The 121,896-nt window shown below is 42.3% G+C and overlaps 20 protein-coding genes and 1 pseudogene across 24 annotated transcripts; 12 read left to right on the forward strand and 9 right to left on the reverse strand.

The window, feature by feature from the left end:
* Window positions 1-449: 449 nt before the first annotated feature.
* LOC102718959 (protein RRP6-like 2) lies at window positions 450-8,033 on the reverse strand. Its single transcript, XM_040528271.1, has 14 exons — window positions 7,269-8,033; window positions 6,646-6,801; window positions 5,612-5,770; window positions 5,439-5,522; window positions 5,234-5,313; window positions 5,077-5,127; window positions 4,846-4,945; window positions 4,429-4,511; window positions 4,304-4,349; window positions 2,613-2,700; window positions 2,357-2,526; window positions 1,974-2,243; window positions 1,784-1,897; window positions 450-1,335 (listed from the first exon to the last, which is right to left on the reverse strand). The coding sequence occupies exons 1-14, from the start codon at window positions 7,947-7,949 to the stop codon at window positions 730-732; spliced, it is 2,688 nt and encodes an 895-aa protein (XP_040384205.1). The 5' UTR covers window positions 7,950-8,033; the 3' UTR covers window positions 450-729.
* A 2,724-nt stretch (window positions 8,034-10,757) lies between these two features.
* LOC102719239 (universal stress protein YxiE-like) lies at window positions 10,758-11,899 on the forward strand. The gene is made up of 3 exons (XM_040528440.1): window positions 10,758-11,108; window positions 11,219-11,447; window positions 11,544-11,899. The coding sequence occupies exons 1-3, from the start codon at window positions 10,892-10,894 to the stop codon at window positions 11,656-11,658; spliced, it is 561 nt and encodes a 186-aa protein (XP_040384374.1). The 5' UTR covers window positions 10,758-10,891; the 3' UTR covers window positions 11,659-11,899.
* Window positions 11,900-15,471: 3,572 nt separating this feature from the next.
* On the forward strand, window positions 15,472-23,704 carry LOC102719522 (soluble starch synthase 2-1, chloroplastic/amyloplastic). 2 transcript variants are annotated; one of them, XM_006662315.3, is made up of 10 exons: window positions 15,472-15,833; window positions 16,152-16,259; window positions 16,408-16,632; window positions 17,468-17,807; window positions 19,744-19,808; window positions 20,645-20,722; window positions 20,799-20,909; window positions 21,079-21,123; window positions 21,552-21,725; window positions 22,284-23,704. In XM_006662315.3, the coding sequence occupies exons 1-10, from the start codon at window positions 15,708-15,710 to the stop codon at window positions 23,238-23,240; spliced, it is 2,229 nt and encodes a 742-aa protein (XP_006662378.2). In that variant the 5' UTR covers window positions 15,472-15,707; the 3' UTR covers window positions 23,241-23,704. The 2 variants fall into 2 exon arrangements, with proteins under 2 accessions (XP_006662378.2, XP_015697437.1); XM_015841951.2 differs by lacking the exon at window positions 15,472-15,833 and having other exon boundaries at window positions 16,233-16,315.
* Window positions 23,705-24,248: 544 nt separating this feature from the next.
* LOC102719803 (inactive protein RESTRICTED TEV MOVEMENT 2-like) lies at window positions 24,249-26,243 on the forward strand. The gene is made up of 3 exons (XM_006662316.3): window positions 24,249-24,300; window positions 24,469-24,697; window positions 25,761-26,243. Exons 2-3 carry the CDS (start codon window positions 24,586-24,588, stop codon window positions 26,096-26,098), a joined length of 450 nt encoding a protein of 149 aa, XP_006662379.1. The 5' UTR covers window positions 24,249-24,300; window positions 24,469-24,585; the 3' UTR covers window positions 26,099-26,243.
* Window positions 26,244-30,029: 3,786 nt separating this feature from the next.
* Window positions 30,030-33,137, forward strand: LOC102720082 (FH protein interacting protein FIP2-like). 2 transcript variants are annotated; one of them, XM_040527948.1, is made up of 11 exons: window positions 30,030-30,220; window positions 30,360-30,472; window positions 30,591-30,728; window positions 30,813-30,968; window positions 31,083-31,166; window positions 31,404-31,450; window positions 31,557-31,630; window positions 31,766-31,824; window positions 32,247-32,306; window positions 32,490-32,570; window positions 32,812-33,137. In XM_040527948.1, the coding sequence occupies exons 1-11, from the start codon at window positions 30,193-30,195 to the stop codon at window positions 32,863-32,865; spliced, it is 894 nt and encodes a 297-aa protein (XP_040383882.1). In that variant the 5' UTR covers window positions 30,030-30,192; the 3' UTR covers window positions 32,866-33,137. The 2 variants fall into 2 exon arrangements, with proteins under 2 accessions (XP_040383882.1, XP_040383883.1); XM_040527949.1 differs by lacking the exon at window positions 30,591-30,728 and having other exon boundaries at window positions 30,033-30,220.
* A 66-nt stretch (window positions 33,138-33,203) lies between these two features.
* Window positions 33,204-34,020, reverse strand: LOC102720364 (22.0 kDa class IV heat shock protein-like). Its single transcript, XM_040527950.1, has 2 exons — window positions 33,867-34,020; window positions 33,204-33,724 (listed from the first exon to the last, which is right to left on the reverse strand). The coding sequence occupies exons 1-2, from the start codon at window positions 33,976-33,978 to the stop codon at window positions 33,222-33,224; spliced, it is 615 nt and encodes a 204-aa protein (XP_040383884.1). The 5' UTR covers window positions 33,979-34,020; the 3' UTR covers window positions 33,204-33,221.
* Window positions 34,021-37,316: 3,296 nt separating this feature from the next.
* Window positions 37,317-38,433, forward strand: LOC102723084 (SKP1-like protein 5). The gene is made up of 3 exons (XM_006661728.2): window positions 37,317-37,407; window positions 37,455-37,849; window positions 37,956-38,433. Exons 1-3 carry the CDS (start codon window positions 37,317-37,319, stop codon window positions 38,130-38,132), a joined length of 663 nt encoding a protein of 220 aa, XP_006661791.1. The 3' UTR covers window positions 38,133-38,433.
* A 1,350-nt stretch (window positions 38,434-39,783) lies between these two features.
* On the reverse strand, window positions 39,784-41,689 carry LOC102699535. Its single transcript, XM_040528483.1, has 3 exons — window positions 41,399-41,689; window positions 40,822-41,286; window positions 39,784-40,744 (listed from the first exon to the last, which is right to left on the reverse strand). Exons 1-3 carry the CDS (start codon window positions 41,672-41,674, stop codon window positions 39,893-39,895), a joined length of 1,593 nt encoding a protein of 530 aa, XP_040384417.1. The 5' UTR covers window positions 41,675-41,689; the 3' UTR covers window positions 39,784-39,892.
* A 2,706-nt stretch (window positions 41,690-44,395) lies between these two features.
* LOC102699812 (F-box protein At4g35930) lies at window positions 44,396-47,711 on the forward strand. 2 transcript variants are annotated; one of them, XM_006661729.2, is made up of 5 exons: window positions 44,396-44,650; window positions 46,107-46,541; window positions 46,623-46,697; window positions 46,948-47,057; window positions 47,156-47,711. In XM_006661729.2, exons 2-5 carry the CDS (start codon window positions 46,203-46,205, stop codon window positions 47,418-47,420), a joined length of 789 nt encoding a protein of 262 aa, XP_006661792.1. In that variant the 5' UTR covers window positions 44,396-44,650; window positions 46,107-46,202; the 3' UTR covers window positions 47,421-47,711. The 2 variants fall into 2 exon arrangements, with proteins under 2 accessions (XP_006661792.1, XP_015697243.1); XM_015841757.1 differs by having other exon boundaries at window positions 47,159-47,711.
* Window positions 47,712-48,599: 888 nt separating this feature from the next.
* LOC102700089 (GDSL esterase/lipase EXL3-like) lies at window positions 48,600-50,242 on the reverse strand. Its single transcript, XM_006661730.2, has 5 exons — window positions 49,933-50,242; window positions 49,683-49,813; window positions 49,371-49,601; window positions 49,000-49,267; window positions 48,600-48,903 (listed from the first exon to the last, which is right to left on the reverse strand). Exons 1-5 carry the CDS (start codon window positions 50,195-50,197, stop codon window positions 48,719-48,721), a joined length of 1,080 nt encoding a protein of 359 aa, XP_006661793.1. The 5' UTR covers window positions 50,198-50,242; the 3' UTR covers window positions 48,600-48,718.
* Window positions 50,243-53,915: 3,673 nt separating this feature from the next.
* On the forward strand, window positions 53,916-55,564 carry LOC102700371 (UPF0434 protein BRADO0313). Its single transcript, XM_015841618.1, has 3 exons — window positions 53,916-54,062; window positions 54,166-54,220; window positions 55,352-55,564. The coding sequence occupies exons 1-3, from the start codon at window positions 53,962-53,964 to the stop codon at window positions 55,457-55,459; spliced, it is 264 nt and encodes an 87-aa protein (XP_015697104.1). The 5' UTR covers window positions 53,916-53,961; the 3' UTR covers window positions 55,460-55,564.
* A 997-nt stretch (window positions 55,565-56,561) lies between these two features.
* Window positions 56,562-58,418, forward strand: LOC102700558 (probable E3 ubiquitin-protein ligase ATL44). The gene is made up of 3 exons (XM_006661731.3): window positions 56,562-56,736; window positions 57,103-57,170; window positions 57,593-58,418. Exons 1-3 carry the CDS (start codon window positions 56,676-56,678, stop codon window positions 58,055-58,057), a joined length of 594 nt encoding a protein of 197 aa, XP_006661794.3. The 5' UTR covers window positions 56,562-56,675; the 3' UTR covers window positions 58,058-58,418.
* A 7,525-nt stretch (window positions 58,419-65,943) lies between these two features.
* Window positions 65,944-66,714, forward strand: LOC121055563 (expansin-A31-like). The gene has a single exon (XM_040528326.1). It carries the CDS (start codon window positions 65,944-65,946, stop codon window positions 66,712-66,714), a length of 771 nt encoding a protein of 256 aa, XP_040384260.1.
* Window positions 66,715-68,857: 2,143 nt separating this feature from the next.
* On the reverse strand, window positions 68,858-69,980 carry LOC102720916 (expansin-A28-like). The gene is made up of 2 exons (XM_006662320.1): window positions 69,520-69,980; window positions 68,858-69,170 (listed from the first exon to the last, which is right to left on the reverse strand). Exons 1-2 carry the CDS (start codon window positions 69,978-69,980, stop codon window positions 68,858-68,860), a joined length of 774 nt encoding a protein of 257 aa, XP_006662383.1.
* Window positions 69,981-71,491: 1,511 nt separating this feature from the next.
* Window positions 71,492-79,690, forward strand: LOC102700832 (RNA-binding protein 39-like). The gene is made up of 13 exons (XM_006661733.3): window positions 71,492-72,110; window positions 72,850-72,922; window positions 73,220-73,276; window positions 73,619-73,674; window positions 74,884-75,097; window positions 75,896-75,982; window positions 76,064-76,138; window positions 76,213-76,296; window positions 77,306-77,370; window positions 78,237-78,435; window positions 78,542-78,630; window positions 79,150-79,264; window positions 79,348-79,690. Exons 1-13 carry the CDS (start codon window positions 71,593-71,595, stop codon window positions 79,381-79,383), a joined length of 1,668 nt encoding a protein of 555 aa, XP_006661796.3. The 5' UTR covers window positions 71,492-71,592; the 3' UTR covers window positions 79,384-79,690.
* A 1,792-nt stretch (window positions 79,691-81,482) lies between these two features.
* LOC102701299 (ent-cassadiene hydroxylase-like) lies at window positions 81,483-84,765 on the reverse strand. The gene is made up of 2 exons (XM_006661734.3): window positions 83,860-84,765; window positions 81,483-82,309 (listed from the first exon to the last, which is right to left on the reverse strand). Exons 1-2 carry the CDS (start codon window positions 84,763-84,765, stop codon window positions 81,683-81,685), a joined length of 1,533 nt encoding a protein of 510 aa, XP_006661797.2. The 3' UTR covers window positions 81,483-81,682.
* Window positions 84,766-88,127: 3,362 nt separating this feature from the next.
* LOC102721202 (ent-isokaurene C2/C3-hydroxylase-like) lies at window positions 88,128-91,517 on the reverse strand. Its single transcript, XM_040528419.1, has 2 exons — window positions 90,588-91,517; window positions 88,128-88,872 (listed from the first exon to the last, which is right to left on the reverse strand). Exons 1-2 carry the CDS (start codon window positions 91,515-91,517, stop codon window positions 88,246-88,248), a joined length of 1,557 nt encoding a protein of 518 aa, XP_040384353.1. The 3' UTR covers window positions 88,128-88,245.
* Window positions 91,518-94,736: 3,219 nt separating this feature from the next.
* Window positions 94,737-97,132, reverse strand: LOC102721486 (annotated as a pseudogene).
* A 3,106-nt stretch (window positions 97,133-100,238) lies between these two features.
* LOC102721774 (transcription factor-like protein DPB) lies at window positions 100,239-106,380 on the reverse strand. Of its 2 annotated transcripts, none has more exons than XM_015841698.2 (9): window positions 106,009-106,380; window positions 105,199-105,281; window positions 104,625-104,668; window positions 104,126-104,206; window positions 103,901-104,047; window positions 103,748-103,816; window positions 102,369-102,467; window positions 101,709-101,779; window positions 100,239-100,817 (listed from the first exon to the last, which is right to left on the reverse strand). In XM_015841698.2, exons 1-9 carry the CDS (start codon window positions 106,218-106,220, stop codon window positions 100,592-100,594), a joined length of 1,032 nt encoding a protein of 343 aa, XP_015697184.2. In that variant the 5' UTR covers window positions 106,221-106,380; the 3' UTR covers window positions 100,239-100,591. The 2 variants fall into 2 exon arrangements, with proteins under 2 accessions (XP_015697184.2, XP_040384215.1); XM_040528281.1 differs by having other exon boundaries at window positions 105,863-106,091.
* A 3,506-nt stretch (window positions 106,381-109,886) lies between these two features.
* Window positions 109,887-110,386, forward strand: LOC121055494 (heavy metal-associated isoprenylated plant protein 9-like). The gene is made up of 2 exons (XM_040527999.1): window positions 109,887-109,968; window positions 110,076-110,386. The coding sequence occupies exons 1-2, from the start codon at window positions 109,887-109,889 to the stop codon at window positions 110,384-110,386; spliced, it is 393 nt and encodes a 130-aa protein (XP_040383933.1).
* Window positions 110,387-116,299: 5,913 nt separating this feature from the next.
* Window positions 116,300-119,071, forward strand: LOC121055495 (heavy metal-associated isoprenylated plant protein 9-like). Its single transcript, XM_040528000.1, has 3 exons — window positions 116,300-116,381; window positions 116,464-116,625; window positions 118,644-119,071. Exons 1-3 carry the CDS (start codon window positions 116,300-116,302, stop codon window positions 119,069-119,071), a joined length of 672 nt encoding a protein of 223 aa, XP_040383934.1.
* The last annotated feature ends 2,825 nt before the right edge of the window (window positions 119,072-121,896 follow it).

Here is a 121,896-nt window from a genome sequence, read left to right on the forward strand (position 1 = left end):
CTTCTCGTCTTAATTTCACCTACACTTTCATATCCATTCATCCCATATTATTGAGGATAACGAAGTTTTATTTAACTTTACTCTCTTCAAAAAAAACTGAAATGCTTATATTTCAAAACAAGAGTACTTTTGAACACAAAACATCAATTTTAGGTCATAAAATTTGTATTTTTATAGTATCTTTTTTCAATCATATATTTTTATATAGAGGTGTATAGACGAGTGTATATTTTTTTAAAAAAATGCATTATCATAATATTGAACATTGATGAATTGCAAAACATACTCCTACAACGAGCGAAATTAGTGATTCAAGTTGTAATTTTAAAGATCATATAGATGTCTACAAGAATCGAAATGACATGTAGTTTGTGACCAGCGAGTACAAGCATAAATACGAGAGATTTATACCCACTACATTAAGAAAATCATCTTAAATTCCCACTTGCTAAACAAGCATATTTTATATGCCTGCTTTACTGAAATGATTCAAATATCTGGTACAAGTATCCTCGATGTTCTGAATCATGTTCAGTTAAAACCCAGCACCACCAGTCACAACTCACAAGGGACCTTCCTACTCTCAAGAAAGGGTACGAAGACAGCCGCCACATTGCCCCTAAAATATTGCCATGATCTACCAACGAACACCAGAGGCAATACTCATCTCCTCTATAATGAATATAATACTTCTTACAACACAATGCCTCTGGTTATACATCTTAACTACTAATGGTATGTAGCACTTCTGTTGCCAGAAGACGGGAATGCCTGTCGTCTTCGAGGATTCTGGCCACTCCCCTCGCTCTCTCCTGCCTCGAATTGGTTCGAGCTTTTTCCCTTATCTCCAGAATTCTTGTTTATTGCCCTGGCCACTGCATTGTCTCTGGTTCTCTCGGCTTTGTGCTCTCCAAATGAGATGTTCTTTCTGGCTTCGGCATAATCAAATGGCTTCAGCTGGTGGTTAAATTCTGGCTCTTGGTGTGGCTTGTGGTTCTGTTGAAAGTTTCTACTTTCATTCAGTGACTGGAAACGTTGCTCTTGCTCGATACCAGCGGAAGAATGCTCAGGAGGGGATCTAGACATATCCGTCTCATCAGGTTCACGGTGACCCTGTCCATCTCCATTGTGATTTTCTGGAAGTTGGGGATCCTCTGCTTCAGTGTCTAACTGGATAACATCTTCTGTCTGATAAGCTGGATCACTATGCTGGATGCTTTCTTGTTCAGGATGCACTGGTTCTTCCAATGGAATGCTAGTGGCTTGAGATTTTGCACTGCCGCAGAAGTTATGGAAAGGAAGCACCACAGAAGATTTTATCTTGTCCACCTTATTCTGTCATTTTAACAGAGCTTAGGTTACTAAAGATTTTTCAGAGAAAGCTAATGGGAATAACTGCGACCCTTTGTGGCAAAAGGTGGACAGAAACAAAGCAAGATATGCATTGATAAAGCTAAATATATGGCATGATGGCATCAGGTCCCATTGTGTGCTTATTGAAGGATTAAACGCATTAAGCATATCCAGCAACATTGCCCTGGCTAGTTTAATTGAATTTACAAGCAGAAAAATATCTATTGAACATTAGAACATATTTTATCACAGATTTCCAGATTTGCAGAGCGCTAACAAGGGTACACAACAAAGGAACTTCATGGTCACCACTCACAAAAGAAACTTGTAGATTAAGTCGCAGCAATGTGTGAAACATGGTTTCAATGTCTTACACTACTCAACTATACGACCCTGACACAAGCATAGGCAAATAGGCAACAAACTGTACCTGCTCACTTGAAAACCCTGAAAAAAGGTTTTGCTTTCTTCCAGAAGTTGGTTTTCCTAACAAAGCTCCAAAAGCTGTAGGTCTCTTTGAGACTTGGACTGTGGCTTTTGCTACCTGCAGGATACAATCTTTTAAATACAGAAAATACAGAGGTACACAGTTTTTGACAGGACGAGTTTCTTCTCCTTACTTGCTTCCTATCATCATTGGTTGATACCTCCATATCTTGTCCAGAAACACCTGAGAACATTCCTGAGCTCTTAGTTTCTGAGATGTTCTCTAGCTGAACACTAACTGAAGAAGCTCCGCTTGTAACATTCCCAGTACAGTGAGCAGTGCCAACATTTTCAACACTGGCAACAGAATCACTCAGGCCAACATTATCATCATCGTTAGTACCATCATCAGCAGGAACCATTTCAGTGTCTCTGTTATTGCTCTTCACATTTGCCGCCTCTAACTGCATCAAAATCATATGTCAATACAATAGGAAGTCCTGGAGCTTTCAGTAATTCTCAGACAAAAAGTTCCTGTTACATTCCCTAATAAATTCAACTGTGGTCAGCAAAGCACCTCTTCCAGCCGTCCCTTCTTTAACTGCTCAGCTATACTTTCAAAAGCATCACAATTTGCAATGGCGGTCCTGATGGTGGAAATGACATGGCCAAGATGGCGTTCAAGATACGAGTTTTTTGATTTCACTATCCATTTTAACCTCCCAGTGGTTGCAGGCATCTGCTTTGCTTTAGATCCAGTACACAAAGGAAATGGTTAGCCAAGTGAAGCCATTCATATAACTATATAAGCAATATATCAAAATTAGCAATACCTATCTCAAGCAGGGTCTTATTCGGCAGTATATATCCCGTGCTTTCATCCTCTCCACGAGCAACGGAATCTCTCCATTTATATAGACCCTGTGGAAAATCAATTAAATGTCGTGCAACAGAATCATTTCATTGCAGCTTCTGATCTACACATATGGCACTGTGCTAAGCAAACACATGAAACAAAATAGGGTACTGTCATTAAAATATAATCCCCCCCCCCCGATTAATATAAGGGATTTTCCACTAAACTTTCATCCAAAATATAAGGGATTTTTTGATCCCGATGCATTAATAAATTGGCCAATTCCCTGTATGCCCCTGTAATTTCCCCCAATCCCTTCTACGCCCCTAAGATTTGCTTGATCTCTTATATACCCCTGAGTTTTTACTTGGATCCCTTACATGCCCATTCTGTTAGTTGACCATTAGTTTGACCGTTAGTTCTCGTAGAAATGATTTTCATGTCCTCGATATATTGCTAAAGCTATAAATGTTTGATGTGTAAATAATCTGGGTTGTGAATAACAATAAGAGATAAATACTAAATATTTTTTAAAAATAAAACATAATTTCATTAGCAATTAAAAAATATTTATTGTAAACAAATCAAGCTCTGCATCAAATTTGAAAATTTCCTTTCAACGAATATGCAGTGAAAAAAGATTCGTTGTAAAAAAACAAAGGGGATGGAATTATTTCATCACAAACTAAAAAACATATTTAAAATTAATGTGTGGATTTGATCTATTTTTATTTTTTAAGTTTGGCATTAACTGATTATATCCCTTTTATTTTAGTATAAGTTAATTTTTTCACATGAAAATTTATCGAGTAGGTAGCACATATGTATAAGAGGGTTAATATAGTCATTTTAAAAATATGTAACGGTCAACTAATGGTCAACTAACAGAAATGGTATAGATCAAAATAAAAACTCAGGGGTATGCAAGGCATGAGGTAAAATTCAGGGATATAGAAGGGATTGAGCAAATTTTCAGGGGCATGTAAGGAATTTTTCCTTAATTTATTCCACATCTATTAACTTTTGTACTACTTTATTCTTCACCTATCGACTCTTTTACTACTTTATTCCCCACCAACCAACTTTTGTACTACTTTATTCTTCCAACTATCACTTTTTTTGCACGACTCATATTTTTTATATTTCCTCAAAAAAAATGGCATAATCCCTTATACTACGGGACATGGGGAGTATGCATGTGGATTTTCATTCCATTAGGAAATTCAGAGTTAAGACTTAAGAACACTAGAGGCAACTAAAACAAATGAAAAGTTAAATAAGATCATGAAGACCAAAATTTGGAGCTGCAAGCACTACATGTTGTCATAGGCTCCCCTCGTTTCGCAGTTGAAACTGCTTATAAGCCAAAATCCAAATTTTAAGACTTAATTTTCGATTTGATCGATTTGATTTTGTGGTTTTTTTCATCGTGTTCTATTTTACAATTTTTGCTTTTAAGTCGCTATGGACATGTATATAAAAGTTTTACCTGCAAATTATTTTTTGTTTGCAAGAATGTGGTTTCTCTTTTTCTTCCAAAAAGTGAAATGATGGGAGCCATATTCATTTTAATCATTTTTTGTTTTGTGTACTTTCAACTGCAGAAAATCCATCAATGCGAGAATGCCAGAATCATGCAAACATTTCAAACCTAAAAAGGGTGCTTACAGCAAGAACTGACAGCTGCCTTGCATCAAATTCATTTTCTTTCAACCTGAAATTAGATAAAATTGGCCTTAGGAAGCACGAGCATTTTTTATAACAAAAAAAAGTACCACAAGCAAAATACAAACCCATGTATGTAAAGATATGACGAATTTGTCAGCAGCTCTTTCTCATATAGTTGCAGACAAACGTCATTACTTCGTTTGTAAACCTGCAATTGAGAGACATCAGTTTACACGTTTCTATGCTATACACGGTTAAAAGTGTAACAAAAAGGTCTTTCTCCTGTGTATTTTTTTCCTTCTCCTTAATGAAATGAAACGCATACCTCTTGCGTTTTCAAAAAAAAAAAGTGTAAGAAAAGAAAGAACATGTGTGCTTCAGCTAGTCTATGTCATTTCAATAAAGATAGGACACATATAATCAAACAGCAAAAGGATGATAACGACTAAGGGCAATCTGGACTAATATAATGTTGTTGTGTCAAAGACAGGTTGATCATCAGACATGGGAACAAAGGAAAACAAAGGGAGCAACAACCTAACCTCTAAAAGAAGATCATTTTCACCAGAAGACTCTTTCACCAGTCTCAGTCTCATCGAATCGTATATATACAACAGATAATGTGTATCTTCTCTAGCATACCTAACAGAGAACGCATAATCAGATACATTTGATGGAAATGACCAACGAGAGCAGAGTCATCAGTGAAAAATGGAGATAATAAAACATGAAATAGAAGGAAATTCATGAGGGGATTCAAAAAGGTACTCTACTTGATCATTTCATCAGGAAGTGGTCTCAACCTCCAATCTGCACTCTGATATCTACAATGATATGTATGATTGTATGTCTTAGTCGTGTCTTGTGGAATATAACTCATGACATGATAGATAGGAGTGTTATGAAGGTAAAACAAAAATTTGCAAGTACTCTTTGTTTGCAGTCACTCCACAGAAATGATGCAAAAGATGCTCCAGGCTGTTGCGGTCCATCTGCAAGATTCTTGAAGCCTGTTTGTAAGGTCAAACTTTGGTTAACAGAATATCATATGATGATTTGCTCAAAGAATCAAGTAATGTAAAACAAAGCTGTAATGCAAGCATCATGCTGCTATCCAGCTTATGTTGCACTATACCTGGCCTGTGTCAAAAAGGTTGCATACATATATGCCAAAGTCCCGTTGAAGCCATATTACATCACGGTCTGCACCATGCATCACCTATGTGCCGTAAGAGCAATGAGAATCTACATATTTGGAGCATATAACAGCATGCACATGTATGAAAACAATGAAAGAATATGTTATACCTTTTTCTTTCTCGGGTCTTTAAAAATTTCTCGCAAGTAATCGCCAAGATATTTGCGAAGCTTAAGGGTATCCACTATAAAGTCTTCAGTTCTAGTTGAAATCTGCATCAAGCAGGTCAGCCCCTGAAAAGACCTATAATGATTGTGTTCCAAATCAACCTGAAAACAGTAGAACAAGAGAAACAATAATTTTGATTAATAAAGAGAGAACACAGACCCAAAAACAGTCTATGCTATACAACACTGGAATAGGGAGCATAAAAGGACTGTAAAGCACTGCCCTGCCAAAACTGTGAATCGTCTTGTAGAAATTGTAATACGTTAACAAAATGGGTAAATAAATGTTAGCGTGTATTTGACCAGTATGAGTGCATTTCATGAGCTTGGAGTGGACAAGGCAATAAAGACAATGATAAGTAATATAAAAGGTCTAAATCGCATTACACCTGAACTTCAATATTACTTAGAAACGTCATACGACTATCAAAACCATGCAAATCGTGTCCCAAGGATGGTTTTAAGGGTGGTTTTCAGTGAGATGGCATACTAATGGAACATGGCTGATGTGGCGTGAGTATTTATAGAAGTGGGACTTCTTTTTTTCCAAATAAGGTGGTAAGATGATGCCGCAGCCACATAAAAGACAAAACCACTCTGAATGCAAGTTATATTAGTTTTATCCATTTGAGTGATGAGAACTAAATGCCAATGAAGTTCAGGGTGTAAAATTGAAGCAATACCCCTATGTGCCCATACAGTGTTCAGCAGTATATTGACAGATGACAATTGAAACCATGGTCTTTACAATTCTAATCTCAGGTAATGAGAGGAGTAATAGAATTCTAAATATTTTTCAATAAACACGGCTAACATAAGCGTTACAACTATTACTTCAACCAACGCAAACTGCAGTATTGCATACTGAGTTGCCAGCCAGACAATCAATGGGTGTTGTGGTGTAAGCAATAACAGTATTCATTTGTATGAATAAAAATAAAATAATATTTTAGGTAAAAAGTGGCACTAAAACTTACAGCAAGCTCAGTTGCACTCTTCAACTTTGTCACTAGCACCTCCAAGGTTTTTAGATCTTCAACATATGTAAAAGGGGTATCGTCCAAACCAGGTGGTTTTATCGGCTCACTTTCAGGAACATTTCTGTCAACTAATTGCTCCATGGGGATCTTTTCCTGTAAATGAATGGTTTTGCACCTTCAATATTTCAAATATATGTGCAGAACAAGAAAACACCATTTCTTTCTAATATGTGCACTGCTAGATTTTAATTAATTCTAGTGTAGACAGCTGTTCTATTTCTCCTTAATGTGGCTTTATTTCCACTGATATTGCTATGCAGCCCATTAAGTCCCCACTAGCAGAGAGTATGATTCTTTCATATTCATGTGTCACCTTACCAACTTCTATTTGCATTGTACATTTTATTTTCACATGATCAGCTATTACATCATCATCAATGTTAAATAATTGCTGATCTACTAATCCAAATTTTCTCTACATGCTTCGCTCAATAAAAATCATTTATTTTACTTAATGAATCTTTTCATTGTGATCAAACTAATAAAATCATGGGTAGTAAGAGAACAGCTACTGTGACGTGAGGTTAGCACAAATGCAATGTATGTATCAGAGCACTAACCAATGGATGGACAACACGAGAACCATCATCGCTCTTCTCAAGCCAGGAATGCTCGAATGGCTTGCTCGAGTTGTCTACAAAAATGCGGTGCACGTCCTGTGGCCGCGGGATGGTGGGAATGTGGAATGGCACCTTCGCCTTTGTCCCCGACGCAGCCAACCTATCCTTGGTGGCCATCTTCACCGAGCCGGAACCCCCGAAGGCCTCACCTCTACCAACTCCTTCCTCGCCGCCGCCCATCTTCTTCTTCTTCTTGCCGTAAACAACCTGAAACCCGTCCTCCGACGGAACGGAGCTCCGGCCAGTCGCCTCCTCCTTCTCCCGCGCCGCCTTGAACTCGTCCATGGAGGCGCCGAACTGCTCGGACAGGTCGTCGATGACGCCGACGACCCATTCCTGGGCGTCCTCGAGATCGTCCCGCGGGAACGGCGGGTGCTGCTTCGGGTAGAAAGGGGCGGCGCCGAGGGCGCCGAGGGAGGCCTCCGCCCTGGCGGCGGCGGCGCCGACGGGGGACTTGAAAGAGGGGAAGTTGTTGTAGAAGTGGAAGTCGCGGGAGGAAGGGAGCGCGCGGGAGCGGCCGGAGAGGCGCGCCGCGGCGGCGGCGAGGGGCCCCGACGAGTCGTCGATTGCCGCCGCTGACTTGTTGCGCCTCCACGGCGGCGGGGCGTCGTCCGCCTCCATGGCGAGGAATTGGGTGGGGAAAGTGGTGTGGTTTAGGGTTTAGGGAACTGACGATGGAGGCAGACGAGGGCGGCTTGGACGGTGTGTCGGTGTGGGAACTGGGAAGCGAGTCTGGTGTGAACGAATGGAGCAAATAAAAACAAATTTTGCATTTTTTTTCCCGAATTGAGCGTTCGGCGCTGACGGCAAGAACAGGATTCTCCAATTTTTCCATACACACGTTTTTTAAACAGTTAAATATATGCTTTTTAAAAGTTCTATAAAAAATTATTTTAAAATATAATTTATGTCTTATAATAATTTTATTTTTCAATTTTTATGTACAATATTTAACTATTTATCTTATTTAAAAAATACGTGACCATTCGTCGTTTAATCATTCATCTCACGCAGCATGGTTCTAGACGGGGCCTTTGTGTGCCGGGCTATTTTTTAAACCAAAGCTCACATGCTCTCGACAAGACAAGCTCGTCTTTGCAAGGCTACAGTGGTGAGACGGTTTTTATGTGCAAATATAATTTTACCGTAAATATTATAGTTGTTATAGTTATTAGTTATTGAGATAGTTTTTGAAGACGATGGTGGACTCTCTGCTCTAATTTCTTCGTAGTTTTTAAAAAACATATGTCCCAAAAGAATTAACCACATACCAATACATAACTAAAATATTAAATTGTCATTCATTTTCTCGAACTCCAATAAACATGTCCTACACTTCCTTAAACTCTAATAAACTCATCCCTTACTTACCCGGACACTAATGCAATAATCACGCAAAAAAATTTTGTGAGAATAAATTGGTAGAGTTAAAACTATTCTGAAATGGATGGAGTGTTATAGAAACAATGTTCTTCAAAGGCTCTGCTAAGGTGTGTTTATTTATCAAAATTTTTTGGCAAAAACATCGCATCGAATGGTTGATCGGATGTCGAAAGGGATTTTCGGACACGAATGAAAAAACGAATTTCACAGCTACCCTAAAAACCACGAGACGAATCTTTTAAGCCTAATTAATCCGTCATTAGCACATGCTAGTTACTGTAGCACTTATGGATAATCATAGACTAATTAGGCTCAAAAGATTCATCTCAATATTTCTTTCATAACTGTGCAATTAGTTTTTTGGTTTATCTATGTTTAATGCTTTATTTAGGTGTCTAAAAATTCGATGTGATATTTTTTTAAAAAAATTAGAAACTAAACCAGGCCTAAAAATTACACGAAATACCTTGCCCCACATTGGTCAAATTGCACGAAATACCTTGCCCCACATTGGTCATGAGTGAGTAACAACCGACGGTTGTTGATCTTGCAGCACTGAAAACACCAGCATCAGGTGAGACTAGTTCCCGCGTCGTCTACTTTGTCTCGTGAAACTGTGATCGAGAAACAGTTCTAAAACCCTTGGGAGTATGGCATATAAATAGCTACCAAAATATCTAAAAAATAGATGAATAGATTAATATTAGATATATTAGTTCAAATATTAACAGAAATATCAAATATGTGTAAATATATGTATGTTATTTAGAGTTTAATGTATTATTTATGTTATAAATTACCTAAGTTATATTTGAGTTGGCGTGTTTGTAGAGTGGTGTATCTTATATTAACCTATTTTATTAATTTTAAAGGTTATTTTAATTGTTTAGATGGCATATGATAAAGACATGTAAAATTTTTAACGGTTTGCGCTCCCATCTTTTCACTTCTACTTATCCTTATAAACTTTTAAATTTCTAATATTAAATTTAAGTAGATTTTGTATTTTTTTAATTATATATAAATTTTTACTCATAATTTATTTTTTATTTACGAATATATATACCGCTTGGCCGAAGAAAAAAAATCAAACGATCATCCCATTAGGGGGTGTCTGGACAAGGGACTAATGTCTCATCGAATGTTTTGATATTTATTATAAATAGTAAACATAGACTATTAATAAAACTCATCCATAATCTTGGACTAATTCGCTAGACAAATTAATCCATGATTAGTCTATGTGATGCTACAGTAAACATGTTTTAATTATAGATTAATTAGGCTTAAAAAATTTGTCACGCAAATTAGCTCTCATTTTATAACTACTTTTATAATTAGTCTATGTTTAATATTTATAATAAATATCTAAACCTCCGATGTGACATGGAGAAAAAAAACACCTCTAGAATCCACGCCGGCGTGACAGTGTTAGGCAATGTTTAGTTCCCAAATTTTTTTCCCAAAAATATCACATCAAATCCTTAAACACCTAAATAAAGCATTAAATATACATGAACATTAAAATTTATTATACAGTTATAGAGGAAATCGTGAGATGTATCTTTTGAGCCTAATTATAACGTAATTAACCATAAATGCTACAGTAACCAACATGTGCTAATGACGGATTCATTAGACTCAAAAGATTCGTCTCTCGGTTTTCAGGCGGAATCTTAAATGTGTTTTGTAATTAGACTACGTTTAATATTTAAATGTGTGTCTGATACGACGTTTTTGCAAAAATTTTATACGAACTAAAAAGGCGTTACACTGCTACTAGTACCCGCCAATCTCCAGCTACCACCAAAAAGCGCTGTCACTGTGTGCCCTAGTGGCAGCAGTGAGAGACAGGCCCGCGACGTGGTCGAAACCGCGTGCCGAGCGCGCGGCGTGGCGGCTCGCCGCTGGCGAAACCAGGGCGGCGCGCCCGCCCGGTTTGCCACTTGCCGCCCCGATCTCCTGCTCGCACGAACGCCACCGGGGCCCCTCCGCGACGTTCTCATCCAAAGCGATCGCCTCCATCTCCATCACCACCGGCCGGCACGCATGCCAATTTCGGACTTTCGGTGAGCATAAATAGCCGGGCTTTGGAACTGATCCCGATCCACAGTCGCGCCCCCACTCCAATCACCTCGGCGAGATCACTCCAAGAAACCAAAGAATTCGCGGCTTGCTAGATGAAGGTGCTGGTGGCGGTGGACGACAGCCGGGGCAGCCACCGCGCGCTGGCCTGGGTGCTGGACCACCTCTTCTTCTTCCCCGCCGCCGGCGGCGACGGCCACGGTGAGGAGGGGCTGGAGCAGCAGGTGCCGCGGCCTGAACGCGAGGGGCCGGAGCTGGTGCTGGTCCACGCCATGGAGCCGCTCCACCACGTCATGTTCCCTGTCGGCCCAGGTCAGTCAGTTAGTCAGTCGTTGGTTGGGTGGGTCTCGCCGCCGCTGTGGCTAGCGCTAGCTCTGCTCTGGGTTCTTGAGGCTTACGTGCTCGACGGCGCGCGCGAGCAGGGTCGGCGGTGTACGGCGCGGCGTCGATGATGGAGGCGGTGCGGGCGGCGCAGGCGGAGAACGCGCGGAACCTGCTCGATAGGGCGAGGCTGATCTGCGAGCAGCGAGGGGTGGCCGCGGCGACGGCGGTGGTGGAAGGGGAGCCCCGGGAGGCGCTGTGCCGCGTCGCCGAGGACGCCGGCGCCGGGCTGCTCGTCGTCGGCAGCCGCGGCCTCGGCGCCATCCAGAGGTACACACACGAGACAAGACACATCGCATCTCGTCTCCTCCCTATATCCTGTTCGTTGTCAGTGATCGCTTTTGCGTTTCTTGGCGTCGTGCACAGGGCGTTCCTGGGCAGCGTGAGCGACTACTGCGCGCACCGGGCGAGCTGCCCGATCATGGTCGTCAAGCCGCCTCCCGACGACGAAGACGACGACGGCCCACGGACGAGCAGCTAGTAATGGGCCGCCATTACATCCGGCGGGTCAGGGTCAGCTTAGATGGGAGAGATGGCGGCGCGGCGGGTCTCAGCTGCGCTGTTCTTGCTGAAGCGGCGTGAATAATGAACTTTGCGATCTGTGTTTTGCTACACCGTTCATGCAACTATTTCTAAAACTCAATTATACTCCTGTAATGGTTGTGTTATATGGGTGTGCGTCTTTTTATAAATAATAAAATATTATCTGATTTTTATAGTTATTTTATAGTCAAATGATAAAATTAACTGATATAAAATTGAAAATCTACTTACACATGTGAGATGATAAGTATTGACAATAGTTACTGTTTATATGTTAATTTACTGACCATTTTTTTTTAAAAATATTGTGTATATATAAAATATATTATATTGATAATATATGACGTACAAATCTATAATAATATAACTTTTACTAATTATGAACAAAATAATTTAAATACTATTAATTGAAAAAGCTAAAATAGTAATGATCAACGATGACATGAATGAAGATGGAGAAAGTACTGATTAGCATGTTTGTTTACTTAGTTCAGAAAGTATATCTGCACAAGCTCGGAAATAATCCTTAGGTCGAAAGAAAACCTATACAGGCCCTGTTTGGTAGAGGTGAGAGGGTAGTACATGATTAATTAATTATTTAAAAATATAAAATAGATTAATATAATTTTTTAAAACAACTTTTTTATAGAAAATTTTTTACATTATTTAATAGTTCGGGAAGCATACATAAAAAGAACGAGAGTTATAAAATATCCAGTGGGGGCTGCCGAACACGACCGTAGTATAGTAGTAGATTTGAACATTATAGGGCCTATGGGGAATGTACATGAAACTCCGAAATTAATAGGTTACGAAGTTCTAGTCCCAACTGCAAGATACTCCCTGTACAAATTCATTCTCAACTTGGAAGAAGAAAATGCAGTGAGTGCGACCAAACCAAAAGCGAACTATCTAATCCCTTCAGGGATGTAATCTTGTTTATTCAAGAGCCATCTAAATAGTTAAAAGAAGTCTTACATAAATTGACAACACTTACGCATATCATTCCACGAAATCTTAAGTTTGAACTCAAACTTACTTGTCGAGAGATAAAAAAGGACAAGTCAAAATGAATGAACAGTACTGTGTATTTGGATTCCTTGAGTTGAATGAAACTTCCTATTCACACCTAAATTTCTCTCTTTTTTTCCTCAATGTGTAAATTGATTCTGAATCGTATTAAATTTTCTATAAATTTTATACGAGAAAAGATCCTCTTAGGAGATCAAAATCCATTTCCCAAACTAACGGTACTTTTTCCTTTTGGCAAAATATGAGTGCAACGGCTCTCCTTTTCACATTTATGCACAAACACAAATCATATTCATAAGCAACTTGACAAAATATCTCAAGCGTTTGAACTTTTGCCCTTCCAAATAATGGAAAGGAGCAAGTTGCCACGTTTCATCACCCACTTCTTGATCAGAGCAAAAAACACACCAAAACGAAAATACCCTGTCAAAAAGAAAAAAAAAACAACAACAACAGGAGCCGTTGAGTTGTCGCCATTTATCAGCAATAGCGGCAGTCCGGGTTGTTCTTGCTGCAACCTACAAATTCCCTTGGCGATGGCATCAACTCCTTAATTTTCCAGCATGTGTTGTTGCCAAAGATAAGATCTTGGGCTTTTGGCATCTATCTATGAAGTTTATTTAACACGAAGCCTTTAAGCAACAAAAAAAAAAAGAGTAGAGTTGAACAAAAAAAAACACCCTGTCAAAGAGAAAAAACAACAACAGAACAAAATGTTCTCACCATTTTTCAGCATTAGCGGCACTCCGGGTGGTTCTCGCTGAAACCTACAAAATGATACCATCTATTATTTTTTTTATGATTTATCAAACAAAGCCGTTTTAAGAAAATAATGTGCATGTTAGTAAACATAAATAATGTTTTATCTAGTGTCCATAATATTTTAGTCACTCTTCTTCCAATTGATCGATTAAACCTTCATAGACACCTCTTAATTTTTACATACAAATGCTAGCATCAAACATGCAATCTATTTAGTTGATGAAATTGGATACCAATCAAATGCTATATTTGAGCATAAGTAAGAAAGAACCGGTCTCCAACTTAAGAGCAAGGTTAATAATATAGCCAATAAGATGACTATAGGACTTCTGATAGCTTTCTTTTAGCCCATCCATACAGTAGTTAACTCTTCATATTAATGCAAGACCCACATATCACTCTCACAGAGTTTCTTGGTTCTGGTACACGAGCTGACTACAAGCTTACAGCCCGCTTACACTCTCTCATCTCCTCTCTTCTCCACATAAGCATTTAGCCAGTTTATAGCCTGCTATTATACTTGCTCTTAGACCTCCACCATGCTGCATTGGAGGACACTGCTTAGCCCCTCTTTCTTATTGGGTCTTGATCTCGCTGTCGTTTTATAACCTAATAGATGATCACCCAACCTCATCGATGAGCTTTGGTTGTCAATATCAACCTTTTCGTTTTGGGACAATATCTCAATTCATAGTACCACCCAATCTACCATTGGTTCCCTCCGTCCTCGTCGTTCTACCCATTTGACATTTCAAACCACCCACTGAATTTTTTCTCTCTGACACGATTAATGTAGCTGCCAACTGACTATTACTCGTTGTTCATTTCTCGGTTGCAATTCACAGTGTCATTGTAGTTTGCACAAATAAGAAAAACCGAATTCAAGCGCATGCTCCATTTCCACTCTCCATTTCTCTGGCAATTGGATACAAGACTTTCAAACTGGAGAGTAAACTCTAAAACTTGTAACATGATTCTAAAGTATTGTGATCTTCTACAGGTAGTACTATTCACTGATATGTTTTTTTTAAGTGCAAATACTACCAGGTTTTACCTACTAGTTTAATTTTAATAGAATAGTAATAGTAATTACAGAGCAAGTTTACACCGACAAAAATTATAAAGTTTGTAACCAGGAAGCAACAAAATATTTGAGGAGATCTTTCATCCTGCAGAGATGCAGGTTTCTTGCTTGAAGCATATGAGCCAATTATCCACCAAAACTGGAGTGTTTCTAAAGATAAGAGCATTTCTCTGTTTCCAAATATTCCAGCACGCGGCCTCAAAAAAAAATATTCCACCACGCAATTGACACAATTTCCATAAAGCCTTTTCTACCAAAAGAAGCCCTCGTCCGATTGATCATTTGGTGCAGCTCAATGTTAGCTCTCCACTGAAAACCAATTCTGTTCCAAAACAAATCAACTTTTCAGTTTTTAGATATAATGTTTAACTCTTCGTCTTATTTAAAAAAATTTTACGATTAATAATTTTATTTTTATTAGATGATAAAACATAAATAGTACTTTATGTGTGACTAATTCTTTTAAAAATTTAAATATTTTTTAAATAAGACGGATAATTAAATGTTTGACACACCAATCAAAAAATTAATTTTTTATAGGACAAAGGAGTAGACCACGTTTCAGTGAACAGCAGATGATCTCATCTCAAACATGAACCGCAGCCCATCCAATCCAGCTCCACAGCAACCCAATCATCACAGAGAGGGCCAAAAAAGGAAAAGAAAGGGGGAAGGCAGGGGAAAACAGGACAAGGAAAGGTGCAAACCTGGCACCAGGTGCTCCCAGGTGCAACAGTGCAAGGCGAACACGCGCCACACGTTGCCGCTACACCTTCCACCTCAGCAAGCCCCCCTCGTGGCCACCAGCAACTTGGCTTTGCACCCCGCATCCCGAAAAGAAAAGGTAAAAAACAAAAAAGAAGAGAGAAGAGCAAATAGATAGAAAAAAAAGGAAAAAACCCACCCAAATCAAAACGTGTAAACTCAACGGGAGTCCTCCTCGCGAGGTCGAGTGGAGTCGACCACCTTCTTCTCCTCCACTCCCAGTCCCACCCTCGCCCACAAATTCGGATCGCCGCCGCCGCCGCCGCAGTGGGAGAGGAGAGGGAGAGGGTTGGCGTGTGCTACGGTGGTGGCCAGCGGAGGAGTGGAACCAGGAGTGAGCTCCAATGGCGGCGGCGGCCGCCTCCTCCCTCCTCGCCCCCGCGGGATCCTGCTACTCCCCCGGATGCCGCAGCTGCTCGGCTCCCGGAGGCGTCCCCCTCCGCCGGCCTATTACGGCCGCGCCTCGCCCTGTGAGCTCCATCCCCCCACCCCCACCCCGCCCCAAGCCTCCCTTGTCTCTCTCGTACCTTTCCACTCTCGCGCGCGCACTTCTCAGTGCTCACTGTATCACTCTCTTCCTCTCGAATCGAGTGGATGGTCGTTGATTTGGAGGTCCGTCAGCCTAGAATGAGAACCAGCACTTGCGAAATATCAAGCATAAGACGTTTATCTTAATTGTTGATCTAATTGCTTTGCATCCTCACTCTCTAATGCGCAGTTGAAATCATGCCCTAGGTCAGAATTTTAGAAAAAAAATTCTGAATATTGTACTCATGTTTGCTGCACAGGCTTGGCCAGTGCCGAGGCGAAGCAGGTTGGAGCGGGGGCGTGTGGAGGCCCAGTTGGCAGCCGCACGCACCAGCTGCCGAGCAGCACTGCAATGGCTGTCGTCCATGGTGAGCCATCAGGAGTATTATTTTGTTTACCTGTACAATCATCCTGGAAATCCTAGGTTTGCCACTTATTGCAACTCAGATCGAGTCACACCAGCGAGCATGTTGCAGATTTCTGTGGGCTTATACAACGTCTGTTTGATTCCTCTAGGCAAGCTCCCACGGGAGTGTTGGTTATGAGTCGCCGGTAGTGTTCCCAGGTTTGACCAAACCAAGGTCAGACAGGTGTTTATTCGCTGCTGTAATGGTCAGCAACACAGGGGATCAAGTTGGTGACGGCAACGATGATGAAATCAATGTTACCAACGAGAAGCTTCGTGCCGTCATCCGCAAGAGCAAAGAGGTGCTGGAGATCCACCGGAATCTACTCGAGAAGGTATCTGTTCTATAAGTTGTTGCTGGAACAAATGTGTCTCTCAATCTTAAAATAAACTGTCTATTTAAAGTAATGATTTAGCAGGTTGCCACAAATCCACATCTATTGATGGAACTAAATAGGTTGTATCGTTTGTTTGTGTGGTTTGTGACCTCCTTTCATATATGTACACAATTTTTGGGTGCAGGCACATAGAATAAAGCATTTGAAAAACATAAGATTACTTTGAACAATATTGGTATTGGATCACCTATAAGCTCTCTTGTACAGGAAAGTGATCGTGCTAGTCAGACTTTACCCACATACACGCTGTTAGGGCATTTCCTTCCACTGTTGAGCTGACAAACCTTTTAGTCTCCATTATCTAAAAAACATACCAGTGTTGGATTTTACAGTGTATATCAGCATGAGATGGGTTGCAAATCTGAGAACAAGGTTCATAATGGCGATGGAGGCTCTGTTAACACCAACAGTGAGGTGCTTTGCACCATGTTGCATTGAAGCAATTAGTTATGTATCCTGCTGAAGGGCCGATGTACGGAGTGTACCACACAATGTGTCCTTTCATATATTCTTTCTGAATATGAAATGTTACTGAATACAGAGTTGGTAATGTATTAAAGTTAATACATAAGGTGATGAAAAAGGCAACTTGTGAAAGACCTTGAACTGCAACTTTTTTCTTATGATAATTTTGCATTTACATTTATGCATGTTTCTGGCAGTTCACATTGAAACATTACTATTTACTATATGAAAGAGTTCTGCTCCTCCTCCTCTATTGTTTACTGAAATATGATCGCTTTGAATTATGATATGTGGCCAACTTATTCAGATATCAACATCGGAAAGGAAGAAGCTCACTTCAATTATAGAGGACAGTTCTATTTACAATGAGCAAGATCCATTCGGTCAAAGTGATAGGTATTTTTCTCATCTGGATGAAGTTCCAGGTGATGATGAGTTTGGCTATGGCGTACAGATGTACCTTGATAGGCATCCAGATCAATCTGAAGGTGCTTCAGCTCAGGATTATGTGGCACAACTAAATCAAATAAGTGATATGGGGCAGTCAGTCGCTGAGGGCACAAGTGCTGATCCATCTGCTTCATCTGTTGTAGACCTTTTAAATATCATATTGATAGCAGCGGAGTGTGCTCCTTGGTCGAAAACAGGTGAGTTCATAATAGCTGCATACCTTCTAAGTGTTTCAATTCCTTGAAAGGGCATCGCTTATTTAACCTAGTACCTGTAAGTTGGCGGACTGGAGGGTGTGTGGGCTAACATCCAAATACAATATTACATGGTTACATTTGCTGTGCCAGTTGATTTAATTTAAGGATATTGTTTGTGTTCCTATACAAAATGTTCTGGGTTGCTTACTGTAGGTTATTTGCGTTCTATTCTAATTTTCAGTTTTTTTCACACCTTGATGATTCCATAACATAAAAGTTATTGTTAGATAAAACTACATCTCCACACTGTCAGCACATTAAGTTTCTAGTGACAAATGTATGTAGTTTCTTTTTAATTTTTAGATAAAGGAAGTGGTGAATGTAGTTTCTATGTATTCATGCATTGATTTTGATCAGTCATGGACTCATGGTCTAATGCTCAGTAGGCCTTTTCATTTCTTGATAGCAGAAGGAAATATTTGTTCCATTCAGATAGGTCACAATTGACAACTTTGACCTATGACCTGAAGCTTCACACTTGAGTCACAGTCCGACGATTGAAAGATTGGGATTCTATGGGTTTTACTTGGGTGTTGGGGAGGACATAGATGTAGATAGAGTCATTTCTGCATGTTGTCGAAGAGCTTTCATGCTATGTCTTATATCATGAATTTTCATGCAATGTGTCAACTAGTCAATATCCCAAAAACTGATCTAATAAGTAAAAATGCATCGATGTCCATGAAAACTACTCCCTCCATGTTTTTTATATGACGCCGCTGACTTTTGGATCTACGTTTGACCGTTCGTCTTATTAAAAAAATTGTTCAAATATGCAAAATTATAAGTCATACTTAAAGTTTCTATAATAATAAATCAAATTATAACAAAATAATTAATAATTCTATAATTTTTTTGAATAAGACGAATGGTCAAACGTAACTATAAAAGCCAACGGTGCCATATAAAAAACATGGAGTATATAGGTCAAAGTAATATTTCTCTTGAATTGATTTTCCAAGACTTGAAGCATATGCACCGGCTATTTGCAAATATTACTGAGCATATTGCACCTGCTATTTGCTATTAGAACAATTCATGCAATAGTTGGCTATAGTTAGCCAAAGCACTCCATGAACTCCTTAGTAGGTCTTTGCCTATAGTTGGCTAGTCCTTGGTTTGCTTTTTGGGGTTATTTTGGATCCCTCTCTTTATAATTATTTCTCTTCCTCTTAATGAAATGAAGTGCACTTCTTCTGCCTTTTTTTTTAAAAAAAACAATTCATGCTATACATTACATAGTCACAGGCTAATCAATTGTTTTAACTAGATACACCCATAAACCCCCAGGAATATACTGCCTTGGCCTTGGAAAGCCATTCTAGAGCTCGATTTGACTGATAGTTCCATGCCTGAAGCCCCCAAAAGAACAGAAGTTCCGGTTTTATTTATGTTAGGAGTATCATTTTATTGATTATATTGATTTTAGTGGCCTTTTTTGCGCATGAGCTGGACCCACATGCCAACAATAGTCTTGAGTTCACCACAATGTTGGCCTAGGCAAGCATGAGCCTAACCAGGTCAGGTTGGTTTGCCATGAACAGCTCTAAATTTAACTCAATTACCCAAACTCGAGGTCCATCTACTAGCTTTCTAGTTGATAAAGGATGGTGAATGGAAAATTGTCGATATAAATTTAGGGACTGGGATAAGTGACCCAATTACTGTAGCTGATGAGAGGGTGACCTTTGTATGTGGGACGAAGGGAGGCAGTGGTGGAGGCATGTGCTTGTCCACCTTTTTTGGGGGCTGCAATGCAAATCTATTTTTATATAGTAGAACACTGCAGTGCATGGTCTCAAGTATAAATACATCGCTCACTTTCATTCGCCCCCACCCCTCCTCTGAGGCTCTGACATCTATCAATCTCCTGCAGGTGGACTTGGAGATGTTGCTGGAGCTTTGCCAAAGGCTTTGGCCAGGAGAGGTCACCGTGTCATGGTATTTTTCAAATAAGCCTTCTCGTATTAATGTTTTTGGATGGACTCAGTAAGCTACTCACATTTAATAAGTTCTACAAGTCAACTTGTGGTACAAGCAGCATCAGATGGCATTTGAATTTACAAAGAAGTTCAATAGCTACATAAAGTTGAACAGTTACTTAGTTTGACTTGATAGGAGTAACAAACCTCAGTAGGTAAGAAACTCGCAAGTAATCAGCTGTGGAAAAATTGTTGTACAACCTTGTCATATAGAATGGAGTCGCTACAGAAAGAGTGGATGCATTGGAAGAATTGGGATGTCAGCAGAACTCCCCATATTCCCCATTACATGAATTGGCGTGAAAATATACAGGCAAATTTCACGACACAACATGTTGGCGAACAGGCACATATACTAGAAATTAAAAGACCTAAATGCTGAGCGGTACACCTTTGTATTGGGGCTTTCTGTATAGTAATTGTAAATACAGAGTAGTTTCCTGGGCTTGAAATAACTCTGGTTCTACATCCATAGTTCTAACCTAAAACACTTTATTTTGGGAGAACATCTTGCGTAGATAAATAGTTGAAACTGAGTGATGCAATGCAAGTATTTACTTGTAGGAAGAGGAAATATTGTAGTTTTTTAAGTACTGTGATGCAAATTGGCACCTTTTCAGAGTCCTTAGGTTGATCTCTTGTATGTGTTGCTTCTGCACACAACAATAATTTCGCCTAATTGGCACTATAAACTAATATTTTGGTTGTTACATTTATTTTGGTGCTTGAATAGGAAAGATGGCATTGCTTTCTTTACTTGAGTAGTAACTTGCAATGGGTGTGCATATTTTATAGGTGGTAGTGCCAATGTATGAAAATTATGCAGAACCTCAACAGATAGGAGAGCCAAGGAGATACCAGGTCGCAGGGCAGGTATTTCTCTAGTCATGTCGTGACAACTTTTAATATATTCACTATATTCTCTTTTGAGGCTATTTACTTTGTGCAGGATATGGAGGTAAATTATTATCATGCATACATAGACGGTGTGGATTATGTTTTCATTGACAATCCTATCTTCCACCATGTCGAGAATGACATTTATGGTGGAGACCGAACAGTAAGTAATGGATTATTCTTGCAATTTACCAATTCATTGCATGTTTGGCAATAAGAAAAATTGAGATGAAAAATTTTGTTATGTAGTACCATGTAGTAGTCAGTGATCTATCTTTCTTGCCTTCTTAAGTTGTTTATGCTTAAAGCTAAGATTTTAATTTTCTCTGCAGGACATCTTAAAACGAATGGTTTTGTTGTGCAAAGCGGCTATAGAGGTAAATAATTGCTCATATGTCAAGTATAACATGTGCCACACCATGCAAAAACACTCCAATGTAAATCATCAGTTGCCACTATTTGGGAGTGGCGAATCCTCACGTCCCCATCTACATCACATGTCTGGTTTCACATTCAACGAGCTGTTGCAATAGAATTGAAGCCATGGCTGGGTCTTAGGGAGTTATAGGCTGAAAATCTTCTTTATTGTTTAGGCTCTATCTTTCATTATTCCCCAGGATGTAATCTGGTGCCTTGGCTTACATTTTTTATGCACAAAAGCAAGATGGGTTTGCCTTTGCTTATTGATCTGTTCGAGCAGCTTGATATTTTATTGAAGGGGATATTTTAAATTAAAGTACCACTAAAATGTTATGCTGTTCTATCTTCCTTATATGCTTTTGATACATATCGTTACCTTGCTTAGGTTCCATGGTATGTTCCTTGTGGTGGCTTCTGCTACGGAGATGGAAATCTTGTGTTCATTGCAAATGATTGGCATACTGCACTACTGCCTGTTTACTTGAAGGCGTACTATCGTGACAATGGTTTCATGATATATGCCCGTTCTGTTCTTGTGATACACAATATAGCACATCAGGTATTTGTTTTTCTTGTTGATCTTTAACTTTCATGTGTGATATGTGTTTGTGTTGCCCCATTGAATCACTTACTATTCTTGTAATTAATGAATTATTTCTGGCAGTTCATGGAAAGTTAAGCATCTATATAATGAATAGACCAATTTAAAGGATCATATAGTCCATTTTTAGTCCTTGGGGTCAGATACATGTCTCATGAACTTATATCTAGATTCATTTTTAGTGTTTAACTTATCCTTTCCACAAAAGTAAACCTTTTTAGTTGAGCATTGGAGATTTCAGATTCATCATAATTCATGCACCATAACGTTGGGTATCTGAAAAACTAAATAGATATATCATGCAAACAATGGACACAATACAACACTAAATAGATAGTTTTGTAGAAGTCTGGCATGTTTCAAACTTTCAATTTATAGATAGATTACAGCTTCTGTTTTGTTGTCTTCTGCTTTCTGTTGAGCAATCTAATGGTGCCTGTACTGAAACTATGTGCTTGTTTGCTTCAAGGTACCTGTTATTTTGTTGATATTAAGTTTATTAATTTCACTTTTCAGGGTCGTGGCCCATTGGACGACTTTAGTTATCTTGATTTGCCAGCTCATTACATGGATCATTTCAAACATTATGATCCATTTGGAGGTGATCATCTAAATATATTTGCGGCTGGTATTAAAGCTGCCGACCGTTTGCTTACTGTTAGCCATGGTTATTCATGGGAGCTCAAAACAGCTGAAGGTGGTTGGGGGCTTCATGGGATCATTAATGAAAGCGATTGGAAATTCCAGGGCATTGTAAATGGTATTGATACAACTGATTGGAATCCTAGGTATGATATCCACCTAAAATCTGATGGGTACACCAACTATTCTCTAGAAACAGTTCAAACAGGTAAACAACAATGCAAGGCAGCACTACAAAAGGAACTTGGTCTCCCCGTTCGTGGCGATGCTCCCGTCATTGCTTTCATTGGACGACTAGACCATCAAAAAGGTGTAGACCTTATAGCAGAAGCAATGCCATGGATTGCTGGCCAAGATGTACAATTAATAATGTTGGGTACTGGACGGCAAGACCTTGAAGATACACTGAGGAGGCTGGAGAGCCAACATTATGATAGAGTTAGGGGATGGGTTGGTTTTTCTGTCAGATTAGCTCATCGAATGACAGCAGGGGCTGATATATTATTGATGCCATCAAGGTTTGAGCCATGTGGATTGAATCAGCTCTATGCCATGATGTATGGGACTGTCCCTGTAGTCCATGCAGTCGGTGGTCTTCGGGACACCGTGGAGCACTATAATCCCTATGAGGAGTCCGGACTTGGTTGGACTTTTGAAAAGGCCGAAGCAAACAGAATGATTGATGCACTAGGGCACTGCTTGAACACATACAGGAACTACAAGTCTAGTTGGGAGGGACTCCAGAAGAGAGGGATGATGCAAGATCTAAGTTGGGACAATGCTGCTAAGCTCTATGAAGAAGTCCTCCTTGCTGCCAAGTATCAATGGTGATCAGTCCAAGAACCCGTCCATGATTGTTCAGTCATTCAGAATGATCGAAATGTTTTGTCGTGTCAGCTGCTCAGGTGCAGCCATTAGCTAGTTCATGCCTAGCTATTCATCTTGCCGTGATTTGGATCAGCAGAGTTCTCTTGTCAGATCTCACATCATTTTCAAGAATGAACGTCATGAATCTACTTCCGAGATGAATACAGCAGCGGCAGATGGATTTGTTGGAACAAAGCAAACGCATGGAAGATCCAGTCGTCTCCCAGCATTCACCCGGAGAGGCTACCAGCTTCATTGTTTGCTCTGTCCACTGGGTAGATCGTTGAGCTCGGTGAGATGCTTTAGTACAGCAGAATAGCAGATAGCAGGCAGATTAGTTCTCCTTCCCCCAAGCACTGAATGGTTCAGCTGTACTTCTTTTTAGGCTCTTGTTGTCCAGTTATTCAATTTTAGATGATTATCCCCCCCCCCCCCCCCCCCCCCCCCCCCCCGGCGCAAAGTTACCGTCAGTGTTTCCATTGGACTTGCTGAGGAGCCCATGGCGCCTTTCTCTTGTGCCACGAAGAGCCCACTTTTCTACATGTAGTTATCTAAATTCGTATAGAAAAATGAAGCCTTTTTTTTTTGGGGATGGAGGGAATGCTTGGGAGGTCCTGACTTGGGGTGGGGTCTTGGGCAGAGTTTACAATTTTGGAACGAAATTCCCGAAATTCTGGGCATTTCAGTTCTGTAGGTGCGATCCGGTAGCGGTATTTTTTTTAAAAAAAATCTCGAAATGATCATTTATTCCCTGGTACAAAAAGTATTTACCGAAACTGCAAACCCTGGTATTGGGTGAATGGGTGTTGACTGGTGAGGCAACTCTGTCCCTTGGTACATACGCAGATACGCTTCACGCAGACTCCTCGTCTGGGGATGTCCAGGGGCACATGAAAACGAGATTGCAAGTATGCAACGATCGTGTGCTGTGTGCATATATGCATACGCTTGCAAGCTCGCATGAGGTGGCTGCAGCAGCAAGCCTGCAACGCCGGATGCTTAACCCCGAGGAGATGGACGCAAGGTAAGGCATCTCCCTCTCCCATTTGCCTTGCCCACACAAGACACAACCTCTCCATTCCCCAGCCTGCAAAAATTCCTTCCCTACCAAATGGATTCTTCCATCTCAGACAGCCAGCCTCCGGTCCACGGCAACTCCCGTCATGTTACTTACATGTGTATATATGTGTAGCCTTCGACCTATGCATTGCAGATTCCTCAGGTATAGCCGACGCTACTGTTGCATAGCGAATTCCTCGATCGGTCTTGGAAGAGAGTGAGTCGAGCAGCAACAGCTCCGGCAGAAGACATGGACGCCGCCGCCGCCGCCGGCGGCCGCACGTACGAGGACTTCACGCCGCCGTACAGGATGGTCCGTGAGACACCGGCGCACACCCTCTCCGTCGATCTCTCCGGCAAAGGCAACGCCTTTCATTCCCCCGTCTCCAGTTTTTCATGAGTAGTCTTACCCGCTTGGGGTATTACATACATGTACTTTTGATTAGCTGTTCTTCGTCCTCCGTTATAGAATATAAGGGATTTATATTTTAGAACGGAGATAAGGAGTTGTGATAATTTTTTTTTTCAAAACATTCGTTATAGGGAAAGTCTTTCTTCTCCTTAGAGGAATTCAATTATTTTCTGCGTGTCAGCAAAATGGTTACAATTTTTTTGAAACGAACTATGATATATCATTCCATGACCGAACAGGTTTAAATTTGATTCTGACAAGTTGAAACCAAAGTAACAAATTTGTGTACTCCTACTTGTTTTTATCTCAGGATGTAGTAATTTTTTACTTCCTTTTGTGTGGATCAAATTTCAAATTGATTTTTGGCAGGATGATAGAGAACTAATAGTCCTATACCACTATTGTAATTTTTTTTAACAATTTGATTGGCATTTAAAACTTATAAACAAACAAACAAGGGGATATTACACCCTTCGAAGAAAAAAAAGTACCCTTTTATATATTAATAGATGATGCCGTTAACTTGAACATTCGTTTTATTTAGAAAAAAAGTACCCTTTTATATATTAATAGATGATCCCGTTAACTTGAACATTCGTTTTATTTAAAGCTTTTATACAAATATATGAAAATATAAGTAAATACAATCCTAACAAAAATAAATGTAAATGATAATTACTTAAGGTTTTCTTAACAAGCTAATAATAAAATGCACGTTAAAAGTCATGTCATCTATTAAAAAATAGCTTTTGCAAATTTATCATTCGTTTTTTTCTAAATTACAAGGATACCACTGAATTGACAATTACAGTGATATTTTTGTAATTTTCTAGTGGTAGTTTTGTAGCAAACTTGCAATTGTCCCATTAAAATACAAGGAAGCACGTTCTATACGCCACTTATGTTCTCGCAGGAAAAAAAATCTTTGTTGGTGGTAATTAAAGTATTAAACACGTCGTGCTTGACGGTGAATTAAGGAGCAAGCTTGTGACGCGTTGTTCCATTGTTTGCAGGGTACAAGAAGGAGCACATCAAGGTGCAGGTGGTCCACAGCCGCCGGAGGCTGGTGGTGAGCGGCGAGTGCCCCGCCGAGCGGTGGAGCCGCTTCCGGCTGGAGTTCCAGCTGCCCGACGGCTGCGACGACGTGAAGGGCATCCTCGCGAGGTTCGACAACGGCGTCGTCCGCGTCACCATGCCGCCGGCGAAGACGGCCGCCGGATCATCAGTGGAGCAGCGCCGCTGGTACCGGTCGCTCCTCCAGGAGCGGAGGAAGCTCGCGACCACCCTGTTCGGCGTGCTGCTCGCCCTGCTTAGCTTCGGCATCTACGTCAGGTACAGCGTCAAGCCATGAGCGGACACGGCGCAGGCACGCACGGCGCGCCGCCGGCGCGCGCCGTCGTCTTCGCTTGGCTTCTTCCCTGTGGTAGCGACGACGAAGACGAACTGGTGCTTCGTATGTTTCATCCATGTCGCATTGAATGAATGGAAGTGATGTCCCTCCCCTGGCAGCAGCTGAGCTGAGCTGCCTGCCCTGCTTTCTTTTCTAGTGTTCGCTTCCAATCAGTTTGGCCACGAGCTAGCTCCAGAGCACCAGCGCAGTAGCCGCGCCGCGCCGTGTGGCGTGGCGTGCACGAGCCGACGCGGCCACGTCGGCGCGCGGCCACAGGTCAGCGTGGACGCTTCCGGCGCGGCGCTTTCGCCCGGCGAGCCGATGCGGGCTCAGACGGCGCCGTCTATGACATATGGGCCCCGCAACCAATGTCGGTTGCGTGGCAGCTTATGATTGGGTACAATAACGGCTACGTCGTTTCAATTCTCGCATTCCCGCCGCCTCCCGGCCTCGCCGTCGTCGTCTTCCCTCGCCTCCTCCTCTCTCCCTCCCCGTCGTCCTCCTCCTCACCAACCTCCCCCCACCCCCCCCCCCCCTGTGCTGCGACGATATGCAGCCCATCACGCCGTCTGTATGGCCAGGCCGGGGCGTGGGCAGGGGCGGCGCCCGGCTCCCACCATCCACCATCCCGGCGGAGCCCGGTGGCGGAACGGAGGGGCGTGGAGGGCCCCTCGTTATCAACGTCAGCGGAGTTGCTACGCCCGTCCCCAAGCCCGTGAGTCCCCGAACGGACATGAGGCCGGTCGAGGACGAGCAGCACGAGGAGTTGGCGCCCCAGCTCGTCGGCGATGCCGTTGCGGTGAACGTGGAGCTCATCCTCTCCATTGCCGTGCCCCCACCGCCGCCACCGCCGCCCTTGGAGGCTCTCCGCGTCGAGGTCCCTCTCGAGGATGCTTGAGTACGTGCTGATGGGCGGCGCTGGCTTCTCCGACGACGACCGCCGCGGCCACCGCCTCCGCCCCAACCCTGAGATCAGAAAGAGCCACGACAAACACCAGCTTCTTGCAGGAAGACGGCCGCCGCCGCCGCCTCCCGACGTCCACGCCGACGAACAAGGCGGTCACTTGGGGGTTTTGTGCCATGTTTCTTTTCTTTCTTTAGGGATATATTCTTTCATTTGTTCCAGTTCTTGGTAGGAGTTCTTGGTATTAAACTGGAGATAGTTTTGAGATTCTTGAATTCGTCCCGATTCTGTGTAGCAAAATTGGGGAGAGAGATTTTCTGTGATTCTTGTAGTTATCTCAGTTCTTGTCTTTAGACTCGAAGAAAGAGAGAATTTTTGTTCGGCAATGGATTTGCATTCTCCCAACTTCTGTTAGTAAACTTAATTTTTGTTCTGAATTCGCCAACGCTAACGCGAGCGAAGAGGAACCGCGAACGCCAAGATCTTCCCGTTCCTCTGTTAGTTCCAGCCAGGTTCAATGTATCTAGGGTTTCGGAATAAGGCAGAGGGGGCAAGAGGTGGCCAGGGCGATGCAGCCATGCAGGGGGCCCGAGCCTCCCCCGGCGCCGCCGCCGGAGAGGAGGAGGTGGCCAACAGCCTGGCGGAGGAACAAGAGGCGGTCGGCGGCAGGCGCGCGCTGGAGGCCGGGATGGGCGTCGTCGTCGGCGGCGGCGGCGGAGAGGGGCCCACCGACGGTGAGGGATCAGGTCTAGTTTCTCTTTCCCCTTCGGCTTCGTTTTCTGGAAAATTTAACTATTTGGCACGGAGATAAACATTTCTAATATTTTACCACCATTCCATACGTGACATGCCAACTCAAGCTGTCAGCGTGGATGAGAGCGTGAAATGTCCGTTTTACCCTTTGGGGCCCACAAGACAGTGGCTCATATCTCTTTCTCACATGCGACGGGGCGGCCGGCTGGGGAGGGGTGGGCGCAGCCGGTGGCCTGGGCTGCGGCAAGGCCGGCAGCAGGCGCGCGCGCCGGGGGAAAGAGGTGTCGACATTGGGAGGCGAGGCCGGGCAAGGAGGTGATGTTGCTGTTATGTTGGTGTTGCACCGTCGAGCTAGGAGTACGCCGTCGTGTTCTTGTTGTCGTCTTAAGCCATGGCGTCCATGCTCTGCTGCTCCCCGGTGCAGCCGTTCGCGTCGCGGAGGAAGGTGCATGTGTGCCCGGCACCGCCAGCCGTAGTCGTCAGGGATGATCCCTCCTCGGCATCGGCGGCGTCGTCGTCGCCGGTGGGGTGATAGCGGTAGACGGTGCCGAGGCGTCGACGATGAGTTCCGCATCGACGAATAAGAAGAAGGCGGAAGCGACGAGGTGGAGGCCTCGTCGACCGACCTCACCTCGATGATGGAATCGTCCCTGTTGGTGTTGGCGGGGGCGCCGACACGAGAGGCCTTGCGGGCGGTGGTCTTGGACGGCGCGGCGGCTGCGGAGGCAGCCTCGGCATCGGCGAGACGGCGGTTCTCGGCCTTGCGGGTGGTGGCCTCGACGCGCTTCTTGGCGTCCTCCTCCCGACGGCGCGCTGCGCGTGACTTGGCTGCACGCCTCGGCTGCGCACGCTTGCCCGCTGCCCAGCTCGCCCCTGGCCGTCGCACCTCCGCCCGGTCCGGCCACCGTCCTCCCCAAGCCGCGCCCGCCGGCGCCACCTCCTTGCCCGGCCTCGCCTCCCAGGCCGCTGGCGGCGCCCACCCCTCTCTCCTCCCGAGAAATTGGACATTATGTCACTTCCAATTGCTGGTTTCTCCGAAATGCCACTCCCACTCCGTGGAATTGCATATTTAAAATGCCACTCGAAATCGTTACACACCATTTGTTTTGCCATTTTCTCCATTCCATTCACTTTCATTGGTTTTTCCTACTTGTACGGACGATAATGCCCCTGGTGATGAAGAGGCATCGGTTGCCGCTCTGTCATCTTCTTTCCTCCGATCTCAAGATTATTCTCCGTTTAGGGACATAGATGCCGTGGCTTGGCTCCGGCAACAGGATGCTGGGAGATCGACGGCACTCGCCCTAGTGTCCGCGGCATCCCCGGGCCACCGGTCCCACGCGACGGAGACGGAGACGGCGGCCCAGGAGATGATGAGCATGGAAGCCTAGACAGCCGGCGAGCGCCGGCAGGATGGGCCGGAGAAGTAGCACCAGACGAGGGTGCAGAGGTGGGTGAGGTTGACGACGGCGTCGAGGATGGTGCCCGTGAGGTTGGCATCTAGGAAGATGGAGAGGCCGATGACATGTCAGGTGGAGTCATCACAGTCGACATCGTACCAGTTGTCACCGGTCCCACGCGGCGGAGACGAGGAGCGGGCGGGAGAAGTCTAGGCAATGGACGCCGCCTCTTAGCGGCCATGCGAGCGTTAGAGGGAGCCCAGGAGATTGAGAGCGTGGCAGCGAGGAACTCGGGGAGGCCGAAGAGGAGGCATCCGATGGAGAAGGCCAGCGTGCAGAGGAAGATGCGACGGGAGGAGGTGGCCGACAGGAAGACCTCTCTTCATCAGCCAAGGGGCATTATTGTCCATCCGAGTGATAAAAACCACTAAAAATAGCTGAATTGGAGAAAATGGCGAAACAAATGTTGTGCAATAATTCAGAGTGACATTTTAAATGTACAATTCCACGGAGTGGCATTTTGGTGAAACCAACTATTGAGATTTGGGAGTGGCATAATGTCCAATTTTCTCTCCCTAGCCGCCCACCTCATCGCCCGTGAGAAAAAGATATGAGCCACCGCCTTGTGGGGCCCACAAAAGGTAAAACGAACATTTCACGCCCTCATCCACACTGGCAATGCGAGTTGGCATGCCACGAGTGCAATGTGACAAAATATTAGAAAAATTTATTTCTCCAATAACAAATATGTAAGTGCTATTATAAAGATATTTAGAGAGGTGCCATTCCTATCCGTGGCAAACAGTTAAATTCCCCGTAAATCCCCAAAGTTCCATAGGCAAGCGTGCGTGCGTGTGCTGTGCTGCTGTACTGTCGCGCTCCCTGGTCGCAGCTGCCTCCCTCGTCTCGGACGACGGCGCCGCCAACTGCCCGTCCGTCCGTTCCCCCTCCCCTCGCGGCCCGGCGAGGCGAGATCCGGATCGCGCCGCCACTCCGCCATGCAGCCGCCGATCCTCCTCAACATAGGTCCCGCCTCCCCCTCCCCCTCCCCCCTTCTCCCCATCTTCTCGTCTCTGTTCGATTCGCTCCAAAATGATTAGCTGGACGCCTCGCCGCACCGTCACGCGGCGGCGGCCGGGCGATTCCCTGTGTTGGAGGGGTGCAGGGGGTAGCATGTACGAGACGACGGCGGACACGCTCACGCAGCGGGAGCCCGGGTCGCTCCTCGCCTCCGTGGCCATGCACTCCGGCGGGGCGCACGGCCTCCCCACCACCACCGTACGTACCCGCCGCTTCGGCACTTTCCCTGCTGGGTTGAATTCGATTTCGCCGCGTGATTGAGCTGGTGTGCGTGCTTGTGTGTGTGTGTGCGCGCGCGCGGTCGCGTTCGTTGCAGGAGGGGGCCGTGTTCGTGGACCGCGACGGGGAGCTGTTCCGGCACGTGCTCAACTGGCTCAGGGACGGCGCCGTCCCCACGCTCGCTGACGCCGAGTACCGGCAGTTGCTGCGAGAGGCGGAATATTACCGGCTTCCTGTAAACGAGCAATGCATCGTGCTCTCTGCTTGGTGGTGGTTTTGACCCTAATTGATTTTGTTTTGGCCTGTTCTGATCTTCTAGGGATTGATCGATTGCATACACGAAAGAATTGAGGATGATAGGCTAGAAAGCTCTTCGGAGGCCGAGCTGACTCGCAAGGATGTGATCAAGTGTATCCAGGCTGATAAAGTACGGTTCAGAGGCGTGAATCTTTCTGGCCTTGACCTGTCCAAGCTTGTAAGCTCCTGGGAAGGTTCACTGAGTAGTTTGCCATATCTTGTTACTCAAATGCTTCTTGATAACCTGTGGTGAACTTGTTTGGATGTGCTTTGTTTTCCCTATTTTCTGCAGGACTTATCAGAAGTTGATTTCAGCTGCGGGTGTATTGAGGAGACAAAATTTTCATTTGCAAAACTTCACAAAGCTAAATTTGGGGTATGGAACGTGTACTGTGATTCTGGTATCAAACTAAGTAATATATTCTACAGTAGGCTAGATATCTGTTTAATGACCTTGTGATAATTCTTCATCTCCGAAGTTCTTATAATAGATGAATTACCTATTGTACATTTACTTCAACTGAGAAATGCTAATAATAAGTGAATTACTTTTATGTAAAGCTCTCGTGCGGAATGCTACTTAGGTAGTGAAACACCTATGTCTTCTGTGCAGGAGGTTCAGGCTTCTCGTTCTTCATTTCATAATGCTAATTTGCGTGAGTAAGAAGATTTGAAAGTCGCCTTTCCCCTGTTTTTCTTCTGCTTTAGGTAATTTTATTTTGGACCCTGGAGGTACTGTTAGCAATTACACAATATGAAATTGTAGGTGTGAGTTTGTAGGAGCAAATCTTCAAGGGTCTAATTTGGACAGAGCCAACCTTCAAAGTGCAAACCTACAAGGTACTTGACCTTTTTCTTTTCACATTTTACTTGATCACAGATTATTCTGTTTGTAATCTGCATGGTGGTATTCTTTTTCTCTATAATGTGTAAGCTAATCGGTAGTTGTGATATACTCTTGAACCTATTCTGCAGATGCATGCTTGATAAAGTGTAGCTTCATTGAAACGGATCTTCGTTCAGCACATCTGCAGGTTTGATAAAATACTCCATGATGTGCATGTACTCCGACGTGCTAACTGAAATTCTGTACTATTAACTACCATTTGCAAGCTTGCTGCGGCCAATTTCTGTACAATATAGGAGGCCTTTTTTTGGGTAATGATGAATTTGAAGGTCCCCCGGCCTCACCCCACCAAAAAAAAGAAGTTCTCTATTTACGATATCTAGTCTTTGTTTTGTTCTCTAGTTCTAATATTATATCATCTTGCATAATTGACCTATGGTGGTCATTTGTATAGCATCATATTGGTACTTTTTCCTGCTGTTCCACTTCACAATTTTTTTCCCGTGAACGTACTATTACTTACAATACATATATTATAGCAAGTTGAATGTTGTTCAGTTCCCATGGATCAACTTTAATACTACCTGTTCAATTTACATGGATTTTCAGAGTGCAGACCTTACAGGTGCCAATTTGACAGGAGCTAACCTTGAAGGAGCCAATCTGAAGGTGAATCATACTTTGAACATTTATGATACATTTGAGAAGATATCCTTATTGCTACTCATCTAGAATAGTTCTTTCAGTAAGATTTGACAATATCCAACTACCTTTGTATTGAGTCATTTGAAGTTATAATGCTTGAACAATCCCATTTAGATGGAGATAATTCTAAACAAGTATCCTTTTCAGGGAGCTAAATTGTCTGGTTCAAACTTGCAAGGTGCAAATCTTCAACGAGCCTACCTGCGGGAAGTTGATTTGCGTGAAACTGTATGTCCTACTTCCTATCACTCCACTTAATGGCAGCCAGTTCTCTATTTCTGTCTCATATATGAAAGAACTGGAAAGTCATCTATGGGATAAAAATGCACAACCTCCATAATTCTGTGCCTTCTTCTCCCTATTTTTAGACCATGCAACTATGCATTTACCTGATGTGGAATCATAGGTTTAATTGTTTCAGTAGTATAAGATTATTTTCTAAAATCTAATCCATGATTCCTTTGAACAGCAATTAACTGGTGCTAAGCTTGGTGGTGCAAATCTACTTGGAGCCATAAGATAGTACAACAGGGGAGGATCCATCTTTGTCGGCACTGTTTGCCAATGTTTGTCGGGGGGCAGTTAATTACAGTCGTCTTTGAATCTTGTACAATATTATCATTAGCCCACATCTCTAGTTCCTATGTACCACCAGTGATTTGCGACGTCACTCTGCCTAGTAGCAGTGGTCATGAAAGTTCAGCTTACGCATCGTCGACACAAATAATTCGATATTCGGAGCATCTGAAGCTCTCAATCCTGTTTATTTACAGCGATTTTATTCCATTGTATCCTCATCCACACACGAATGTACGTATATCTTGTTATTATGGAGCAGCGATGTAGTATTTGCGGTTGCACACAGGTGACGCGGTTGCATCACTTGTTCTTGGTCAGGCCACTGCTCGGCTTGATGCCGGAGAACGCGACGAGCCAGAGGAGGACGACGGCGATCACGACGTTGAGGACGGCCTGCCGGTGCTTGCTCAGCGCCCTGGCGAGCTGCCGCGCCGGGTGCCCGTCCCGCCTGGCCACGGCGCGGCCACCGGCGCTCCATCCAGCGGCGGCGGCGCCACCGCCGGTTTCTTCCTCCTGCAGCTCGTCCTCGTCCGGCTCAGCCATGCGCCGCCGCCGCCGCCGCTCGCCGGGACTACCGGTGGCGGCAGCGATGGTGTGAGGCACCTGGACGTAGAGGACGCCCTTGTCCAGCTGGACCTTGATCGCCGTCGCATCGCGCGCGGCGGCGCCGGGAGGGAGGTCGAACCGCTTGAGGAAACCGAGCCAATGCTGGCCGCCGGCGCCGCCATTGACGGCGCGCTCGCCGCTGATCCTGAGGCTCCCCGACGGCTCCACCTGGACCTTCAGATGGTCCTTGCTGAATCCTGCAACAACAATAGGCATATGCATATCTAACATCAGTTCTTAGCGGCAAAAATAGTTTGACCACCATACCTATTTTATCCCAAATGAACACAAAATACTACCATCTTCGTTCCAAAATACAGAAAATAGACGCATATATACCTGTAACGTCGAGGATGAGCGTGTCGAACTCATCCCCACGAATCCATTCGCTGTGTGGGTCGATTTCAGTGAGGATACGGGAGCGAGAGCGAGAAGCTGCTGCCTGATCCATTTCCTGTGCTGAATTTATGCTGTGCTAATTTGCTTGCCTGTGGTTCTTGGATGAGAGATGATGATCCGCCGTGCACAGCAAACCCGGTTATATAGGCGTTTTTTTTCCCGGGGGCAGTAAAAAATTAACTGGGACGTGAGATGGAAGACATGCCATGTCTGGTAATGGAGATGATCCTTCATGAAGGAAAGGAGAGGATACCTCACTTTGCCGACTAGCATGTATTGATTGGAGATCAATGGGGGCCCCAACTCCTCCTAGTAGCTATCTGTCTACTGGAGAGTTTTGCTTGCTTGTGGTGTGCAAGCCCCTTTTACACCTTTTTTCTTTTTATGGTATTTAGTATTATTGCAAATCTTTTCCTTGATCCTGAAGCTGAAGCTGATTCATGTCCTCCTTGTTAGGGCATCTAGAATGTTGGAAATTAAAAAAAAACTAAGATGGCTAATTAATGGGAATCCGCAGAGAGTACCCCTTTGAAATAAAAGATAATTTGGGGAGTTTCTGTAGCATTGGAATTCTACAGTTTTATTCCCCTAAAAGCCCTTTGAACAAAGTGCTCGACATCATTTGAATTTCTTTGGAATAGCTCAATGCAGGGAGATTTAATTTTTTTAACATTAAAATTTAAATTTTGGCATATATGTTGTTTGACTTTTTGTCTATAAAAGATCAAACATTCACCCCCCTCACCCTCAGGGATTTTTTTTCTTAAGTCTTTCTCTCGTCGGTCTATTCAAACTATCGAAAATGTTTTGGCGTGATTTTATTTCACCATTTCAATAGCTGTCAATAAACAATCAAGTATTTCTTTTTTACGTGATGAAACAACATCTGACTTTTTTTTTAAAAAAAAACGGACGTCTAATTTGTAGGGGATCCTTTACTATTCCCGAGTCGCCACTACAGTCTGGTTCGGCGGCTCATAGCATGGCCACAGGAGTGACATGAGGTTTTGTAGTATCGGTGAAGACGATCAGTCGCTGGATTAGGGCACCGGATTTAGCAATTTTGGAACTCGGTGAGTACTATATCACCATATTTATTTGAGTGGACGATATATAGAAATGTAATAATCTTTGTACATGCCGTGCTCTTCGTTTTTGGCATGTTCCATTAATCATTCAATCGGCTCTAGTTAAACATGGAAGCAGGCCAGCGGTCAAAAGGAGAAGGAAAATTTTACAAGGAAATCGTCGAGAGCGCTTTCCATTAATTCTCGCTGCAATCACGTACTTGAACAAGCCGCCTGCATATAAGACACGGCCACCCCATGCAAGGTTGCACACGCGCCGGTAGCGACAGCTGACAGATCACTCCGGCGGCGAGTCGACGACGACGACGCCGCCGCCGCCGCCCAGTCGGGTCTGCGTGCTGCCTGCGCTGCACGTACACGGGCGCGGCGCTATGCGGCTGTTCCATCTCTTCGCGGCGTGGCTGTTCCCCTGCGCGGTGTGCGCGACGGCGATGGCGCCGGAGAATGACGGCGCCGGCGACAGGGCGGCCGGGCCGTCGTCATCTCCGTCGGCGTCACCTTTGTCGTCGTCCTCCTCGATTGGAGACCGGCTCGAGTCCGGGATCACGTCGTCGTCTCCGGGGCAGCGGAGCCGCTCCGCCTCGCCGCCGTGCTTCGGTGCCGGCGCGCGCCGGCTGGAGGAGCGGCGGGCGGCGGCTGAGGCGAGGACCGCATCAAACGGCCAGACGGTAGCCACCACCGACGAGCCGAAGACGGAGCACGATCAGCGGAAGAGCCGATCGGCGGCGCCGGCCAGGCGCGCCACTGCGTCAGCCTCTTCCTCCCCCACGTCGTCCTCACCTCCCGCCTCGCTCCGCGACCGGCTCGGCCTCGCGGCGCCGTCTCCGCCGCGCAGCAGCTCGTCCTCACCCCCGTACCTCCGCGGCGCCCATGGCGGCGCCGGCGTGACGCACTCGCCGGAGGCGGACAGGAGCGGCGCGGTGGGAAGCTACCTTCGCAGGATCTCGAAGCGGCTGACGACCACGGCACGGAGCGGCGCCGCCGCAGACGACGAGGCGACGTCGTCGCCGGCCGCAGTGGTACCCAATTCCTTTCCCCTCGCTGGAGATGGGAGAAGAAAAGGCGGCGGGAGCGCCATCGCGACGGAAGAAGAAATCCGAGCTTTCGTCGTCGCGAATGGATCGCGCGCCTTTTCCTTGGTCTAACCTGACGGTGCTTGCGCCTCCATCGTTTTAGAATATGCGTAAACACCTTCTGATAATCGTAAAGCATTTCATAGCAGTGATTCAGTTTTGATAGAAGGAAGTAAACTAGTTTTACATAAAAGACAAGAGACTGGAGGTATCAAAAGGGAAGCAATAAAACTCTTTTGAACCATAATTTTACAACTCACCGAAGCGTAGAACAAAGCACGTTCGCAGGAGCGTAAGAGGATAATTTCTCGCTTTTTTATGTATATGTTTTCCAAACTAATCAATGACATTTTTTTTACTAAAAATGTTCTATAAGAATTGTTTCAAAGTTCAGATTAATCCTTTTTTAATTTTGCAATAACTAATACTTAATTAATTATGTGATAATGATTTTTTTGCGTGCATTATTAAGTCAATCACCTCAACGCGCCCAATATGGTTACATGTGGTGCAGTGTTTACATCCTGATCGTGGTACTCCTGTCTACTCTTCCCTAACACAGTCTCTAGCTAAATTTTTTATTATTTACATATTTTTAATAAATAATTTTATTACTAAATCTCAGAAAAAAAATATTTTCACCATATAAACTTTTTGGGCACGCCAATGTCAATGGCGTTAGCGTGGCAAGCAAGCCACACCAAAAACCCTGCGTGACAGTGTTGTTTTGCCATGCCAATGTTGTTGACGTGGCCAAAAGATTTATCCGGTGAAAATATTTTCTCCCGAGGTTTAGTAATAAAATTATTTATTTGAAAAGTTTTAAAAATAAAAAAATTTATTAACATTGGCGTGACAAAATAACGTTGTCATGTAAAGTTTTTGGTGTGACAGGCTTACCATGCTATTATCGTTCATTTCGTAGAAATATATTTTTACAAGATTTAGTAATAAAATTATTAAAAAGGTTTAAAAATTTAAAAAAAATCGTCTCTAGCGCCACCACCTCCTTCGCCTTCCCCATCACAGCCATCTCCTTGTACTATTTGCTCCACAGACCCAATAGCAATTTCCCTCGGCCTACTCCTGCTACGCCGGGGGCCTGGTCGGATATCGAGTACCTGGTTCAACCCCAGCCCGGTCGGTTCCGTTCCCCTTCCAAAAAAACGCGACGAAACCAAACCCCGCCCAAACCCACCACGAGGGAAGAAGAAGCTCCCATCAATCCCATGGCCTCCTTCGCAACCGCCGCCGAGGACCGCAAGGGCAAGCGCCCCATGGCGCCGGAGGAGGAGGAGGAGGAGGCGGCGGCGGCGTTCCGTGCCACGCCCCTCGCCACGCCTGGGAGGAAGGGAAGGAGAAGGGAGAGGCCGTGGAGGAGGAGGAGGTGCAGAAGCTGCTGCTGGTGTCGGACGACGGCGTGGAGTTCCGCGTCCCGGCGGCCTCGGCGCGGCTGTCGAAGATTCTCAGCGGCATGATCGAGGAAGGCTGCGCCGACGGCCGCATCCCCGTCTCGGGCGTCCACTCCGACGTGCTCGCGATGCTCGTCGAGTACTGCGACAAGCACGCGCCGCACTACGACCCCAACGCCTCCGCGCGCCACCGGTACCCCTTCCCTCCCTTCCCCGTCGACCTGTCCCCCTCCGCCTCCTCCATCAGCCCCGTCACCTTCATCAACCCCAACGCCGACCCCCACGGCCTCAACGCGTTCGACAAGAAGTTCCTCGACGTCGACAACTCCACCCTCTTCGAGATCATCATGGTAAGCCACCACCCAACCTAGTCTGCCCCGGTTGGATTGTTTGGTCTGTGAATCTTAACACCAATCGTACAATCTGGCAATGATTTGCCGTTTGCGTCGAGTGCAGGCTGCGGACTTCCTGGTTATCGAGGACCTGCTGGATGACGCATGCAACGCGGTGGCGGACAAGATGAGGAGGAAGACGGCGGAGGAGATCCGCGACGTCTTCGACATCGAGAACGACTACACCCCGGAGCAGGAGGCGGAGGTCAGGAGGGAGAACGCCTGGGCCTTCGAGGACTGAAGGGACAAGGCTTGGTTCTGATTAGAAGATATGCTGCCCTCGACAGATGAGTTCTGAAGACTGAAAAAACTTCCATAGTGATAATGCTAGTGTAAAATGAGGCATTGAGCGGTGAAAAATTTTGCTGTGAGTTGTGGTGGATGTTTTGTTTGAGGTGGTTGATATCAGCACAAAACCACAAACTGGTGTGCTGCATCACTGCACATTGTGTTCAGTTAGATAGAGTGATCAGTCTGCTTATTTCTTATCTTGCAAGTAAATCAGTCTGCTTATGTCTTAGCTTGTTTGTGCTTGGATGCTTCCCTAGCTGTCAGATGGTCCTTGATTTTCTATCTCTTGGGAATTGTGAATCTCTTACGCACAATTGCTTCACTAGGGATGATACACTGTATAAATGGGTTCGTTCCTGTTGCTGTTCTTGATGTGTTGAAATTGTTTCCTCCTTGATAGGCTGGAAATTGATGAAAGGTCAATACGGAGGATTATGGGAGAAATTAAGTAACCATCCTGAAGTTTTAGTGTGAAGATGAGTACATATGTATTTAGATTGATTCATATCATCATTTGGGTACTAAACATAATTGTTTGCGGATGGTACATTTGCGATCAAGTGTTTTTTGGCCCTTTAGTAGTTCATATCTGAGAAATTTTGGCGTCATAGTATCTTGCTATATCTGAGAAATTTTGGCTTCATAATATCTTGCTTAGTCTGACAATGTTTCTATCTGAATGCTCTATGCCTTCTGCATTCTGCTCTTTGCTGTGAATTGTGCATTTTGTGATGTTTAGTTTGTTTGATCAGTGTGTTTGGTGTCCTGGACACAGATTGATGATTAGGTGAATATGAGTATATGACCTGGTCAAAAATTGGTTGAAGATGAGTACATGCATTTAGATTTGGTTCACATCGGTACTAATTCACGTGAACTGCACATTTGTGATCAAGTTAGTTTCTGGCCTTTTAGCAGTTCATATCTGAGAAATTTTGGCTTCCTGGCATCTTGCTAAATCTTGACATTGCTGCTTCTGTTTGCATGCTTGATGCCTTGCTGCGAATTGTGAATTTTCTAATGTGTAGTTTCCTTGATCAGTGTGTTTGGTGGCCTGGATGCAATTGATGTTTGTTTAGTGGCCAATCTTACATCGCCCTGTCCTGCCATATCATCTTGTGGGCATGTGTACATGTTCTGCATATAAATTATGCAATATGAGCTATTGCAAACATGCAAATTGTTGTATACAGAGTTCCAGGTGGTTCATACCTTGAAATTGTGAGTACTACCTTGACAAGGGATAATTTTGAAAATATATTTTCATTGACCCATTTTGGCAGGCGTAACTTAGACGTTGATGAATGAATAATGATCAGTGAGAAACCTGAATTCAACCTGACTCGAGCACTCTGCACTACTCACCGACCCAAGATCGAGAGGCAATACTTGGACAGCAACTTTCTCCTCAGTCAATAACAAAATTCAGGATTATCAAGGAATTGCAACTTTAGTTCAAATTTCTGAGAGCTACAGATTACAAAAACTTGATACCTTTGGACCAAAAAGTCTCAAATTCGAGTTCACTTTTGCTATGTAAAGCAACCAAAGACAAGGATTTGATTGGTAGTAAATCCCTCAAAAAAAAAAACTCGCTCAGGTGAAAATTTTTGAAGGGTATTTGTCACGTAGAGTATGCTCATTATCTGTAACAGTATCAGAGCTGCCAAGAAGAACAGAACACGTTTGGTTGCAGCAGCAAGAAGCTGCTCACATGAGCCACGACGAGCGCAGCACGAGCGCCGGCGTCTTGTGGTTGTCGTCGTCGACGGCGATGATGAGGCCCGGCTGCAGCCTGCCGCCCCTGCCGAGGTCGAAGCTGAGGAACCCTTCGAAGTGCGGGCGGTGCTTGCCCTTCTCCGCCGTGCCGCCGAGCCGGAACCCCCACCCGAGCTCGCGCTCCGGGCAGTCGGACACGCAGGCGCCCCACCGCACCGGCCTGCTAGAGCCGCGCCGCCTCGTCGCCGGAGCCGCCGCTGTCTCCACCTCGACCCAGCCTTCTACTCTCAGGGCCTCGTACATGTCACAGTCAACCATGACGGCCACCGTGTGCGACGGCGCCGCCGCGGCGCCGGCGGCGGCAACAGAGCCCTGCACATCCACCGTCGTCTTTACCCCCGCCATGGGGGTGGGAGGAGGAGGAGGCGCCGGGCCCTGCACCATCATGCTCGAGCTCGGTGACCCCGGCGGCGGTGAGGAAGCAGGCGGCGTCGGCGTGGACGGGCGAGGAGGGATGGGTTTCCGCGTCTTCAGGCTGCCCAGCGGCACGGCGAGTGCGCCGAGGTCGCTGAACCGGGACGACGGCGGGCGGACCTGCCACAGCCCCGACAAGCTGAGCTTGACGTCGTCGGCCGTGTCGTAGCTCACCTTTCCAAACGTGGTCAGCCGGTTGGGTAACCCGTGATCGCCATTGCCGCCGCCTCCATGTTCGCCGGGAGAACCAAAGATCAGATGCGCTATGGAGGCCCTGAATCTTGATCTCTTTACGCTCAAGCCGGCGCCGCAGTCGTGACGCTCCGAAAACGACGGTGGCCCGCCGGACAAGGCCCTGCTTTGGATACTCTGCAGCGAACGGATTCATCAGGCAAAGATATCGCCACCACGACGGCGAAACCTCCGGTGAGCACGACGACAGTTACCTGGATCAGGCTCGAACCATGCAAGAAGTTGTTGCACTGGGCGCCGAAGGGGACGAGCGTCATCGACAGCAAGTCGCCGACGTGGGCGCAGTACTGCAGCCTGGTCAGCTCCAGGGGCCTCCCGCCGGCCGCCGCCGCCGCACCGAGCCCGGTGGCGAGCTCCGCGGCGACGGTGTCCTTGCCTCCACGGGTGCTCGACTCGAAGACGAACCTGGAGCTGAGCCCCGTCGTGCTCCTGGCCTTGGCGAGCCTGCCCCTCGCCTCCTCGAGCTCGTCGCCATCGACGAGGAGCAGCGCCCCGGCCGCGTCTAGCGCGACCTTCACCCGCACGGGGAGCTCCGGGAGGTGCAGCGCCTTGGCGCCGCTCGTGTACAGCGAGACGATGCGCTCGATCTGCTCGTGCCCGTCCATGAGCTTGATCATGTCGGACAGCTTTTCGCGCTGCAGCCGCTTCATGATTTCAGCCTGCAACGCACGCACGCACGCACGCGGCCGCCGCCGCCATCGCAAGGCGTGTCAGCGAAGGCCGGTGATCACCATGTTTGGTCAGCGACCGAGCTCATGAGGCGTAGCGTACCGGGCGGTTGTGGTGGTGGGGGTGCTGCTGCTGCAGCGGCCGAGGCGCGGACGGCGGCGGAGGCCGCCGAGCCGGGTGGCGGGAGTTGCCGCGGAACGCGAAGCGGATGAGCGCCTCGCCGGACCTGAGCAGGCTGCGGAAGTTGTCGGCGACGGTGGGGCTCGGCTTGGGCCTGGCCTCCGGCGGCGGCGGCAAAGACACGGGCTCTGGCGGCGCCGGCAGCAGCAGAGGCGCCGGCTCAGGCGCAGGGTTGGAGGAGGAGGAGGAGGCCGCCATGGCGAGAGGTGGGCCAGCTGACGCCGCTGCTCGGATTCGGAGACGACAAGTGGCGCGCGTCAGGTCAGGCGTGGGTTTCTTCAATACGAAGAGGATTTGAGACGAGCTTCGCTAGCCGATTCGATTCCCGCCTTTTTCTTTCCTTCACGGTCGCCTTATTCTTGTGTGCCTTTCCCTTTTGGGGGCTTTTGCTCTCTCTTTTTTTTCTTCTTTTTTTTTTTTTGCTTTAGTGCCTTTTTATTTTCGATGTTTCGATGCATTCTGCCTTGTCTAATGTCCATTTCTAGTCTCGACTTGCTGTTTACGCCATATATGTCTTGACTTTATTATTTTGTTGGGACAGAGGCGTAATGGCATATGGATTTCGATTGAATTTGTCCGATAATAACGAAGCAATTACTATGATTTATAGGTTCTATGGCAGAAGGCATGGGTGCATGATAGGGAGTTGTCTTGACTCTCGAGAAAGAAAACAATGGTTTCATTAGTCATAACAATGGGGTTATAAGTTGTACCATGGGAGCTATGAACATTGACAAACCTATCTTTTTACTTGTACATATTATTATAAGTTAAAATTTTAATTTTTAATTTAGAGTTGATTTTAAACAAACCTGAAATTATGAGATTGTAAAATAAACCAATCACCCAAGCTAGCCACATCAAGCTCAACAAGCTTGATATAATAAAGCCACCTTCATATGGTATATCCATATTCAGTCATATCAAGTTGAGGAAGAAGTGGGGGAAGCATCAAGAGGGGGTTGGGGAGGAGAGGGGAGGGGAGGGGACACCGTCCGGAAGGAATGATATACTTGGATCCAGCTAAGCTCCACTATCTTCCATTTGTGGCTTTGGCACCGGCTCCTCCCGTCGTCGCTGCACATGGTGGTAACACCAGGCTAGGCTGACCGAGGTGGGACTTGTGCAGGCGTGCCCACTGATGTTCTACACAAGCAACAAGGTGTTCCTCCTGCCGTTGCGCCACAAGGACAACATCCTCCCCATCTCCCCCATCTCTCTCTCTTCCATCCAACGTACTCCTGATGTGGGGGAGGAGGCAACACAACTGAGCTAAGATGGGGGCGAGGCCGCGACGCAACTGAGCTAAGGGGGCGATCGAGAGAGTACAAATCTAGCGAAGAGAAGAACATTCGAGAATAGTGAGTGTTGGTTGTGGCTGAGCTGAGTTCAAACAGAGAGAAGAACATTCAGATTAGTAAGTGCTGGCTATGACTGAGCTGAGTTCAGACTTTTGATAGTTGGTGAGAGAAGAATGGAGAGGGGCGGAGAGGATTGGTGCTTGAACATGTGATACAAATGATAATCATAATTTTAAGCATCTATTCAACTCTCTAGCATTAAACCATTAGGTTCTAAAGTAGGCTCATAAGTATATTGCTTAGCTTAATCCTGTTTTAAGTACCTCACTAAGCTCTAAGCGTTGGAGGTGTTGTGTGGTGCTTTCTGCGTAGGAATTAGAGGTGAGAAGCTTTACCCCATCTCAACCGCACACAACACAAAAATAGCAGACAGCTGTCCACCAGTCAAAATTTATTTATTTTTTAAATATTTTTAATAAATAATTTTATTACTAAACCTTCGGAAAAAATATTTTCACTATATAAACCTTTTGGCGCGAAACGGCTTGCCACACCATTGTCGGTGACGTGGCTACACTGTCTTGTCACGGCACTGACAATGGTGTGGCAAGACTGCTACGCTGTACCACAGGCTGTCTGACAACGTTATATTGTTACGCCACCAATACTAGCGTGGCTAAAATGTTCAGTTTTGAAAAAAAATTGCATGATAGTTGACTAATAAAATTACTTTAAAAAAAGTTTATTAAATAAAAAAATTTCCCGCCCGTCGCACACTCCACCCTCGTGAGTCCCCACGGCGCACGGGAGGGGGAGGAACGATTCTTCCATCCATCCACCCCAAAAACTCCGCACGCAGCCTGCAAAAAGATCGCAACCTCTCGCGCACCGACAAGATCGAAACGCGCACCGACGAAACGAAAAAAAAAAAGGAAAACGGGAAACCAACCGCGCACCGAGTCCGCCTCCGCGGTTCCCGCCTCGCCGCAACGCCCCCAACATCTCGCGCGCGGCGGCATACGAGAGAGTGTGCCCGATCGAGACCGTGACCACCAGTCCACCACTACGGCACCAACGCGATCACCAAACCCACCTGAAAAAGGCGGCCCGCACGGCGCGAGCGACCACGAGAAAAGCGGCCGGGGGTGGGGCCCAGCTGTCATCGAGATCCATCCAGCTTCCTAGGCCACCCCACCCGGCCACCCCGCCCGCCCGCCCGCGCCGTCGGGGCGCTTCCCTTCCTTCCTTCCCCGCACGTACGCCCGCAGGTGGGGCCCCACCCACGCGCTCCCCCGCCTCGGGAGCCGGGATCTCCAGTTCTCCACTTCCCTTCTCTTCGCCGTAGCTGCAGGATGCCACGTACGCCCTCTCGCTGAACGGTGGGCCCAGCAATGGACCCACCACCTCCTTTCTGTGGGGCCCACCACGCCCGCGCGCCGGAGTGCCCGAGGCAAGCGGGCGAGAAGGATTGCCGCCAAAACCCCGCCAAAATTTTTCGGTTTCCCTCCTATTTCCCCCCCGCTCTCTGTCTCTCTCCTCCCGGTACAAAACCATTTCCCCGATTCCCCCCCCCCCCCCCTCTCTCTCCTCTCCCACTATCTCCTCAACCAGCCGCAGCCAGCCATTCCATTCCATCTGCGCGAGAGAGGAGGGGAGGAGTTTGGTGGCGTCGTGGGTGTTCGGTTGCCGCGCCGCCGCGGCGTTGACGGGGGCGGTTGCCGCCCGGGAGGAGGTTGGCGGGCGGCTGCGTGCGCGCGTCTTCTTTTTTCGCAGCGAGGAGGAGCTGGGGGCGCTCTGGGGATTGGATCGAGTCGAGCAGAGCTGAGCATTAGGATGGGAGCTGCTGCCTCCCGAGCTGCGCCGCGCGTCTCCGGTAAGCTCCGCCTCAGCTTCAAAGAGATGCTTCTACTACACTTTTTTTTTTCATCGGTCGATTTCTCCTGCTCGCTATCGGTTGTTTGTTGGGTTGCTCTCCGCGGCTGGGAGAAGAGCTTGTTTTTGTTTTGGGGATGGATTGACCCGGTGACGTGCGATTTAGGAGCGTTCATCTGGAGTTCTTGGTAGTGCAGGCGATTTTCTCGATGCGCGGATGCATATGCGTGTTCTTCATAAATCTGTGGCGCTTACTGTAGAATGGGGATAGATTTACTGTTCTTACGGGCAAGCGGCAATTTTGCACAGTAGTTAGCAAATATTGTTGGACCATTCTTTGTTGCGTTACATTTCTGCAGATTGGGAGTAATGTTCTTCTTGTGTACAATTCCTACTCTGTAATAATCAATCCGTTAGAGCTGCTTTATATGCTGTTAATTACTTAATCTGTTATGTTTCTTCATGTCATAACTCAGTGGTTTATTGTTCAATAATAAATTGGAACCTTTCTAAGGATTATTTAGGGATCCGTGCATTTATGATGATTGTGATCTTGAGGATGCGCTTTGAATTGTTTCCCAATGGTGTTGATTAAATACAGCGTTCTATTACTACATCCCTGATCCTTAGTTCTATTGAATTGTTTGCTCCTAGAACTTGGTTTCCTTCAATGTTTATGTCCGTACTGTGCCATTTTCTTTTATTTCTCCTTAATCTACAAGATAAATTCCTCAAGCATGGCCAATTCAGAACAGCCAAATAAAATGTTCGATTTTCTTTCAAGATGTCCCAATAAGTCTGAACTCTGAAGTTTAAATGACATGCATGTACTGTTCAGAACCGAATTTGCTGCACTGATGTTTTGTGCTGGTTCATTTACGTACCGTGCATTTAACAATTCATTTAGGTACAGTCCATGCAAAACCTGATACCTTAAGCTACCCGCAAATGCGATCAGATGTCGTGCAATGTATATGAATATGAATCATCAGCATGAGTTTAGCTGTGCCTGCTAATTTTGGCAATTCTCTTCAAGATCTTCAAATGCAGCTTTTGTCTGGTGTGCCACCAATCACTATTTTAGAAACATTTGGAGTGCTTGCAATATGAAAAAGGGTTGCTTTTATCGTTAAAAATGATGGATATAATGGTGTCCTCAAGCATGAATATGAATCATCAGCATTTGTCTTCTGTTTTGGCGTTTTCCTGTTTAGCCAGTTCTCAGGTGATATTTCTCTGAAACTGACTGATTGTGTAAAAAAGCAAAGATCTTCCTTTTCCCTCTCTATTTAGCTAACAAAACTGTCCTAGGTCCTGAACAGATCTCGCTTCTGTGGTTACAATAGGTCATTTTTTCGCTATTCCTTTTTTCTTCCTCTTACAAAGAATGAATCTTGCTATATCATTTCTGAGACAAGTTATCCTTGTTAAGTGTTTTCTCTAACTGACTGATTCAGGTAGATGAAACTGGAAAAGAACCAAAGCTTCACAACATCTATTGTGCAATTCGATAAGTATCAAAGCTTGCTATTTTCTCGTGGATAGTGATCATCATGGGTACTGGATCAGTTACTGTGAAACAAAAGAAGCGAGTAAAGCATACCAAGAACAAGTACTTGAAACCTGGTGCCCTTGCCCAGATTCGTTATAGTAGGAGCACAAGCAGGGATATAGGAAAGAAAAGGATTCTGTTGAATGTTGACAAGGATGAGCTACCACAGGAGGAGGTTGCATTCGAAAACACTGAAACTATGATGTCACCTACAAGGCTCAATTTGGAGCCATTTAGTGGCACTAAGGGGCAGATAATGCCAATAACTCCAAAAACTCCTCAGTCAGATGAAGTATGTGATGGCCATTCAAGACTTGAATCACTTCCACTTGAATTGCTGGTATGGAAATGAAACTGACTTTTTTGAAACTTTATTGTGCATTATCTGTACTGTATCTGATGGCAATTGTTTATTATGTAGATCAAGATCATTTGTTGCTTGCACCATGATCAGCTGAATATTGTTTTCCACGTTTCAAAAAGGATTCGGAAGGCAGTAAGTATCATAATCTTTTGAAAATCCATCCCTTTTTGTCTAGCCAACATGGTCTCGCCGAACACCTCTAGGTTTTTATAATTAATTAGCGACATCACTTCTTTTTTCTGTATATTGGCGAAAGGATGCTTCATTTTGTATGCTCAGCATTTTACTTGTTGAGTTTGCTTTGCATTTATGTGCTTAGAAATCTTTTATTTCATATACTATTTTCCCCATCCCAAGCTCACTTTTCCAGGATGTCAACCAGGTTGAATTGGCAAGGCAGTACCATTTTAACTACACTACTCCAGACCGAAGCAGACAGGAACTGCTCCAGCACAGTACTCCTCTTCCAACAGAACATTGGCCTTTCATGAGGTTTAGTTTTAGCCACATCACATTTTTTTGCTGTCCTGATAACGCTGATTTGCATGTTTCAATCTAATCTGTTCTAAGTTCTAACACCTGCCTATCAGCAGGATAGATGGCAAGGATGTGAGGATTTCCACTCCAAGAACCCCAAGGGCTCCAAAACATGCTCCTCGGCTTGCACGCCTTGAACTGCTTGATTTCAAGCCAATCACAGCTGTTCTTTTCCCAGACACATTTTCTTCAAAACGTCTGCGCCGTTCAATGCCACCAGGATTGCCAAGGCCTGTGTCCAAAGCTGCATCCTCGACTAGAGTTTTACTGTATGAGGAGGAGCTTTGCGAAGCGGTGGCACAGAATAAGCTTCTTTGAAGCTGCAGTGACTGTTGGGCACAACCAGCAATATGTTATTGCTTCCATCTCATAATGTACATGATTATCTATGTCAATTCCCTAGGTATGAGTTTTGTTTGGTTAGGCAGTTTTAGGCTAGTCTTTTTTTGAAGAACGTTTTAGACTAGTCATTAGCATGTTACATACTCCTATGCTCAGAAGTCAGAAGCATCTAGTTTGGTTTATTCCCTGCTTTGTATATATTAAATGTACTGGTAACTATTTATAGCTAATAATTTTGTTAGAGAAATGCTGTTTCCCAATGTTCTATTTATCAGGAATTCAGGAGGACAAAGATGTTCTTTGGTATAGGTGATGTCTTAAGGAGCTTAATTTTGTTCTGTGAAAACAGATTGCGAAGTTATATGATGATGCTTGATAGGTTGAATGATAGTTCTTTACACGGAAGTGTTTTTCTTCACATGTTTGGCATGAAAATTCCTGTCAGTTTCGAAGTCTATGGTTCAGCATTACAGCAAGACACTTAGGCCCTGTTTATTTCTAAAAACTTTTTCTCAAACATCTGAATGAAGCATTAAATGTATATAAACATTAAAACTAATTACATAGTTATGAGAAAATCGTGACACAGAATATTTTAAGACTAATTACGATGTGATTAGTTATAAGTGATATAGTAACCAATATGTGCTAATGATGAATTAATTAAACTTAACAGATTCGTCTTGCGGTTTCCAAGTAGAATCTAAAATTTGTTTTGTAATTATAATACGTTTAATACTTTAAATGTGTGTCTAAATATTTGATGTAATATTTTTTTAAAAAAATTTGCAAACTAAACAAGGTAGTACATATTTCAGCACAAGCATTTGAAATGCTGTATCTGCTGCTGCTGCTGCTGCACTGATGAATGCTGATACAAAATCATGGCCTTGTTTAGTTTTTAAATTTTTTTTTCAAAAACATCACATTGAATCTTTGGACATCTAAATAAAGCATTAAACATATATAAACATTAAAACTAATTATACAGTTATGAGAAAAATCATGAGACAAATCTTTTGAGCTTAATTAGGATGTGATTAGCCATAAGTGCTACGGTAACCAACATGTGCTAATGACGGATTAATTAGACTCAAAAGATTCGTCTAGCGGTTTCCAGGCGGAATCTGAAATTTGTTTTATAATTAGACTATATTTAATACTTCAATGTGTTTAAAAACTTGATGTGATGTTTTTGCAAAAAAAAAATTGCAAACTAAACAACCCCGTTTCCTCTCTTGTTTGCTGAAAAATTCTGCCATATCACAAGTTGTTCAGAATCCGTATTTGTTTATGACCTGCGAGAGCAGGATGTTGTAGCCTCTCTCCGTGAGATGGTAGGTGTCCCAGAAGAGGAACTTGTCGACGTCCCTGCAGGCATGCGCCGTGTACCTGTTGCACGTCAGCGTCACCTCGAACACCCCCGTGCCGCAGCAACCCCTGTTCGTCACCTCGAATCCTAAAACCACCCAAACCAGAGTTTATTTGAACGAAATTTGGTCGTTTTTGAACAAAAAAATGAACTTTTTTGGGTTTGGAATTGGATCATGCGTACCGTAGGCGGCGGGGCGCTGGATCATGTCGAGCAGCGGCGTGTAGAGGTCGATGTACTTGAGCACGGTGCCCGGTGGCGGCGCCGCCGCCGTGCCGTTGAGCCGCTTGATCTCCTGCTCGAGGCGGGCGTTGTACACGACGGCGGCCTGGTTGTACAGCGAGACGCAGTCCCTGTCGAGCCCGCCGGCGTTGGTCCGCTGCGACGGCACGCACCCGATCGGCGGCGCGCCGGCGATGTGCACCCGCCGCGCTCCCATCCCTAGCAGCTTCTGCGCGGGGCACAACGCAACCCGGCCACCGGCGATGGCGACGACGGCGGCGATGGTAAGCGACGTGCTGGGCGATTGCTTTGGTCGGTTGATTTGGGGTTACCTGGATGAAGTCGGAGGCGCACTGAACGACGAAGTCGATGTAGGAGTCGAGGTCGTAGTCTCGCCGGAACGGCGTGGTGAAGTAGGTGTTGGCGAGGTCGTCGGTGCCGGTGACCACCAAGTACAGGCTCTCCGACACGATCTCGGCGGCGCGCCGCGCGCCGGCGATGCGCCGGAGCTTCTCCTTGTACTCCTTGAACAGGTCCAGCTGGTTGTCCATGGTGAGAACCGACTGAAACAAGAAAGCTCTCAGTGTTCAGAGAGTGGCCTCGTGTCGTGGTGGTTCTTGGCAATGTCGCCGGTGAGTGCTCACCACGAGCTCGGCGGTGAGGGGGTCGAAGCCGCAGCCGCCGGAGGCGAAGGTGACGCCTGTGAGGAGGTCGAAGTCGCTGAGCTCCGCGCCGAGGTACGCCGGCACGTACTGCTTGATGCCCATCTGCGTCGCTGAATGCACCAAACGACGTCAGGTTTGCATGTTCCTAGTGTTGCTCTGGTCGCTGGCCGACGCCATGGACGAGCAGGAGAAGAGCAAAGCAGCTGCCCCATGCCATGCCATGCCATACCGAGGATGTCGCCGGGGACCTTGCCGTTGCTGAACCGGCCGGTGGCGTTGTGGCCGGGGAAGTCCTCGCCGTACGGCGCGAAGTTGCACCGGACGAGCGTCGTGATGGCGTTGTTGTTGCCGGCGTCCACGATGGAGTCCCCGAACACGAACAGCGCCGGCGCCCGCGTCTGGTTCGCCGCCGTGGCCACCGGAGCAGCGGAGCAACACCGGTGCAGAATCGCCATCACCATTACGACCACCAAAGAACGTTTGCAGCTATCCATGTCGACCTTCTCTGCAATCCGCACAAAATTTCAGCAAACAGTGGTAGTTCGTCTGGCAGCTAGTGTTTGGGGTACAAATAATCGAGAAAAAAACAAGCAGATCGCATCAAGGTTGGAGAGAAACTTCGATCAAAATTGATCATGACTTGTGGATTTACCTCTCCTTTTCTTGCAAGACTGGTCTTGCAAGACTGAGAATTTTCTGAATAGTGGTTTCTTGCAAGGTGGATCAGTGGTAAAATTTCTTGGAAGAAATTCACAAGTTAGCTTAGAGACCACCATTTTGCTCTCGTATAAAACCAGAACCCCATAATTAAGAGTAATTAAAATTTTGGTACACGTCGGTACTTTCTCAAATACCGTAAAACTAGTATTATGGCCCGCGCAGACTGCGCGATTAACTTTGTTATGTAATTTTTTATATAATATCAAATATAGTTTCACATTATATTGTATATTAAAGTGATAATGTAGAACCTAATCAAATTTTTACATTTGATACTTCAAGCAAATTTAAACAGCGGCTCCTTTTATATTATCTTAATAACATAATAGATCTAAAAATAATAATATAATAAATCAAAATTGGACAAAACTTATGGCATAATATCTCTTCTTTCAGCGGTCTTCTTCAATCACATATCTTTTATATATATTACTTATTTGTGATTATACTTTCAAATAACATAGCGTTCACTTATAAAATAAATTAAATATTTTTAGATATGTAAGAAATTTTTTAGTTTAATCTTGCATGATATTCTCATAGGAATGGGACGCTAAACATGATTATTTTCCCTTTCCTCGTGTGATTCCAAAAGATATAGTTCTTTATCTTTTATTTTCCTTTGATCGCTCGATCAAAAAAATGATTTTCTTTGGACGACAGCAGCGCCGATAAAAAAAAAACTATTTTCTTCAATCCTTGTCCGATTAAAAAATATTATCTTATCTCTTTTATCTTTTTTTCATCGACTTTGATAAAAAAAACCTGATTTTTTTCTTTCCTTGTCCGATCTAAAAAATCATTATCTTTTCTTTTTTTATTCCAAAAAAAATCCAAAAATTCACTTTTTTTTATCTCCCAAACAACTATCTTTTTTTGGTATCTATTATTTTCTTTCGACGGCTCGATAAGAAAAACGTGATTTTTTTACTTTCCTGGCCCGATCCAAAAAATCATTATATTTTCTTTTCTCGATTCAAAAAATTCCTAAAAATCACGTTTTTTCTCCTAAAAAACTCGTTGTCCCATCTAGATTAAAAAAAAATCCAATTTGATCCAGATAAAAAAATCCATATTCTTTTTTATCCAAAAAATCCATGTTCTTTTTATCCAAAAAATCACGTTATTTTTTTATCCAAAAAATCACGTTGTCCGATGTAGGTTCAATCCAAAAAAAGCACGTTATTTTTTTCTCCTAAAAAACTCCTTTTTTTCACGTTGTTTTTTATCCAGAAAATCACGTTATTTTTTAATCCAAAAAATCACGTTGTCCGATCCAGATTCAATCCAAAAAATCATCTTCTTTTTTTTTCTAAAAAACTTTTTTTTTTCTTATTTTCTCTCGATTAATGTGGGAATTTATAGCCCGTGAGAGCGAACGTGGTGACTCTTTTCCTATTATTATATATATATAATAGATTACTCTTAAGAGTATCTTATATTCTTTTACCATCTGTACTATCTTCTGCTTTTTTTGACAGTTTGACCTGCATCAATAAAATCTTATTACGTGTTATCGAAGTCCAACAATTAGTCATTTGAAGATTTTCAAACCAAATATGTCCTATCATCAGGCTGCAAGGAACGCAGTAGGCCTATAACAGGGTGGATGTGCACGTGCTGCCCATCTTCTTACCAACCCAATCCCACTCCATGGTTCCTCCTGGTTTTGATGTATTTCCATAGCAACAATTTTAGGTTTCGCATTTTGTTTCAAACAGTTTAGATTTGACGACAACAGGTAGCACAATTGGGTAAGGTCCATTAAGTCACAACCTATATTATTAGACACGCCGTGTCGGGCTGACCTGGGCACAAAAATGGTTAAGCGGCCATCAAAAACTCCATCCCAAGAGAAAAAAAGGGAAATAAATAAACAATAGAGGAAAATATGAAAAAATCTAGAAAATGAAAGAAAATAGAAAAAATGCAGTGAGAATTGATAACAATGGAGGAAAGAATATAGGAAAATAAAGAAAAATATTGGCAAATATGAAAAAAATTATAAAATTATTAAAAAATACACCGAGCTCATGGACTGGGCCAAGCTAGGCCCACTACATAAATGAACTGCATTGTCCTGGCTCACCGTGCCAGGTGTCGACCCAAGCATGACGTGGCCAGGCAGGTTGTGTAAAGCTTTAGCCTTCTTTTGTTTTAATATTTGCCATAAAATTTTAGATAGAGTCTTAATGGGTCTCTTGTAGCTTTAACGGGGATAGCCCACCTCATGCTTGATCCGTCCTAGCAGTGCTTGTGCCATGAATAGTATATGCGTGCCCATGCTGGCCCAAGATAGCACAACCCATTTGGCTATCTATACAAAGCTGATTTATATAAGTTTTATGCTATTGTATTCTTTATCGTTGAATAACAAGACAATTTTGTGAGAATTATTTGAGAACATAAACAAATAAATTAACTATGGTGAAATTTTAAAAAGATTTTTTTGACAAAATCGTGTATAGTTTTTTTTTACAAAAATCATATCGTATAGGAATTTAAAAAACATACACATTAATCTACTGATCCATTCCTGATAAAAGAAGACACCCGTAGGTTTAGATGGACATTTTCTTGCAACATCTTCCTAAACTTGTACAAGTTATATGTGGTAAGACCTTCTAGCTCTAGTCAGATTTATATATACGCTAATAAATATAGATATATGTACATATATATTTATCTATAGATAAATTTAGGTAAAATTAGAAAGAATTATAATTTGGAAGAGTGGGAGATAGAACCGAGAGTTTTGTGTTATACTAATACTCTAAAACATGAAATTTATTAAAGAAAAGAAACAGTATATGAACCAGTGGATCGCCTCGCCTGATTTTTGTGCGGAGCTAAATAACTGTGTTAGATTTAATATACACCTATAAAAATTTATTTATATATACCACCCATCTGTAGAAGTATATTTTGAGTTCATATACAGCTCTTAATTATTATGTAAGGTTTGTATTTTATATGCAACTCTTATATTCTATTTTCTATATTTTAGGATCTCAATACTACCTTTTAAATTATATTCCATAGATATAATATTTTTATAAAACTATATCGATCAATATATACTGTTGCAATTCACTGATAGTTTCTAACCTACTACCTTCATCCCGAAATAAGATCATTTTTCAGTTTTTTGATACAATGTTTTGACTCTTCGTCTTATTTAAAATTTTTTGCGATTAATATTTTTATTCTTACGAGATGATAAAACATGAATAGTACTTTATGCGTGACTGAATTTTTTTAATTTTTTTTATAAATTTTTCAAATAAGATGAATAGTCAAATGTTGGACATGAAAAAAAAAATGAAAAATAGTGTTATTATGGGATAGAGGTAGCATAGAGCAAGCATGATTGCTGTGTTTGTTTTATTTTTTTCAAGAAAATATGGTACGGAATAGGGATGAGTCGAACGGATGATGATCTGGGCCTAAATGGCCTATGAAGCGGGCCGAGGTGGGCCGGCGTTTCGGCAACCTGCTATGCCAGCGAGTCACGACGCGCTTTGCAGAGCGAACGACGATGAGGCGGACGGCGGCGTTGCTGCTGCGCCACGGCGGCGGCGGCATCCCTCAGGCGCTCGCCGACGTGCTCGTCTGCCCGCTGTCCAAGAAGCCTCTCAGGTTGGCGACGCGAGACTAGTCCAGGATACGATGTGCCTCCTCTCCACCTCTCTCGCCGCCCGCTTGTCTTGCTTACAAGTGCGGTTCTACTTGCTACCTGCAGGTACTGCGAAGCCAGCGGGTCTCTGGTCAGCGACGCCGTCGGCGTGTCCTTCCCGGTGAGTCCCCGCTGCTTCTCCCTCCTCTACCTGCTACGCTAGGCTGAGATGTACTGCCGGCCACCTGTTTGTGGTATTGCCTGAGCGAAATAGATATCAAAGAGATGGGGAACAAAGCCCATTCCCTTTGGTAGCGTAACTCCCAGAGTTAACCGATTGAATTCAGGAGGTTCCTAATGACACACCGTGAAGGCTATTGTAATGGGATACCCTGAACAACCACAATGTTTAGTATTCAGGCTGAATTTATGTGGTGCTTAGTGCTTACTGATACGTGTGAAGGCTATTGTTATAGAATACCCCGTAGAACTGTGTTATCCAGGGTTCAGTCTGGGCATGCCTTGTAGTTAGTGAGGTTTGCTTGATCTGAAGTATAGTAATATAGACGCTGAGCCATGCAGGGTGCCGTAGTAATAACCATGTTCTGGATGCGGTGTGTGTCCTCTTAAAGTTGACTTTAGCAATGGGCAGGATCAGGGTTAGGTGTTTACATGAAAATGTTATGGAGAACTTAGCAGTTGTGTAACCATGTCTCAGTGCCAATGTTAGTGTTCATTTCTATTATGTGCCAATCAAGACATGCATGTGTTCTGGGTGATGAACTAGAAGAGTGTAGGCTTGTTTTAGGGAACCATTAGAGGGGCTCAGGCCCACCTGATTGTATTACTATCTCTAATTTTTTAGCAAAGAGATCAACCGTTGGTTACAGAAGAGAATAAGATTGATGGGCACAATAGGAAACGACATTGATAAGATGTTGCACTCGGTGGCTTTCATGCCAGCCGATAATTCTCTGGGAGGGGACTTGATATGTTGTGTGCATTTTGAGCTATGAATAAGTGAAAGGTGGTTCTTGGAGGAACAATTGAAAACGTGAATCAAGCCAAAAGAAAAAAGACAAAAACTTTAGCATGTGGAATCGTGAGATTTAAGTGTACCGCTTCTTCTAGCAGGAATTCATTGAATCGAGTGTCTGTTTAATGCACAGTTCCCCTGCACTCCAATTACCCACTGAAAATTATCTGCCTTTTAGCACCATTTTTTTTAGTTGCTAACTTGCTACTATAATGGTGATTTCATTCATCTTTGTTTCTTAACCTCGTTTTCTTTTTGTGCTCATGTCTACTCCAGGTAGTCAATGGAATTCCTTGTCTTGTCCCAAAAGATGGTAAGTTGCTGGACCACGACCAGGACAAATTAGAAGATTATGGTGCAAAGGATTCTTCCCCCAGCGAGTGAGAGGTGGTCCAAATATTTGCATTTCTGTTTTAGTAATAGGTGGTAAAAATAAAATTTTGAGATAAACCACAGCCTGCTTGCTCTTTCTAGTTCCTTGTTGCTTCAGTAAAATATTCCCCTGTTGATGGGCACTGACCATACTGTTCATCAGGAGAAAGAAACATCATCGCTGTTGAAAATGATTCAATCATGTTTTTATTATTTAGTTTGACGCTTATTTTAGAACCAAGTCTGTCTCTCTGTTTTATAATTATCTGCATCCTCTTCTAAACGACTGTCACTTATTATTTATTACCCCAGTACAATCCTGTGGTGAACTTAGTTTTTCTCGCTGGAGCAATCAATTGTTTTATTGTGCATGATACTCCAGAATAAATGATCCCAGGTTGCTCTGTTTCTAAGTTTTTACTACTCCACTTGTACTGATTTCCGGAGAGAACCAATCACTTGAGACCATATACATATGCTGTCTGTTCCCAAGCCAGCAGAAGATTAGGGTTAGCTCTAACTTGCATGGATATTAATATTCCAACAAGATAAAGAAAGTGACCTAAAATGATTAAGAAACAGACGAAACAGTAAAAGCTACCACTACATTATAAAGCAAAACAAAGGGCCAAAGTGAACAGGGAAAGCTGGAGCACCTGCCAATTATAGTTGGGCACCAGAAACAGAAAAGAAATCTAGCATCGGCCAGTCAGGGCAGTTCTTGCGGCAAGGAACACATCATGTACATGTATCTTCAGTTATGCAGTGCCCAACAACTATTGCATGATTAATGCTTTGCATATGCACTAAGCAATTGATTACTGAATAAAAATCATGCAATTTCAGTTATGCAGTGTCCAACAAGTACATGCATGCCTAATGCTTTCCATAACCATAAGCACTGAAATGAAAATCAGCTATATTCTATATGATTCCACAAAATTGTACAGCCTACATTCAAATCCAACGGATTGGTTATGGTGAGAATTTTAAGGAAAAAGGCTATATATCATATATGTAGGGAGATTTGACATGCCACGGGTAGAGCCGTAGAGCTATGACTAGTGAGTAGTGACATGTCACCTTCACCTCTGTTCTGCAGGGAAGATAGCTCCAGTCAGTGTACCTAACTAGTGATCACTGGCTTACTCACTTATTCCCTTGGTTCCTTGCAGGTTACTGAAGTTGCTTTTAAGCTATGGGAAAAAGGTCATAAGCTTTTGTACTGATGAAGCAACAGGCAGGCAGAATTGCTCAATTGGCACACCTGCTTGGCTGCAGCCGACAAGGTATGCAACAACAACATGCAACACCCCCAAGTTCTGTATTCCCGGTGGTTTTACACTTTGGCGCATTTTTTTTTGTTTTTTAGGCATTTTGGTATTGGCAGACTAATTTCTCTTAATCTACAGTGCAAATATGATAAGGTTACTGTCTTCTGAAAATATGGGACAGTTGAGATTTGAGAACGGTATCATAGTTGGATAAATATTTGGTCTATCCCTTGATTTAATCTGCAAAACAATCTATATCAATTATAAGTTTTTGTTTTGACATTCGGGATTACTTTTGAGTTCTACAATAGCTTCATTTTTCGAGAAAACTCGTCCTACATTGTTAATCCTCTTTGATTCGTTAGGAATGATTCACTGCAGCTATTATCCTATCAACAACGCTGGTGGTTGAGAGGACGGCTCGGATCAACCGCTACAGTAATGCACAGGTAAACTGGATTTTCAATCGGACGGCTGAGAAAGACCACTGCACCTCACGAACTAGCCGGTGGCTGCGACACTGTATCCGATCCGATCATCAGGTGAATCTTTTCTACCTGACGCCTCCTGTCAGGTTGGTCACGTCACTGAGTCACTGACGAGACGAGATCGTTCACGCTGTCGCTTGAGCTGATCATCTCAGGCTCAGCTAGGTGAGTGAGCTAGTAGTAGAAGCTTTGTATCTAAGGGAAGCCATGGAGTCATAGTGAGTGAGCGAGTGAGTGATAGCTCGATGGGCTCTTGGAGTTGGGTTTTTAGGTGTAACCTCTCCATCACACTTAATTATTCCAGTTTGATCCCACGCTCGCTCTCTTGCTCTCCTTATAAGGTAGCCATCGTCGTCGTCTTGATCCTTGCGGTTTAATTGCAGGTGCAAATCAATCTTGGCTGCTCTCCGGCGAGCGAGATGGTGGTGGTGGTGGTGAGCCACGTCATGGCGCTGCTGTCGTCGGCGCTGTCCGGCGGCGTGGCGGCGGGGAAGGGTGGCGGTGGAGGTGACGACGGAGGGGGAGGGGGAGGGCAGTGCCGGTGCTGGCGGGATGACGGCGGTGGCGGGCAGCAGTCGTCGTCGGCAGCGACGGCGGCGGGGTGCTGCGTGTGCATATCGAGGTTCATGGAAGGGGAGGAGGTGCGGAGGCTGCCGTGCGGGCACGCGTTCCACCGGGACTGCGTCGACCGGTGGCTGGCGCTGTACTGCCGGCGGAGGACGTGCCCGCTCTGCCGCCTGCACGTCGGCGGCGCCGTGGTGGCGGCCGCGGCCGCGGGGCTCGACGAGCTCCAGCTCGGCGACGACCTCGTCATCTGGTTCTCCTCCCTCTTCGTCGCCGGTTTTTAGTTGCAAATCCATTTTAATTTGTTTTTCCACCCTTTTTTCCCCTTACGAGAATGATTTTTTTTTGCTTTTCTTCGTTTTTTCTCCCTATTTCCGGCCTATGAGATAAAAATGTAGACTGCTTTTTTTAAATTATTTTTTACTTTGTTGTTTTCTCCTCTCTCTGCTGACGAGATAAAATGCCGACCTCTACCTGGCCTGGTTGTACAGCACAACGGCATTTTAGCTCCTTGCAAATTATTTCTGGCTATGTTAATTACATGTTCAGACAGAATGCAAGTAGTTTCGGAAATATGAACAAGCTTGTTGGTGTAGTAATTGCGCCTTGTGTCATTGCTCATCTAGCTACCTTAGGAGTCAATTAGAATATTCAGCTTTGCAGTGATCTGAATGAGTTCAGGACTTCCTGAAACAAAATTACTTAAAAAAGATTAATGTTTTAAAAAAGGACAGAGTAGGAATTGAATAATTGCCAATGCATCTCAGTTTGTTACGGTAGTAGCACATATTCCAAAATAGAGAAAAACTGGGGGGGGGGGGAACCAGCACCCTAACCACTCCTTTTTATTAATTCAGCTCATTAATCCAACATGCAACTGTACACCCAACTCATCAGAAAGCGATTTGTTTATCCAAAAAGGGTTATGGTTGACTCAAGTGTTTACCTCAAAGTTCACTTAAGGTAACTGTTTTTACACAGATAAAAAATATAAAATGTCTACAAGTGAAAAAGATTACTCAAGCACATAATCCAGTAAAACTACAAGAAGATCAATCAATGGTTTATACAGTGATTCCCTTGCTTCTGTTTTGCCTGCACTACCATATTTGACAGTTAGGTGATTACAGTGATCTAATCAACTCTCTGCACTTCACAGCATGTATCATTTAACTTCATCTCTAAGTCTCGAAGTAACTACTACTCACTGTTCATGTCAGATTGTCACTAGTCCATACTCCCTCCGTCTCAAAATAAATTAATCTTTTACTTTTTAGCTATAATGTTTAACGTTTCGTCTTATTAAAAAAATTACAATTAATATTTTTTGTTTTTATTAGATGATAAATCATAAATAATAATTTACGTGTGACTATTTTTTTTAATTTCTAAAAAAATTCAAATAAGACAAATAATTAGACGTTGGACACGTTTGTTTTATTTTAGAAAAAAGAGAGAGAGTGAGTAGACAATAGAAAGACGGCTCACCGAACACAGGCTGTCAGAATGTCATTACAAACACTGCTGGAGAGAATGAATTCGGACAGATAGCGCTCACTTAGCAGCCAGCAGCATACTCCTGCATGGGATTTCACACAGGCAACACTCAACTCAGGGGCACTCAGCGGCATACATGCAACACTATTTAGAATTCAGTGGGTCGTAATTCAGACAACAGAGACATCAGCCACTCAGGAGCACTATTCAGAATTCAGTCAGGTTACATGCCTAAATTCAGATTCTACTTCAAAACTGAAGTGAGAGCACGGCTATAGAGAATGTTCAGTTAACCATACATATATAAGACAACGAATATGGCATTTCACATATCATCGATTTTTCCAATCTAGTTTTTGTGAAAAATTGAAGTTGGATAACTACACTCACAATGTCTGTAAAACATGACGGCGATTGTCCTTATAGAACAACTGATGACAGGCTTAGCCATCATGATCATCGATCATGGAAGAAACTCTGAGGGAGGATGTATTTTTCCCATCCTGTTCTCCTCCTTATTCTGCCGTCCTGTACAAGTATAGGGCAGTATCTATCAGTAAGAAACTACGAGTCTACGTTAATTAGTAAGAAGAAGTATTGGATATACTACGCTGCAATATCTAAAATGTAGAGGAAGATATCTGCATTGTTCTGGCCAAGAAGGAAAATGTCATAAGAGTAGTGAAACTGTCTTATCTAATATTTAATTTTGCTATTGTAATTTAGGATAATATCAACTGAATCAACGTGGAATTGAATGCAGAAATTAAGTGATTACCATCACTTCCACTACAGTCGACGGCAACAAAGACGATTGTAGAATCTCCAGATCCGTGGTTAGTTCCTGGACCTGAAAACATAAAGCAAGATTTGTAGCTTACTTGGATAAAGATAAAGATTTCAGAAAACTGGAGAGGTATACTTGATAAGATTTTGTTGTCATTGTTAAAATAGAACTGCATTTGTATTTAATTAACCAGTAAATTAAATTAAAATAAAGTGAAATTATTCCCTAGAGAAGCACATGACATTTATTTTTGTTAAGTGTGCCAAAGATAGATAGTGTTGAAGCTAATTCATTTTCTTGAATCTTCTTGATAACTCATGAATGACAAGGAGATTAAATCATTTCTAAAAGGTTCTAGCTAACTTATGAATAACCAAGAAGCTAAATACATTTCTGAAGCCTCTAGATCACTTATGTATGGTTGAGAAGCTTGTTTATTTCTTGAAACTTCTAGCCAACTCATACATGGCTAAGCATGAAGCAAGGATCAAGTAAATAGCTAGAAAACTATAAAAATATCTAGAAAAATATAATATGTATATGTATGTTGTATGCAAAAAAGACAAGATATAGAACAATCTACTTACTTGTAGAATAATCTAACTTACCATGCAAGATGTTGGATGGTGGCCTATAAATAGCCACCCAAGGATGGGTGAAGATGGATGTTACGCATAAAAGTGAATGAGAGCTAGTTAATCACATACAACACTCAAGCCTACATAAAGCAAATCAACTCCTCTATTCATTTGCTCCTAACCATTTCTACAAAGTAATTAGTTCCAACAAATAGAACCAAAGGAATATATTCAGTATAGTGACATTTACAACAAATACTAAATCGAATAAAACTTAACTTAATTAAAATGTGAAAAGCAAACAAATCTTAAAAAATAAATATAAAAACATCCACAATATATTTTTAGAGGAAAATAAACTATAATTCAATTTGTTGTCTAAAACTAGAACTTACCCTAGGGAAACTCGCAACCAATGACAGCAAAAAACAACCATGCAGGTCCTTATGCCACCTTAAGTAGATGTCATTGCATAAATTATTCTCACTGAAAAAATAGAATGCATAGATTAAGAATCTAAACTAAAGAAACAATTATACTGTAAATTAAAAGTAAAACTCAATTTGATTGTGGATATGGGCAGACAACGGTGTTGGCATGAGTAGTGGTGGTAGTGAAAGGTAGCCATGACCAAATCCTGCATATAAAATAGAAAATAATCAGTATAATTTCAAAAAAATTTAACTAAAAAGGTGTAATAGACATACCATCAAAAAAATTTAACTAAAAAGGTGTAATAGACATACCAAACAGTAAAAATTCTAATTTAAGTTAAAGATTGATGACAGAAATGAAACAAACTTAAAACAATATCTATTTTTTTTGCTTATGTTTATGACTACAAAATAAAATTTGAATTTTTTTTATTTTGGGAGGTTTTTTCACACATAACTTGTTGTTATATAAGGTGCGGTGCATATCCGATCTCATGTATATGCCATGGTGGTGGCGCGAAAATTGGTGGTGATGGTGGCGTCAGAAGCTCTGGTAAAGGATGATATGGCGGTGGCGGCAGAAACTCCAATGAAGTATGATACTGTTGTGGTGGCAGAAACTCTGTCCAATACGGACACGCGGTCCAACGGATAAGATGTCTTCACATACGTGGGAGGTCTTTGATTCGATCCTGGCCAGCCCTGTCCGGGCTAGCCGGGATCCCTTTTCTATTAGACCAAAACACAATTTACTATTTTTTTCGGTAGTGAGAATTTGCTTTTTTGTGCTACCGACTTTTACTCGAACCGAAATGTCGGAAAAAAAACACTGCATGAACTGATTTGTATGTGATATTCTTTTCTCAAATTTATTTTTCTAAATTCATTTAAAATTTATCTAAAATTTGTATATGTATAAATTTTCTATTTAAAATAATAAATATTTATTGGACATGCTTGTAAAATTGTATATGTACAAAAGTTTTGAATAAGATAAACTGTCAAATATAAATTCAAAAATCAACATCAAATAAAAACGCGAGCAAATATTACTAAGATAATAAATATATGGTTTTGCTAGGGATCCATTGCACATGGAGATTCGTGTTGTTCCTCTGAATAAATTGCATGCTTGTCAATTTAGGGGATTAAGATTTTACAACGTTACTGTTCTTTTTATACGGTAACTGACATATACCCTACGGTCATAGGCGTATATATTAGGAAGTTACATGAGAGGAGTTCCTTCTATATTCAGGGCTGCGTTTGGCCCTTTATACTAACTCCATGTTCTCTCAATTTTCGTATGCACGCTTCACGAACTAATAAACAGTATATTTTTTTTAAAAAAAAATCTATAGAAAAGTTGTTTTATGAAATCATATTAATCTATTTTATATTTTTAATAATTAATAAATAATTAATCATGTACTAATCTATTATTGCTTTTTCCATACCAGATAACTAGCACCCATACTTCCCAAAACGAACACGGCCCAGGACATGCGCCTTGCATGCAACGTGCGCTGCTAGCTGAGCTAGACATGTTTTTTTATTTATTACCTTAGCTTGTATATAATTTATTATACTATATTTAAATTTGGAATTTTTGAATGAATTACAAATAGTCTCTAAATACATTCATTTTCTATTACACCATCATGTTTCAATCCTACATAAGTTTACCTATGAATCAATTAATATATCTTATGTATGTGTTCGGATTCAATATCTATTTCTCACCGGACCATATATTCCCCCACCCAAGGGATACGGGCGTACGTATATACGTACGCACATGGGGTTGTAAACTCCGGGGATTTTGACTCTACGCGCTCTGATGATTGATACCCCAGGATTAAAAATTAGTTAAGATATTCTTTGCTAAGTATTTTTTAGGCGTTCGTTGCACCCATGTTCTGTGCTGATTACCAGTTAGCTGGTCGTTACTTAAACTTTTTTTTCTGTTTCTCGAGTCTAAGTCGTTAGTTAGTTAGTTGGTTCGTTCGCTAGCTTAGCTTAGGGCCCGTGGATAACTCGCACATGGATTGTGTACAGTTAGCGATTTGGTTATAACGTTTACCAGGGGAATTAGGGCCATGATTATTGGCCCTCTACTCCTCTGTACTGCATATGCATGCATACTATACAAATACGTCACTAGATTAAATATTGCAATCTCTAGTTACTTCTGTACCGCAACATGGACCAGAATTTTGTTCAATAATATGGTTAGTGAATTTGTTTCACCCTCTCTTTCAGCAGCTATATATGCGGTCTTTATAGAGTTAACTTGTCGAGCGAGATACGTATATAAAATCACTTTTAACCTAGGATATAAGTTGATCGGGTTCTTGACCTATAAACAGATTCACATATCGACTCATTTACACCCCAGTCTAACCCGTAAAGACTACAATATTTATATATACTGGTGTAGTTGAGCCTAAGCGTCAATTTTCTTTGTCGTTATACTACATCTTTTACCTGAAATAAGTGAAAAAAATATAATGCCTCTTGTTTTTTTAAAAAGTGCAATTTGATTTTAGAAGGACACAGGTTGTACATAAGTCCAGCTAGCGAGCAAGTACTAGTTACATAATTAACTGGTAGAGATGAGTAATCTAGGATAAGTGTTGGAGTTTACAGAGGGGGTACTAGCGGTTGGCAAATCATTTTTGGATGGAAGAAATCAAGAACAATTTGAGATACACTGATAAACATCATAAATCACTGATAATTGCACGTACCTAATGCGTTAGTCAATATGCCGGGCTGTGCAATCATGTGCTTGCGATTCGACATGTAATCTCATTTCACACTAATCGCGTTATGTCATGCGTGAATACAGACTATCTAGAAGAAAAGGGAGAAAATATTAGTCTAAATAACCACCAGTTTACCTTTTTTTTTTAAGATATCGCCGCACATTGCCACATTATTTGAGAGCTATGTACTCTGTACTTATTTATGCACTCTCTGGATATTCAGTTCTAGAAAACAGATAATAATTGAAAGACACTGCTAAAAAGTTAGCTTTCAATTTTCAGGCCCGTCAGTAGCCAATGGGATGTGAAAGTAGCGGATTTTTATGGACGTTATGTGAAAGTTGATTTTCATAGGCGTCCTCTAAGATGACCATGTGTGATAACATTTTTTTGGAGAAAAAAATTGAAATATAAAAATCATCATATAAATATAAATACAAATACAAAAATACAGGCTCCCAAGACCCATCGACGCTTGATCCACGCTCCCAAGACCCGTTGGTGTCGGATCCGCCAATGCCCGAGTAGCCATCCACGTCGTTGTTTGAGCCGCCTCTCCCCTTCAATGCCGCCCAACCTCCTCTTTGCCACGTGTCGATGCAAACCCTACCACCACTCGATCCATTGCCTCATGCTTCTCTACATGATGTCGATGATTTGAGGTGAGGGTAGAGGGAGGAGAGGTATGGAAGGAGTATCTTATGAAAAGGAGCGTATACGCCGTAGGGTATAATGTGCCTAATTTTTTGCATTGGGTTCAAATAGCTTGCAGCTAAAATTTTTATAGATTCTTGAACTAATTTTTTTAAAAATTAAATAGGACCGTAGAAGAACTCAAGGGTCGTGGTCCATTAATATTCCTACATGCACGAGGGAGGAGAGGTAGAGGAGACATGAGTAAAGTTTACTTTTACATACATCTGGTAAGAGCAAGATCAATAGAAGAGCTAACTACTAGCTCTAAAATCTTTTCACATCATTAAGGGCTAATATAGAGTCATGTTGTACAATAGTAACACACAAACATATACTATATTATCAATATATGGTCCACATTTATATACACTCACTGTTTTGGAGATTGTGTTGTAGCTGACTATAAATTTGTAACATGTATTTATTCTCTCTTATTTTCTCTCTTCTTCATATAAGTATAAATATAACGTGACAATTTTTATAGCCTACTTACTTGTTATACTCTGCTCTAGAGAAGGCTGCCTAGGCCCTCTTAAAGAATCCAACTGTAAATTAAAGTCTATTTTCATATGGTATAGTTAAGATAAGGGAACAATCGGTGCATTTCTATAAGTGATTTTTTTAAAAAATCCACATGTGAAAATAAAAATGCATGTTGTAAAAAATTGGTTTATAAGTAATAAGAGAGAAAGCTCCACTGGTTAATTGGTCAGATCGATAATTCCTGAAAAGGAATTTGATAATTCATTGGTTAATTTACTGGTCTGGTCCTAGATAGCACGATGTGCTTCCGACCAAAGATTAATTTTATTTGAATTTAGCCAAAAAAAAGTTCAACTTCAGTGAAATATGTTCAAATTTCACAGTTTCCTTTGCATTCTGAAATTTTCAAACCCCTGGTTGTTAGCAGAGACGGCTGAGATCGCTAAGAATTGGGACAGCCTCACCAAAAACATACAAATTCTGCTCCCGAATTCGAAGTCCACAACCAACATGGCCTTACAACTGGCATGCGCGACAACGTTTCTCCACTCCCCAAAGTCAGAGGCCTCGGAGCTTTAGCTTAATTAATCACCCAATTAATTAATTAATTAACCAACCGATCTGCATGTGCTTTGATCGAACACACTGATTGCGTGCTCTGACACAGGACAAGACCATCATTCCCCTCTCGCTTATTTTCCACCAACCTAACGCTACATTGATCGTGATTAACCTAACTAGTAATTAGTTTAATTATTTAGTTAGTTAATTAATTAATTAATCGATCAATCAACTGCTCCTCCAGTTAGCGGCCACTCCCATGCTAGCTTCCTCTATAAATGGCACATTAATTACTTCGCCGTCAATACATCGTCGAGAGCGATTAGCTCGAACTTGTACGTAGCTGACGTACGGACGGACGTTGCCATGGGTATGGCTAAGACGATCCTGGCTGTGTGCACCGTCCTCGCGGCGCGCGTGGCGGTCGGCGCCGCCGGCGGTGGCGGCTGGACTCCGGCGACGGCGACGTTCTACGGCGGGGGCGACGGGGCCGGGACGATGGGCGGCGCGTGCGGGTACGGGAACCTGTACGTCCAGGGGTACGGCATCGACAACGCGGCGCTGAGCTCGGAGCTGTTCGCCGACGGCGCGGCGTGCGGGCAGTGCTACCTCATCATCTGCGACACCGGCAAGACGCCGGAGTGGTGCAAGGCCGGCCGCGCGGTCACCGTCACGGCCACCAACCTGTGCCCGCCCAACTGGGACCTGCCCAGCGACAACGGCGGCTGGTGCAACGCGCCCCGGCACCACTTCGACATGTCGCAGCCGTCGTGGGAGCAGATCGGCGTCTACCGCGCCGGCATCGTGCCGGTGCTCTACCAGCGCATCAAGTGCTGGCGCCGCGGCGGCGTCCGCTTCACCGTCAGCGGCTTCAACTACTTCGAGCTCGTGCTCATCACCAACGTCGCCGGCAGCGGCTCCGTCGCCGCCGTGTCCATCAAGGGCACCAAGACGGGCTGGCTCCGGATGTCGCGCAACTGGGGCGCCAATTGGCAGTCGCTCGCCGGCCTCGCCGGCCAGGCGCTCAGCTTCGCCGTCACCTCCTCCGGCGGGCAGTACCTGGAGTTCAACGGCATCACGCCGGACGGGTGGACGTTCGGCCAGACCTTCTCCACCTACAAGCAGTTCGACTACTGATCGATCGACGGCGATGACGCGTACCTTCGTCGCCGCCGGAATATGGCCGGCCGGCGAGTCCATGCGCTCGTGGTTTTGACGGAGCTGCATGCATGCACGCCCCGCCATTGGCATCCTTGGTGGCGTCATGCATCTACGTACGCGACGCCACCTATGTGATGCTCCGACTGACGGAGGTGCGCGAGACGATGCCTAGCTACGATTTCGACTCGTTGATCATCTCTATATATAAATTACTCTGTTTAGCGTCATGCTTAGCTTGCTCATTTTAGTATAAGCTTACCATTAATTTCATCGTCTATGCATGTAAAATTTGTATTACATGAGTTAATGAAATTTTATTAACGGGACATGTACCTTTAGTACTCTCCATAAGTAAGGGAAAAAGTGTGTAAGCTGAGCCTAGGGGACGAGTGTTTGTCTTTTTTACGGTATATTTGTAATCGAAAAATAATTTATAAATAAAAATTTTATATTATATTCTTAGTAATTTAAAAGCCAAGATATGAAAATAAACTTTGGTGAAAAACTTCAAAATCAATTTTAAATTTAAAGTTAAAAATTTAAATTTTGGTTTATAAATATGAAAAAAATGAAAAGACGTGCTAGGTTAGCTAATGCAGTATTAATATTTTTTGGAAAGTACAAGAGAGCGTAACTGTGCCTCGTGGAAACTCTGAATTAAACTATTTTGTTTTGTTTGTATGTGTTGTAGCATGATAACCGTGGACAATTAGCTCTGTTTTCCGAGGGCCAAAATCCATCTTAAAATTCACCTGGGGGATCTTCGGCATAGTAAATACTTCCTCCAATTTTTAATAAAGTATATCATTAACTTTTAATATAAGTTTAATTAGTTATCTTATTTGAAAATGCATAATTATTATTTATTTTGTTTTCACTTTGTTTATCACTAAATGTATTTTAAGCATGATTTAATTTTTTATATTTGCACCACTTTTCCAACAATATGAATTGTTAAGAATACATCCAGAAGTCAACATCATCGTCTATTAAAAACCGGAGGAGGTACTAGCTAGCTAACACTTCAACTTTAAACAACAAGATTTATCAACACTTCAACTCTAAACAACACGATTTTTATAATTTTGATATTATTTTTTCTATAAATAGTATGTGATACAAATTGGAAGTCTTATTAATTAACTTATATTTTTCAGACTGGCCCAAAAATCCAAAGTAAATGTTAGCTTTCCATCTATACAATGTGGTATTCTGTCTTTGAGATCTATATACTTTCCAATTTTATCCCTTGATTTTCATATATACACTACCAGTAATCATTTGTGGATATATTGAACCTACCTCATCCATTTAAATCCCAAATTGTTTCTTCAATAGATCGACAAATTCTAGTCCAATCTAGCTTAGCTGCCACCACCGGCTGGACAAATGATTGAATGACAAGCACAACGCCGACGCGAAACATGAACAAATTTGTATTTTTAGGAAGTACGAACAAACTTACAATTGACATTTTAGGTTAACTGAATTTAGGTTTTAGGTTATATTGAAAAAGTTTACTTTATGCAATCAGTAGATTTAAGTCACGTTGGTACTTGGCAACAAATTCAACGAGAGTAGTCGGTTGGCAAGTGTGGGTGAATGTTTGACATTCTGTGTATTTTAGCTTATAAAGCCAAACACATTTTTAGTTGGAGTTTACCTTTATATTTCCGAAAGAGGAGTAATAAGTACAGTTACAAAGTAGAGTATATAGTTCACGAAACTGTTGACCCAAAATGGTTAATTTTAAGAACATTCTTTGTTCAAAGAATCATATCTACTCAAATGCATGGCGAATCCGGGGAGATGAACTATTTTCATCATCTTAATAAAACCCAAATGGCGGAAATTCCACATGCATATATAAGCAAATCATAACTCGGTTGACAATTGATGTACACAAACCAGCAAAACAAATAGAGAGAGAGAAAAAAAAGAAAAAAAATCCCAATTACATACCAGAAGAATCCAGATCAGCCCACATTACACACACAACCATCAAGTTTAGCCGCAGGACTAATTTACCATAGCCAGGAGCATCATCAGGCACATGCATTAATTCCGTCACTAATAATCCTGAGGACTAATTAATCAAATCAGATGAGATTGTAATTAACTAGTAGTCGAACTGATGGTTGCTGGTGAAGGTCATGCCGAACCCCCACCACGCCGGCACGGCGCCCTCGATGTACAGCGTCTGGCCGCCGGTGGAGGTGACCTGGAAGGAGAGCGCCTGGCCGGCGAGCGCCGAGTTGCACTGCCAGTTGGCGCCCCAGTTCCTCGTCAGCGCGATCCACCCCGTGTTCGTCCCCTTGATCGACACCGACTTCACCGACCCGCTGCCACCGACGTTCGTGACCAGCACCAGCTCGAAGTAGTTGAACCCCGATATCGTGAACCTCACCCCTCCCTGCTTCCAGCACTTCACCCTAACATATAAAAGTTTGGATTTTTTTAAGGTACCCACGAGAATTATTATAAGCCGTTCGTTACTTTAGATCTACCCGTCAGTAGTGTAGTAAAAATTTTATAAGAATAAAATTAGAACTAAAATACAATAAAATTATGTGTCATATACCATTCTAAAATAGATAAATTGATAAAAATATCTTACCAAAGTTTGGAATAAAAATATTTAATATACTTATAAAATACATAGTTAGATATAAATTTTACTACACTAATATATCTATAAGTAAGTAAAAGGTACAGTAACATTGTCCAAAAGTTTAGGTTTATCGTATACTAACAGTAGAGATCACCGGGAATGGGACGTACTGTTGGTAGAGGATGGGGACGATGCCGGCGCGGTAGATGCCGATGGTCTCCCAGGCGGGCTGGGCCATGTCGAAGTGGGGGCGGGGAGGGTTGCACCAGCCGCCGTTGTCGTTGGGGAGGGCCCAGTTGGCAGGGCAGAGGTTGGTGGCGGTGATGGTCACGGCGGTGCCGGGCTTGCACCACTGGGGCGTCCGGGAGGCGTCGCACATGATGAGGTAGCACTGCCCGCACGACGCGCCGTCGTTGAACAGCGCCGAGCTCAGCGCCGCGTTGTACACGCCGTACCCCTGCGTGTACAGGTCCCCGTACCCGCACGCGCCGCCCATCGTGCCCGACGCGTCCTCCCCGCCGTAGAACGTCGCCGTCCCTCTCAGCCAGCCCCCGCCCCCCACCACCGCCGCCGCCGCCGACGACGACGTGACGCTGAGCGCCAGGACGACGGCGAGGAACCTCGTCGCCATTAATTGTCGCCGGTACGTACTCTCTAACCGTAGGAGATATCAGCACTGGTTAGTACTGTGTGTCAAAGAACTTGACCGGAACGTACAGAGACAAAAAAGGAATTGAGCGAGCTATATCTTTTGATCAACTTTGATCGACCGATTTGCAGATATTGTGGCGAAGAAATTAACATGGAAGCACAGGCTATATAACACGGGACAAGCTGCAGGGGAGGCAGAGGGAATGACGGTCGTTGGCTGGGAATGGGTTTTGTGTCGATGATTGCACGGCGGCATCCCAGTTGCTAGCTCAGCTCTCACATGCAAGCTGCCCTGCCTCCATGTCAAACTAACCCATGGAAAAAAAAAAAACTCATCAGCCAAAGATAATAAATTTTTGTGCACAATTCTATAACTCGTTTTGCAGTAGGATGGATTGTGCCACCACCGGCATGTGTTCTTCATCATTTCATTCGCTAGGTAGGTGTATTAGCTTTAAGAGATTAGAAGACCCTGCGAAGATAATTGCATGGGCAGATAGTAAATTAATGTGTTGCTGTGGAATGAGTGCTCCCAAATGGCATATTAAAGAAGTGAATCCGGGAGAATTTGTGTGGGAAAAAAAGAAAAGGGTCGAGAGGATGAGAGAGACACATGTGGCCACGAGAGAGCCAGCGACGTGGGCACATGGGGTCGCCGTGGGGGCCGGCCGTACATGCGTTTGCATGGCCATATCATTGGCAAGAATCACGTAGGTGGATTAAGGCTACAATCACGTAGCTGGATTAGGGGTCATGGCTAATGAACGCCGAACGAATAGCCCGGTTAATCTATGAAATGGATTCAAATCTCTTTGAGGGGATGTACTATCATTCTCTTATGTGATATGTAAATAGTTATAAAATCTCTTTGAGGGGGTGTACTATCATACCGTAGAAAGTGGCCGAGCCGGAGCTCCAGCCGGCGGCGGACGGCGCCGGCGCGGCGAGCATTAGCGCGAGGACGGCGAACGCGGCCAGAGATTTGGACATCTCCATTGTCACCGATACAACTAGTAGCTAAGCTAGCTAGCTAATTATCAGCTACCCACGTGTGACTGATATTTTTAAATTATTTTTTTGTGTGCAGCTGACATGCGGATCCAATGTTTTTCTGATATATAATTGCCACGTAAGCGTCATGTCAATACCACGTGGGACGAAGACCTAGTTAAACTAGTTATGTAAGCGCCAAGTTAGCCAAAACCACCGAGAGACTTCTTTTGCGCCGGTTATGATAGTTTAGTGACTGGTTATATCAGGTTTTGCGGTCAAAAGGACGAAAAAGAGACCGGACGATTGAGAGATCTCAAGTGAACATATTCCATGTTAGTGTAGATGGGCCAAATGCTTTCGTATAGCCATGAAGCCCATCTAAAAGAACATGAGGCCTAGTTTTGCTGGGCTCAAATCTGCAAGGTAGCGAGCCCGATCGGTTTCTAGGGTTTTGTCTTTCCCCCTTTCCAGGCTTCGCCATCCATCCGTTTCGATTCGCCGAGCGGCAGCTCCTTCTAGGGTTTCTGCTCCTTCTCCCCCACCCACCCACCTCAACCCCCCAATCCAGGCCGCGCGAGCAACGAGCGGCATCCACCGCCATGGAGTTCGACGAGTACGAGTACCTGGAGAAGACGGTCGAGCCCTCCGCGCCGTCGGCCAACGGCTCGGGCGAGAAGGACCGCGGCGGCTCCCGCCGGCGCTCCTCCGGCCGCGACGACGAGGAGCGCGGGTCGAAGCGCTCTCGCTCGGGGGAGGACCGGGACCGCGACCGCGACCGGGAGCGGCATCGCGGCGGCGGTCGGGAGCACCGGGACCGGGATGATGCGAAGGAGAAGGATAAGGAGAAGAAGGAGAAAGAGAAGGAGAAGGATAAGGAGAGGGAGAGGAGCAGCCGCGGCCGCGACAAGGATGGGGAGAAGGACAGGGGCAGGGAAAGGGAGGGCAGGGACAAGGACAGCGAGAGGGACAGGCGAAGGGAGAGAGATAGCGGGCGGGAGCGACGGAGCCGTAGCCGCTCCGAGCGCCGCCGCACAGAGGAGGAGGAGATGGTGAGGGAGCTCCAGAGGGAGCGAGAACGCAGCGACCGCAACCGTGACTACCGTGACCGCGACGTTCGGTGTGGATTTCTGAACTCCCTGACCTCTACTGCAACACCTATAATATGACAGAATCATCGATGCCATTTGCTTCAGCAGAAAACCCTTAGGTCATGGTGTAATTTAATATTTTTAAGTGAAATTCCTGTGATCTAAATTAGGGTTTTAGCCTCCGTTAAATATGGATTACCTTATCCGTCAATTAAAGATATTAAAGTTGCGTGGGATGGGTATAGAGCTATAGGTGCTACTTGTTGAATGCATGTAACATTCTCTTCAAAGCTTAGTAATTATGTGTTGAATCGTGTTCTGCTTGTTCTTGTAACCTTCCCTGGCATGTGCATGGAACATAGCGATGGTTATCTCTAGTAATCTGCATAGCTGCTAAATGCTTGTCATAGTTTAATGTTATTATATCATCTAGGTTTGTCAAATTTGAATATTGAACATTAATGTGGGACTCACAGAGAGAATATGCTATATCAGACTTCAGATGGTCTTGGCATTGGTCCTAACTAAGGATGTGGGTCATGAATCTTCAAATTTTCTTGTGATGCATTTATATGTTAGCAACTGGGCTTGGCTGCTAGCCTACTAGTAAGGTTGAGGGCTCTTACAGATAACTGATGTTTTTGTGATTATCAAGGGTTTCTGATTCGCACTGATTAAGCCATATGTAATTTTCTATTTTCTATTCATCATCATTTGATGTGTATATCATGCTGCTTTTTCTGTGCTCAAGTTTCTTTTTCTTGGCAGACGTCGGAAAGATGATGGTGCAGAACCAGAAGCTGATCCAGAAAGGGATCAGAGGACTGTATTTGCCTTCCAGGTTGGTTTTACAAGTAACTTTACTTATAACTCCCTTATCCAAAAATATAGCAACTTCTAGCATTCAAAATTTATCCAGCAAATTCTCCATCTACTCCCTCATCTCAACCAATCAAAACCATCGCCCATTTTACTTTTCCTCCTACTTCCTCATCTCAACCAATCACATCCATCCCCCATTTATTTTCACCTACTTTCTTAATAGCTGTGCCACCCTCCAGAAGTTCTTATTTTTTGGGACTGAGAGAGTTATTTTCCTGCTTATGCACTATGCTAATGTTCGTCAATGTTACTGTAGCTATCTTTGAAGGCAGATGAAAGAGATGTCTATGAATTCTTCTCAAGAGCAGGGAAGGTGAGAAATACACAATGTTTACATCACACTTCCCTTATTTGAAAATGTTTCCATGTATAGTATTCGTATCTTTGTGTCATAGCAGTGATCCACACAGACTTGGACAGCTTTTTTATTTATGTTGATGTTGCATTAAATATGAGGAATTGACACACATTGGGTTCTTCACTTGTTTATTGACTTCACTCATCACTTGTGCTAAAATTATGTGATTTGTGATTGTCAACTGTAGTGATAGAGTAACCTTTTGTAGCCATCTATTCCTTTCTCTGATTTTTAAGCTTTCTGGTCGTGGTATTAAATACCCAGGCATCTAATTATTGCTCTTACTCTTCTGTGAAGGTCCGTGATGTTCGCCTTATTATGGACAGAAACTCACGGCGCTCAAAAGGAGTCGGGTGAGTTGTTGTTTGCTTTTTGTTTGCGGTGATATACATTCTTTTCAATGGATAGTCTCTCTATAATGTTCATGTGTTCTTTAGCTTTAACAGTTTGAATTCCAGAGTACTGAGCCATCAATACGTGTGCCATGATTTTGACTCTTCCATAGGATTTTTGTTAGTCATGTATGGCTCCTTGCTTCCACTAACGGACTAACCACATACAACAAACTTTGAATGTGGGCACATGTAATCAGATCACCAATCCGTCGGTTGATAGAACCTTTTGGGAATATTGCGAGCTTTAATAAGCTAGAGACATGTCATACTTACGTAGTTATGTGTGCTACTTCGGAACAAGTGCACAAATGCAAACCAATCACATTACAGAAGCAACAGAAATCTTTCTAGGATCCTCTATGTAAACTAGAATTTGCCAAATCTATGCCATGTTCTTGACATGAGAACTATAGCTTGGTAAAAACCCAAATATATTTCAATTAAATCTACTTGTAGCCCGGGCATGTGCCAGTTCAACTTCCAAGTGGTATGCCTTGCTTGAGTATACATTGAGTTGCAATTTTAGGCATGCTTTGTTTAGGCTGGTTTAGCTTCTTGTTAATGATTTTGTGCTATAGCGAGGACAAATTTAGTTACTACGACCTAAATCTCTTCAGAAAGCTTTTTATAAACGATTTGTTTGTTCAAAATTTTCTTTGAAATTCTAGTTGACTGGCAACTTTTCTTGTGAATATTACCGACCAGGCCTCATACGTTTTGTTTTTGATCTTCTGGTCGCATGATTGCATAATCGTTTATATAGTTCATAATTGATTTTTTCATGGGGAACATTTTTCATCAGTTTGTGATACTCAACAGGATTGCACACTGAAATATTTATAGTTTGGTCTACCTGCTGGGATTGTCGACAGTTACAAGTAAGATGGAATATTAGATCATTCTGATGCTGTCAGCAATCTAGGACAGTTTGATTCCAGATATTTGACAAAACAGTTGGTGCAGGTTTCTAGGATATAACGAGGATGCCCAAGAACGAAATTTAAAAGCTTGCTGCACACAAATGTTTAATCCAAATTTCAAAGTTTCTGGGAGCTTATTTTGAAAAAAAAAACTAACATATAAAAGATTACCTATAAAATCTACTTCCTTACAGTTTTTTGGTTGGATACTCTGATATGAGTACTAAAGATCTCTCTAAATTGGCAGGTACATTGAGTTCTATGATGCTATGTCTGTTCCAATGGCAATAGCTCTAACTGGTCAGATGCTTCTTGGGCAACAAGTGATGGTTAAGCCCTCAGAGGCTGAAAAGAACCTAGTTCAGTCAAATGTGACCTCAGGTGGAGTAGCTTCAGGTGGAGCAAGAAAGTTGTATGTTGGCAATCTTCATGCCAACATCACTGAGGATCAACTGAGACAGGTGAAACACTGAATGTTTTGTTTTAGCACAAACTGTGATACACTTTTCTGCTTCTATCTTGTTCCGTACATTGTTTCCCCAGTGTGTCCATGAAAAAACATAGTAAATGTAATGAAATCTAATCATGCTCAGTTTTTGTGTCATTGCCATCTTTATTTAAGTGTAGGCGATTTCTTTGGTTCTTCATTTTTAATGTAGGCTGGTTGTAAATACTTATATTTAACTTCTTATAACACTAGTTTGACATAATATTGTTGAGCCACTGAAAAGTGGTCCTATAGGCACATTGTCATCCTCACACTGGTTGCTGTTTCTCAAATAAAATAACTTGTGATAAAGTAGTTCATGTCGAGAAACCAATCTTCTAGGATTTCTGTTCAATAGGAAGTTGCAGCTAGTAAAAGAAAATACATTATTTTCCGTTGAACCAAGTTATAAGCATTTTTTGTTTTTTTTTCCAAATGCATCTTTTTTACCTTGAATAAATCAATTCTCTAGCTAAAAACTAAAAACGTGGTATCATTATCAGCCTGTTATTACTTGAAGTGGGATTTAGTTGGTGTTTTTAGTGTAAAAACAATAGTTGAACATACTGAATATCATTCTATCTGAAGTTTAGCCACCATATACATATTTCAGGTAAGTGTGAAGATTTTTTCAATGGACTGTAGGGCTTCCTTCTTGGGAAAGTTTTAGTTAAAGATGCTGTTAGTTTTTTTTTCTGAAGTACCATACTTTATGCTTGTATATATTTTTAATGTGATTCTTCTTATGTGGTATAATGGGAATCCATTTCAGGTATTTGAACCATTTGGGCAAGTGGAGCTTGTCCAGCTGCCTGTAGATCCACTTACTGGACTATGCAAAGGTTTCGGTTTCATCCAGGCAAGTTTCCATATATTCCCTTGGAAGCTCTGAAGGTGTGGCCATGAATCGATCCTGTAATGCTTATTATTATTCTTGCAGTTTGCACGGCTTGAAGATGCAAAAGCTGCTCAGAGTTTAAATGGTCAGCTTGACATTGCTGGAAGAGTAATTAAGGTAGCATTTCTTAATATGTAAAGATTTGTAACAATACTAAGATTCCATTGACAACTCTTATTTGTTCAAATCAGGTCTCGGCTGTTACTGAGCAGGCTGGTATGCAAGTCGGGGGTGCAACTACTGGAGATTTAGATGATGATGAAGGTGGAGGTTTGGTGTGTTTTCAATCCCTTCCTTTCTTTTCTTGTACAACCTTTTACTGGGTATTGATATTTTTAGGAATGTTTTTTTCAATCTTGAGATTATGCCGAATATTTTGAATTACTTCCTCTGTTGCACAAAGACTTCATCATTGACCCCCCTTGTTTGTCCCACAAAGACTTCATTTTTTGAGCAATTATTGCATTAAAGTTTGGTAAAGTGCGGGACAAATACCTTGGGATTTGAATATGTAGTGAACAATTGCATTGATGTTTGAAAAAAATGAAGGGCATTTTAGTCTTTTAAGCTGTGTTGGTATGTGTGAGGTAGGCTAAAAATGAAGTCTCTGGGATGGAGGGAGTACAATTTTACGGCTGTGCTCACCCTTGCTAAAACTTTATTTAATACATATTTGTATGGAGGGGAGGGATAACTGTATGCAAGTTTCCATCATTTGCACCTTTTATTACACTTTGCACCAAATAATTCCTCTACAATAGGAATGAGGGGATTGTGAGAAAAACAGAGGTTAAACTATTGAGAAATTCTTTGTTAAAAGTATTTTTGTACAATAGATACTCATTTCAACAAAAAAAACTGTGCAATAAGTATAATTTTTAAATATGAGCATGATATCCCTTTGTGGTTCTCACCAGTCAATGTTTTTTTGGAACAATAATGTGCTAGTATTGGGATGGTTTAACTTCTAAGTCCTTTCAAACACTTCCTATGGTTCTTTCTTGACCATAGGAAGATTGGTTCTCAGTTGTTGGTCCCGATTTATATGCACAAAAGTCTTCTTTTCCTACATAATTAATCCATTTTCTTGTTTGCTACAAGTATAAGCATTAGGCATGAAGCAACTATTATTATTTTGAGGCTGCAGCAACATGTTTCCGGTTGCTGCTTGTTGTGTACCATTATGTTGCATGGGAAACAAGGGAAAATTCTGGGCTGTTAAATACACCACAGTTTTCTTATAGGTTTTGTGTATTCATGTTTTTTTTAACTAAATACATGTAGGCATTAAATGCAAGCTCTAGAGCTCTGTTGATGCGTAAACTGGACCGAAGTGGCACTGCAACCAGGTATCTGCATTTGTTATAAACAATTAAACATACACCATGCCCTTTTTCCTTTATTGCTCTGGTGTTATTGTTTTTGCATGTCGAGCTAAGGTTGTGTTTATTCATCTCTGATCGTGCACCTTTGTTCTCAAATAAATAATGGCTTAGAATGCTTCCAGTAAAACCTCAATTTCTGAAGTCATTAACATATGCAAAAAAAAAATGATTGAATATGTACAATGGTATTAGTAGATTTCTATATACTTTAAATGTCTCTAGTGGTGGTGGCAGTGAATCTGTCACCCCATTGTTTTCTGCAGTTCTTTTACAAATTAGTCCATAGTATTTCCTGATATTATGGAATATTCCATATTTGGTTCAAACAAGTGATATTAGTATAATTGAGAAAAAAATTACTAACATTTTGTAATATATTTCCATAGCAAAGCATGGGTATTTTTCTAGTATCATGAAAAATCCTTTCATGTGGCTGTATGTTTAATATTTTTTTTTTATAAATCTATTGTTAAAAGAAGGATGAAACATGTATAGAGACTGTCTTAACGTCCAAAGCATGAAGTAAAAAAGAGCAGAGAATACTCATCATACCCTGAAAAATAATAGTACGTTATATAATATACAAATGTTTGAAACTGTGTTTGAGGAATAGGTTCATCCCAGCTTATCTTATATTCTTATGTCAATTTTTGCCTAGATTGTTAAATCCTGCAAAATTGTTGAGTTAGATTAGGACAAAAACTGAGTCTTATTCCATTGATTAAGATGGATTGGATCAGGCCTAAGTTTCTCTGCTTGAGTCTTATTACATTCATAGGAAATTCCATTCACCGTTTGTCCTTTGATTGCTTCGTTGTGGTTATCTGCAGCTTAAATGGTGGTATTGGTGGTGTGAACACATCAGTTGAACTACCGGCTCCACTGGCAACCACTTCTCTCATACAACCTGCAATACCTGCTATTGGGACAGTTCCTGGGATGCATCTTCCTGCTACCACTCAATCTGCAGATATTGGTCCACCTACTGAATTTCTATTGCTGAAGAACATGTTTGACCCTGCTCTGGAGGTATTTTATATATTTATATTTTTGTTTCTGTATTATTCTCCATTTTAGATGTATGCCTTAAAGATTTATGCATCTGACCATCTAATTGAATATTCATTTTTCACAGACGGATCCTGATTTTGATTTAGATATTAAAGATGATGTTCAGGATGAATGTTCAAAATTTGGTGCAGTAAATCACATTTTTGTTGACAAGTAAGTAACTGGCTGACCTCTTTGGCAAATTATCTTAAGCTTGCTAGGATAAGCATACTTTAGTCATCAACCTAAAAACTTATAGCAACAGGCAAACTACTACCTCGTTTCAAGTTATAAGATGTTTTGGTTTTTCCTATATTTATATGGATATTAATGGATCTAAATATATTTATAGAAATATCCATTCGTTCATAGATAAATCTAGGAAAAGCCAAAACATCTTATTACAAATTGAGGTAATATATATTTGCCTCAGCTATATGCTCAGACTCAGTTACTTGCATTAGATACATGTATTCATGCCATCTACGGCTTCCTGTTAATCCTGCTAGATATTTCAATTTGCTACTAGCTTTCTTTAGGCACTGGGCTGTGAAGGTTCATTGTCAGCGCAAATATGCAATGCAATTTCAAGCCAATTTAACATGCCTACAGCTATAGAACGGTTAACATGGTGCTGTCTGGCTTTCAACTCTGAATCAGTTCACCTTGGTTACTGTCGCTATTTTGGAACAGAAATACTGCAGGCTTTGTGTACCTGCATTTCGATAGTGTAGCAGCGGCGACAAATGCTCAGCGTGCACTTCATGGTAGATGGTTTGCAGGAAAGATGATTACAGCGACCTTTATGGTAAGGATGCCATTATCTTGGAATTGTTTTTGTGTATAATGTGCTTGTTGCTTATTTGATTTGAAATCTCGTTTTTTCTTTAGACTGCTCAGCAGTACAAAATGAAGTTCCCAAACTAGCGGACTAATGTGGGCATCTGGCGAAGATTGACTTGGCAGACGAGGGGATGAGGTGAATCTGGAGCCGTTCGATCGAAGTTGTAGTGGAGCGACTATTATTCGTTTCCTGTAACATTGTGACATATTAGATGAATCTTTGAGTAAGTTTCATCATAGTGATGGTTGAATATGTGTGATTAACTACCCATCAGCTTTTTGAGTTATTGCCGGGTGACAATTCTTCTTACATGTTCTAACATTTGTCTACGAAGTAGAATTTGCATTAAATTGCGGGCCAATTCTTATGCATATCTTGGTATCTGAAAACAAAATTTCCTGATAGGCGGATATTTTTTTGGTAACTGATAGGCGGATATTTCAAAATCCCGGCCAGCCGAACTGGGCGTTATTCAGAAATTTATCCCATGAGGTCCTAAGCCGCGCTCCTTGCCAAAATTGAGCCTGTGACAAGAGCATCCTTAACACCCTATCTAAATTTGGTCATTTATATCTTTATTTGGATAATTATCTAAAACTGTTTTATCTTTTATATCTCTTTGTACTTAGTTTCATCCTTTATATCTTTCGTACTCCAGCAGAAGATTAACCATATATGACATCCTTCATATTTCTTTGGAAAATCTCTCTTCTAATATGGATGATATCTAAAAATAGATGCTGGAGCTTAACTTTACTCTTTATCATCTATGTTCTGCTGGGAATGGGAAGGGCTAGACGATGATGACAGGTGTACAGCGTGAAACCTTTTTAGGCTTTGTTTCTCTTTCTTTTTTGAGTAATTTTTCTTGTCCCCTAATGGCCTCTTGCTTTCTCGGCATATAGCCCATGTTTTTTTTTTTGGTTTCATGGGCTCGGTCCGTATGACAACTTTTGGTATGTTTTTTTTTGGTTAGAAAAAGGTTTTTGTTCGGTCTGTTCTCCGTCCTTGAGTTCCAAAAAAACTCTTTAAACCTCACAACCACAAATTTAGTATCGCTAACGTGACAATTTGACATGAGTATACTAGTCCTACCTAAGCGCTTAGGTAATAAAAATAAAAGTGGACCCATATATCACCTCACTCTCTCACCTCTTCCTCTCTCTCTCCCAGAGCTTCCGCGGCTAGGGCTTAGGAAGGGCCACTGTCAAAGAGGAATGATGGGTATGCCACACAAGCATCATGTAGAGATCATGCCAAATGAGATTATGAGGATAAAGTTAACAACATAGTTGTCGACCACCTGGAGCACCCATGCACCTTGCGCCTGGAAGCACGGGAACTGCCTGTAGTATGTCTTGCACCCAAACATCCCCTCCGACGCTGACGACATGTCCATTGCCGACGCCGTGCCACCGCCACCGTGGGCGCCGGAGAAGAGCATGAGGATGCACGTCATGTCGCTGCCATCGAACACCTCATCAACTTACCGTCACGACCTCTTTCCGTAAGCCATTGATCGATCGAGCAGAATAGCTACTGACGAATGCTGAACTGATGATAAATTGATCAACACAAGAATCAATAAACATGCGTCCAGCTTGATGCCAAAATCGGTCGACTTAATCGATCTTAGCGCGATATTTTAAAATAGACGAAGTATCTATAATTATATTTATATGTAAGGCATTTCTATACCTAATATTGCTATATAAAGTTTATATGTGCAAACTTTATATTATTAATGAATGTTCTAAATACATACATATATAAATGGGTTGTAGGTACTCTCTTCATATTTTTTTTTATATGACGCCGTTGACTTTTAGGTCCACGTTTGACCATTCGTTTTATTCAAAAAAATTATATAATTATTAATTATTTTGTTATAATATGATTTATTATTATAGGAACTTTAAGTATGTATTATAATTTTACATATTTGGTTATAAATTTTGAATAAAACGAACGGTCAAACATAATCCTAAAAGTTAACAGTGTCATACATAAAAAATAAAAATATAATATGAAGGGAGTATGTTGTTGGGCCAAAAATCTAAAGGGCAGCTAGCGTGTGGGCCGAAACAGCCAAAAGTAGACTACGTGAAAACTTTGCTAGTGATATATTGGGCAAACCGGATCATGTATTCATGTGTACAGTTAAAAATACAACGTTCTCTCTTTTCAGATAGGTGATCTGTACAACACAAACTTGTATGTGAAAATACTTTACCTGACTGGTCTTGTCAATGTGGAAACCATAATATATAAAACCACATTTTATAACACCTTATTTGATATGTATATGTAGCTCGAATAAGCCACATACATATTCATTTTGCCTGCTACCACAAAGGATACATGATCTATTTATGCAGTTACTTATGTGTCTCTAGGAGCAACACGTGTAACTGGGAACAAAGTTAAGCTAGTACGTCTATTTGCAAGTAGCCCAGGCACCTCCTGCATGTCAACGTCTTCGGGCAACATTCCATTGGGCAACTTCCAGTCAAAATGATATAGAATGCTAGCCAAGGGGAGCTCTACATTCGCCATGCCAAGATTTATGCCTGCACACATTCTACGGCCCGATCCAAATGGAAGAAATTCAAAATTGTTTCCCTTATAGTCTATATTATTATTCTCGAATCTCTCTGGCTTAAACTTATCAGTATCGTCCCAATATTTCGGATCCCTACATATCGCCCATGCATTGACAAATATGGTTGTGTCCTTTGGTATGTCATAGCCCATAATTTTGCATGTCTCACGACATTTACGAGTGCCTAAAAGGGGCACTGGGCAATGCATCCTCAACGATTCCTTAGTCACCATCTTAAGATAGGTTAGTCCACTGACACTATCATCCTCTGTTATATTGTTCTTTCCTTGAAACGTCTTACGTACCTCATCACACACTTTTGCCATTACTCTTGGTGTTTGAATGAGATCTGCCATGATCCAATTTAGTGTGATACTTGATGTCTCGCTACCTCCCGAAACTATATCCTGAAATAGTATTGTTACACAAACCATTATTTATCTTATATGTAGTTATATAAACTTGCATAATATATAGCTTAAAGTACACAACATACATATTTATGTTTGGCTAGATTAGAATAATTTTTTACTTTTCAGAATTTCAACAAAGAGACAGTTTGTTATTCAGAAATATAGGGCCCAATTAGAAGACAGTTTTTTCTTTAAAGATCTCCCAAACTAGCCGGGCATTTATCTGTCTGAAATTGTAAATTGCAGAAAATATAAAAAGAAAAGAGAAAAGAACCTCACTCAGCTTGTAAATAAGCATACCACTCCTGAATGAATTTATCTATATAGCATCATGATTAATTACTACAGCGGGTTTGATATTTTTGTCGCCTCATCCTTCATTCATTTGAACTTTCATATGGCTACTGTAAACTTACGTTACAAGTATAGCTTGTAATTTTCGAACGATTATATACAAAAAGGCACGCACGTTTCAACACAAAGACCATGAGACCATGAGAGGACACCCACTACATGTCTACATACACAAAACAGAGTAAGACCAGTGATACACCTCTGACATACTTACCGAAAACCTTTCGACCCTATTTCAAATCTCATTGAAAACACGACAACATGTGTGCAATTGTAAGAATCAAGTTTTGAGCTCTAGTGGGTAGAGCCAGGTCCATCTATTTGTCAAATGGTTGATTTTTTTATTACCTATCCAGCAGTTTTTTGGACCATTAGATCAACATCCAACAAACTCATAAGATTATTAATTCCTTTATTTTGAGATAACACCATGAATACTCTAACTTAAAATTTAAAAAACATATACTTTAGTGTCATACTTATCAAGGTAAAAGAAAAAAAATATATTTAATCTTGATTAGCATATGAACACATAAGAATGTTATTCCATAGGTATTTTAATAGATGACGTTATTGACTTTTTTTATTATATGTTTTACCATTCGTCTTATTAAAAAATATATTAATATGCAAAATAAACTATAATTAAAATATATTTAGGAATAAATCCAACCAAAATAAATAAATAATAATTACATTATTTCTTTTGATAATACGAATGGTCAAACACATGACAAAAAATGAACGGGATCATCTATTAAAATATATTAAATACAGAGGAGTGATTTAGAATATAAAAAAATATCAAATTTTCTATGTATCTACCTGACGATCACGGCTTTTGTATTATGCAAGTTTAGGCAACATGTTATGCAATTTTAGGTGACGGACGGTTAAACAACAAACAATCAGACGATTGACAAATACTGACTCCATTTTAAATAAATAACATCATGAAATTTTTGGCACATATTTAACCATTTATCTTATTTTAAAAACTTACGTAATTATTATTTATTTTATGGTGATGGTACTGATTACTTAATATAATTACCTATAACTTACATTTTCGCATGCATATTTGTATAAATGTTTTAAATAAAATAAATGATTAAATATATGACAAAATACAGAGTGAGCAGTAAAATTGTTTTTATTAGGTGTTGGAAGTTGTTGAGGCAATTGCTTACGAATAAGAGCACGACGATGATTTCGTTGGTAATTGGGATTGGCGTGTCGCCTTCCTTCTGAAGCCTCAGAAGGACGTCGACGAAGCACTCGCTCCCGGCCGCCGCCTCGCCGCCGTCGCCGCTGCTCCTGTCCATGATTTCCCTCCTTTCTTGAATGATCTGCTCCAAGATGTGCTCTATCTTCTTCCGGCAGGCGAGCGCCTTGCGCGGCGCGGCGCCGAGCATCCGCGCGAGCTTGCTCGACGGGAAGATGTCGGCGACGGTCAGCCATGTCGTCTGGTCCAGGGCGGTGCGGAGGGCGTCGAGGAACTCGTCGCGGTGCTTGCTCCGGCCGCCGACGCAGCACCTCACGATGATGTCGTTGACGAGCTTGGCCATCTTGTCGCTCAGGTTCACGGCCTCGCCGGCGGCGGCGGACGCGGCCAGGTCCCGCACGAGGCGCGCCACCTCCTCCTCGCGGATGCGCCGGAACGACCTCACCCGCGCGGCGGTCAGCAGCTCCAGCGTGCAGAGCTTGCGGAGCTGCCGCCACCGCTCGCCGTAGGGTGCCCAGGCGAGGTCGCTCCCGCCGAAGGTGATCGTCCCGACGGTGGTGCTGACGAACCGGTCGGCGAACACGACGTCGTGGGTCTTCATGATCTCCTGCGCCGCCTCCGGCGACGACACGACCACCGCGAAGACCTCGCCGAGCCATATCTTCATGAGGGGCCCGTGCTTCTCGGCGAGCCTCTGCATCGACCGCTGGATGCTGTGGCCCCCGACGAGGTGGTGGATGCTGCCGATCACCGGCAGCGTCCATGGCCCCGGCGGAAGGTTCAGCCTCGGCCTCGTGGCATACGATACCAGCTTGGAGACGACGACGACCACCACCAACACGGCCAGAGCCAGCACCAGTTTGTCCTCCATGGCACCGAGATGCATGACCTACCTGCAGTTTGGTCAATCAACATAAATAGGCACGCTACGCTGCCTGCCATGGCAGGTGGCAACTCGGCGCTGTTCATTTGGAGTGATCTTTTTGCTCCGGTGAACTGCGGACGACGCACGGAGCCGCCGTGGCGGTTAAATTTGTGGAAAATATGGCGGCGTGCGTGCTCTGAAAGCGATCCCATCCTGACGTTAATGGTGGCAATTTAGAGATTTGCTTTACTCCAGTAGCTTGATGAACCGCTATCTCACGGTACTAAATTGTTTCTGATATCCATCTTATCCAGTTAGATCTAATGATCATATCCTTTCTAGCTAGATCCGATGGTGAAAAACGATTTAATAGTGTAAAGTCCATTGCATCGAGATATTTTTATCGGACCGGAGCAAATCTCGGTAATTAATCAATACATATCAAGGACACATCAGTAGCAGTTTAGTCCAACCTATAGCAGTGGCATAGCTTGACTGCTGACCGGAATCGATGAGCCGCCACAAAATCCCTCCTGCTCTATTGGAAGAATCGAGACTAAAGACTACAAAAATACTACTAAAATGTTGGCAGAATTATTATTCACACATCTATATCTATACTAAATAAAAAGAAGAAGTTGTAGTTTCTCTATGGCCACTTCAAAAAATATACACAAGATTGTCTTCATCAATTGCCAACCGTAAGATATGTCTATCTATTTATACTAATATAAAAAGGAGGAGGTATAGTTTCTCTATGGCCACCTCAAAAAATATACACAAAATTGTCTTCATCAATTGTCAACCGTAAGATATGTCTATCCAATAGCCTAAAATACTCTGAAAAGTCCCTCGCTTGCAATCCTATGTAGGACACATCCCTAAACCACTCCACAGTAAACACAATCTATGCGGGAAAATTGCTCTCCACTGATAACGTCCACGCTGCTGCTCTTCCGTCCATACCACATCCAGCCGTTGTTGCCTCACTGCCAATCGTATCCATGCCGGTGCCCTCTGCCGGTCATCTTTCTTCCTCACCCCTAGCCTCATCTACGTCACAGCCTGTTGTTGCAGAACCAACACTGGTCTCATCCACGACCGCTCTCTGCCGATGGTCGCCTCTGTCACCCCGCCACTTCTTCTCCATAGTCAGCCACTTCCAACTTCCAAGTCGTAATCCATCGCTCCAGCACCAGTGCCGGCCGCATCTATGCCGTAGCCTATCGTCTGCTGCGGCCGCGTTGTCAGTCAACTCCAAGCCTCGGACGTCCGCTCCAAGGCGCTGCCCAACCATGCCAATCTGCTGCTGCTAGTGATCTTCCCCTGCTGATTCTGTCCCTTGGTGGATGCCCTTTGTTTCGTATCAGCTCAATTCAATAGAAAATACAGGATGCTATATACCTCAACTGTCTACAATTATACAATTACAGATTTACAGGTAAAAAAATATACACCAATTTTCTCCTATTTTGAGTTAACATCTACGGCTTCCAAATTAGCATAGATAACACATGATTCACTGTATGGGTTATAAAGCAGTCATTTAGAGCATGTATTATTTTTTGTGTTCTTCTTCTTGAAACTAAAGTGTGTCTGAGCTGTGAATTGTAAGTACTCGACAGATGGTTTATAATTGATTTATGGAATTAATTGGCAATCCTTTTCTGGTCGAATCTGTAACTTTGGTCAGTTATATGCATGTCTGAAACTCTGAATGCCGGTAAGTTTTTATTCAATCCTAAATTTGTTACTTTGGCATGCTGCATTTGTTCACTGTATGGGTTATGAATCAATTATTTAGAGCATGTATTCCCTTTTTTCCATTCAATTATTTAGAGCATGTATTTCCTTTTTTAAGCGTTTCCTTCTATTTTTATGGAGAAAACGTGTATTGCACATGCACAATTACTAGTATCCTTATAGAATAGAAGAAAACCAAAGACAAATTTACAACAACCGCATTAGTTTATTTCCTTTAACATAGCGATGGTCGAACATGTGATTAATGTTCAATATTTTGTGTACAGTGTATATAATTTAAATTGAGATGCCATCCCATACGTACGCATGTGTTGATATCACGGGTTGTGCAGACCCACTGCTTTGGCCCATCCACATGGATAAACCGGGATTTCGAAATCTTAGCCCATCAACATAAGATGGCTAAATTGGGCATAATCGGGAAGTTTATCCCGTGGGGACTGGCGATAGCAATGGGTCAGGTTTGGGACGGGTTTTGTAAAAAGCCACCCGTCACCAAAACCCGTGACTGTAACATAAACCCATACCCGTAAACCTTCATGGATGCAAAACTAAATCTGTACCCATACCCACCGGGTACCCGAAACCCAATGGGTACCCATGGGTGAAACCATGTCAAACAGAAAATATCTTAATCGAGACATCTCCATGAGTATATTAAGGTTTGTCAATATTTAAATACAGGGAATAAGCAAATAAACATAGTCGTTTGATTAATATAGCAACAAGAAAATAAAAAAGTTACAATAGTAAGCAAGTAAAACTAAGCTTGAAGAATGCTAACATTCAGTCATCCAATCATATCGACACAAACGACCAATCATGCATCAACAATGTTCTCATGCTTTCGACTTATAATACTAAACAATAGGCATGCTTCATGTCAAACATTTCAAAGTGTTGCTAGATTTTTGGGTCCAATGGGCATCCACATGTTGAATCTAAAACCCGTACCCAACTCATAGCTTCACAGATACCCATCCCCACGAACCCATGGGTTCAAATCTTCGCCCATACCCGTACCCATTGGGTACAAAACCTGTTGGGCCCCGGAACCATGGGTCCGATTGTCATCCCTAGGACTGGAGAGTTGGCTAGGGTGGGGGCCAAGCCATTGAAATGGTCAATAACCACTATTAAAAGCCCCCAAATGTCAAATGAGGCTGCTCTTATTTTACTTTTTCAAGATCCCCTATTCTCACCTCATCTTTTCGTTTTTTATGCTTATAAGTCAAAATTTAAATTTTTTATCTTAAATTTAAAGTTGATTTTGTGGTTTTTCACCAAAGTTTATTTTCAAACCTTGGCTTCTAGATCGCTAAGAATATGTATGTAAAAGTTTTATTCCTAGGCATTACATGTCTTTTTAAACAAGATCATGTACCACAACACAATTGTGTACAATAGTCCACATGAATAGCATTGCCTTCGTGGGGAAGCGAATTATCTAAACCCATCTTTCATGGTCTTGTTTAGGGGAGCTTTTGGTAGCGGTAGCTTTTCCCAAAATCTACACATCTCCCAAATAGTTCAAACTCTTACCCATATTATGAGAAATTGTATTTTTAGAATAAAGAAAATAAACTATAAGCCAGAAGTTGGATTCTCATTAGTTGTTTCTCAGAATTTTAAACTCTCCAAACAAACACAACATCTCATTCGATACATAACTTGATTATGAAACATGAAGTAGCAGTATTATGAGCGGTGTTATATTGTGACTCATGAGTCACTTGGAACAATATGTGTAACCGGGCATAGAATCAGGCTAGTGCGTCTACCTGCAAATAGTCCAGGTGCCTCCCGCATATCAATATTCTCAAGCAACATCCCATCAGGTAACTTCCAATCGAAATGATAGAGAAGACTAGCCAAGGGCAACTCTACGTCTGCCATGCCAAGATTCATGCCTGCACACATTCTACGACCGCTTCCAAATGGAAGGTATTCAAAGTTGCTTCCCTTATAGTCTATACTATTGTTTTCAAATCTCTCGGGCTTAAATTCCTCGGCATCGTCCCAGTATATCGGGTCTCTACATATTGCCCATACGTTTGTAAATATGGTTGTATCCTTCGGTATGTCATAGCCCATAATCTTGCATGTCTCACGACATCGACGAGGACCTAAAAGTGGCACGGGGCAATGCATCCTCAGTGACTCCTTAATCACCATCTTGAGATACTTTAACCCGCTAAGACTGTCATCCTCTGTGATCATGTTCTTTTCTTGAAAAGTTTGCCACACCTCAGCACACGCCTTTGCCATTACTCGTGGTGTACGGATGAGTTCTGCCATAGTCCAATTTAGTATGATAGTTGATGTCTCAGTGCCCCCTGAAACTATGTCCTGGAACAATATTCTCGCATAATGTTATTCATAGGTGATCAAAAATTATCTTCTTTCAGCTATATATAAATTTACACGATATAATGGTATTTACGTATCAGACCTAAACTTGAGTACTACAGACATTTCCACTTTAGTGGACCTCACCACGAAGTTTACTTTTTTATATATAAAAAGAATATGTAAGTATCTGCATTCGATCACCTTAATGCCCTTTGATGGTTTCCCATATTACTGGATTCGGTCAAAGGCACTTTTTTCAAAAGAAGAAAAACAATTAGGACCCAGTTAGAAGTGTTCCAGCTAGGTACCGGCCGGAAAGATCTGTCAAACTACTCACTGTAGGTCGATAATTGATAATCTATATGTTTTACATGATAATACGGTCTTCTAAATTAATCTTTGACTGCGATTTTCTATTAAAATATCAATAACAAATAAATATTTATTTTTATTAACATACTCTTTATTACTCATCCATATCTATGTTAGATATGTTGTAGTGTTTTCAAACTAAATATTTCAAAAATTATTAATAGTTAAAATTTTAAAAGTTTGACTACACACTTGTATAAAACCATAAGAATTATGCAACTAGATGGAGTAGCCGCTAGAACATCCTTTTTGTCTAAATGGTAATCCATACATAGCCAAAAGTTACTATTTCATCCGTTCCATGTTACTGTTATAAAACTTTTATACCTTATCTAGATTTATATATGTGCTAATAAATTTAGACACATATATATGAATATATGGATAAATATAGACAAATCTAGAAGGTTTTATATTATAGAACATAATGAATATATTTTAGGACCTGTGTAGTGAAAAATAGGGCCAAAAAGAACGTTGGCCCCACTTATAATAAAATCACCACTACTGAATGAATTTACCGATATATCATCGTGATATATTGATTATACTAGCGCAGTATTGACATTTCTGGGTTGCCTTATCCCTCGGTTATCTAAACTTGCATGGCTAAGCTTGCACTGCCAAGTATAACTGGTATTTTTCTTATGATTCTATAGACAACATAGATAGATAACACACCTATGTGAGTACACATCTTGACATCCACGAGTATGCCTTTCTTACCAATCAAACAGATGAAGACCGGTGGTACAATACCCAAGAGTGCACCCACTAAGCGCACACTTTAAAAGGGTGAGATCAACAGAAATATTGATTGCTAAACTCCTATTAAAAATTTTACTGTATGTGTACCATTGTAGGCATCACGATTTAAACTTACCAAGCAGAGCCTAGTCTGTTTATTTGTCAATTGACTAATTTTTTTCTTATCTATTTACACCATACTCTTTTGTCTCATAAAAATCAAATCTAAGAGGAGACATGATCTCTCCTAGGGGTTGTTTTTTAGCCCCTTGTCCCAAATATCCCTAGTTGTCTAGACTGATTGGACTAGGAGGTGTCGTATCTTTTTAGGTTTGGTTTCGGTGGGATAGATGGAGTAAAGTCCAGCCTTTTCCTCGATGAAATAAATACTCTTACTTAAAACTTTAAAAACCAAAAAAAAAGCCTAAAGTCTACTCCGGCAAAAGTCTACTCCGGCAAAGATTAAATAAAAAAACCAAAATCACTTAGGTCTTGTTCGGTTAATTTCTTGTAAGTAGATTACACACCATAGTGTGATGTGAATTAATCGAACAAGAAATAGAGTTGGTGGTACGGAGGAGGTAATTACTTACAAATAAAAGCACGACGATCAACTCGCTGGTTATTGGGATCGGTGTCTCTCCTTCCTTCTGAAACCTCAGCAGGACGTCGAGGAAGCACTCGCTTCTGGGCGGCGTCGCCTCGACGCCGTCGCCGCCGTTGTCCATCGTCTCCATCCGTTCTTGGATGATCTGCTCCAAGATGCGCTCCATCCTCTTCCGGCAGGCGAGCGCCTTGCGCGGCGCCGTGCCGAGCGTCTGCGCGAGCTTGCTCGACGGGAAGATGTCGGCGAAGGTGAGCCATGTCGTCTGGTCCAGGGCGGTGCGGAGGGCGTCGAGGAACTCGTCGCGGTACCTGGTCCGGCCGCCGACGCAGCACCGCACCATGATGTCGTTGACGAGCTTGGCTATCCTGTCGCCGAGGTCCACGGCCTCGCCGGCGGCGGCGGAGGCCGCCAGGTCACGCACGAGGCGCGCCGCCTCCTCCTCACGGATGCGCCGGAACGACCTCACCCGCGCGGCGGTCAGCAGCTCCTGCGTGCAGAGCTTCTTGAGCACGCGCCACCGCTCGCCGTAGCGGGCGAAGGCGAGGTCGTTGCCCCCGAAGGTGAGCATCTCGATGGTGGCGCTGACGAACCGGTCGGCGAACCTGATGTCCTGGTTCTTGAGGACCTCCTCCGCCGCCTCCGGCGACGACACGACCACGGCGGGCACCTCGCCGATCCAAACCTGCATGAGAGGGCCGTGCTTCTTGGCGAGTTCGCGCATCGCCCGGTGGATGCTGTGGCTCCCCACGAGGTGGTGGATGCTGCCGATCACCGGCAGCGTCCATGGCCCCGGCGGCAGGTTAAGCCTCGCCTTAGCAGCAGCACTACCAGATCCCAGCCTGGAGATGAGGATGATGAAGACGACGGACACGGCAAGAGCCAAAGCCAGCAGCAGCAGAAGCAGCTTGTCGTCCATGGCCGGCGTCTTACACATCAGCAGTTTTAAAGTTTGTAGAGCATCCTTGAGAATGAATGAATGCAACCATGACATACAGCGGCCATGCTCCCCCAGGCCTGGAGTGGTCCCGTCCCGTGCGAGTTAACACGCGCCATGGGCACAACTTCATATAGTCCCATATCCACGCATGGCATGTGCACTTCTGCCCCGTGCCCATTCGCCCATCTAAGGATAAATATGGATCGACTCGTGGATAGTTTAGGGTCAGCTCTAGTTTAATATAATAAATTTAATTTTATTAAACTTAGTTCATTTTATTGAAATAAAATCGATCCTAAAATACCCACGGATCAACCAATGACCATCCATACGCCCATCGCACCACACTATTGTCTTGGTCAAAGGGATAGGCTGGTTTCAATGCAAAATTTATCCCACACTTTCAGCTTCTTTGGTGATCTCTCTTAGTCTAGTTGCACTTTATGGGCTAGTCACAACATTAAATCTTTACTTGAGTTTGTGATCAAGTGTGTCATATAAATTATGTAGTCATTTGTATATAACATGATACTGGCGTATAAGAACATGACATACATTCGGTTTCTCTGCTCGGCATCACAAAAATCATGTTCAGATGAAGCAATTTTCTCTCAACATCGTTTCATTGGAGTTTCATCGGCTTGAAATCAATGCCCACCACTCTTCATCTCTATGAAACCCCGTAAAACCTGCTCTCTCTTATTAATTTCATCGCCACGTCATTTATTTTGCTGATTTGACACTATTAAGTATGGATGAAACTTCTACCGTGACTGTTCTTAGGATCATGATATTAATCATATGCATGTGGAAATAACGATTTTTTCCCATCAATTTTGTGTATGTGACTTAAGTAATTGTGATTTTTTTTAAAAAATTGATATTATTGATAATAAAACCATACAATCAGCTCGCTAGGGTCATAGTATGTATAATAGGCGATCCGTATCTCGATCCTACCTAAAAACTATGATTAGCTCGATGCGTTCCACGCCCGTTCATGTATAATGATGGATACATCTTCGTTCGTGACCCATGTGACACAGAAGTACTACAAGTTGTGAGCCCATAATACGGGCGGTGGAAATGGGCCAAGGCCCGTGGGTTCTTTCATAACCATATTTAATTTTTTTTAAAAAAATAGCTTAAAATTCTATACAATTTTATTTTCAATCTGTTTTGAACCCGATCCTTAAATTTTATAGGCAAAATAGTTAACCCATTACCACCCCTATGCAGGCCTTGTCGTCCTCATGTATTGATATATCATCTGTAATGTATATCTAGGAATATCTGTCCTAGAGAGTCTTCATACCAAATTTTGCCCATATCCATTTTAAAAAAATTAACCACATTTAATTAACATATGTATTACCCAATGGATATATTTAATCTTATAGACAAGAGTAGTGGCAGATGTCCACATCTATAAGTGACTCATGTGTTCTACAAAGTTGACTGTATATATAATAAAATCTTACCCGTAAATTTCAGTCACATTTGATAACTTTTCAAAATTTAAACACGAGTTTAAAGATCTTGGGTCCATAGTTTAACAGATATCAAATGGGCTAGAGGAAAATTAGTAAAACACGTATTACCCTCCTTTCATCTGAATCTTTAAATGGATAGTTTATCTAACCCATATCCAATTTAGAATAGCATTGACAGTTTATATGACCCATATCCAATCTAGAATAGAATAGGTCTTGCGATGCGGATGAGTAAAAGTACCCATTAGAGTGCTCGTGCGATGTGTCCTCAGATGGCACGCGAACCAGAAACTAGGCCTAGTGCTGGAGTGTATAAAATAAATTGTCTGTTTTTTCCTATTAGTTTAGCCTTTTAGGTGTGATTGGTTGGTGCATGCAACTTAACATAGTATCAGAGCCAGAGGTCTCGAGTTCGAATCTTGGTTGGCGAGTGTTAGAGTGTATAAAGTGAATTGCTCAGCTTAGACTTTTAGGTACGGTTGGTCAGTGCATGTAACTTAACACCTAGGGTAGTATTCATCCTTGAAAGTTTGGTTTCCATGGCACTTCTATGCTAGCATGGTTCATAGTAATAAACTTATATTCATGCTTGGTACACTATTTTAGTATATTATATCTGTTTTAAATTATAATAAGATTTTTTTGTCCTCACTAGATTTATATGGATACTAATCGTTTAGATATATATATATACACATATTGATCTATGAATAAATCTAGATAGGGATAAAACATTTTATAATATAAAACGAAGTAAGTACTGTAGCACGTGAAACTAGGCATGGGTCTAACGTGGAAGTTGTGGGGGCTCCAGGCCCCTACATCGGATCTACATAAAAATTAAGAGAAAAATAAGAGGGGGAAAAGGTGTTGGAGGAAGGAGAAGCCGATGAGCCTCCATAAGTAATTGTGCCATAAAGTTGGCCATTGCGTTGACTATTAATAACTTTTAAAATATTTAATTTGAAACACTAGACCAACATGTATAGTTATAAATAATATTTTAATAAAATTAAGTATTTATTACTTTTTTATATATTTTTAATAGAAAATTAAAGTCATAGACAAATTTATAAGACCGTATAGTTGTCCAAAATAAAAATAATTATTAAACTAGCGGGAGTAAGACTATATCTTTCCGCTGATTATTGCCGTACAGTATTTTTTTGAAAAAAAGGATTGCAAGTTGCCCATGGGCTCTTGGCTTACTGTGCTCATCTACAGCATCTCTGGTTGCATCTCAGGCGAAAATATCTAATTGCAATTCTTTTGTTCCTGTGAGCATAGGTTATATGCAGGATGGATTGTCATATTCCAATTTTTTTTGTTCCTGTAAGCAAATGTCGGCGGTGCTTGAGCTGAAAATTCCAGCAATTTTTTACACACACGCGAGTTACATCCAACATGTAAACCGAGTACAAATGTTATATTCATGTAATAAAATTTCTGGGTGCGCATTGGTAAATTACATGAGCTGAGTCCAAAGTGATTTACCCTCATGAAAATACATATATTGGACAGATCAAGCATATATAGGGGAGAAAAACCAATCGAATTAGACACGTGAAAAGGAATTTAGGATAGCTAATTTTATTGTGGCAATTGGGGATACCCCTGCAATATATATAGGAGAGAAAAAGGCAACATAATGCTGGCATTAGTTAGTAGCATGATCTATCTGCTCCAAATAAGTATATGTTGCCACCTAAGAAACACTGCCTGGAGCAACACGAAGAACAGGGTGCAAATGTAGGCTAGTGCGTTTAGGCCCACCAAGTCCAGGTGCCTCTTGCATATCAATGTCCTCAGGCCCTATTTGATTAGGCAATTTCCAATCAAAATGGTAAAGCAAACTAATCAAGGGGGACTCTACATTGGCCATACCAAGGGCTATGCCTGGACATATTCTACGGCCAGACCTAAATAGAAGGAATTCAAAATTATTTCCGTTATAATCTATACTTAAGTTTTTAAACCGCTCTGGCATAAATTTCTCGGCGCTTTCCCAATACCTTGAATCCCTACATATCGCCCACGCATTCACAAACACGATAGTGCCCTTGGGTACGCCATAGCCCATAACCTTGCATGTCTCACACATTTACGAGGGCCAAGGAGCGGCACCGGGCAATGCATTCTCAAGGATTCCTTGATCACCATCTTAAGATAGCTCAACTTCGCAATTTCATCATCAGTAATGGCTTTATTTCCTTCGAAGACTTGCCGCACCTCAAGATTTGCCTTTGTCATTACTCTTGGTGACTTGATGAGTTCTGCCATGGTCCAGATTAGAGTAGTGCTCGAAGTTTCACTGCCTGCTGAAAACATGTCCTGGAATAGCTTTGCTATTTGTCAATACCATGCTTCATTACCATGAATGAATCAGTTATATTTGTACAATACATAGGCCAAACATACACAATAATTACAAACATTGATGTGAAATACAATCTAGAAAACATAAAGGCGTATCTAGGTTAACCCCCCCAAAAAAACAAAAACTAAAATTTTGCATTGAGGTTATTCTAAATTTGTAATTTTTCATACCATGGAAGTTTACCCGACAAATAGGACATACCAACCGATTGACAAATACTGAATAAGTGGTCCAAGTCGTGTTATTATTTTTGTGAAAACTGATACATAATGTCATTGCCACGTTATTATTTCTGTGAAGTTTGTTTCTGAATAAGTGGTCCAAGTCTGGGATCCGATCTCAAGTAGAGCAGTGAGTCATTAGAGTTTTTCAGTTATTTTAGTTGGGTTTCCCGTCGTAACTAACCCTGTGTTCAGGGGTACGAATAATAGAGAGAATAACCGACAAAGGCCGCTGAAGTTCGCAGCACCAAAACCTCTCTGTTCACTCTGTTTTCTCTGCTTTCAGGCTCATCAGGTTACTGTAGCGTGTCTGAAAATCTTCAGAGCGAGTGCGAGCATGATGAGATTGACAGCCTGACCTATAACAGGGTTTATGTTATCGCGGAAATCTCTGAAACCTCTATCCGGCGGAGCACGATTATCATGGTTTTTTCGCGGTTTTTCGCCGCGACAATCGTGGTTTTCACGACTGTCAAACTGATGGATTTGCAAACCCTGACCTCTAGCCAAAATTGCAACAAAAATAAGCTTCCTTTCCGATTTGAACAGTATGATAAAAGGAGATATGGAGGAAACCCTTACGTGTAAGAGCAGCATGATGGTTTCGTTTGTAATTGGGATCGGCGTGTCGCCTTCCTCCTGCAGCCTCAACAGGACGTCCAGAAAGCACTCGTTTCCGGCCGCCATGGGAGCGCCGGTGCTCGTGCTCTCCTCCTTAATTTGCTTCCGTTCTTGAATGATCTGCTCCAAGATGCGCTCTATCTTCTTGCGGCAAGCGAGCGCCTTGCGCGGCGCGGTGCCGACTATCCGGGCCAGCTTGCTCGACGGGAAGACGTCGGCGACGGTGAGCCATGTCACCTGGCTCAGGGCGGCGCGGAGGGCATCGAGGAACTCGCCACGGTGCTTGCTCCGGCCGCCGATGCAGCACCTCACCACGACGTCGTTGACGAGCTGGGCGATCTTCTCGGTGAGGTTGACGGCGTCGCCGGCGGTGGCGGACGCGGCGAGGCCCCGCACGAGGCGCGCCACCTCCTCCTCGCGGACGCGCCGGAACGACCTCACCCGCGCGGCGGTCAGCAGCTCCTGCGTGCAGAGCTTCCGCAGCTGCCGCCACCTCTCGCCGTAGGGGGCGAAGGCGAGGTCCCTGCCGCCGAGGTAGATCGTCGCGATGGTGGTGCTGACGTACCGGTCGGCGAACGCGAGGTCATGATTCCTGAGGACCTCCCGCGCCGCCTCCGGCGACGACACGACCACCGCGGGCACCTCGCCGAGCCATATCTGCATGAGGGGGCCGTGCTCCTCGGCGAGCGTGCGCATCGACCGCTGGATGCTGTGGCTCCGCACGAGGTGGTGGATGCTGCCGATCACCGGCAGCGTCCATGGCCCCGGCGGCTGGTTACGCTTTGGCCTAGCAGCCCATGATACCCGCTTGGTGATGACGGCGACGGCGACGGCGACGGCGAGCACGGACACGGCCAGAGCCAGCAGCAGCTTCTCCTCCATAGTAGCTGGCTACCTCCTCGATCGATTGGGTTACACTCTAGGCGGCGTTCGCCGGGTGCCTAAGTTAATCTCCTCGTTTTCTGCGCTATGCTTTCCAAAATGCTAAACGGTGTATTTTTTTAAAAAAATTTATAGAAAAGTTGTTTAAAAAAATTATATTAATCTATTTTATATTTTTAATAATTAATAATTAATTAATCATATACTAATCTATTACTACGTTTTTCGCGTCAGGGGTAAGGTAATTTACACCCGCATACCAAACACGGCCCTAGTCTCCTCATCTGAATTTACACGTTCGTGCGATAATCATGATAATCGAGCAGTTATCACCTCTCCGCCAAAGACCGGCTTCGGTAGACTCTACGGTAAATGTAACCCTAGTCTCCTACGCTTTGTACAAGTGGAAGCATAAATTCTGTTCATTCGGAGTGATCTTCTCTCTCTGTGTGTGTTATGGACCGCACACATACCAGTCGGAGTTGACTGACGAGACGTTGTGGAAAAAACCAATCTTATATTGTACTCGTAATTAACGGACTCGTCGGAAGCTAACTCGCAACAGAATTATAGAAGGTAAGGTGTAGTGTTATGTTGGTAATCATGGACATATATCCTTGTCTCTGAGCTAATTAGATTTATTTAAAAAACGCTGGATACGATAGATTTGAGAGGAGCCAAGCTCAAATCTAGACCGGCTAGTCCACCACCTTATGACGCTGGCCAAAAAGAACCCCGGCCCTTTCTTAATGAGATCGTTCTGCTAAAAGCTGCTGGTTCATGCTAATATTGTTCATGTAACGCCGGGCAGCGTGTCCTGTCTCGGCTATATATTTGTGGCCATAGGGCGCATCGACAGTGATGGACAGCAAGCAGCTGTGTGCCACAGTGAGGTAGAGATAGATCACCCTGGCCCTCTAATACGTTCGCGGGCGCATCAGGCGAGCGAACGTATTACGGCCCAGTTGCAGACCAGGCCCACGCGTGTGCCACTCCTCGTGTCCTTCACCAATCACCAGCGAAGGAATTCAGCCTAAACCGGAGCATTTAATTATTGGGTTAATTGGATCCATACCATTACAAATTTCATAGTTTTGAAATACACCATTACAATTCACAAAATCGAATGTGTGCCACTGAAATTTTATCAAATTGCAACCATGCCACTCTCCTGACTTTTTTCATCCAACTGCTGTTTTTCTGTCTTCTTCCATCTTCAATCTACCAACAGCGTTGAGCGATGGCCGCCTTCGTCACTGGCGCGGGAGCACGAGCGGTCACTGCTAATCTGCCATCCCCACCGTCGGCGCCAGGAGCAGAGTCGTTGCCGCCGCGGCCTTGGCCGGAGAAGTCATCCATCAGGAAGGAGCCCGTGCTGTTGTTGGGGGAAGAAGACAAGGCGGGCCTAGCTGTGTCGTCCTGCTCCTCCTCCGCCGCGCCATAGCCGCCACCAGATGATGGCGATCGATTTACGTCGAAGCATTGCATCGACGCCTCCAAATGCCATGCCATGCCCACTACTCACCACCACTCTCTCTGCTCTCTGATGACAACGACGGCGGCCACGGGAGGCTAAGGCCGAGCACCATGGGCACAAGGGTGAGTCGCACCGTCGGCTCTGGCGAAGAACCATACCTGCTTGACCCAAACTCCAGCTCCCTCCTCCCCAACTCCGCCGCCCGCTCCTCCTTCCTCACCCTAACCCCGACCTCGACCCCAAGCCCAAGAACTAGCTCCCTCCCCGCATATGCCATAGCTGCCTCCCCCAAGCTCAACCCGAGCTCCATCACTCCCAACAAAAACGGTAACCGACTGCTAGCAAAAACGACGATACGTGTTTCTGTTGACCACAAAACGATGGCTATATGTGCATATATATATATATATATATACACATGAGATAAAAACAGTCGGGCCCTAATTACAAGTGATATCGATAATCTAAGCTAACTACCGGCTTTATCTCAATCTCTAGTACTAGTACATATGGATTACATGCACCTTTCAGATATATTCTAACAGGCACCGAAGCTGAAGACGGGGTCGGATGGAGATGAGGTCGACGCCGGTGCCAGCGAGGGTGTCGAGTTTTTGGAATTTGCTGGTGCTGGTGTCTGCGGGGACATGAAGGAGAAGGAAGAGAGTGCGTTGGAGCCGAAGGCGGGGTTGGTGGAAGGAAGAAGACGGAAAGGCAGCGATTGGACGGAAAAAGTCACGGAGATGGCATGGTTGCAATTTGATAAAATTTCAGTAGCACACATACGATTTCGTGAATAGTAATAGTAATTTTCAAAACCGTGAATTACAGTGGCACGGATCCAATTAACCCTTAATTATTTGTCACTGCTACATTAACCCGTTTAACGATTTGCTATCCTACCTGTGCTGCCTTGTTTCCAGTTGCCAGGAGGCTGGGCTGGGGCGGCATCACATCCAGCTTAACTCGCCGCCCGGAGCTCAGTGAGGGAGATGAACATGCGCGTTGTCGCGTGAAGGATTTGGGGGACAATCTAGGAATTTTTTTTTATTTTTTAAATCCTTTTAACAAATAATTTTATTACTAAACTCTGGGAAAAATATTTCTGCAAGACATACTATCACACCACCGACAATGACGTGACAAGCCGTTTGGTCACACCAATGTTGATGGCGTGGTCAAAAGGTTTATGGGGTGAAAATATTTTCTCCGGAGATTTAGTAATAAAATTGTTTCTTAAAAAGATTTAAAAAATAAAAAAATTCACAATCTAATATGAAATCCACGGACTAAGTCCAATTCGACCCGAAAATTTATGACCAATACCAGTTCAATCCAAACAATAATGGCAATATTTATGACCCAAAAATAATTTATGAATAAAACTTTTCCATACATATAAACAGCAGTAATTCAAGCGTAATGGCAATAATGCAAGCAGCAGTAACACTGCAGCTTGGCTGTTCACTACGTCGAGCCACGAGATTCTTGTTCTTTGGTTGTTCCCATGTGAACATGGACAAAAAAAACTAGGTTTTCCAAATATAGAAGATAGCGTTAACGTGTCAGGAAGCTTTCCAAGAGCAGCATACGACATGGCGAAGATAGAGATTTAACACACGTGTGACTAAACTTCATATGAATCTGACATTCTGACCAACAAGTTCCTCTTGTCCAATTAACATGACAAGAGCAACCTGGAATGTTCATCCTAAATGAGATGAATATCGATAAGACAGTACTTCACAATTACATTAGTACAATATTGATTTACTAAAACCAGAAAGCTGAATCCTACAAAAGTTAAGTTAGGCATATGTTTTGTCAACATGCCCATCGATCTGCTACCAGTGAAGCTAAACTAGACCACCACTTTTCCCCCATTGACCTAATGTACAGGCTCTTTCTACATGTAAAGTTACAAAAGGGAAAATTGGGGAGTAACAAACCAAATATCTCACACCAACAAATCATACTAATGCCTAATGTTCATGCTTGACACGCCCTTTCAGTATACCAGGAATAGGGGGCGAGGTTGGTAGTCTAACTCCATTCGGCCTTGCAACTTGGGGCGATTGATGATAGATGTTTGGTGTGCTTGAGCACTCACCTCCATTTGCAACCTGGTCTTCAGCACCATTTGGTTCTTTGCCAGAGAACCCCAGTGCTTTCAATACAAAGGAATCATCATGCAGTTCAAATGGAGTACTGCATTTTCAGAATCATGTCACTCGTTGTAATCAGTCATGAAGATTAGTAGTAATAACATCTCAATTTGCAAAACCCAAAAAACACAAACAGAAAAAATCGCACAAGATGAAACTGAGGCTCATCGGCTAGTGTTTTTTTAGGCAAATCCCTCCCCATTTCCATTAACAGAAATAACAGACTACAGTTTTACAACTATTCATAGGCAGTCATAAACAGACGCTCAAAGCAGAGACCAACAGAAAAACAAAATGAACTACCCTACAGCCTAGATGCCATCCCATCCAGAATTAGGAAGCTGTAAAAGGAGTAATCTGCCAGCAGGATTGCAACCACAACCAGATGCAAGCCTCAGCTAGTTATATAGGCTGATCTTGATCCTTGGCTGAATAGACATAAGTTTAACGATGTCATCTCAGCAACCAACATATTCTCTCAGCTATCAGATTGGTTAGTAAATAGAAATGGTCAATGGCTCAATGCCCACTTTTCTTTTCAATGCAATGCACGTAAACTACAAGCATTGAGACTCAGTGGAAAATTCTGTTTAGAAACAGAAGGACCATACTTTCAATCTTTCAACCAAGCTATTAGATAGTAACAAATCATTCAGCGAAATTCATGATCAACAGAGTTATGCAACAGAATGCCGGAATCTGTCAAATCTCGTTTTTCTCAGAAGGGTTAACTTCAAAAGCAGAAAGAACGTAAATAAGATCAGAAACATGATTAGCTGTTTACGTTTTTGTGAATAGTAGTTTCAAACGTTGTATAGTAGGAGTAAAAAAATATATAGTTTAAAACGTTATACAAAGAACGCAAGAAAAAATATACTAAATTGAGTTCATCTAGTTCACAGTACGGTAGGGAGAACACATTTTCTTTTCTTACCTGTTGAAATCAAAATGTACCAGCTGCATATCTTCCGATATCTCCACTTCTACTGTAGCATGAGGACGTGTCTAAAGGGAAAAAAAAGTGTCATTTAGTCTGCCCTTATAAAAATAAAAATATGATGGCAGAACAGACAAAATAAACTGAGAAGTGATTGCATGAAAAGTAAAGAAAACAGAAGCAGGGAAGGGAAAGCTGTGAGAGTTGACCAAGAATGCTGCTCCTAAAACTAATTGATGGCTCTTGCCATTAGTACTTCATCAAATATAAATTCATCAGTTTATAATTAGCTAAGAACATGCCCATGTACTGCTCCAAAATTTTGGATAATAACTATATTGGTCATAGGTCCAACCTGGTCTGGCTTAAAATATAAAAGGATTTGAACTCGGCATCCCAGCGGATCTCAATTTAGGGTACCAAAAGTGGATTGGCCAAATATTGCAAACCTTAAGTGGAAAGTGTACACTAGAAACTGGCCTGAGTATTTTGTTTTGCTTTGTTTTCACAAGGGTTGAAGTTTCACCTGCTTTACATTACTTATAGCATGTTCAGTTAATATAAAAAGGACTGAGCAAATCAGCGCAGGCAATCAAACATAGGGATTATTCTAAGCCTATATATGAAGAGTGAGGAATAACAAAGCATTTCCTTTACCTGGACCAATATAAATGGCAATGCCACTCCTCCAGAAGGAGCGTTTCCTGAACCATAAAGCTGTTCGTTTCGCTGTGCCAAGTTTTGAAGACCTACAAACTTAAATACGAAATGTCTATAAGGTCCATGGTGAGGCAACATGACAGATAAATAAATTCAAATGGCCAAGTTGGAAATAGCTAAATTTTAATCAGACTTTTAAATCATTTATTGGAGCTTCAAGCGACGCTATAGACATAAATCCAACAATAACTCAAAATTAAATTAGTCATTCATGTTTAAAACATGCTATACTTGTTCAATCCATGGTTAGGAAATAAAATTTCAATACATTTTCATGTACACATTTGTGGTAACAAGCATTCATGTTTTGTTGGAGACAGCGACTTTAAGGCTCATTCATTCTGGAGAAAAACAAAGGAGTTGGATTCTAAGGAATAATTCCTGAGTATCAATCGGTTTGTAGGAATGGAGTATAGGAAAACCAAAGGAAATTTTCCTTTCCTACATGTTGGAGAGAGAAAACAAAGGAAATTTTACATCCGCTCCAACCTCTTGGAAAAATTCCTGTGGACTGGTGTATGCATACATTCCTATTCCTCCACTTTTCCTGTTCCTATGGGTTGAAATTACTCCAAACCAAATCGGTTCTTAATGTTCTATGCCATTGTTGTCTATGGCCAGCAATGAAAAGAGCTAACGCACACTAAATTTCATATTTATGTAAAGCCATCAGTAATCAGCACTCTCCAATGTAGATACTCTAGCAGAACCCATACAGCTGTTGGAAATTGTTTAATCGATCAAAAATGTACTGATATGTGACCATCTTTTGCTTTTGTTTCTGATACAATATGCATCAAAAAAATGAGAAAAGAAGAGTTTTTCACTTTGCCTAAGCTTGCCTCAATTTTTTTGCTAACTTGTCTAAGTTGTGGCCAACAAAATTTGAGCCACACTTTAGCTAGCACGAACCACTATTGACACACTTTTTTTGTCTCACTGACATGTAGGGCCTACGTAATGGACAAAGAATCTTGTCACAAGTGTGGCTGTGAACCAAACAATCGCCCAACTTAATCAAACTTGCCTAATTTGAGGTGTTGCAACCTTAGGCAATTTGTGGAAGCCATCAAACAGCCCCTAACAGGGGAGACCTTTCCCTGCCCATTGTCCATTGGTAGTGATGAATTAACCATCAAAGGCAGAGTTAAAGTTTTTATACTATTTTAGCTTTAAGAATAATGTCTTAATGAAATTACTTATCATCACAGCACAACTCAACAAGGAAGATCCTGTGCTAAGAACCTTAGTAGATGGATTAATCATGCTGCATCCTCTAGCTATTCATAAGATTAGATGGAAGAAAATATCCTTACTTGATCTTGTAATTCCTGCAAATATGCATTTTTCTTGTCAATCCTACCTTTCAGTCCAAATATCTGCGCCTGTAAAATGTGTAGAAATTTATCAAGGAAGTGGCCAAGAAGAAAGAATGTGAGTAAATAGAGGATTAGATGCAAGAAGATAACCTTCAAATCGTCAACATCATTCATACTTGTACGAGGCAAGCCCTTCCACTGAATTTCCTTTTTATCTTTAGATATAATATCCATAGCCATCAGGACATTCAGTGCATCATAAACCCTTCGCCGTATATTTTTTTCATCAAATGGTTGCTGTATCGTATTTAGAGAATCAGCACTACAGATAAAATAGCATACAAGTGACCAAGGAGAGTAGTCATATTTCTTAACTGCGTTAGTGTTATCAGGATCCGGTGATACAAAACTACTACTGTTGGGATCTGCAAACTCAGCTACAAGTTCATCTGCCACCTGAAAAAGACAGTCCGTACACATATTGTCTAAAAAGAAATAAAAAATAAAAAGGAACCAAACCATTGCTGTCAACAAGACCAGTTAATACATTTTAGTACTGCAGAATCACCCTATATAGCACGAGCAACCACTTAAGATATACTGGGCCACTGGACATTGCCAAGCAATCCAACACCTAAGATATACTGGATAATTAGATTCAATTTTCACCAAACAAAATGAACATCCTTTGGCTTGGCTTCATGTTTAAGAAAGTGTAGAAAAGATGAGATAAAACAGTGAAGCTGATTTTCAGACTTTGGGATAAGGTAGATGCAACAGCCAGTGCAAATACCCCCTAAACAGCTAGCACCTTTTATAATACTTGCATGTAACCATGTCAAAAATAAGACAGGTACAGTCTACACATACATACCTCATTGTAGGTTGTTCTCCCTTTGCTTTCGACTTTCTCACAAACTGGTTAGAACAAATGAAACACTCTATTACAACTGATACCACTATCTCTTGGGGAAGTAAAACTCGCTAAAATGTTGCTCTCAAATAGAAAAATAAATTCAAAGCTGAATGGAAATTATTGAGCAACCAATGCTTTTGCAGTAGTTGCATTTAAAAGATTATACTCCCTTGGGCTTTTATGTTTGACGTCATTGAATTTTTTACCTACGTTTCATCATTAATCTTATTCCAAAAATAATGTAATAATCATTTATTTCATTGTGATTTGCTTTATCATTAAAGACACTTTAAGCATGACTTATATTTTTACATATTTGCATAATTTTTTTTGAATAAAACGAATGGTCACACATATGTCCAAAAGTCAACAACGTAAAACATACAAAACTAGAGAGTGGTACGCAATTTCTATCAATTGCCTATTTGCCTTGAGGTTATGTTCTATGTGAATCAACATGTAGATGAACATCACAAACATATTAGTGAGCTATTCCAACATCACGAATGCATTAGTCAGCTATTCCATTCACCTTTCATACTGAATTGGCGCAATCCGCGACCACCCTTCTCAGGCCCTGTTGCACGTGTCCCAGGTCCCCTTTTTTTCTTCTTGCTGCATCACAAAAAGGAGAGGCATCTCTTCATCACAAGTGTGCTATGAATTGCAGTAACAGATAACAGATAAATAAAAACACACAAGATATAAAACTTTCATGATTGATACGAAACAGAAAACTTTATGTCCTTTAAATGTTAGTAGATATGGATCAGCTAACAAGTGGCGGCACACAACATACAAATATATACTTCTCATGATATCGGCATTGAAGTGGCTTTGATATTAAAAAACAGGAATAGCACATACTTCGATGGACTACAGAAGTGCTTTGCACATTTATGCTAATTATACTGATCAGCACGTTCTGTAGAGAACACAACAACTATGTAACAGCTATGAACAGACAACGGAAGACATCTGTCATGTTACACAAGTTCGGTAACTAAAGAGACAAGGCTACAAATGTTTATATAATTCCTTAAGCATATGGAACAACAATTATCCATGGATTGTGTAAACACATCCAATACAAAGCAATCATAACACTTTGCTCAAGTTCAGCACAATTCCTACCACAAACAAGCTACAGCATTGTGCTCAGAACCAAATCTAATTGTCGAGCAAATGCAGCTCACCACAATGCCATCCTCGCAACCATTAACCCTTATCCCAAACCACCACGGAGAACCCCCCTATTCCCACCCCGGCGCGAAAATCCTGACGACACCAGCCCGGAGCCCCACGGGGGCGGCGAGTCAACTCCGAGCAGATTCACACGGACCTCGTGGTGGCCTGCGACGAGGGCGCATCGTCGCCCTGGATGTCGAGGCCGTCGAGGCGGCGGGCGACGGTGGTCTCGCTGGCCGGCGTGGAGGCGGAGGCCGAGGCGGCGGCGCCCTGCTTGCCCGGCGCGGCGTGGCCGGAGGGGGAGCCGCCCTCGCTTCCCCCGCCGCCGCCGCTGGTGGAGGCCGAATGCGCCGCGCTGCCCGCCATCGGCGCCGCCGAGCCGAGACGAGACGGGAGGAGGATTTGGCAGGGAGAAACCCTAGCGAGCGAGGCGGGATGGGAGGTGGAGGATTTGGAGGGAGACGGAGGAACCGACGGGGGAAGGCCGGAAGGGGGCGAGCGAAGCGCGGAGAAACGGGCACGAGAAATTTTTTATCTTTTTTTTAGAACTTTTATCTTTTTAAGTGTATAAGGATTTGTCACTTGTCTAAAATTGATCCTTAAACGTAAATTTTAAAAGTTAAATTAATCCATCAAAGTTGTACTTATAAATTATTTTTTTATTATCAATAAGACTTACTTGTGAAAATATGATAATTTTTATGGGTGGTTCTCCTAAGAGACTGTCTATAGAAATATTTTTTAGGTATTTTGTGGCTAAAAAATAAAATCTAGAATTCCATTTTTAAGAATGCTTCCTTGTTAACCAACCTTGTCAACATAGGTGAAAGGTCTAGTGTAACAGGCTATGGCGCTTGCCCTACCTTGATTCCCGCTAGGCCCCTCCCCGATGGTTTTTTCCCCGTCCCCTGCAGGCGGCGAGGCGAGGAAAGAAAATTATAGTTAGGCAGGAGTAAACCGCAAGGATGTGGCATGTGTGCCTTTTTTTACTATAGGTCGTGTTGTTGGTCATGCTATATAGGAGGAGGCAGCCAACCAAGGCCCATGGCCGCACTGCCATAGTGTCACCCATTCTCAGCCTTTAACTCATCAAGGAACCCTAGCCACTGCCATGGCTCCATGTCGACCAGTCACAGCCGAGCATAACAGTGATAGCTGAGAAGGACTTATCGAGTAAGGAAGGCTAGAGGCTAACGGGATCCGGATGCTAGACGTGTCGTGGCTGAGCTGTGCCAAGGACGCCATAGGCGCACTGCGCATCGCCAATAGGGCAGGGGACCGGTCGGCAAGGGCACCGCGGCTAGCATTAAGGCACTCACAAACACGAAGTCTCAGCATCAATAGAAGTTGGCTAGCCTGGTAATTCAAGATTCCAGTAGTAGGCATATCTCGGGCAACATTTCTTGAAGTAGAACACAAAAAGTGGCGTATGAGGTATCTATTCCTTCATTCCATATTATAAGATTGTATAGCATTATCTAGATTTATTTATGTATTAATGAATCTTGACACATATATAAAACATACACATTAATATATAGATGAATCTAGACAAACATAGAAAATCTTATAATATAGAATGAGAAAGTAGCTAGCATGTAGTCGGTGCCAATCGATGGGATCAATGGATAGGCAAGCTTTATCCCGGCGTCCAAAGTTAGCGTGGGGTGGTATCTATGGGACATGAGACCCGCTACTCATTGATCATCTTTCTGCTTCTAAGAATTTTAGGCTCCAGAGAAGGCCTCAGTGAGTGAGTTTGGTCCAAGCCACACCACTGGACATGCCAAACTCTTTTTTGCCCATACAGCACATGCCATTCATACATTCTCAAGCTAAATTTTGTCACATCTATAGACTTTTTTTCTTCGCCACAAAAACTATGGCACATCACACACTTCTTGCGTGATAGTGGGAGTCATCTAAACATGCCCGCCCCTTGTCTGCTAGAGATGGCGAGCATATAGATTAGAGAGGTTTTCTATTTTTATTTCTCAATCGTTCTCATAGCGCTACCGGTTGTATTTTTTTAGTATTCCATTAAGAGACATGAAAAGGCTAACAAGCGAATGCTCGCGCACCCGCTAACCCGTACGAACACAACTTTCTATATATAAAACCATTCTATAGCAAAGTTTATACAATTTTTAATGTGATCTTTATAGATACATTTTTTCTAAAATGATATTTTTAAGGATTAATTTGATGTGCCATTGCAACTATCATATTCAGATAAATATCATTACAATTCATCTATGTGTGATTTGCTCCACACATGAGTGTCATGATTATTGTGGGCATGGGAGCATCGCCATGATTAAAATCCTACCTCTAATCCTATGCGTTGACTTGGCTTGACCTAACAGTGCATAAATAGTTGCATGTTGCTTTGGGCGGGATGAGCCGAGAATTGTGTACGAACTACTTTTGTTTTTTCTACATACTTCATTCATCATTCTTCAAATTCGACAACTAAAATCATATTCGTAAGATCGGACGGTTAGAAAGAACTTCATCTCTCTTTACGTAAACTTTGCATATAGCCGTGACTTTCTAAATTAGAAATTATCTTACATATAGAGTATCCATATGTTAGAAAATATATCTTTCCAATTAGAAATACTTTCTATATGTTAGACTTTATATAGTGATAAATATATAAATTTTTAAATCATATATTTACAAATATGCAATGTATATATTTAGAATCAAAGTTCAATCATAATTTTTAATCACACCGTTTAGAACATACCAATAAAGTTCGTGATCACAGGCATACCGCAGTTAAGCTAAACGTAAGATCGAACAAGGCTCTAGATCACTATTATTGGACACCTAAATAGTAAAATCACTAACAATAATATCATATATAAATCTCTGATAAAATATAAATGAGTATCTGGTATTCTAGAAATATTTTGTTAGCACCATATTTTTATGTGAAATAAGTAAATTTCTTCATCATTCAAGTGACACATCATCGCATAATATTTTTTAAATCATAGAAAGATATGTGCACATACTAATAATAATGAACTGGAAAACACAACTAATGAAAAATATCATTAGAAATTTCAATTTTTTTTAAAAATGTCATGTTCTTTTAAACTATAAAGAAATTATGCGATAGATATTTGCTACGAATGATTAATTAATATTTGATTTAAATATCTTTTCATGTAAAATAAGAAGACATGAAAAAAATGATTTTAAACTCATAATAAATTTAGACCTGAGAGTTGCACAATTGTTTTGTATTTTTATATATATACCATGTCGATAATATTTTATTTATTATAGAAAAACGAAAAATTACCTGTGATGCACCCATGCTTGTATAAAGTGGCTTTCCATTAGATTTAACTTTATGGAGTTTAAATTTTATGTTAATACCAGATAATGTGAATAAATTATTTTATTAAAATTATCCTTGCAATATGTGATATTGTAGTGATTCTGAAATGTGTGTGTGAAGTTGTTGTTACGATTTTCTGAAATTAGCATATAAACTTAGCCTTGCAAGTTCTGTAAGTAATGTTTAAACTTTAAAACTCTTAATTTAATATAATGTGGTTCGACCTATAATTAATTATACAAAATCATAGTAGTCATCATTACCAGGTGGTTTGCTACTATTTTGTCAAAATTTATTTAAATGGTCAAATTAATAAATGTTCGATAGACAAACAAATTTGAATCTTTGGTTTATATACGATTGCATTTAAAAGATTTATTACTATATTATTAAATTAAGTCGTAGTGTTAACATTGGTACCACGTTAGTATTAATTAATTAATAGTTGAGAAAGATTTTTATATATTTTTACTCGGCACACTTGCATATAATAATAAGAAAGAGATCGACCTTACTATCGCGTGAGAGATAATTGAGGGATTGTATTATTTACTTCCCGGTAATTAGATTTAGCTCACTCCACTATAAAACCCACGTACGTGAAACATTCTCCACACCTCAAAGTCTCAAAGAAATCTCAACAGCTGAGCTCCCGTTCGATCGACCGATCGGCAGCAATGGCGCCCATTGTCCTGCAGACGGAAGTGAACTGCAAGGGATGCGTGAAGAAGATCGAGAAGACCATCAAGAAAATGCCTGGTAAATCTCATATTCTCATGTCGATTCTTCCTTGCGTCTTCTCTTCCATGACGAGCTCGAGGTGACGATCGATCTCTCCTTGTGCGTGTCCGAACGATATGATGCAGGGGTGACGGCGGTGAGGCCTTACGTCGGGGAGGGGCGGGTGGTGGTGGAGGGCACCGCCGACGCCGAGGCGGTCAGGGCGCGGCTCGAGAGCAAGCTGAAGAAGCCCGTCGTCATCCTCAGCACCGGCGTCGATCCGCCGCCGCCGCCGGCCGCGCCCGCCGCTGGTGCTTCTTCCCAGGCGGCGGCGCCGCCACCGCCGCCGCGCGCGACGCATGATGACTACGAGTACACGCCGTACAATCGCCACCCGCCGCACTATAACCCATCCTACTTCAGCGACGACAACCCCAAAGGCTGTTGCGTCCAGTGACGACGACGACGACGAAGTCGACGTCGAGACGATCAACCAATAAACCTAGCGAGGCGGAGGCGGCCGGCGTCGACGTACGGCGGCCGCACTAGCTAGCTAACTAATCAATTTGTCCTTTTTTTTTCGAATCATGAATTTTGAGCAAGTTTTAGTCGTCGGTTTTGCTATTAGTTTAGCATAATTTTTGAAATAATGAAGCTGCTTCTACTGCTGATGTTGCCAGTAATCTGAATGGAATAGAAGCAATTCGATTTGCATAATGGAATCACAATTGTCTGGCTCTCCTTTATTCGCTTCGGAATTTTGTGTGGTTGAACTTCAAATACATCGTGGGCCCTTAACATACAAATGGTTTCTGAAAAGAGATAAATCAAGAGGGGTATTCAAAATCTCGATGTCTTGATCTTAATGAAATATTTGTTTGATACCGCATTTTTTATTTGACACAATTAATTTTTGAATCTGCATTTGACCATAAGTATCATCCATTTTTTCTAAAATATGAAAAATTATAAGTTATGCTTAAAGTATAACAAAATAAACCACAATAAATAATTAATATTTATGCAATTTTTTGAATAATATAAAATGATCAAACATGATTATAAAGTTAACCACGTCAAATACCTCCATTTTATATTGTAATATGTATTAATTAAATCGAAATTCAGCTATATATCAATAATATGTTTTATATATGTGGTTATATTTATTACCATTTATATAAATATAATTGTACTAACATATATAAAAAGTTATAGAATAATGGTAAACAATCTTATACGCTTTTTTTGTGAGTTAGTCATCCACAATTTTGAAAATGCATGTACTAGGTGATACTTCTACAAGCTTTTGGAATCTCAGGAGAGGTTGCTTGGATTGGGCCGTATCAATTTGCATATGGGCCGGAGAGGCTGCTCTGATTGGGCCATATTAATTTGCAGTAATTGATTACGATTCAGATTTGAGCTATAGCTTTCGCGCGGAAACTCGCTTCAGATTTGCATATTTATTTAATAATAAACAAACTAGGTAGTAAATGAAAAATATATCGTAGTTGATAATAAATAGTTGAATTCATATATATTCTGACTATTTCTGAAAGTAAAATAAAATATTATTATTATTTTCGTCACTTTGCGGCCCTGTGTCCTTTTCATTCAAGCTTGAACACAAAATCATAAATGGACATTGTGGTCAACTATAATTTTAAATCAATCATTGGTCAATCAGAGCATTTTTCACAATCTTCGAGCTTTATTAAATCCATTGTAACACACGAGCATTTTGATAGTAAATAAAAAAGCACAATCATTTTTCCAAGAACTAATTTTCAAATGATACCTTTTTTCCGTTTCATCCCTAGGTTATTTTTTCTTAATAGCAAACCTGAAAATAATTATTTAAATATGTTTATACAATTTCACTACTAGAGAAGACACGAGCAAGCATGCATGCACACAATAATAAGAAAGAGATCCGACCTAATTATCACGTGAGAGATAATCAAGGGATTTACTATTTACTTCATGTTAATTAATTAGATTTAGCTCACCCCATTATAAAAGCAACGCACGTAAAACATTCTCCACACATCGGTAGCAATGGCGCCCATTGTCCTGCAGATGGAAGTGCACTGCAAGGGATGCGGGAAGAAGATCGAGAAGGCCATCAAGAAAATCCCTGGTAAATCCCATATCGATCTTGCCTTCCATGACGAGCTCGAGGTGACGATCTCTCTTGTACGTGTGCCCGAACGATACAGGGGTGACGGCGGTGAAGCCTTACGTCCGGGAGGCGCGGGTGGAGGTGGAGGGCACCGCCGACGCCGAGGCGCTCAGGGCGCGGCTCGAGAGCAAGCTGAAGAAGCCCGTCGTCATCATTAGCACCGGCGTCGAGCCACCGCCGGCGCCCGCCGCTGCTGCTGATCTCCAGCCTGCGCCACCCTCGCCGCCGCCCACGACGCCCGCCGCTGCTGCTCCCCAGGCGGCGGCGCCGCCACCCACGACGCCGCACCAGAACACCGCCGGCAGCAGCAGCAGCTCGGCCCCGATCAACCTGCCGGCGGCGCCGGGTCCACCGCCAATGCAGGCGCCGCAGCAGGACCCACCGCCGTACGGCTGGCATGAGGCTCCTCCGCCTGGTCAGTACGGCGCGCCGCCGCCACAGGGCTACTACCAGCAGTACGAGCACACGCCGTACAATCGCGTCTATACCCCGTCCTACTTCAGCGATGACAACCCCAATGGCTGTTCCGTCCAGTGACGAGGACGAGGAAGTCGACGTCGAGACGATCGACCAAATAAACCTAGCGATCGAGGCCGAGGTGGCCGGCGTCGATATGACGTACGGCGGCCGCACGGCACTAGCTAGCTAGTCACTTGCATGCATATGCATGCACAATGCAACTTAGGACTCAGCTAATTACCTTATTTTTTGGTAGCTCAAAACAAATTCGCGATCTTACGGTGCACATTGGATGCCCTGTAGCAAAATTTGCCTATTATAAAATCAAGAGTTAATTAGATTCATGCCATTATAAATTTGTCAGTTTTGAAATATACCATTACAATTTGACGATGTCACTATAATTTTAGAACTATTTCAAATATATCATTTTTGGACCAAATTACCCTTTGCACATGCTAAGGGCACAACAAACAACAGATGGGCAATATGGTCCAAAGTTTTTTTAAAAATACATCGAAAGGGCATGGAGTGGCATATTTGTAATAGTTCTGAAATTATAATGACATCCTTACAATTAGTCAAATTGCAATGGTATATTTCAAAACTAGCAAATTTATAATGGCATGGACTTAATTAACCCTAAAATCAATGCAATATTATGCTGCATAAATTAAATTATGTAATATATATGCACACATGTTCAGTTTTACACAATAGTATTTGTAATACTCCCTCCGATTTTAGATGGCAGCATTAAACTTTGGATCTAAATGTAGAACCAAAAGTTGATGACATCAAATAAATAAATTAAAAGAGAGTGTGTGAGAGATATTGTCTAAATTAGTATATATGTTCAGATTGACAAATAGGAAATAGCGGGTGCTGTTTTCCACATTGCGATATTTGTAGTACTCCTTCGGGTTTTTCTATGACACCGTTAAATTTTGGATATATGTTCTACCATCATCTTTTTCAGAGTTTTTGTGCACTATTATAACTCATTTATAAAGTCCCTATAGTAATAATAAATCAAATTCATAAAGATATGCATAATTTTGTTCACATGTTCATGTATAATTGGTAGACATTTCTTCCTACAATGGTGCTAATCAATAACATGACAGAGACAAATTAACTTCGATATTAGCTAAATTTAACGTGTTCGTATAGGTTAACTCATATTGTTGAATCAATTTATATATGTATGTGATTGATTGAGTATGTGTGATTAAATGTAAATAGTACTTCGTAGTAATTAATCACACATTACCCTACCACTGCCGTTGTCACTGCTTGCTGCTCCATTTGAAGGGCGGCAATCCAGTGTATCCCGTGCGCATATATATATCCGGATGGGTGCTGGTGCAAAGGTGTACGTCCATGTGCTTGCTGGTGGAAGCGTCGTCCATGGTGGTGGTGAGGAAGTCTAGTCGGTTGCTAGCCATGAACATACTTATCTTTCACGATAATGTTTCAACGTATATATGGATATAGATTATTTTCCGTGATTATGTAGGTAAGAGGAATATATCAATCGTTGTAAATCTGGCATGTGCATAATTATATCAGTTATCTTTGAGAAGTGTATATTTTAGTTTTTAGAAAGTCTACAATATTATATGGAAGGGTTTATCTTGTGTATGCAATCTTTTTAATTAAAATTATAGAAACTTCAAATTATGACAATGTGTGTTCTAATTGGCTAAGGCTATGTTTGCTTTAGGTGACTAATCCATTAGTCCCTCTATTTTAGTCTCCTTTAGTCCCTAAAAACCCAAACAAGAGAGACTAAATGGGATTAAAATTGTATTAGTCTATTAGTCCCTTCCATATGTACTTATTGGGACTAAATCTTCCTTTCACACCAACCCTCTAACAAAAATTTCTATATATGATGCATTTTTAGTCTCTTTTAGTCACTCTAACCAAACAGTAGAGACTAAAAATTTTAGTCTAGAGACTAATTTTTAGTCCTAGGACTAAAGAACCAAACACCACCTAATTACTATAGATTTTGTTTTGACACGTAAGACATGAAAATCTAGTAAAGTAATAAATATTTTATATATTTAAACACGAATGGTTAAACATAGACGGAAAAACAACCGCATCAAATAGAAAAATTGATCAGTTATAAATTAGATTATAAAATATACACATATATATACGTTCAAGTTAATAAATAGGTAATAGTGGGAGCTTTTTTCTGACACGGTGTTATTTGTAATACTCACTTCGATTTTTTTTATATTACGTTGAATTTTGGATCTATATTTAACTGGGATTAGATATATTAAATTTGGTATAGGGTGGATAGAGGGAAAGTGTGCATGACTTGGGGAGCCACTAAAGGGAAGAATGGTAGATGGAACATGGACTGTCCGGTTTGATGTAGATGATTTTAGCCGTTAGATTTATCCAATGAGTAAAACATGTTTTGTTTTGACACGTAAGAATAAAAATCTAGTAGAAATAATAAATATTTTATACAAAGAAAAATGGTTTAGGTATAAATTAGATAATGCAATAGACACACGTTCAAATTAATAAATATGTAATAGCTTGAACTTTTCTCTGACATAGTGGTATTCGTAATACTTACTTCGGTCATGTTATGACATGTTGAATTTTGGAGATTTGATGTATTAAATTTGATATAGGTCGGATAGATAGAAAATATGCGTAATTTGAGGAGCTAGTAAATGAAAGGGGTAGATGGAATATGGACCGGCCGATTCGATGCAGATGATTTAAGCCGTTAGATTTGTCATATAAGTAAAACAAGTTTGTTTAGATGAAACATAGACCATCCAATTTGATGTAAATAACTTAAGGTGTTAGATTTGTTCCATAAGTAAAACAAATTTGTCTACTGATAGGATAGATAGATGAGACGGAGAGATTATATGGTATATACCGGTGTCAGTTTCTACGACGATCTCTTGTTGATTTGCCTTTGATTTTTTTTCCCCTTATAAAACACGCACTGTTATTCGAGAGAGAACACAAGAAACCCCAGGTATATACTTCACAGCAAGTGAGACCATGCACGGCTGCTGGACAGCGACGACGGCGCTGCCCAACGCCATTGTCACCGCCACGAAGAAGAAGCTGGGAGATGCCGAGAAGGAAGCAGCCGCCGTTGCCGGAGGCGGACACCGTTCTGAGGATCGATCAGGGTTGCGCCAAGAAGAAGGTACTCAAAGTCATAAATAGAAAAAAATGCCTAATCATTTTCGAAAAAAATATTTTGGAATGATACTCTTTTACCGTTTCATTTTGGAAAAATTCAATCTTGAACACAAAATCACAAAGGGACATTGCGGTCAGCTATAATCTTAAATCACTCACTGGTCAAGTTTGCTAGTAAATATAGAAAAAGCGCAATCATTTTCCATAAACTAATTTTAAAATGATACATTTTTACCGTTTCAACTCTAGGTTAATTTTTCTTAATAGCAAAAATACTTATTTAAATATGTTTGTACATTTTTACTAGTAGAGAAAACAAAAGCATGCACGCATATACAATAATAAGAAAGAGATCCGACCTAATTATCACGTGAGAGATAATCGAGGGATTGTATTATTTACTTCCTGGTAATTCTGGTAGTTAGAATCATCTCACTCCACTATAAAACCCACGTACGCAAAACATTTTCCACACCTCAAAAAAAGAGAAATGAACAGTTGAGCTGCCATTCGATCGATCGATCGGTAGCAATGGCGCCCATTGTCCTGCAGATGGAAGTGCACTGCAAGGGATGCGGGAAGAAGATCGAGAAGGCCATCAAGAAAATTGCTGGTAAATCCTATATCGATCTTGCCTTCCATGACGAGCTCGAGCCTCGAGGTGACGATCTCACTTGTATGTCCGGACGATGCAGGGGTGACGGCGGTGAAGCCTTACGTCGGGGAGGGGCGGGTCGAGGTGGAGGGCACCGCCGACGCCGAGGCGGTCAGGGCGCGGCTCGAGAGCAAGCTGAAGAAGCCCGTCGTCATCATCAGCACCGGCGTCGAGCCACCGCCGGCGCCGGCGCCCGCCGCTGGTGCTCCGCAGCCTGCGCCGCCGCCCACGACGCCCGCTGCTGCTGCTCCCCAGGCGGCGGCGCCCCCACCCACGACGCCGCAGAACACCGCCGGCAGTAGCAGCAGCTCGGCCCCGATCAACCCGCCGCCGGCGCCGGGTCCACCGCCAATGCAGGCGCCGCAGCAGGTCCCACCGCCGCATTACGGCTGGCATGAGGCTCCTCCGCCTGATCTGTACGGCGCGCCGCCGCCACAGGGCTACTACCAGCAGTACGAGCACACGCCGAACAATCGCGTCTATACCCCGTCCTACTTCAGCGATGACAACCCCAATGGCTGTTCCGTCCAGTGACGACGAAGTCGACGTCGATTGACCAATAAACCTAGCGAGGCCGAGGCGGTCGGCGTCGACGTACGGCGGCCGCACTTTCTAGTTAGCTAGTAACTTGCATGTACTATGCAACTCAGGGCTCAGCACAAGATTCAGTCCTCGTTTTTTTTTCTCCTTCTAATCAAGAATTTTGAGCAAGTTCATTACTCGTCGGTTTTGCAATTAGTTTAGCATAATTGTTGGAATAATGACGCTGCTTCTACCGCTGATGTTGCCCAATAATCTGAGATTCTGAATGGAATAGAAGCAATTCGATTTTGCATAATGGAATCACTTTCTCGTTCTCTTTTTGTCGCTTCAGAATTTTGTGTAGTTGGCGGTGAATATTTGGCTTATTTATAGAAAATTCAAACGGTATATTTGTAAATGAAAAATATTTTTGTAAATAAAATTATATATCTCTTAACCAGCCAAAAAACTAAGGCTGAAAAATAAACACTTAAAAAATATACTTGAAATTCAAGGTCAAAAGTTTAAATTTTGGCTTATAATCATCATAGTGAGAGGTGAAAAGATAGAGTCATTGAACATCACATGCATCGTGGGCCTTTTAATGTACAAATGGCTTCGGAAAAGACCTAAGTCAGGAGCGGCATGCAAAATGAAATACTCAGCTTAGTATCTTTTTATTTGACAGCGCTTTGAATCTTGACCAGTCATTTCATTTAAATATTTGGTACAATAAAAAATATAAATGATTCTTATATTATGATAAAATAAAAGAACAAAATAATTAATAGTTATGTAATATTATTAGATAATAAATGATCAAATATAAATATAAAAGTATGGATAGATTTATACATAGATTCATATTAGAAAGTGTTTTCGTTATACATAGATTTATCTATAAATTAATAAATATTTTTTATATATGTGGTTAGATTTCTTATGATTTATATGGATCTAATAGTACTAACATATATAAAACATATAGTATAATGATAGGCCATCTTATACGTTGTTTTTAGTGAGTCAGCGATCCACAACTTTGAAAATGCGTCTTGGTCATCTCGGAAAGACTGCTTGAATTGGGAGTTTCGGACATATCAATTTGCAAGTGATTGATTCGGATTCAGATTCTAGCTATAGCTTCACGCGAAAACTCGCTTCAGATTGGCATATTTTTTTTTTGTAACAAACAAAACTAGCTAGTAAATGAAAACATATACTGTAGTTCTCAGAAAACAAGTAGTAAATGATTTCCGCGAAAAAATGCGAAACGTAAAATATATACCTACTGTCTTAAATAATAAGTGCATTTATGGATTTAAATTAGTCACATAAAAAATATTCATAGAGTACTGGATGTCTCATCAATCATCTCAAATGTAAATCTGTATCGATTAATTTTATGTCAACCTATCATATTTAAATCTGTATCAATTTACTTTTACCTATATCTCACTCGGTAGGATCTCCTTATTTAATGATGAGTAGCATGTTAACATATTTTTTTCTGATAACAATTTATTTGTACAGTATTAGGAATGTGTTTATATTGTGACCCAGAGAGTATATGGTATATACGGGCATCCGTTTCTACGACGATCTCTTGTTGATTTGCCTTTGATTTTCTATTTCCCTTTATAAACGCGCACTGCTATTCGAGAGTGAAGAGAAAAAAAAACCACGTATACTTCACAGCAAGAGAGGCCATGCACGGCTGGTGGACAGCGTCGACGACGGCGGTGCGCAACGCCATCGTCTCCGCCGCGAAGAAGAAGCTGGAAGAGGCTGAGGAGGAAGCAGCCGCCATTGCCGGAGGCACCGTCGTCGTCGGCGGCGGCCCGGCGGCGCCGGCGCCGCCTCACACCGTTCTGAGGATCGATCGGCTGCACTGCTGGGGTTGCGCCAAGAAGGTACGCAAGGCCGTGATGGAGTACCCCGGCGTCACCAAGGTGACGGTGGACATCCCGGCAAACCTGATGATGGTCGCCGGGCAGTTCGACGCGGAGTGCCTCGCGCTGAGCGTCCGCGTCAAGACGAAGAAGAACGTCGACATCGTCAGCGTCCCCCCGGCCCCGGCCGGAGGAAGCGCCGCCGCCGGCGAGGGCACAAGTCGAGCACCATAGATTTTACCCTGAACCGTTGCCGGTGACGGTACGGTATATGAGTACACCGTATTGTACCGTAGCGGTCAGCTTCAATAATGGACGAGCAGCAATCATTATATTAGGTAAACAGTATTGAAATTTTCGACCGTACTGATACCATTTTTACAATATAATATATGAATAATAACTTTTTTGATCATTTTTCTAACATTACAGCTTTTTTTAATTTTGTGTTAGCGTCATATTGAAGTAATAAACTTCTCAAAATCATAAATCTAAAAAAATGACCAATCGTTTTCCAAAAAATAATTTTAGAATGATATTCTTTTACCCTTTTTCCCTAGGTTATCTATACTAATATAAAAAGGAGTTAGAATTTCTCTATGGCTACCCTAAGAAATATACACAGGATTAACTCAATCGATTTTCCACCGTTAGATCAATATATCCAATGGACTAGGAGGATCTAAAATGCCTCTCTCTTGCAATCGTTCACAGGACACGCCACCTGCCACACCGGGAACTCAACTCTGTCGCCCTCCACTCCCGTCGGTACGTCTCTTCCCCGCTGCAGGCCGCACCAACGCCTACTGACGGCCGCAACCACGCTCCCGGCTGCTCCCATAGCTCCGCCGTCACCAACCATCGCCACCCACCACTGGTCGGCACCCGTCCCACGGCAACGAGGCTGCACAGGTCGCCACCGGCCATTGCCAGGTTCTGAAAGAGCCACTGGACCGTGGATGGCAGCGCATGCGAGAAAATGGGAATACCACAAAAAGTTCACTTGTTCGCCGCCGGCCACCGCACCGCCCACTCTGTCGGTTGGCGCCGACTCACCTCTACCGCTGGCCGTGCCCATGCTACCGTCCGATGCAGTGTTTTCTCATAGAGTTAGCAAATGGATTTGGTACTGTGTGTTTGGATCTATTTGCAGCATACTAATCTCAGCATTCTTTTTGTCTTTGCATATCAGTTTTTACTATTTATCCCATGGCTAAAGATTTGGAGGAGGAATGAGCAACATGGGCAAAGCCATTGAAATTGACGATGCTGAATGCTTCAACCTATGAAGGCATGCATATTGTCAAATGATTAAGCTACTTAATGATTTCATGTTTTCATTTAGTAGTAAGATTTATGCTACCATCAGAACTACATTCTTACTATACATCTTTCATTACAGCGTTAACCAATGGATTAAGAGTTCATTATGCCAGGGATGATCGTCTCAAGTCTCAACATACTGATTTTGTTTTAGTGAGGTATGAATTTTGGGGAAAAGGTATGGCTTGTAGTCCACTAATTTATGCTTAATTTAAAGTTTTGTCTGTTAATAAGAAGCCCCAATTAGAATTCATGGTCTGCTCCTTCACCAATACACTACATAGATTCCATCATGAATAATAATTCCTTATGGGAAGTATATGATTTTGTTGTGAATTTTGCTTCCCGCTTATTCTCACTGTGACTGCAACAACGATGGAATTCTTTCTTTGGTTTTTGTCTGTATGAACAGATGTGGTTAAGTGGACAATGAATTCGATGTTGTTAAAAGTAACAACCAAGAAGATATTACTAGGTAAAATCACTTATTAAAAAATGTTCTTTATAGTATTTGTCAGATCTTGCTAATTCTAGATCCTTGGGGTTAGATCCTTGGGGTGATGTTCTTGAATGCATTAATCTTTAAAAAATTAGGATCAACTGTACGAGTGTCTCTCTCTATATGTTTTAGATGGATTCATATGCACTGCCGATGTGCTCTGATATGTAGAGGAGGGGTGTAAGGGCTCCTTTGGAATACAGGATTCCCAAAACACATGAATAATAAATTGCATGATCATAGTGGTCTATCAACCAAAATTCTATGAATCGGAGAAACACATAAAAACTACAGGAATAACCATTTGGATTGAGCATATGAAAAACACAACAATTAGAAGAGAGAGTATTTCTCTAAGAGGTTGAACCTCATATTGAAAATCCTCCAATTCCTATGTTTTGAGACATTCCTAAGGATTTTTTTAAAAAAAAGTTGGAAGATGCATTCGTTTTTTCCAAAGGGCCATATATGATTTTTTTTGTAAGAATCTAATCCTTCAAAATTCCTTTTTTTTTCCCAAAGGAGACCTACATATATAATTGTGGACTTAAAAATTCTATATAGCCAGTGACACGAGAGTTCTATGCATGTCCATTTTTCACATGGTATTTTCAAATATATATTGTGGCAGTTACAACTTTTAGCTCCGCTTGTTTTCATGTCCCTTTACTAACTACATCCATAACTATTGGAGGAATCTCACTTAAACACTGTTATTCCCCTATCACTCTCTCCCCTAATACTTTGATATTAACACATGCTAGGTGTTGTTCATATGCTAGCTAGATCAGGTATGTCTATATCCTGCCGGACATTTGCTAGATAATATCATGTGATTTTACTGAATTCATAACCTTGATTTTGAATATTTGTAGAGATTCACTTATAAGGATTATATATCGCTCTGAAAAAATAGGGGATTGAATAGCACTAGGAAAATGCAACCATTTTTTTATAATCATTGTTTCATCAAAATTATGTGCTATTTTTCATTTTTCGAGCTGTTTATAAATTTTATGTGCAGTTTCAGACTCTTGAAGAACTCCATTGGACCAATAGTTTGACTGCTATTCCAATAAAATTCTACAGACTATTAATCTATTATATTTGTGTTGTAAGCTTTGCAAAAGAAGTGATGTGATGCCATTATCTCCTGTATTAGTTTCCCCATCTGTAATAGAGGCAGTTTCCACTGAAAGAGCTGAATATTTCTTTTGAAATTAGCAAAATAGTCATC

Source organism: Oryza brachyantha, chromosome 10 (genome assembly GCF_000231095.2).
Source record: "Oryza brachyantha chromosome 10, ObraRS2, whole genome shotgun sequence".
Taxonomy (NCBI): Eukaryota; Viridiplantae; Streptophyta; class Magnoliopsida; order Poales; family Poaceae; genus Oryza; species Oryza brachyantha.

Bases quoted from the DNA above. Each gene is read 5' to 3' on its own strand.
- LOC102700089 (XM_006661730.2), bottom strand. From the start codon at position 50,197: ATGGATAGCTGCAAACGTTCTTTGGTGGTCGTAATGGTGATGGCGATT. The intron at 49,602-49,682 runs GTGAGCACTCAC...TTCTTGTTTCAG, and splicing joins CCCTCACCGCCGAGCTCGTG to TCGGTTCTCACCATGGACAA. The intron at 49,268-49,370 runs GTAACCCCAAAT...TGCCCCGCGCAG, and splicing joins GCGCCTCCGACTTCATCCAG to AAGCTGCTAGGGATGGGAGC.
- LOC102720916 (XM_006662320.1), bottom strand. From the start codon at position 69,980: ATGGCGACGAGGTTCCTCGCCGTCGTCCTGGCGCTCAGCGTCACGTCG. The intron at 69,171-69,519 runs GTACGTCCCATT...TTTATATGTTAG, and splicing joins GTCCCCATCCTCTACCAACA to GGTGAAGTGCTGGAAGCAGG.
- LOC121055495 (XM_040528000.1), top strand. From the start codon at position 116,300: ATGGCGCCCATTGTCCTGCAGATGGAAGTGCACTGCAAGGGATGCGGG. The intron at 116,382-116,463 runs GTAAATCCTATA...CGGACGATGCAG, and splicing joins GGCCATCAAGAAAATTGCTG to GGGTGACGGCGGTGAAGCCT. The intron at 116,626-118,643 runs GTGCTCCGCAGC...TATACTTCACAG, and splicing joins GGCGCCGGCGCCCGCCGCTG to CAAGAGAGGCCATGCACGGC.
- LOC102700371 (XM_015841618.1), top strand. From the start codon at position 53,962: ATGAGGCGGACGGCGGCGTTGCTGCTGCGCCACGGCGGCGGCGGCATC. The intron at 54,063-54,165 runs GTTGGCGACGCG...TGCTACCTGCAG, and splicing joins CTGTCCAAGAAGCCTCTCAG to GTACTGCGAAGCCAGCGGGT. The intron at 54,221-55,351 runs GTGAGTCCCCGC...TGTCTACTCCAG, and splicing joins CCGTCGGCGTGTCCTTCCCG to GTAGTCAATGGAATTCCTTG.
- LOC121055563 (XM_040528326.1), top strand. From the start codon at position 65,944: ATGGGTATGGCTAAGACGATCCTGGCTGTGTGCACCGTCCTCGCGGCG.
- LOC102700558 (XM_006661731.3), top strand. From the start codon at position 56,676: ATGAAGCAACAGGCAGGCAGAATTGCTCAATTGGCACACCTGCTTGGC. The intron at 56,737-57,102 runs GTATGCAACAAC...GATTCACTGCAG, and splicing joins GCTTGGCTGCAGCCGACAAG to CTATTATCCTATCAACAACG. The intron at 57,171-57,592 runs GTAAACTGGATT...GTTTAATTGCAG, and splicing joins ACCGCTACAGTAATGCACAG to GTGCAAATCAATCTTGGCTG.
- LOC102719803 (XM_006662316.3), top strand. From the start codon at position 24,586: ATGGACGCCGCCGCCGCCGCCGGCGGCCGCACGTACGAGGACTTCACG. The intron at 24,698-25,760 runs GCAACGCCTTTC...CATTGTTTGCAG, and splicing joins CGTCGATCTCTCCGGCAAAG to GGTACAAGAAGGAGCACATC.
- LOC102701299 (XM_006661734.3), bottom strand. From the start codon at position 84,765: ATGGAGGACAAACTGGTGCTGGCTCTGGCCGTGTTGGTGGTGGTCGTC. The intron at 82,310-83,859 runs GTAAGCAATTGC...ATACTATTTCAG, and splicing joins TCATCGTCGTGCTCTTATTC to GATATAGTTTCGGGAGGTAG.
- LOC102700832 (XM_006661733.3), top strand. From the start codon at position 71,593: ATGGAGTTCGACGAGTACGAGTACCTGGAGAAGACGGTCGAGCCCTCC. The intron at 75,098-75,895 runs GTGAAACACTGA...AATCCATTTCAG, and splicing joins CTGAGGATCAACTGAGACAG to GTATTTGAACCATTTGGGCA. The intron at 75,983-76,063 runs GCAAGTTTCCAT...TTATTCTTGCAG, and splicing joins AAGGTTTCGGTTTCATCCAG to TTTGCACGGCTTGAAGATGC.
- LOC102699812 (XM_006661729.2), top strand. From the start codon at position 46,203: ATGGGTACTGGATCAGTTACTGTGAAACAAAAGAAGCGAGTAAAGCAT. The intron at 46,542-46,622 runs GTATGGAAATGA...TTTATTATGTAG, and splicing joins CACTTCCACTTGAATTGCTG to ATCAAGATCATTTGTTGCTT. The intron at 46,698-46,947 runs GTAAGTATCATA...GATGTCAACCAG, and splicing joins CAAAAAGGATTCGGAAGGCA to GTTGAATTGGCAAGGCAGTA.
- LOC102718959 (XM_040528271.1), bottom strand. From the start codon at position 7,949: ATGGAGGCGGACGACGCCCCGCCGCCGTGGAGGCGCAACAAGTCAGCG. The intron at 5,128-5,233 runs GTACTTGCAAAT...ATATCATTGTAG, and splicing joins GGAGTGACTGCAAACAAAGA to ATATCAGAGTGCAGATTGGA. The intron at 2,701-4,303 runs GTAAGCACCCTT...GATTTTCCACAG, and splicing joins GGCAGCTGTCAGTTCTTGCT to GGTCTATATAAATGGAGAGA.
- LOC102719522 (XM_006662315.3), top strand. From the start codon at position 15,708: ATGGCGGCGGCGGCCGCCTCCTCCCTCCTCGCCCCCGCGGGATCCTGC. The intron at 16,260-16,407 runs GTGAGCCATCAG...TGATTCCTCTAG, and splicing joins TGCAATGGCTGTCGTCCATG to GCAAGCTCCCACGGGAGTGT. The intron at 21,726-22,283 runs GTATTTGTTTTT...TTCACTTTTCAG, and splicing joins TACACAATATAGCACATCAG to GGTCGTGGCCCATTGGACGA.
- LOC102720364 (XM_040527950.1), bottom strand. From the start codon at position 33,978: ATGGATCAGGCAGCAGCTTCTCGCTCTCGCTCCCGTATCCTCACTGAA. The intron at 33,725-33,866 runs GTATATATGCGT...TTGTTGTTGCAG, and splicing joins GCTCATCCTCGACGTTACAG to GATTCAGCAAGGACCATCTG.
- LOC102721202 (XM_040528419.1), bottom strand. From the start codon at position 91,517: ATGGACGACAAGCTGCTTCTGCTGCTGCTGGCTTTGGCTCTTGCCGTG. The intron at 88,873-90,587 runs GTAAGTAATTAC...ATATTGTTCCAG, and splicing joins TGATCGTCGTGCTTTTATTT to GACATAGTTTCAGGGGGCAC.
- LOC102720082 (XM_040527948.1), top strand. From the start codon at position 30,193: ATGCAGCCGCCGATCCTCCTCAACATAG. The intron at 31,825-32,246 runs GTTTGATAAAAT...ATGGATTTTCAG, and splicing joins TTCGTTCAGCACATCTGCAG to AGTGCAGACCTTACAGGTGC. The intron at 32,571-32,811 runs GTATGTCCTACT...TCCTTTGAACAG, and splicing joins AAGTTGATTTGCGTGAAACT to CAATTAACTGGTGCTAAGCT.
- LOC102721774 (XM_015841698.2), bottom strand. From the start codon at position 106,220: ATGGCGGGCAGCGCGGCGCATTCGGCCTCCACCAGCGGCGGCGGCGGG. The intron at 101,780-102,368 runs GTAAAGGAAATG...TTTTCCCTTTAG, and splicing joins TGCCATTTATATTGGTCCAG to ACACGTCCTCATGCTACAGT. The intron at 100,818-101,708 runs GTAAGAAAAGAA...CTGAAAATGCAG, and splicing joins GTACATTTTGATTTCAACAG to TACTCCATTTGAACTGCATG.
- LOC102723084 (XM_006661728.2), top strand. From the start codon at position 37,317: ATGGCCTCCTTCGCAACCGCCGCCGAGGACCGCAAGGGCAAGCGCCCC. The intron at 37,408-37,454 runs GTGCCACGCCCC...AGGAGAAGGGAG, and splicing joins GGAGGCGGCGGCGGCGTTCC to AGGCCGTGGAGGAGGAGGAG. The intron at 37,850-37,955 runs GTAAGCCACCAC...CGTCGAGTGCAG, and splicing joins CCCTCTTCGAGATCATCATG to GCTGCGGACTTCCTGGTTAT.
- LOC102699535 (XM_040528483.1), bottom strand. From the start codon at position 41,674: ATGGCGGCCTCCTCCTCCTCCTCCAACCCTGCGCCTGAGCCGGCGCCT. The intron at 41,287-41,398 runs GTACGCTACGCC...CGTGCGTTGCAG, and splicing joins CCCACCACCACAACCGCCCG to GCTGAAATCATGAAGCGGCT. The intron at 40,745-40,821 runs GTAACTGTCGTC...CGTTCGCTGCAG, and splicing joins ATGGTTCGAGCCTGATCCAG to AGTATCCAAAGCAGGGCCTT.
- LOC102719239 (XM_040528440.1), top strand. From the start codon at position 10,892: ATGAAGGTGCTGGTGGCGGTGGACGACAGCCGGGGCAGCCACCGCGCG. The intron at 11,109-11,218 runs GTCAGTCAGTTA...GCGCGCGAGCAG, and splicing joins CATGTTCCCTGTCGGCCCAG to GGTCGGCGGTGTACGGCGCG. The intron at 11,448-11,543 runs GTACACACACGA...CGTCGTGCACAG, and splicing joins GGCCTCGGCGCCATCCAGAG to GGCGTTCCTGGGCAGCGTGA.
- LOC121055494 (XM_040527999.1), top strand. From the start codon at position 109,887: ATGGCGCCCATTGTCCTGCAGACGGAAGTGAACTGCAAGGGATGCGTG. The intron at 109,969-110,075 runs GTAAATCTCATA...GATATGATGCAG, and splicing joins GACCATCAAGAAAATGCCTG to GGGTGACGGCGGTGAGGCCT.